The sequence below is a fragment of the Pan paniscus genome, chromosome 8 (assembly GCF_029289425.2).
Source record: "Pan paniscus chromosome 8, NHGRI_mPanPan1-v2.0_pri, whole genome shotgun sequence".
Taxonomy (NCBI): Eukaryota; Metazoa; Chordata; class Mammalia; order Primates; family Hominidae; genus Pan; species Pan paniscus.
The window spans coordinates 44,638,986-44,783,164 of record NC_073257.2 but is presented as its reverse complement, the minus strand read 5'-3'; the positions used below and the strand labels follow the sequence as shown (position 1 = coordinate 44,783,164).

General features: G+C 41.1%; 1 protein-coding gene, 1 long non-coding RNA gene and 1 pseudogene across 2 annotated transcripts; 2 read left to right on the top strand and 1 right to left on the bottom strand.

Moving 5' to 3' along the window:
• The first annotated feature begins 27,009 nt into the window (after positions 1 to 27,009).
• Positions 27,010 to 27,780, top strand: LOC100975638 (small ribosomal subunit protein eS4, X isoform-like; annotated as a pseudogene).
• A 48,707-nt stretch (positions 27,781 to 76,487) lies between these two features.
• On the top strand, positions 76,488 to 124,003 carry KIF5B (kinesin family member 5B). The gene is made up of 26 exons (XM_003814799.5): positions 76,488 to 77,091; positions 84,383 to 84,470; positions 92,480 to 92,553; positions 93,506 to 93,610; positions 94,117 to 94,165; positions 94,725 to 94,780; positions 95,336 to 95,423; positions 95,565 to 95,689; positions 96,954 to 97,058; positions 97,281 to 97,426; positions 98,112 to 98,260; positions 98,905 to 99,098; positions 100,168 to 100,236; positions 102,029 to 102,235; positions 104,747 to 104,890; positions 109,973 to 110,161; positions 110,750 to 110,867; positions 111,719 to 111,780; positions 111,875 to 111,984; positions 113,048 to 113,149; positions 114,450 to 114,510; positions 114,625 to 114,696; positions 114,865 to 114,969; positions 115,662 to 115,878; positions 117,351 to 117,501; positions 121,495 to 124,003. Exons 1-25 carry the CDS (start codon positions 76,966 to 76,968, stop codon positions 117,479 to 117,481), a joined length of 2,892 nt encoding a protein of 963 aa, XP_003814847.1. The 5' UTR covers positions 76,488 to 76,965; the 3' UTR covers positions 117,482 to 117,501; positions 121,495 to 124,003.
• Positions 108,925 to 111,709, bottom strand: LOC134731095 (uncharacterized). Its single transcript, XR_010113169.1, has 2 exons — positions 111,193 to 111,709; positions 108,925 to 110,942 (listed from the first exon to the last, which is right to left on the bottom strand). It is a non-coding gene; the product is annotated as an uncharacterized LOC134731095 (long non-coding RNA).
• Positions 124,004 to 144,179: the final 20,176 nt, after the last annotated feature.

Here is a 144,179-nt window from a genome sequence, read left to right as displayed (position 1 = left end):
ACAGAGTGAGACTCTGTCTCAAAAAAAAAAAAAAAATCTTTATCTGACTACATTGTGAAATAATAATAAAATAACTCGGAATGTTTGATATTCAGGAATTTTCTCAGGTTGAAAATTATTTCCAAGTGTTTAGCTTTCTTCTGGGTTGTTCCAAATAATCTTTGCGGTTTCTTTTTGTTTTTGAGATGGGGTCTTGCTCTGTCGCCCAGGCTGGAGTGCAGTGGCGTGATCTTGGCTCACTGCAACCTCTGCCTCCTGGGTTCAAGTGATTCTCCTGCCTCAGCTCCCCTTTTGTATTTTTAGTAGAATGTTGGCCAGGCTGGTCTCGAACTTCCCATCTCAGGTGATCTGTCCGCCTCGGCCTCTCAAAGTGCTGAGATTACAGGTGTGAGCCACTGTGCCCAGCCCAAATAATCTTTGATTTCTGCCAGTGCATTCTTGGGTGAGTTGGATGTGTCAAACATCCTGGATAAATGGTGACAAGACTTACACCCATATCAGTGACAAATAACTGACTCTGATCCAAAGCATGCAGCCAGGTTCTGAGCAGATGCCAGGGCCTGATGCTTCAGAACTGATAGGAAGAGGAAACCAGCCCTGTTTTTCACTACCTCTTGCTGAGAAATGTATCCATGCTTTTACATGCTCCTGGTGTTACATGGAAGAGATCAATTTCAATTGCCTCCGAGTTACTGTACTGATTTTATAAATGACTCTGCATTTAAGAGGACACTTTACATTTTAGCATGTGAATGGTTGAAACCTTAATAGACAACACTTTATAGTAGGGACAAAGTGAAGAGCTGTTATATTGGTTATGAGAGCTCTCTACTGCAACATAGACTGTCAAATTGAATTTAATAGCAAGGAGTTGACAGCAATCATGAAATAATAGCAATGAGTAGCTACCCTTTATTTCATGATAGTGGAAAGTTTTTTCTATATCCTTATTGCTTTTATAGGGTCTGGGTGTAGTGGTCATGCCTGTAGTCCCAACACTTTGGGAGGCCAAGGCAGGTGGATTGCTTGAGCCCAAGAGTTCAAGACCAGCCTGGGTAACACAGCAAGACCCTGTCTGTACAAAAAATCAAAAAATTAGCCTGACATGGTGGCACACACCTGTAGTCCCAGTTACTCAGTAGGCTGAGGTGGGAGGATTACTTGAGCCCAGGAGGTTGAGGCTGCAGTGAGTCAAGATCATGCCACTGCACTCCAGCCTGGGTGACAAAGAGTGATCCTGTCAAAAAAAAAAAAGAAAGAAAGAAAAAAGAAGTTTATGGAAATGAGATATACTGAGAAACTATCCAATAAATGCCCCCATGCTATACTGTGTTGAAAATAATATGTGTTGAATAAGAATGATTCAATTCTTATTCAAGGACAACATTGAGTTTCCTGCCATAGTGAAAAGGGGGACCCTTGAGTCAACATTCACATAGAAATCAAAGTAGAGTGTAACATTAAATGCCTTTGATGATGGACTATAAAATATACACACTTTGGACATTTTATTATGACACAGCACTTAACAGATTCAACATTAACTCTCAGATGAGAAAATGCTAGCAGCCCAAGGAACAAAGGAGTATTCTTCTCTTTTCTTTTTATTATTGTTCCCTCCCCTTCCCTAATTTCACTTTCTAGTTCTCTCTGCTTTTTAACTATTAGAAAACTTTTATTTGGTACTTTATCTATCCCATATCTTCTTCCACTGGAAAGACATGCCCCTTCACTGGGCATCAAATGTACGCAGCACTGGGCAAGATGCAATAGAAAGGTATAAAGAACATGTTCCTTCCCATAAGCTTATGAGGTTCCTTCCCATAAGCAATTTAGAATGTATCTGGGGAGAAAACCCTACTAATATGAAGTGGTGTGTTTATAAGGGCCATAAGTGATTGAAAACTACCCACCAATCACACAGAAAAGCTAGAGTGGTTGACTACAAGGAGGAGAAGGTGGAAAAAAAATTCCTTGAGGATTCATGATGTAAGTCTGATGGCTGGGAAGCAACTAGAGAAAACCAGGCTGATACAGTGAGTGTCTGGGAGAGGCTAAACTCCCCTCTAAGGCTAAGAGTATCTTGCAATGATAGCTCATTTAGACAAAGCAGTCTGGGCAGACAAGGCTGCACAGGTGACGTATTTTGAAAAATTATTCTTTTTTTTGCTTTGTTTTGTTTTTTTTGAGACAGAGTCACCCAGGCTGGAGTGCAGTGGCGTGATCTTGGCTCACTGCAACCTCCGCCTCCTGGGTTCAAGTGATTCTTCCACCTCAGCCTCCCGAGTAGCTGGGATTAGAGGTGCGTGTCACCACATCCAGCTAATTTTGTATTTTTAGTAGAGATGAGGTTTCACCATGTTGGCCAGGCTGGTCTCAAACTGCTGACCTCATGATCCGCCCACCTCGGCCTCCCAAAGTGCTGGGATTATAGGTATGAGCCACTGCTCCCGGCCCTGAAAAATTATCCTTAAGGAAGCCTGGATTGAAACCTACTAGGGATGGACAGGCTAGCTCCAGCTCTTCAGCCATACTTGGGCCCACTGCGATCTGAGAGACCAAAACAGACACCTCTTCATCACTAAGATGGATTCTAAGGTTAAGGAAACAGAGTTCCCTGTAAGTCAAGGGTTTGGGCTTACTGGCATGGCAAATTTCTAAATTCCTACAGCTTTATGCTTCCTAGCAACGGGAGCTCGGACCCCTCCTAACTGATTTACAACCCAGACCAGTATAACTCTGTTGGACAGAGGACCAGCCTTAATAACATTCTTTTCTGATAAGCAATTACAGACCGTAAGCCAGTTTTAGCAACTTATAGAGACTGCATACAAACTGTCTTTGTGTCCTACAGTTCACCTTTTGACATAAAAGAGCCAAGTTCCACCTCATTTTATTTTTTTATATTTATTTATCTATTTATTTATTTATTTTGAGATGAAGTCTTGCTCTGTCACCCAGGCTGGAGTTCAGTGGCGTGATCTCAGCTCACTATAACCTCCACCTCCTGGGTTCAAGTGACTCTCCTGCTTCAGCCTCCCCAGTAGCTGGGATTTCAGGCATCCGCCATCATGTCTGGCTAATTTTTGTATTTTTTAGTAGAGACGGGGTTTCACCATGTTGGCCAGGCTGGTCTCAAACTCCTGACCTCATGATCTGCCCGCCTTGGCCTCCCAAAGTGCTGGGATTATGGACATAAGCCACCATGCCCCGCCAATTCCACCTCATTTTAATGCTAAAGCCTTGCCCCAAAGTGAACACGAGATGTATGTTACAGACATGTTTGCCCATTGCACATGCATTCAGCTCCCCTCATAAATATGTATAGTTTTTCCCCCAAAACTGCTGAATATGTATGTCCTGTGAGGAAAAAAAAACCCACCTGCTCTTCCCTCTTGAAAAAGAGAATACCTTTGTCACACATCAGAGACTGTCTCTTCCCGTTTTGCAAACTGGTATTGATGATAAAGCTCTCCTTTCTACTACTGAGCCATCCTGGTGGTCTTTGGGACAACACCCTGAGTTGGATATCTTCTGCTAAGAAGAAACAACTACATATATGGGTCACAAACCCAAGAGTAATGCAGGGATCTGTGACTGGACCTGAATCAGGCAAACAGGCCCATGAGGATCTCAACCAAACACTTCTGGGTCCTGTGAAACTGCAAATATTTTCATTTTATTAACTGCCTTTTTTGTGCTGGGCCATGTTTGGTCATGTCTAAGCCTAGGGAAAAATGATGGACTCCTCTTATGGTGGTTTTCTTTTCTTTCCTTTTTTTTTGAGACGGAGTCTTGCTCTGTCACCCAGGCTAGAGTGCAGTGGCACGATCTCAGCTCACTGCAACCTCTGCCTCCTGGTTTTAAGTGATTCTCCTAACTCAGCCTCCCAAGTACCTGGGATTACAGGTGCCTGCCACCGTGCCCGGCTAATTTTTGTATTTTTAGTAGAGATGAGGTTTCACCATCTTGGCCAGGCTGGTTTCGAACTCCTGACCTCGTGATCCACCTGCCTTGGCCTCCCAAAGTGCTGGGATTACAGGTGTGAGCCACCACACCCAGCTTTATGATGGTTTTCTATAGCACCTCTTGGAGTTATATCTTTGCATTGTGAATTGCATTTTTTTTCCTTTGAGCATATCAACAATTTCCTTCTTTAATTTTATTTTTTAATTGACAAACAGTAATTGTACATATTCATGGGTGACAGAGTGATATTTCTATACATACAACATATGGTGATCAGATCAGAGTAATTAGCATATTCATCATCTGTGAGTGGCATTATTTTTAAATTTTGTTTTTTTATTATTATTTATTTTATTTTATTTTTAGAGACAGGATCTTGCTCTGTCACCCAGGCTGGAGGGTAGTGGTACAATCAGAGCTTATTGCAGCCTTGAACTCCTGGGCTCAAGCGATCCTCCTGCCTCAGGCCTCCTGAGTAGCTAGGACTGCAGGCACGCAACACAACCCCAGATGGGGTCTCATTATGTTGCCCAGGCTAGACTCATACTGCTGGCCTCAAGAGATTCTTCTGCCTCAGCCTCCCAAATTGCTGGGATTACAGGCATGGGTCACCATGTCTGGTTGTATGTGTTGCATTTTTTAATAGAGCATATTCACAAAAGCATATTATTGAGGTAAGAAAAGAAGGAAGAAAATAAAAGCAGATAAACAGCCAAAGTTTTGGGAAATACAAGAACTAAGGAATAAAAAATGAGAGTGTGATCTTGATGAAAAATGAAATCTTAGAGAATAAAAAAATGATGATCATTTAGGCATTTTAAAAAATTCACTGCTATGAATTAGTGGGATCAAATTAAAATGACAGATGTTGAAATGTACAGTAACAGAGAGATGAAAATATAAAAGCATGTTGGCTCTTAAATCCTTCGAGTTTGAGAACTAAGGGACGCCAGTGAGATTGTGTGGCAACACAGACTTGAAATGTTAAAAATTCACACAAACAATTATTTCCTTTACTCATGGAAATGTCTAGATTGCTGTCTGTTCCACTACACTGGTGAATAGACCTTTGTCCCAATGTCCTTGACACACAGCCTTTGTTGAGATCCCTGAGGGGTTGTGAGAAAGGGGGAAGGGCGGCGTAATGTAGAGTAGTTTAGAGGACAGAATCTTTCTCAACTCAATGTCTTTTGTTAGAATCCCAGGACAAGCTGGGCGCGGTGGCTCACACCTGTAATCCCAACACTTTGAGAGGCTGAGGCAAGCGGATCATGAGGTCAGGAGTTCGACACCAGCCTCTAGCTTGGCCACCATGGTGAAACCCTGTCTCTACTAAAAAATACAAAAATTAGCTGGCTGTGGTGGCATGTGCCTGTAATCCCAGCTACCTGGGAGGCTAAGGCAGGAGAATCGCTTGAACCCAGGAGGTGGAGGTTGCAGTGAGCTGAGATCACGCCACAGCACTCAAGCCTTGGTGACAGAGCAAGACTCCGTCTTGGGGGAAAAAAAAAAAGAATCCCAGGACAAGTCCCAAATGATGGAGTCTCACCCAAGTACATTTTTCAGAAAGACCTCCTGCTTCTGTGTGAAGCCCAAAGCTAAGAGCTCTCCCGTGCCCACCCTTCCCATATTGGGGCTATTTGTCACTTCAAGTAGCAGTGCCCATTGCTCAAGGCATTGAGTGATCATTGTAATTCTCTAGCCAGCTTCATATATTTGAAATATGATCAAAGAGGAAAAGAAAAGCAATAAAAAGGCACAATTTAGATGTAATCTTTGGCTAGTGAGAAAAAACAATGATACTGGATTAGCCAGGATTCTTTTTTTTTTTTTTTTTTTTGAGATGAAATTTCACTCTTGTTGCCCAGGCTGGAGGGAAATGGCGCAATCTTGGATCACTGCAGCTTCCACCTCCCAGGTTCAAGCAGTTCTCCTGCCTCAGCCTCCCGAGTAGCTTGGATTACAGGAGCCTGCTACCATACCCGGCTAATTTTGTATTTTTAGTAGAGACGGGGTTTCTCCATGTTGGCTAGGCTGGTCTTGAACTCCCAACCTCAAGTGATCCCCCCCATCTTGGCCTCCCAAAGTGCTGGGATTACAGGCTTGAGCCACTGCGCCCAGCCGGATTAGCCAGGATTATTTTGGCTGGAGTGTGTTAAAAGAAAAATCTTAAACAGGCCAGGCATGGTGGCTCATGCCTGTAATCCCAACACTTTGGGAGGCTGAGGTGGGTTGATCACTCAAGGCCAGGAGATTGAGACCAGCCTGGCCAACATGGCAAAACCCCATCTCAATGAAAAATACAAAAATTAGCCAGGTGTGGTGACACATGCCTGTTATCCCAGCTACTCAAGAGGCTGAGGCATGAGAATTGCTTGAACCCGGGAGGCAGAGGCTGCAGTGAGCCCAGATGGCACCACTGCAATCCAGACTGGGCAACAGAGCAAGATCCTTTCTCAAAAAATAAAAAGTAAATGAAAGAAAAATCTTAGACAAATTAAATTTAGCAGAGTTTAATTGAGCAAAGAACTAGGGCCGCCCCTGAACCAGAGGAGGTAGAGAGAGGTTCCAGTATGGCCTGGTGGTCCGAGAAGATTTATGAACAGCAAAAGGAAAGTGATGTACAGAAAATGGAAGTGAGGTGCAGAAACAGCTAGATTGGTTACAGCTGGGCGTTTGCCTTATTTGAACATGTTTTGAACAGTTGGTCACCTTTGACTGGCCAAAACTTGATGACTGGCACAAGCATAGCTTGCAGTCTGTTCATACATCCAGTTAGTTTACAGTTCATTATGTACAGAGATATCTTTAGGCTGAACTTAAAATAACGTAAGGAGGCAGCTTTAGGCTAAACTTAGTTTAACAAATGATAGAGCATAAATTCAAACTAGCTAAAGCAGAAAGTGGAAATTAGTCAAGGACACCTGTGTGTCTCATGGAGTCCAAGAAGAGAAATGAGATCGGGCCTTAGGGAGGAACAGAACCAGGATCTTAAATCTTTCTGCTGCTCTGCTAGCTGAACATCTGCTTCCTTCCTTCCCTGCCTCAGCCCACCAGGCCCTGAAGTCCTACCTTAATCATACCATGTTACTGCTCCAAGCACAGAGATCCCCAAGAGAGGTGAAACTGATGGCAGGGGCAGGCCATCTGGAGCCACCGCTGCCATCACACCAGCTGCAGCAGGGAGGAGTGGCCAGTGCTGCTTGCTCTGTGGAGCCCGTGGGAGCTGGGAACAAGTGGGAGCCTCATCCCTTCGAAGTTGGGGTGGGAGCTTCCTGGGTGCTGCTGCAGCCGCCCAAACCTCAGCTGCAGACCTGGGCCTCCCACTCCACAGAGTAGGCAAGATCCCCAAGCTCCCAGGCACAGCTGCAGCTGCCCAAACTGTAGCTGCAGACCTAGGCAACCCTGCACTCTTGGAGGCCCAGGAAGTCACCCCCACCACCACCCTTATAGGCTTGGAAGTGCCTGCTCCGCTGCCTGGCTTCTCCCTGCTGTCAGTGCCTGGTCCGATCTTGGAGCAAAGCTGGGGGGAGCCTGGGCACTATGAATGGCAGCAGGAGGCAGACAGATTCCTGGGCAGAAGGGGGCGGGTCCCTGGTGAGGTCCCACCTTCAGGCCAGGGAGGGCCTGAAAGCTGGAAGCCGGGCTCCCAGTCCTGCAGACCAGAGTGGGAGCTTGTGGTGGCTTTTCTGGGCCCATCCATGGCTGCTCACGGACCAATTGTTGCACACTTCCTCCTCTCTGAGGCCCATAAAAGCCCCAAGCTCAGCCAGAACTGAGCAGATGTTAGGACAACCAGCAGCAGAGAGAAGCTATCCACTCTAAGGCCTCCTCTATGCTGAGAGCTTTAGAGACTTGCAGAGACATTGGGACAGCCAGCTGCGGAGAGGAGCAACCCACTCCAGGGCCTCCTCTCTGCTGAGAGCTGCAGAGACAACAGGACAACCTGCCTGCAGAGCGGAACTTCCCACTCCAGAGTCTCCTCTCTGCTAGGAGGTGAACACTCATCAGGACACCCTGGCTGCGGAAAGCAGCTGCCCCCTGCAGGTCTCCTGTGAGCTGTTCTATCGTTCAGTAAGGCTCCTCTTCATCTTGCTCACCCTCCACTTGTCTGTGTACCTCATTCTTCTTGGTCCCAGGATGAGAACTCAGGGCCCACCAAATGGCAAGACTAAAAGAGTTGTAACATAAACAGGGCTGAAACCTGCCCCCTGCTCATCATGTTGTGGGTGAAGAGAAGGAGACAAGAGCTGTGGCCCTTTGGGGAGCCCAGACCTGGGAGCTCCCTGAGCCAGGGATGTGACTCTCTCTTTGGGGCCCTGAGGTTCCTGGTGTCTCCAAGCTTCTGGGCACCACTGCAATCCCCAGTGCCAGCTGAGGAAGCTGCTTGTGGTGCACCTGGTCTTGCTGCAGCCTCATGGAGAGCTGGTGCTCATGCCGGCACCTGGAGCTGCTTGCCCCCCGGCTGGCATGCCTGATTGTGCACAGAGGCCAGACCTCACACTTGCTCATACACTCCTTGCTGTTCCACACCTGGCTCACCCTTGGCAGGCATGGGATCCAGGCCGGCAGCATGAGCAGAGTGCAACCTGCCAGGCCAAGTGGGCAGAATGAGCCCAGTGGGCCCAAGCAAAGATCGGGCAATGGCCCCACAGCCACAGAGGTTTCCAGCCAGAAAAGCAACACCCAACAATCCTGTAACAAAACTACTCTTTGTTTTCCCCCAAAGCCTTGACATGTCAGGAAGGGCAGTAAGTAGTGGCTCTAAAATCCCTGCTGCTTCTGCATGGGTACCCTTTCCTCTCCCTCTGGAATCCCTGGAAACCAAGATTTCTGACCATATCCTGAAGGGACCTGTGCTTTTGTTTCTTTGGCCTGCTGAAATCCTATTCACCCTGCAGGATCCAGCTCCAATCTATGAAATTCTTCCACCCCGGTCCTTTGCCTACACTGCTAAGTATGTTATTAATCTTCCAAATTCCTCTCCACAGTGCTGGGAAGAGTCAGCCTTAGCTCCTAGCAGACACTTATTAAGTATGTGCCAAATGGAAGCAAACTAATGGGCTAACAGACCCCCCGACCCCAGGACCTCTCACACAAACTATGGCAACATTGACAGCTCTAGGGATTGCCACAAGGAGCTTGTGCCCACGCCATTATTTTAAATCAAACAAAGAGGCAGCTATTACAACATGTAAATCCACCCTTTTAGATAGAAAAGGAGGTAAAATAATGATCCAAAGTGTAATCATAGTAGATTTGTTGCCTGACACATACCACAAGTCAATATGCTGAGAGGTTGGGTTGCAGCAGAGAAAAATGTAATCCTAGGGTCACCAAACCAGGAGATGGGAGGGAACCTCAAATCCATCTCCCCAAGGAATTTGAAGTTAGGGTTTTTAAGGGGTATTCAAACTGGTTGCTGGAATTCAGGGTCTGAGAAACATCTTAAGCAATCCTTAAACAAAAGCCTTATGATTCTAATGTCAAAGATCCTGTCTGTAGGAGCAATGGGATGCAGATGTCAGCACCTAGTGCACCTGACTTTTAGCAACAAGGAAGTAGGTTAGAGTGTAGCCTGATGAATGCTTAATTGTAACTATATTTTTGTCCAGAACCATGGACAAAATCCTTGCAGTCCTTCTCAACCCTGTAGGAATGGTTTCAAAGATAACATTGAAAAGGCACAGTCATGTTTTTCCTCCTTTTAAGTGGTTTCATTCATGTTAAATATCTAAGCATTGGCCTTGTGTGACAGCTCATGCCTGTAATCCCAGCATTTTGGGAGGCCAAAGCAGGAGGTTTACTTGTGGCCAGGAGTTAGAAACCAGCCTGGGGAACATAGTGAGACCCCGATCTCTATAAAAAATTCAAAAATTAAAAATAATTTTTAAAAAGCATTTAAGTACCACTTCTGCTCTTCCAAGTCCTCCACTGGCTCCCAGCTTGGCAACTTCAAGGTACCGTTTGATCCCAACTTTAACAGGGGCCACCTCCCTCTTTGTCAAACTTCAAAGAGTAGGATGTAGGAAAAAGCAAACTTTTTTTTTTTTTGCCAAAATTCTTTCTTTGAAATTTGTTTTTCTGTGATGTCTGGGAATTTCTAGTGAGAAACGATAAAGTAAAATAAGACAATCTCACTCCAGCCTTTGCCTTCAAACCCCCCCTTCATCACCTGTGTTTCTGCATCACCCCCAAACAGCTAGCGCTGTGTTCTGACCTTTTCTTTCTCTGCATTCCTACCCTGGCACCAGCTGCAAACAGAGTCAGACATTGCCCCTGTAGGCCTTAAAAACTGATGAACAAAGATAGCCAGATACTCTCTTCTATTGTGGGGAAATGGGGTGTGGGCATTTTTCCCTGGCAGAGACTCTCAAGTATGTTACCTTCCACTTTGAGCCATAATCACCATCATTCCCAACAACAAAACGGTAGTTCCCCCCCCACAAAGTCACTGTGCTGCAAGGACCCTGTCTCCCTTAATGCTGCAAGCCAGTGGCCTATGTCTGCTGGCTCACAGGGACCCCTGGCATCGAATGTCTTACCCAGGGAGATAGTACCCTGTGGTGGGAGCAAAAGTCACCTCTTTTTTTTTAAAATTTATTTTTATTTTACTTTAAGCTCTGGGATACATGTGCAGAACATGCAGGTTTGTTACATAGGTATACATGTGCCATGGTGGTTTGCTGCACCCATCAACCCATCATCTAGGTTTTAAGCCACACATACATTAGGTATTTGTCCTAATGCTCTCTCTCCCCTTGCCCCACAACCCCTGACAGGCCCCAGTGTGTGATGTTCCCCTCCCTGTGTCCATGTGTTCTCACTGTTCAACTCCCACTTATAAGTGAGAACACGTGGCATTTGGTTTTCTGTTCCTGTGTTAGTTTGCTGAGAATGATGGCTTCCAGCTTCATCCATGTCCCTGCAAAGGGCATGAACTCACTCATTTTTAGGGCTGCATAGTATTCCATGGCATATATGTGCCACATTTTCTTTATCCAGTCTATCATTGATGGGCAAAAAATCACCTTTTTGCTCCTGGCAACCTTTGCCCAGAGCATTCTGGTTTGTCTTTGTGTGTAACAACTCAAGGGAGATGGCTTTTTGTCCCGAGATAGCACTTTCAATATGATGGTGCTTATGTGGTACTCAAGTAAGCACAACATAAACAGTATTGCTGAGAAGGACAGTTCACGTTTATGTTTTAATTTGGTGGAGTATTATTGTTTCTTTGTCATTTGGTTGAATCACCATCTTTGGCTATTTTAGGAAAGAACAGAAAGGGAGCAGTTTTCTGATCCACCTGACAAATTCTGGGCCTGCACTCTCCCTTGGAGTCCACAGGATTGAATTTAAAGAGCCAGAAGACTAAGTTTAAATAGAAAAGGATATTTTGAAAAAAGGCAAAGTGAGACTGTTTTTTTAAATGAAACCTGAAAACGTACCTTGAAAGAGATTCCATGACTAAAGCCGCCTAAGGGAGTTTATTAAATGATTATTCTTTGATTCTTTGTTTCATTTTTGTTTTGGGTAAGAGCAATCCAGGTTTCTCTTCAGAATATGATTTTTTTTTTGACGGAGTCTCCCTCTGTAGCTCAGGCTGGAGTGCAGTAGCATGATCTCGGTTCACTGTAATCTCTGCCTCTCGGGTTCAAGCAATTCTCCTGGCTCAGCCTCCTGAGTAGCTGGGATTACGGGCACCTACCACCATGCCCGGCTAATTTTGTATTTTTAGCAGAGACAGGGTTCCACCATGTTGGCCAAGCTGGTCTCAAACTCCTGACCTTAAGTGATCCACCTGCCTCAGCCTCTCAAAGTGCTGGGGTTACAGGCGTGAGCTACTGTGCCCAGCCAGAATATGATTTTTGATACCATTATTAGTTGGGCTTCATATTCTCTTTCACCATCAGCAAGCAATTTTGTTTTCTATATAGTTATAATTTATTTACAAACAGAAGGTGTTTTATGGAGACCTTTGTTTACCAAGCATAGCTCAAGAGTACACTGTATTTCTGGAATTCTCTCGTCTTCCTTTGAAGACCTACCTAAGAAGTCTACACTGATGGATGTGTGAAAGACTTCAAGTTTCTTAATATGGCTCATTACTTTCATGAGAAGAAAAGATTACTATAGACTTAGTTAAAGCAAGAAAAAGGCTTTCTATTGGAGTGGTCATTTCACAGTTTTATATCAAAATTATTTTATTTTAAAGGGAATTACAGGTAAACCTCACAAGGCTGGGCACAGTGGCTCATGTCTGTAATCCCAGCACTTTGGGAGGCCAAGGTCAGAGGATTACTTGAGGCCAGGAGTTTGAAACCAGCCTGGGCAACATAGCAAGACCTGTCTCTACAAAAAATTAGCTGGGCATGGGTGGTGCACACCTGTAATCCCAGCTAGTCGGGTAGCTGAGGCAGGAGGACCACTTGAGCCCAGGATTTTGGGACTGCAGTGAACTATGATTGTGCCACTGCAGTCCAGCCTAGACAACAGAGAAACCCATCTCTGAAATATAGAACAAACTATAACAAAACAACAACAACAAAATCACACAAACATGGAATTTTCTTTGTGAACACTTACTGACTTGGTTTCTAAAGGACAGTGGAGTTATTTGTCTGTATCTGATTCAATAATATCCATCTTAAAATTCATGAAGATCCAATTAAAATGCCCCTTATTCCCTCCTGAACCCCCTTCACCCTCTGCCACACACAGATATTAAATTGTGACATCCCCCAGCACAACAGCATGTGCCCCCAATCTATTCCAATCTATCATAATCCTTTGTGTACAGTCCCAAGTCACCTAGTAGACGATGTGTTCTTTGAGTGCAGGGACTATGTTGCATTCTTCTTTATTTTATTTTTTTATTTTTTTGAGATAGAATTTCTCTTTTGTAGCCCACCCAGGCTGGACTGCAATGATGCAATCTCGGCTCACAGCAACCTCCGCCTCCCGGTTCAAGCAATTCTTCTGCCTCAGCCTCCCAAGTAGCTGGGATTACAGGCATATGCCACCACGCCTGGCTAATTTTTGTATTTTTAGTAGAGATGGGGTTTCGCCATGTTGGTCAGGCTGGTCTCGAACTCCTGACCTCAGGAGATCGACCCACCTCGGGCTTCTAAACTGCTGGAATTACAGGCATGAGTCACCATGCCTGGCCAAATGTCATACTCTTCTATTTTGCATCTTCCACTGAACCTATGACTGTGGCTGGTACATCCGAAAAGAAATTAAATACCTGCTGGATTTAACTTATTTCAATGTCTCCACAGAATCCCATTATCCTCATAGCACTCTTTAGAAGTTGCTATTTTCCCTCTATAGTGACAGTGTACTGTGACTGTCACTCTAGAGTTATTGCAAAAAGGAGAGAAGTTTAGGAGGGACACAGTAACACACATGACATTTGCCTTTGTTGTCTTCCTGCTATTTTTAATAAACATTTTCCCCAGGTGCCCAATTCTGCCATGGAACCCCCACCTTGGCATCTCATAAGGGCCTGCTCAGTGCCATCAGTTCCTGTGACTTTTGTATTTATTTATTTGTTTCAAATGTCTTTTATATTGACTTTTTTTTTTTGAGACAGGGTCTTGCTCTGTTGCCCAGGCTGGAGTGCAGTGGCACGATCTCAGCTCACTGCAACCTCTGTCTTCCAGGTTCAAGTGATCCTCCCATCTCAGCCTTCTGAGTAGTTGGGACTACAGTCACACATCACTACACCCAGCTAATTTTTGTAGAGATGGGATTTCTTCATGTTGCCCAGAATGGTCTCGAACTCCTGAGCTCAAGCGATCTGCCAGCCTCGGCCTCCCAGAGTGCTGGGATTACAGGCATGAGCCACCATGCCTGGCCTATATTGACTTTTTAATGATGTGTTCATTTAAGAAAAAGTTAGCAATACAGATAAGCAAGACAAAAACCACCTGTGAACCTACTCCTCGGGTGGGATCATGTGGCATAACATTCCTGTCTATAAACAGAGTGAATTTTGTTGGCTTGTTTTCTAGAATGAGGGTATCAAATAACCTCTGAACAAGGAGAGACAAAAATTCCCCTGGCAGGGATCTTCTTTGTCCTGTGACTGTCGCTTCATCCATCCTCTTAGTTTTGCACTAACACACTTTGGTAGAAACACGTCCTGATTAGAGTTGAAGTGGATTTCTCTTTGGTTTTACAAAGCTGACCCTCCCTCCTAAACTCCTTCCCATTGACAGTAGTAAGCAGAATTTGGGGGAAGCTGAGTATGAGGGGATTGTGGGAAAACCATATGTGACCCAGCATGTGGTTGCTATTTGAAGCAACTGCAGACCTGCTCACCTCGGCACAGTGAGTTGCTTTGGGGAGCAATGGCTGGGTAGAAGAGTGCTCATTAAGAAGAGTTGTGAGGGCCAGTGCGGTGGCTTATGCCTATTATCCCAGCATTTTGGGAGGCTGAGGCAGGAGGACCACTTGAGAACAGTGGAGGACGCAGTGAGCTATGATGGCGCCACTACCCTTCAGCCTGGGTGACAGAGTGAAACCCTGTCTTCAAAAAAAAAGGAGAAGGAAGAAGCAGCAGAAGAAGCAGAAGAGGAAGAGGAAGAAGAAGAAGAGGAAGAGGAGGAAGAAGAGGAGGAAGAAGAAGGAGGAGGAGAAGAAGAAGGAGAAGAAGGAGGAGAAGGAGAAGGAGGAGGAGGAGGAGAAGAAGAAGAAGAAGAAGAAGAAGAAGAAGAAGAAGAAGAAGAAGAAGAAGGAGAAGAAGAAGAAGAAGAGGAAGAAAGTATCCAATGTGGGTTGCATCTGAGACTCTGGGAGAAATCTAGACCGACCAGTGGGGTCATTGTAACAATGGTGGACAATGATTTTCCTTCAAACAGTAGTAGGACAGCCTTTAGCAAAGACACTGTGAGGCTGCAAGAAGCAATGAGGTGGGTGCGAGGGAGGGACTGTTGAGTCTCTAACTCCTGCTCTGCCTGGCATGGAAGCAGATGTGCATGTGTAGGAGGATGCTTGGTATTTAATTAGTTGGGTATTTAATAACTTTTTAAAAATGTAAAACATCATCATAATGAGGTAAGAATTATGTTTTACCATAAAAAAGTAAAATGTAATAATAAAATTAATAATATTAGGTTGGGGGATTTGAACACTTGGAGGTGGAGAGACCCCTTAAGAAGATGTTCTTTGGGATAAGAGCTAATAAAAAATGAAAAAAGAAAAGAAAAGAAGATGTTAGTTTGCCTGGAAGTGGAGCAAGTAGGCATTCAAGCAGTCAACTCTAAATGAAGCAAGATTATATTTGTGCACCAAAGTGGAAAAGCAAGTTATACCATGTGTGATTGCGCCTGCGTAAATGTGTGTGTAATTTTTTTATTGAGGGCATCACATTAACTGGTACTGATTGCTTTAGTTCAGGGAACTTCAGGCATGGAAGGCAGAGCACAAGAAAGATATTTCTGGATGAAATGGCCTTTCTGATCTTCCTCTTAAGTATGCAATGATTTCACTGATAGGTCAGGTCAGATTTAGCCCATCTCATAACTGGTTATAGAAAATCAGGAGAGGCTGAGCGCAGTGGCTCACGCCTGTAATCCCAGCATTTTGGGAGGCCAAGGCGGGTGGATCACAAGTTCAGGAGTTCGAGACCAGCCTGGCCAACATAGTGAAACCCCGTCTCTACTAAAAATACAAAAATTAGCCGGGCATGGTGGCACATGCCTGTAGTCCCAGCTACTCGGAAAGGTGAGGCAGGAGAATCACTTGAACCTGAGAGGTTGTGTGGGGAGGTTGTGGTGAGCTGGGATGGCACCACTGCACTCCAGCCTGGGCAACAGAGAAAGACTCCATCTCAAACAAACAAACAAACAAACAAAAATCAGGAGAAAGCCCTAAAAAAAGTTCAGGAAACAGAAAGGAGAATTGCTGAATTCTCTTACCAGACTCCGACCTGGAGTCTGGTAAGTTCTGATAGTTCTCCCAAGCCCCAAACCCCTGAAGTCTTCCCAGCCACTGCCATATGCCATTGGCTTGTTAACAGTTGCAGCCTCTTCTCAGTCACAAGTTTTTGTTTGTTTTTGCTTTTTCACTTTTGCTAACATTTAAAAACTTTTAAAATAAAAATTTCCAAACACAAACAGAAGTAGAAAGAATGGTACAATGAACTCCCATGTACCCATCACTCAGCATCAAGAATTATCAGTGAGGTTCCATCTGTACCACCATCCACTCCAACAATCATTTTGAAGCAAACCCCAGACATCATATATATACACCTTAAAAGCAAGGATTCTTTTTTAACATAAGCACAATACGCAATACCATTAACACTTAAAAAGTTAATAATCTCTTAATATCAAATATTTAATCAAAGTTCAGCCTTCTCCAATTGTCTTATAAATGTTTTTGCAATAGCCTCAAGTTTCATATGCTTATAGTGTGTTAGAATATTTTGTTTCTATCTTTAAAAATCCATCAATAAACGGGGTGTGATGCATGCCTAGAGTTCCAGCTACTTGGAAGGCTGAGGTGGGAGGATTGCTTGAGCCCAGAAGTTTGAGGCTGCAGTGACCTATGATGAATAGTCACTGCACTCCAGCCTGGGCAAAGTAGCAAAACCCCCATCTCTTAAAAACAAAAAACTCAACAATAAGTGTGCATATATTTACTATGTGGTCAGCCTTGTTTTAAGCACAATAAGGAGCTAAGTGCCCATGCTGGGGAGTGGTGAAAAATGGGATCAAATAGACAGGATAGGGCTAGACTACGGAGGATATTTAAAAACAGCAGAGGAGTTTCAACTTGATTTGGTAGACAGTGGAGAACCTCTTAAGATTTCTGAGCTTGGCGTGACAAGAGGAACTTCAGCTTCTCCGGTGAATGACATATGATAGTGACAATTCCCTTCACCTCTCACAATGCCTGACTTCCTGAAGAGTTGAAAGAGCAAGTGAGGTAATGAGTATTCTATACAAACCTCAGTTGCATTGATGGAAGTATAAAGATAGAAACTTGCCTTTATAGTCAAATGTTTTAATACAGATATTCTGCAAAGCAAGGGATATATATATATATATAAATTGAAATGAAATATAAATTATATTTCAATAATAAGACATTTTAATGAAAAGTTTTAAAATAGTAAAATAACCATATGCATAGTGTTAATATAAACAAAGAGCATTCTTTTTTTTTTTTGAGATGAGTCTTGCTCTGTTGCCCAGGCTGGAGTGCAGTGGTGCAATCACTTCTCACTGCAGCCTCAACCGCCTGGGCTCAAGGGATCCTCCCACCTCAGCCTCCTGAGTAGCTGGGACTACCGGTGTGCGACACCATGCCTGGCTAATTTTTTGTATTTTTTGTAGAGACGAGGTTTCGCCATGTTGTCCAGGCTGGTCTCGAACTCCTGGGCTCAAATGATCCTCCCACCCTGGACTCCTAAGTTGCTGGGATTACAGGTGTGAGCCATTGTGCCTGGCCTCAAGAGCATTCTCGATGGTCAGGAGAGACAACATAAAAGAATATAACTTTGAAGACTTAGAAAGTGAGTGCTTTTCTGACATCTTCCAAATATACATCTTGAGTTTTTTAATTGTATAAGTCCTAACCAATAGCCTAAGAGCTAAGTATACAGATGAATACCATATAAAGGCAATCTAAGTCTAGTTATTTTTAACTCAGTGGATTATAAAATAAACCTAAGACCTCATTAGAGGTCAAGTTTTTGCAAAGATATAAAAATTGAGCTAGAGTTGGCAGGGGCATATGTGGTAGAATTTTGAAACACTTTGTAATCCATGAGTCAGTGCCTCTGGAATGTTGGAGAAGAAAGAATGGCAGTAATCAATCCAAGAGGACCCAAAGGCATGCACTCTGTAGGCTGTTCCAAGCCTATTTTAGCAAGTGCACATGTCTCCAAAATAATAGGTACTCTCCAAGTGGCGAGATGGCATCTGGATCATACAGGGTTTTGTGGTTTTTTAAAAAGTCATTTAAAATTATTGAAATTCAACTAGACCCCCCAAAATCTTCAGAAGAAAAGAACAAATTTCAAATTTTAGAAAGCAGTTTAAGAAAAAGACATAATGGGACTGAGGTTTATCAGTATACATATTATCATGATCAATCTTTAGTAGTCTTATATGAAACTGATGGATGTTTCATAAAAACACATGGATTCTGGGCAGCCTTCCCTACTGAAAGGCTGAGAGGTGGACCCTGGGGCAGACAGCTGGGCTCAGAGCCCAGCAGGGTGGGGATGGATGAGGATGCGCTGACCACCCTGAAGATCCTCATCACTGGCGAGAGTGGGGCGGGCAAGTCCAGCCTGCTCTTGAGTTTCACAGATAATACTTTTGATCCAGAACTTGCAGCAACAATAGCATGATGTGACTGCAAACAGTATGATAAGAATGTATGCCAGGTGAAACACAGGGATCACTGTCATAGAAGTTGCCTCAAATTCCAGTTGTCTGGAAAGCGATGTAAACTGGACCGCCCGCCACAAAAATATACTCAGTAAAATAAAGTCTATAATATGTCAAATGTGCCAAGAGAAGGTAACGGTAAACATATGTCTCTTTCCCACTGTCTAAACCAGTAATTCAATGCTCTGTTCTGTATTTGCTTCTTCCAGGCAATCCAGGAATCACATCAACCTGGCTATTCACAGATGAAGGGGTAAAGAAACTGCTGTGTAGATACACAATGGAATACTCTTCAGCCATAAAGCTTCTGGAAACCCTGTCATCCGCAGCCACATGTGGAACCCTGTGCATCCACAGATGAAGGGATCAGGAAACTCTAACATATATACTGAAGGGAATAGCCTTCAGCCACCAAAATAATAAAATTATGTAGCTTGGAGCAATACAGATGAACCTGTCCATCCACAAATGAAGAGATCAAGAAACTCTAGTATGTACACAAGGCAAAACCCTTCAGCCACCAAAATCATGACATTATGTCACTTGGAGCAACACAGTTGAACCGCCGAGGATGCCTCATCCTCCACAGGCGGATAAAGGCTGTGGCCGCCGCTGCTGCCTGGGTTGTGCCCTGACACCCCCACTGCTTCTCTATTTATACAACTTAATAGGGTTGCTGACCCAGCAATAACTGAACGGCTGATATGTACCTCACACTAAGCCAGATGCTTCATATGTATCTAATTTGAAAAATGCTGAGCTAGTTACCTTCTTAACACCACGGAACTTCTACTTAAAAGTTTGTTTTTTAATCCCAGAGAGCTCCAAGCAAGTTTTAGGGGGCTCCCCAAAACCAATGAAGACTTTAACTAAAAGTAGAATTTCAGAGTACTATAATTTGATTAGAAACCAAACCCCAAAATTAAACATGAAGATCAATGTCTGTACTGAACCGACATCTCGTGGTGGACACGAGATTTGTGTTATTGACTAGAATGTTACCGAAAATTCACAATTTCTGGCATCCATCGGTGTTCAGAAAATTGGATTAAGTACCAAATACAGCAGAGCACACCCAGCTTTGAGGCAAGGACCCCGTCAAGCAGTCAGGCAGTGCTTCTGTTAGGGTTCTGGGCACAAGTCTTCCTTGTCCCTCCCACCTTCTCCTGGCCTCCCTGTAAACCCGAACAGCCAGGTACCTCAATTTTCTTCAAGGCCAGGCTGTTCTTAACGTTGGCAAATTGGTCGAGGAAATGGGTGAGCCACTGCTCGCTCTGCACGTCGTCCTCAGGGTGCTCGGTCTTCAGGCACCCTGAGGTGCCTGAAGCAGCCGCACGGCTTTGGCCTGCAGGAGTAAGTGGCCCATTCCTAGGCTGTCCCCCAAGATGTGTCCTCCGAAGAAGCCGGTCAGGTAGAGGGGATGCCCGCCCTATTTGTAGATGGGGAAGGAGATGCTGCTCAGGTCGAGCGTTTTGTCCACCTGCCAGGCGTACAGGAGCGGTTTGGGGGGCACGCAGAGCACCCTGTACCTCGCGCACACCTGCTGGTACTGGATCTGGCTTCCTTTTCCCCGCGCCACAAGCAGATCCTGCACCACACCGTCCAGTTTGCTGACTTCTGCAAAGATGGCCGGGTCCAGCAGTGAGTCGCTGTGGAAGACCGCCAGAAGCGAGGCGCAATTGGCCTCGGTGCTCATCCTGGAAGCCGAGAAGACGTAGGAGTCGTTGTTGGTGAAATGGCTCTGCAGGAAGCACCCAGGCCTTGGCAGGTGAAAAAGCAGCCGCGGGCCAGAGCTCCCCCTACCCAACCGTTTCCTGGAGAAATTCTAGGCGAGTCTATTTGAGCTCCGCCCCAAGCTGCCGGCGGAGGCGGCATTTGGAGCACGTGGTTGGCCCCAGTCGCCTGACGAATCTGGAAGGTGTTTGTGGCCTGGTTGACCTCTCAGGGGTTCGGCAAATACAAGGATAGCTTCTTCAAGGCCATCAAATGCGTGCCTATTCTACGGGACTCGCAATTTATTGGGAGAATTTGGGGGTTTCTCCTACACACACAAATGGCACAGAAATTCCACGTGTCCTGAGAAACAGATTTTACCTTTCCTGGTGTTCACCCTGTAGCAGTTTCAGGGAAGGCTTTTGTGAACCTGATGCACTTGACTTATTGTTTTTATTCTCTGTCCACAAATGTAACATGAACATACATTCTCCTAGTAAAAACAAGTAAATGCATAGAATGAAAAGTGGAAAAAAGAAATCAAAACCTTTCTATCCCATTCCTCTTAAAGGAAGTGTTAAAAAGTGGGTCTACATCCTCACAAACCCTTTCTATGCATATACATGCATATCAAAGATATAGCAAATATACCTTTTCCATAAATATTATTGAGCTATTTGTGCTATGCAGATTACATTTTTCATCTACAGTGGCAGAGGGTTTGAACATGTCAGTGCATATAGACTTATTTATTTATTTATTTTTGAGGCAGATTCTTGCTCTGTAGCCCAGGCTTGAGTGCAGTGGTGCAATCTTGGCTCACTGCAACCTCTACCTCCCCAATTCAAGCAATTCTCCTGCCTCAGCTTCCCAAGTAGCTGGGATTATAGGCATGCGCCACCATGCCTGGCTAATTTTTGTATTTTTAGTAGAGATGGGGGTTTCACCATGTTGGCCAGGCTAGTCTCGAATTCCTGACCTCAAGCGATCCACCTGCCTCGGCCTCCCAAAGTGCTGGGATTACAGGCATGAGCCACACCACGCCCGGCCTTATCTTATTTTTTTGAACTGCTCTATACTTTTCCAATGTGTGGATGAAACATAATACAGCAAGAATTTTGTTGATGGACCCATAGGTTGTTTAGACGTTTGCTTTTATAAACAGCATTCAGTGAGTGAATGTCTTTTATTTAACCTATACTCAGGAACCATATCTGCGAGATAGTTTTTTAGAGTGGATTCACTAGGCCAAAGGATAGGTTATTTAAAATTTTTAGAACTATTGAGAAATTAAAATCCAAAAAAGTTGTATTAATTTGTACCCTCATAAGCAATATACAAATTTACCATAGCCTATCCCACAATGTCGGCAAAGCATTTGGTTTGTGCCATTGGTATCTTACTTTGGTTTAATTTTGAATTTATTGCTTAGTATCCTTATCTTTCCTTTTTGAGTGAACTATCATATCTTTTGTGTGCGTAATCCATTCAATAGTTTTCCTATTGGGGATTTTCTTCTTTGTTTATAGGAACGATTCATATGTTAAAGAAATGACCACTTTTCTTGTGATCAGAGTTACAAGGGTCCTCCCCACCCACCTGCATTTTGCTCATTGCCATGGATTATTATCATTATTATTTTTTTGAGACTGAATCTTGCTCTGTCACCCAGGCTGGAGTGCAGTGGCGCCATCTCAGCTCACTGCAAGCTCCGCCTCCCGGGTTCATGCCATTCTCCTGCCTCAGCCTCCTGAGTAGCTGGGACTACAGGCGCCCACCACCATGCCTGACTAATTTTTTCTATTTTTAGTACAGACGGGGTTTCACTGTGTTAGCCAGGATGGTCTCGATCTCCAGAACTCTTGATCTGCCAGCCTCGGCCTCCCAAAGTGCTGGGATTACAGGCGTGAGCCACAGCGCCCGTCCTTGCCATGGCTTATTTTTGTAGTTCATTAATGAATACTTTTCTTCCCTGAGATCCAAGTTTTTGTCATATTTGTGTGTGTGTGTGTGTGTGTGATTTAAAAAAACCCACATGGATTCTAATCACGAACAATGCAGAAAATAGCGTAAGGACTATTTCCGAAGATTTTGTCTTGTTTTTTGGTGGTTCACCAGATGGATGCACAAGACTCGGTGACAGGGTCCTAAGATTCATTGCAGCAAAGCATACTGAGCAAAAATAGCAGGGAATGTGCAAACAGAGGAGTCCAGGGAGGGTCCTGGGAGGCCCAGCATAGGCCTCTGATTTCCTTCCTCATTCACAGCCACACAGGAGCACTTTCTCTCTGGTAGAGCTATCTGGTATATATGAGTCTCAGAATCTGAGGGCTTTGTAGCAGGTGGGTCACAAAGGTACCTCCTGCTATACAACCAGTCATGGCAACTAACACTCCAGATCCCAGTAAAAAAACCCAAGTGTCTTGATATTTGTGCCAAGAACCCGACAAACCAGTACAGTGTGGCCCATTGCTCCAAGTATATGTAGCAAAACCATCAATCATAGCCAGGTGCATTAGCTCTCACCTGTAATACTAAAACTTCGTGAGACTGAGGCAGGAGGATCACTTGAGTTCAGGAGTTTGAGACCAGCCTGGGAGCCATAATGAGACCCTGTCTCTATGAAAACAAAATTAAAAATTAGCTGGGCATGATGTTGCATGCCTGTAGTCCTAGCTACTCAGGAGGCTGAGGTGGGGGAATTACTTGAGCCCAGGAAATCAAGGCTGCAGTGAGCTATGATCACACCACTGCACTCCAGCCTGGGTGATAGAGTGAGACTGTCCCAAAAAGAAACAAAAACTATCAGTCACTACCATAAAGAACATTTCAGGAGCCATATTCCCAGTTGCTGGCAAAGAGTCAATCATGGTGTCCTTGGAGACATGTAAGGACTAAGCATACAGACCTGTTGTGGTATTAGTTTGGTGCAAAAGTAATTGCAGTCTTTGCCATTACTTTCAATAACTCTTTCATTAGGGATATTCTGGAATGAACCAAAGGCAGCAAGCTTGCAGGATGGTATTACTCCAGAGAGTGTGCCCAGTATGCCCTACCACCCTGCCTTTCCCCATGTTTCTCCCTATGCCTACTTCCTCTCCTGTCCTTGTTTCCAGATCCCATATACCTTTCAAGCTCCCAAAACTTTGGGACAAACTCCCAAGACTCTCATGCCCAGCTGGTAGCCATCACTTGTACAGTCAGGACTGGCTACGCAATTTGTAGGATCTGGTACAAAATGAAAATACCCAGTTCCTTGTTAAAAAATTATTAAAGAACTTCGGGATAGTGACAATAAAGCATTAAACCAAGAGTAAGGCCCTCCCTCAAGCAGGTCACAGCTACACAGGTTGCAAAAGCCTGAGGCCAACCCCGATTTTTTTCTTTCATATTCTGTCACCGAGGCTGGAGTGCAGTGGCTCCATCGCTGCTCACTGCAACCTCGACCTCCCAGGCTCCAGCAATCCTTGGGACTTGGAGAAGCTGGAATACCACCACACCTGGCTAATTTTTGTATTTTTTGTAGAGACGGGGTCTCACTATATTACCCAGGCTGGTCTCCAACTCCTAGGCTCAAGTGATCCTCCTACCTTGGCCTCCCTAAGTGCTGGGATTACAGGTGTGAGCCAATGCGACTGGCCTTGTAGTGAGTTTTCACTGGCGTATGTAAGACAGCTACAGGGAATTGGAAACTACCCCACTCATCTTCAACTCAGATCACTCCTAGCTCTACTCCATTGACAAGGTGACCGTGGAAAGTCACCTTGCCTCCAGACTCCATTTCCTCCTCAATAAAACAGGAATGATAATGATAGCATGTTTATGGGGCAATTGTGAATGTTGAAAGAGATATGTACATGAAAACGCTTTGTAAAGTAAAGCACTATGCAAATATTAGCTTTCTCTCTGGGGCTATGTCCATCTAGATAACAAACACTGGTCTATTATTTTCTCTCCCTTGGACGGTGCTGGAGGCACACTAGCAGATACTTTTCTTTGTTGTTGTGAGTTCGCTCTTGTCACCCAGGCTGGAATACAGTAGCGCAATCTCTGCTCACTGCAAACTCCACCTCCCGGGTTCAAGCAATTCTCATGCCTCAGCTTCCTGAATAGCTGGAATTACAGGTGCCAGCCACCATGCCCAGCTAATTTTTGTATTTTTAGGAGAGATGGGGTTTCACCATGTTGCCCATGCTGGTCTTGAACTCCTGAGGTCAGGTGATCCACCCACCTCAGCCTCCCAAAGTGCTGGGATTATAGGCATGAGCCGCCACGCCCGGCCAATACTTTTCTTTTTCACCCTTTCTCCCCAGACATGAATGCTTTTGTTATTATAGTAGTACAACATAACCTCATATTATGTTTCCCCAATTACAAAATGTAGTTATACTTACAGTTGTTATTATGGGGGAGACTAATTTGTGTCAGGTTGAGTAACTTCTATGGATGGCTAATCTTATGCACTTTATGTTTTATTCCAATTCAACTTCGGAGGATGTCATTTTCAAACCTTGTCCCTAAATTGTCACTTTGTCACACCATGTAATACTGTGGTCACCTCTCTACAGAATATACTTTGTGCTTGTTAATTTCTCACCTTCCTAACTGCTGCTATGTGCACATAAAGATCCTGATAAATATTTGCTAAATAAATGAATTGGCAAATGAATAAATGAAGAAAGAAAGAGAAGGTCATAGTCTGGATACACAAAAGGATTAAATGACGAAACTGGTTTATGATCACCAAACATAATTTCTTTAATGTCAGAAATAGTAGTTCTCTTAGTTGCTACCTAAAGACTTCAAACACACAGAAATGCATCCCAGATCATTGCAGCACTGGATCCAGAGAAAGACGAGGTCCTGGTGGGGCAGACATGGAATAGGGTGGAGCTAGGTGAGCCACTGATTGGCCCACATGCATCACTATTCCCTGAATGGAAATAGTGCTCCAGCCTTGGGGTTCGGGGTCTGTTCCAATATATTCAAAGGGGTCATCCCCAGGCCGGATTAGGGGCTCAAGGTCACTCCAGGAAGGGCCAGCCCAGAAGTCTGTGGTCCTTCCACTTCCTGACTGACTTTCCTCTTTACGGAGCCCTCTTTCTTCTTCCTTCCACTACATAACCAACACACAATCAGGGCCACTGCTGATCCCTCCTAGACCAATTTCAATCCATGAGTCATCTCTAGGACTGACCCCATTCCCATGCAACACTCAGGAGTTGAGCTGATCCTCTTAGAAGTATAGTCCTTGATACATAGTCCTTGATTCTGAAAGGCTAGTCTAGCTTTTAGAGGTGGCCTAAAGGAAAGAAACAAATGTTTTTCATTTCCAAACTTCTAGTTCCTATATATATTTGGGCCAGGTGTGTAAGAGAGACTCACTAAATGTGTGTTGACAAGCTGAATAGAGTTTCCACTCTGATCGACGCAGAAATGAAGAGCTCACAATTCAGAATGTGTCTGTGACCCCCAGATGAGTCTCTTGGTCTTCACAGCTGGAGACTACCCAAGAAATTCCAATAAAATAAATTGCTTGCCTGAAAAATGGAAGCGTTCCATTTTTAATGTTGTAAAAGAAACAAGTAAATGCCTCAGAGCCTACAGCCTTTAGGATGGCTAAGAAACCCAACGTCATAATGACATTAAGGCTTTAAATGAGAATTGAGACGTCTCTGCAAAGTTTTTGAGTTAAAATTTTTATTGCTTGTGTTCCTGGGATCCTTAGATAACAGAGTTAAAATAATTACAGCACTTTGGGAGGCCGAGGCGGGCGGATCATGAGGTCAGGAGATCGAGACCATCCTGGCTAACACGGTGAAACCCCGTCTCTACTAAAAATACAAAAAATTAGCCGGGCGTGGTAGCGGGCGCCTGTAGTCCCAGCTACTCGGGAGGCTGAGGCAGGAGAATGGCGTGAACCCGGGAGGCGGAGCTTGCAGTGAGCCGAGATCGTGCCACTGCACTCCAGCCTGGGCGACAGAGCGAGACTCTGTCTCAAAAAAAAATAAAAATAAAAAATAATAATAATTAAAGTGTGGTTATGGCAACCCTGCCAGCTTTCATGGTTTTGGAGATTGCTATAATTTGAGTATGGTTTGAGTTTATTTCCCCCAAAAACTCATGTTGAAATTTGATCTCCAAGGTGGCAGCGTTGGGAGGTGAGTTTAGTGGGAGGTATTTGGGCCATGGGGGTGGATCCCTCATGAATGGCTTGGTGCTGTTCTCATGGTAGTGAGTGAGTTCTTGAATTAGTCTTGGATTAGGTCTCTTGGGAATGGGTTAGTTCTCAGAAGGGCGGGTTGTTATAAAGCCAGGACATTCCTCAGGCTTTGCCTTTCTTCACACGTGTCCACTTCACCTTTGACCTTTCCACATTGTTTGCTTGTTTTTTTGTTTCTTGTTTTTTTCTTTTGAGACAGAGTCTTGCTCTGTCACCAGGCTGGAGTGCAGTGGCACTATCTTGGCTTACTGCCACCTCCGCCTCCTGGGCTCAAACGATTCTCCTGCCTCAGCCTCCTGAGAAGCTGGGACTGCAGGCGTATACCACCATGCCCAGCTAATTTTTTGTATATTTTTAGTAGAGACGGGGTTTCATCATGTTGGCCAGGGTAGTCTCGAACTCCTGACCTCAAATGATCTGCCCACCTTGGCCTCACAAAGTGCTGGGATTACAAGCTTGAACTGTAGCGCCCGGCCTCTCCATCATGTTTTAGCCTATCATGAGCCCCTCAGCAGAAGCCAAGCAGATGCTGGAGCTGTGCTTCTCATACTTCCTAGCCTGCAGAATCAACTAAATAAACCTCTTTTATTTATAAGTTACCCAGCCTGAGTTATTCTGTTATTGCAAAAAGAAAAGGTTAAGACATAGGTGATCCTCCTTCCTTGCCTAACACAGCCATGGCTGTGTCCCAAGAAGCATCTGAAGTGGGTAGCAGCTCCAAAGCATTGGATGCTGGATAAAGTGACCAGTGTGTTTGCTCCTTGTCCATCCAGTGGTCCCCACAAGTTGAGAGAGTGTCTCCCCCTCATCATTTTCCTAAGGAACAGACTTAAGTATGACCTGACAGGTGAGGAAGAAGATTTACATGCAGCAGTTCATTAAGATCAATGGCAAGGTCTGAACTGATATAACCTACCCTGCTGGATTCATGGATGTCATCAGCATTGACAAGATGAGACAGAATTTCTGTCTGATCTATGACACCAAGAGTTGCTTTGATGTACATCTTATTACACCTGAAGTGGCCAAGTACAAGTTGTGCAAAGTGAGAAAAATCTTTGTGGGCACAAAAGGAATCCCTCATCTGGTGACTCATGATGCTCACACCATCCACTACCTTGATCCCCTCATCAAGGTGAATGACACCATTCAGATTGATTTGGAGACTGGCAAGATTACTGATTTCATCAAGTTTGACCCTGGTAAGCTATGTATGGTGACTGGAGGTGCTAACCTGGAAAGAATTGGTGTGATCACCAACAGAGAGAGGCACCCTGGATCGTTCGACGTGGTTTGTGTGAAAGATGCCAATGGCAACAGCTTTGCCGCTCGACTTTCCAACATTTTTGTTATTGGCAAGGGCAACAAACCATGGATTTCTCTTCCCCGAGGAAAGGGTATCCGCCTCACCATTGCTGAAGAGAGAGACAAAAGACTGGCGGCCAAACAGAGCAGTGGGTGAAATTGTCCCTGGGTGACATGTTAGATCTTTGTACATAATTAAAAATAACATGGCATGATTAATAGCCAAAAAAAAAAGACATAGGTGATCTTCAGCCTGACAGCTAAGTCCTCCTGCATCTATGTTCAGAATGCTTCAGTTATGTACTTGTTTAATTAAATAGAATAGTAAGTCAAAATGTGTTATTTGGGGGGAACTCATATTTCCTGGGAGGAGTTTTGTGAGATAAATGTTCAGCAGTTAGAGATTTTCCTTCTTGTTGCAGGGAATGGCTTTTCTCAGTTAGGCAATGATAAAACTTTCTACTATTAGGAAAGTAGAGTATAGTAACATCACGTATGTAAATGGAAAAATCAGTATAAGCTTTGGCTTTAAAAAATATGTATATTTTCTAGCTCTATCACTCTTTTATGTGGTCCCACGGCAACAGCAGCACATTTATGTGTAACCAGCTGCAGTGATTGTTAAACTCCTATCTTCCCTGTTGTTGTATGTGACCACTGGGGACAGTAAGTCTTCCTGCCTTTTGTATGGTCTCTACAATTTCTGGGACTTTTTATCAGTATTGTATTCAACATTTTTCTTATACAGATAGATAAGTATAAGTTGGTCTCTAATAGTATTGCCTACCAAAAAGAGAAGGACTCCTAGAGGACAGCTGATTCCATGTCTTGGGGCAAGAAAAATTAGGATGGTTTTTGGAACTTCATGTCTTGCCAAAAAGCAAGAATGTCTTTAAGGATGCCAGAGCAATGCTGTAGGGCAAAGCAATTTGCTTAAATGGTTTCCCATCATGAACAATAACCATTACTGTTAATAAATTAATTAGAACAAATCAAATCTATAAAAGGCCAAGGGTTTATTATACCTGAAAAGGGAACATTAGCATAAATTATACAAAAGGTAATGTACTGAAAAACAAGAATGATTATAAGAAAATATGTTTTATTTGTATTGATTTTAATAAATAAAAGAGGAAGTATGTGTGTTTTCTTTCTTTAAGTTTTTACCTATTTATCGAGTATGGATTATAATTCTTTCTATCTGTATAAGAAAAATGTGGAATACAACACTGTTAAAAAGTCCTAGAAATTGTAGAGACTATACAAAAGACAGGAAGAATTACTGTCCCCAGTGGTCACACACAACCACAGGGAAGATAGGAGTTTAACAATCACTGCAGCTGGTTCCACATAAGATGCGAAAAAGAGTTCAATAGAGTTAAATGTGCCAAATGTGTTAGAGAGGAAAGCTAACTGTGCATCTCCTAGGTAATTAAACTTCTTGATAGTCCTACTGGTGATAGTGAAATACAACAAGAAATGAATACGGTTTTAATATGAAAACAGACCAGGTGAATATATAATAGCAGAACATGTTATCTAACACTAGCCAACCAGGACTATAAAGAAAAAGTAAATGATTTCGATTTTTGCTTGTTTTGTGTTTTAGAGACAGGGTCTTACTCTATCGCCCAGACTGGAGTGCAGTAGGGCGATCTTAGCTCACTGCAGCCTCCAATTCCTGGGCTCAGTTGATTCTCCCACCTCAGCATCTCAAAGTGCTGGGATTGCAGCCATAAAGAAGAATGAGTTCATGTCCTTTGCAGGGACATGGATGAACCTGGAAACCATCATTCTAAGTAAACTAACACAGGAACAGAAAACCAAACACCACATGTTCTCACTCATAAGTGGGAGTTGAACAATGAGAACACATAGACACCGGGAGGGGAACATCAGACACTGGGGCCTGTCGGGGGGTGGGGGACAAGGGGAGGGAGAGCATTAGGACAAATACCTGATGCATGTGGGGCTTAAAACCTAGGTGACAGGATGCCGCAAACCACCATAGCACATGTATACATATGTAACAGACCTGCAAATTCTGCACATGTATCCCAGAACTTAAAAAAAAAAAAAGAAAGAAAAAGTACTGGGATTACAGACATGAGTCTTCATGCCCTGCTCAAAGTAAACTATTTTGAAGGAAGATAGCAAGTTGCAAAAAATAAAACATAGGCTAAAAATGATCTTGAAAAGTTTTACTGAGATGATAAGTGGAGCTTTACTGTAAACAAGAAGTTCAGCCCCCATGACCAGGGATCAAATTTGACTCACCTAAGAAGCCCTCAAGTCCTGTGCTCTAATGAATAATCTTTGATAAGCCACATCTTACAACCTTGGAGTATTTTTCTTTTGAGTCTGGTAAGATTACTGCAATCCTGGGAATGTATCAAAAAAATTGTTATGAAAACTCAAGATATTATTAAAATAAAATTAACTATAACCCAAAAAAGGTATAAAAACAACTACAAACATAATAAATTTAGCCTGTTATTCTGATGTCTCCAAAATAATTTAGGTATAATAATACGTTTTATTATCATTTGTATGTTTTATTTACCATCTGAAGTGTTTGAAATGTCTTAGAAATCAACCATACTAATAAATATATTTGTAATTACAGTTTAAAATTGTTTGGGGAAATGTAATTAATTAAATTTAATTATTAAATGTTCAAGAAAATTTAGCTTTCAAATATTAGATATATGAGGCTTAATAATCTGAGCATTAAACAAAGTACAAATAGCTAGGAGTATTCTTCTCCATGTCCCAAAGCCCCTGGTCATTGAAGAATGTACCCAACAATTCAGAGGGATAATGATATGGTTAGGCTTTATGTCCCCACCCAAATCTCATCTTGAGTTGTAATCCCCATAATCCCCACGTGTCAAGGGCAGGACCAGGTGAGGTAATTGGATCATGGGGGTGGTTTCCCGCCTGCTGTTCTCGTGATAGTGAGTGAGTTCTCATGAGATCTGATGGTTTTATAAGTGTCTGGCAGTTCCCCTGCTTGCACTTACTCTGTCCTGCCACCCTGTGAAGAAGGTCCTGCTTCTCCTTTGCCTTCCACCATGATTGTAAATTTCCTGAGGCCTCCCCAGCAATGCAGAACTGTGAATCAATTAAATCTCTTTCCTTTATTAAATTACCCAGTCTCAGGTATTTTTTCATAGTAGTGTGAGAATGGACTAATACAGTAAATTGGTACCAAGGTAGTGGGGCACTGCTATAAAGATACCTGAAAATGTGGAAGCAAATTTGGAAGTAGGTAACAGGCAGAGGTTGAAACAGTTTGGACGGTTCAGAATAAGACAGGGAGATGTGGGAAAACTTAGAACTTCCTAGAGACTTGTTGAATGAATGGTTTTGACCAAAATGTTAATAGTGATGTGGACAATGAAGTCCAGGCTGAGGCTGTCTCAAATGTAGATTAGGAACTTATTAGGAACTGGAGCAAAGGTGACTCTTGCTATGCTTTAGCAAAGAGACTGATGGCATTTTGCCCCTGCCCTAGAGCTCTGTGGAACTTTGAACTTGAGAGAGATGATTCAGGGTATCTGGCAGAAGAAATTTCTAGGCAGCAAAGTGTTCAAGATGTGACTTGGGTGCTCTTAAAAGCATTCAGTTTTATGCATCTGCAATGAGATGGTTTGGAATTGGAACTTATGTTTAAAAGGGAAGCCAAGCATAACAGTTTGACACATTTGCAGCCTGACAAAGCAATAGAAAAGAAAAACCCATTTTCTGAGGAGAAATTCAAGCCCACTGCAGAAGTTTGCTTAAGTAATGAGGAGCCAAATGTTAATCTCCAAGACAATGGGGAAAATGTTTTCAGGGCATGTCAGAGGTCTTCTTGGCAGCCCCTCTCATCACAGGCCCAGAAGCTTAGGAGGAAAAAATGGTTTCGTGGGCCGGGCCCAGGGCTCTGCTGCTTTGTGCAGTCTTGGGACTTGGTGCCCTGCATTCCAGCTATGGCTAAAAGGGGCTAAGGTAAAGCTCAGGATGTTGCTTCAGAGGATGTAAGCCCAAAGCCTTGGTGGCTTACATGTGGTGTTGGGCCTGTGGGTGTACTGAAGTCAAGAACTGAGGTTGGGAAACCTCTGTCTAGATTTCAGAGGATGTATGGAAATGCTTGGATATCTAGGCAGAAGTTTGCAGCAAGGGCAGAGCCCTCATGGAGAACCTCTGCTAGTGCAGTGTGGAAGGGAAATATGGGGTCAGAGCCCCCACACAGAGTCCCTACTGAGGCACTGCCTAGTGTTGCTGTGAGAAGAGGCCACTGTCCTCCAGACGCCAGAATGGTAGATCCATCAGCAGCTTGCACCATGCACCTGGAAAAGCCACAGACACTCAACACCAGCCTGTGAAAGCAGCTGGGAGGGGGGCTGTACCCTGCAAAGCCACAGGGGTGGAGCTGCCCAAGACCATGGGAACCCACCTCTTGCATCAGCATGACCTGGATGTGAGACATGGAGTCAAAGGAGATGATTTTGGAGCTTTAAGATTTGACTGCCCCACTGGATTTTGGACTTGCATTGGCCCTCTAACCCCTTCATTTTTGCCAATGTCTCCCATTTGGAATGAGTTTCTCCCATTTACCCAATGCTTGTACCCCCATTGTATCCAGGAAGTAACTAACTAGCTTTTAATTTTACAGGCTCATAGGTAGAAGGGAATTGCCTTGTCTCAGATGAGGCTTTGGACTTGGACTTGGGTTAATGTTGGAATGAATGAAGACTTTGGGGTACTGTTGGGAAGGTATGATTGGTTTTGAAATGTGAAAAGGATATGAGGTTTGGGAGAGGCCAGGGGTGGAATGATCTGGTTAGGCTCTGTGTCCCCACCCAAATCTCATCTTGAATTGTAATCTCCATAATCCCCATGTATCAAGGGCAGGACCAGGTGGAGGTAATTGAATCATGGGGACTGTTTCCCCCATGCTGTTCTCGTTATAGTGAGTGAATTCTCACAAGATCTGATGGTTTTATAAGCATTTGGCATTTCCCCTGCATGCACTCCCTGCCACCCTGTGAAGGAAGTGCCTGCCTCTCTTTTGCCTTCTGCCATGATTGTAAGTTTCCTGAGGCTTTCCCAGCAATGCAGAACTGTGAGTCAATTAAACCTCTTTCCTTTATAAATTACCCAATTTGAGGTATTTCTTCATAGCAGCATGATAACGGACTGATACAGGTAACGTGTAGCAAGAATAACTGGGATTGATGTCAGTACCCAATGGGAAAAGTGGAAATGAGATGGGTAGGAGTGCACAGAGAGCTTCAGTTAAACCAAGTTTACAACTTAAATGGGGCTTTTGGCTGAATAGGTGCCCATAACATTACATGCTATACATTTTTTTATGTTAAAATATTTCAAAATAAAACAAATTTACAACTGTATTTGAATGAGGAGAAAATGTCCCTGATCAAAAATATGGTCTTAGTCCTAAATTATTGGCTACATTGGTTAAAATCACATTGAAAAACTTTTATATGTTGTAATCTTACCGCAAAGGCAGAATTTTACGAGTTGAAAACCATTTTAACTGGTCAAGTGAGATAAGTACATTGAAATTAGCCTTAATGTTTGATTTTAATGCCACTAACCATTAAATATATGTTCATCTATTTCATTTCTTAGATGTTCATGAAACTCTTAATTTTCCAGAAATTAAGTCACATTGCCTCTGTGGACTTTTGACTTGTGCTGTGCCTTCAAAAACTGTTTATATAAAACATTTACCGTACTAACGTAGTTCATAAGTTGGGTTAACCAAGCAAGTTACCAGTAGTAAACTATTTTTACGTTAACTTTGGGAAGCAATAGCTATCATGGAAAACAAAAATACAGCAGTAAATAAATACTCTTTTAGTGCATTGTAGTGGATTCATATCACAAAGAGAAAAGAAATATGAAAACATATATAACTAGTGCTATTCTGTACCTTATACAGCTTTGCAGTGGCTAAAGCCACCATAATATGGGCTGAGAATTGTCATCAATCTAGGTTATGTACTGGGCCATCATCAACACTGGGAAGTTTGTTACTCAGAGCCACTTAAAATGCATTCTGGTGGATCACTTGAGGTCAGGAGTTCAAAACCACCTTGGCCAACATGGGAAAACTCTGTCTCTACTAAAAATACAAAAATTAGTTGGGCGTGATGGCATGTGCCTGTAATCCCAGTTACTCAGGAGGCTGAGGCAGGAGAATTGCTTGAATCTAGGAGGCAGAGATTACAGCGAGCCAAGGTTGTGCCACTGCACTCCAGCCTGAGGGACAGAGTGAGACTCCGTCTCAAAACAAAAACAAAACACATTCTTCACAGTAGTCTGCCGAGGGAAGCTCTGTCTAGAAGGCATTGGCAGGGCTCATGTCTGAATTGAGAGCTCAAAATCTCTGGAATTGACCAAGCTAAAAGAAAGATTGTTTGTTTTCCACAGATGCTGTATTAGTCTCTTTTCACGCTGCTGATAAAGACATATCCGAGAGTGGGCAATTTACAGAAGAAAGGGGTTTAATAGACTCATAGTTCCATGTTTCTGGGGAGGCCTCACAATCATGGTGGAAGGTGAAAGTCACATCTCACATGGTGGCAGACAAGAGAAGCGTGAGAGCCAAGCAAAAGGGGTTTCCTCTTATAAAACCATCAGATCTCATGAGACTTATTCACTACCATGAACAGCCCCCATGACTCAATTATCTCCCAGTGGGTCCCTCTCACAACACAAAGGAATTATGGGAACTACAATTCGATACAAGATTTGGGTGGGGACACAGCCAAACCATATCAGATGCCAACTGAGATCTGGTGGCAGAGTGGAACCTCCAGGAATTGTGAGATGAAGGACCTGAGTGCCAAAGTGCCCATATATTTGCTTATTTCGATTGTATTGATTCCAAGCAACTATACTTAATGCATGTGTACTGACACTGTGGGTCATCATTTCCATGATCAATTCTGTATTCGCTGATTCCACGCTTTCAGAAACTTCAGAAATTGATGTTTGCTATTGAGTCCAGACTGGCTCTCAAAGATTTCTTTTCCTTTCTTTCCTTTTTTTTTTTTTTTTTTTTTTTTTTGAGACAAGGTCTTGCTCTTTCACCCAGGCTGGAGCACAATGATGCAATCACAGCTCACTGCAGCCTCAAACTTCTGGGCTAAGATGATCCTCCCACCTCAGTCTCCCAAAGTGCTCAAATTACAGGCATGAGCCACTGTGTCTAGCCCAAGAATTTATTACTTTTGTAACCTGTACCCTTAACTCTCTGCTTGTAATATGACCTTTTTTTGTTTGTTTTACTGCTAAACTAAACTCAAGACAATAGGGTTTGAGGACACCTCCCTTTATTGACATAGTCACTATTTGCTAAAAGTGGAAAGCAAGTAAAGAAGACAGCACAGCACTCACCACTGCAGCCAGGGGACCTCAGCCCTGCAAGGGTGCTGCAGTGGAGAGGGACACTGCCTTATGCTCTCAAGGGGTGGGGGCCCTGGCTCCTGGCACTTGCTGGCTGTGTGACCTTCACTTAGTAATTTTACTTCTCTGGACTGCAGTTTTCTCAGTGAAAATGGATTAACAATACCTTTCTTTTTCAGAGCCAGTGTTAGGGTGAGGTGAGTGAAACCAGATCATGCAAGCAAAGCCACATTCTTTCCCTAAAATTTTGACATTTTGTTTATCATGGATTTTCTTGCAGTTTTTTTTTTTATTTATTTACTTTTTTGAGACAGAGTCTTACTCTGTCGCCCAGGCTGGGGTGCAGTGGTGTGATCCCAGCTCACCGCAACCTCCACCTCCATGGTTCAAGCAATTCTCCTGCCTCAGCCTCCTGAGTAGCTGGGATTACAGGCACCCACCATCATGCCTGGATAATTTTTGTATTTTTAGTAGAGATGGGGTTTCACCATGTTGGCTAGGCTGGTCTTGAACTCCTGACCTCGGCCTCCCAAAGTGCTGGGATTACAGGCATGAGCTACTGCGCCCAGCCTCTTGCAGTCATTTTAATTTTGCAAATATTGCATTAAAATATTATTTATCTTACTGAGTTTTTGGGGATCTCCCTTAATTTTGTGTCTGAGGCAAGTGCCTCACCTCCATCACCCTAGTGTGAGTTGTACCATCACCCAAGGCAGAGTCGTGGGAATAATCCTAGATTCTTCATTCTTAACCCCACCCCACGTCCAAACAATCTCCAAGTTTCATAGAATCTAGTCTCTCTCTCTCATTGCTTTCTCATTCTCTATTCCCATTTGTTTCATCTCTCATCACTCCCCTGTGAGATGACTGCAAGAGCATTTTAATTAGTCTATTCTAACTAGTCCACCTGTCTTCCTCCAATGCATTCTCCATGTCACTGCCAGTGAGGCCTTTCTAAAGGGCAAATCTGATCCCACCACTCTCTGGCTTTAAAGCCTTCAAGATGTCCTCTAGCTTTCCGGATAACCTAAATTTATTCCCACGGTCTTTCATATCCTGGTTCTGTAGTCTTGTTTCCTGCCATAACCCCACTCCCACAAGCATGGTGGTATTTCATGCTGCCAGGCCTGTGCGCATACTGTTCCCTGTCCCTGGAATGCCCTTCCCCATTTCCTTACCTAGCTGAATTATATTTCAAAGCTCAGCTCAAGGATACTTCCTCTGGGAAGATTTGGCTGCCCAGATAGTTGAACGTACATATCTAGTCTCTGTGTTCCCAAAGCACTTCATGTGTCCTCTATCATCGCTTCCATCATGTTAGACTGAATTCACTGATGCACTTGCTGTATTGCTTGCTCTCCTAGCACAGCACTAATGAGACTCAATAAATGTTTGTTGAATGACTGACAGACAGAATTACATAAAAGGACATAATAATGCACTGTACACAGTAAGTACTTGAAAGTATTATTCTGTTTCCTTTTTTGGTTTTGCACCCAGCTACTCCAACAACAGATGTATGGTTGTTGTCTTCAACAACCAGATACTTTTTAAGAACTGATACTTTTCTTAAAGGATCTCAGGGTATTTGCTGAGCCTGTCACTGCTGGTTGGAGGCTTTGATTGAAGGTACTCAATTTTACTAAATAAACTGTGCTGATCCCAGTAGTCTAAAGGATGGATAAGAACTGATTCTTGCTCTTTAAGAATATTCAATCTAATATAACTGAATGTGACAAATACTCAGTTTATGCTAACATAAGGCATTTTGCAATAAAGTACCATACAAAAGACTGTGGGGGTTATATCACTTGGACTTGAAGAATCAGTGGAGTAAGAGATGAAGACAGAAACTTCCACATGGGGGACACAGAGGCACAGAGGTGGTGAGCCATGGAATATTTGGAAATAGAAAGTAGGTCTGATGGAGTACATAAGACCTACTTTCTATAAGTTTTCTTAATTCTATAATTTCTTAATTTCTATAATTACTTTCCATAAGTTTTCTTCTTGTAGAAGAAGCAAAACTTGTAAAGATGGTTGAGAACACATTTCAGAAACCCTAAAATACCACATGGAGGAAATGTGTGCTTGACCTGAGACAATAAGAAACCATAGAAGGGCCGGGCGCGTTGGTTCATACCTGTAATCCCACTGCTTTGGGAGGCCTAGGTGGGCGGATCATGAGGTCAGGAGTTCGAGACCAGTCTGGCCAACATGATGAAACCCCGTCTCTACTAAACATACAAAAAATTAGCCAGGCATGGTGGCAGGTGCCTGTAATCCCAGGTACTTGGGAGGCTGAGGCAGGAGAATTGCTTGAACCTGGGAGATGGAGGTTGCGGTGAGCAGAAACCATGCCACTGCACTCTAGCCTGGGCAACAGAGTGAGACTCTGTCTCAAAAAAAGAAAGAAAGAAAGAAAGAAAGAAAGAAACCATAGAAGGTTGTTGAGGAGTGTCATAACCAGATAATTTCCCAAAGAAAGTTTAGTCAGGTAGTATATTATCATGGATGTGTACTACATAAAAGGAATCCAGCCATTGTGAACTACTTTTATTAAAAAAATAAAAAGGCCGGGTGTGGTGGCTCATGCCTGTAATCCCAGCACTTTGGGAGGCCGAGGCGGGCAGATCACGAGGTCAGGAGATCGAGACCATCCTGGCTAACAGGATAGTTTAGTAGAGACCCCATCTCTACTAAAAATAGAGAAAATTGGCTGGGCGTGGTGGCGGGCATCTGTAGTCCCAGCTGCTTGGGAGGCTGAGGCAGGAGAATAGCGTGAACCCAGGAGGCGGAGCTTGCGGTGAGCCGAGATGGCGCAACTGCACTGCAGCCTGGGCAACACAGCAGACTCTGTCTCAAAAAAAAAAGAAAAAAAAAAAATTGGCCGGGCACTGTGGCTCACGCCTGTAATCCCAGCACTTTGGGAGGCCGAGGGGGGCGGATCATGAGGTCAGGAGTTCGAGACCAGCCTGGCCAATATGGTGAAACCCCGTCTCTACTAAAAATGCAAAAATTAGCCAGGTGTGGTGACACACGCCTGTAGTCCCAGCTACTGGGGAGGCTGAAGCAGAAGAATCGCTTGAACCCAGGAGGCAGAGGTTGCAGTAAGCCAAGATCATGCCATTGTACTCTAGCCTGGGTGACAGAGGAAGACTCTGTCTCAAAAAGAAAAACCTCCCAAATACATTGAGAACTGTACCCCTCATTCAAAGACCAAATTAATTAACCTTGAATGTCAATGGTCTTAATACTCCACTTAAAAGGCACAGAGTGGCCAGGCGTGGTGGCTCATGCCTGTAATCCCAGCACTTTGGGAGGCCGAGGTGGGTGGATCACCTGAGGTCGGGAGTTAGAGACCAGCCTGACCAACATGGAGAAACCCCGTCTCTACTAATAATACAAAAAATTAGCTGGGCGTGGTGGCACTTGCCTGTAATCCCAGCTACTCGGGAGGCTGAGGCAGGAGAATCGCTTGAACCTGGGAGGCGGAGGTTGCAGTGAGCCGAGATCGCGCCATTGCACTCCAGCCTGGGCATTAAGAGCAAAACTCTGTCTCGAAAAAAAAAAAAAAAAAAAAAAAAAGGCGCAGAGTGGCAAGTTGAATAAAAAAACAAGACCCATTCATCTGCTGTCTTCAACAGACCCATCTCACCATAACAACACTCATAGACTCAAGATAAAGGGTTGGAGAAAGATCTATTACACAAATACACAACAAAAAAGAGCAGAGGTTGCTAGTCTCATATCAGATAAAATAGACTTTAAACTAACTGTAAAAAAGGACAAAGAAGGACACCACATAATGATAAAGTGTTCAATCCAACAAGGTGACTTAACTATCCTAAATACATATGCATCCAACATTGGAGCACCTAGATTCATAGAACAAGCACTTTTTGACTTACAAAAAGACTTAGACAGCTATACAATAATGGCAGGGGACTTCAACACTCTGCTGACAGTGTTAGACAGATCACTGAGGCAGAAAGCTGGCAAAGAAATCCTGTACTTAAATTTAACACTTGTCCAGTTGGACCAAATAGACACACTCCACCCATCAACTACAGAATGTACATTCTTCTCATGAGCACATAGAACATAGTCCAAGATCAACCACATGCACAGCCATAAAACAAGTCTCAATAAATTCAAAAACACTGAAATCATAGCAATTATACATTCAGACCACAGTGGGATAAAATTATAAATCAATAACAGGAGATCCCTCAAAACCACAGAATTAAATGAAAATTAAACAACTTGCTCCTGAATAACTTTTGAGTAAACAATGAAATTAAGAAGAAATTTCAAAATTATTTGAAATAAATGAAAATAGAGACACAACATACCAAAATCTCTGGGATAGAACTAAAGCAGTGTTAACAGGAAAGTTTACAATGCTAAACACCTACATCAAGAATTTAGAAATATCTCAAATTAATAATCTAACATAGCACCTAGAGAAACTAGAAAAATAAGAATGAACAAACCCCAGAGCTAGCAGAAGAAAATAAATCAGAACAGAGTGAAATTGAGACCCAAACATTTATATAAAGGCTCAACAAAACCAAAAGCAGTTTCTTTGAAAGAATTGAGGTTGATAGACTGCTACTAGATTAACGAAGAAAAGAGAGAGAAGAACCAAATAAAAACAATCAGAAACAACAAAAATGACATTACAACTGATCCCACAGAAAATACAAAAGGTCCTTAGGCAAGATTATGAACACCTCTATGCACATAAACTAGAAAGTCTACAGGAGATGGATAATTTCCTAGAAACACATAAACTCCCAAGACTGAATCAGGAAGAAATAGAAACCCTGAACATACCAATATCAAGTTCTGAAATTGAATTAGTAATTAGAAAAAAACCTACCAACCAAAAAGAGCCTTGGACCAGGTGGATTCATAGCTGAATTCTACCAGACGTACAAAGAAGAGCTTAGTACCAATCCTATTGAGACTATTTCAAAAAGTAGAGGAGAAAGGACTCTTTCTTAACTCATTCTGCAAAGCCAGCATCACTCTGATACCAAAATCCGGCAAAGACACAACAAAAAAAGAAAACTACAGGCCAATCTCCCTGATGAGCATAGACACAAAAATCCTCCACAAAATGCTATAAACCGAATCCAGCAGCCCATCAAAAAATCAATTCCCTATAATCAAGTAGGCTTTATTCCTGGGATGCAGGGCTGGTTCAACATACACAAATCAACACATGTGATTCATCACATAAACAGAGTTAAAAATAAAGGCCGGGCCGATGGCTCACACCTGTAAAAAACAAAAACAAAACAAAAAACCATATGATCATCTCAGTCAATAGGTGCAGAAAAAGCTTCCTTTTTTTTTTTTTTTTTTTTTTTTTTTTTGAGTTGAAGTCTTGCTCTGTCGTTCAGCCTGGAGTGCAGTGGCATGATTTCGGCTCACTGCAACATCTGCCTCCCAGGTTCAAGCGACTCTCCTACCTCAGCCTCCTGAGTAGCTGGAATTACAGGTGTGTGCCATCATGCCTGGCTAATTTTTTGTATTTTTAGTGGAGACAGGGTCTTACCATGTTAGCCAGGCTGGTCTCGAACTTCTGACCTCAGGACATCCACCTATTGGCCCCCCAAAGTGCTGGGATTACAGGCATGAGCCACCACACCCAGCCATCTCAATAGATGCAGAAAAAGCTTTTGATAAAATCCCAAATGCTTTCATGATGAAAACTCTCAATAAACTAGGCATTGAAGGAACATACCTCGAAATAATAAGAGCTATCTATGACAAACTCACAGCCAACATACTGAATGGGCAAAAGCTGGAAGCAGTTGCCTTAAGAACTGGAACAAGACAAGGATACCCTCTCTCACCACTCCTATTCAATGCAGTACTAGAAGTCCTAGCCAGAGAAATCAGGCAAGAGGAAGAAATAAAAGGTGCCCAGATAGGTAAAGAAGTCAAATTGTCTCTCTTCACTGATACTATGATTCTGTATCTAGAAAACCCTAACAACTCCACCAGGAGGCTCTTATTGCTAATAAATGATTTCAGTAAAGTTTCAGGACACAAAATCAATGTATAAAAATCAGTAGCACTTCTAGACACCAATAACATTCAAATTGAGAGGCAAATTAAGAATGCAATTCCATTTATAATAGCCACATTAAAAAATACCCTGGAATACATTTAACCAAAGAGTTGACAGATCTCTACAAGAAGAACTACAAAACACTGCTGAAAGAAATTATAGATGATACAAACAAGTGGAAAAACATCTCATGCTCATGGATCAGAAGAATCAACATCATTAAAATGACCATACTGCCCAAAGCAATCGGCATATTCAATGCCATTCCTATCAAGCTATCGATGTCATTTTTCACAGAATTAAAAAACTATTATAATATTCATATGGAACCAAAAAAGAGCCTGAATAGCCAAAGAATTCCAAGTGAAAAGAAAAAAGCTGGAGGCATCACACTACCCAACTTCAAACTATACAACAAGCCTACAGTAAACAAAGCAGCATGATACTGTTACAAAAACAGACACGTAGACCAATGGAACAAGATAGAGACCCAGAAATAAAGTGCATACCTACAACCATCTAATCTTTGACAAAATCAACAAAAACAAGCAATGGAGAAAGAACTCCCTATTCAATAAATGATGCTGGAATAACTGGCTAGTCATATGCAGAAGAATGAAAGTAGACCCCTACATTTCACCATATACAAAAACTAACTCAAGATAAATGAAAGACTTATATGTAATATGTAAACCTATACAAATCCTAGAAAAAAACCTAGGAAATATTATTCTGAACATCAGCCTTGGCAAAGAATTTATGACTAAGTCCCCAGAAGCAATGGCAACAAAAACAAAAATTAACAAGTGGGACCTAATTAAACAAAAGAGCTTCTGCACAGCAAAAGAAACTACCAACAGAGTAAACACACAACCTAGAGAATAGAAGAAAATATTTGCTAACTATGCATCCAATAAAGTTCTATTTTCCAGAATCTATAAGGAACTTAAACAATTCAAAAAACAACCCCATTAAAAAATGGCCAAAGGACATGAACAGACAGTTCTCAAAAGAAGACATACATGTGGCCAAAAAACATATGAAAAAAATGCTTGGCATCACTAATCATCAGAGAAATGAAAATCAAAACCACAATGAGATACTATCTCATACCAGTCAGAATGGCTATTATTATTATTATTATTATTATTTTTGAGACAGAATTTCACTCTTGTCACCCAGACTAGAGTGCAATGGTGGGATCTCGGCTCACTGCAACCTCTGCCTCCCAGGTTCAAGTGATTCTTCTGCCTCAGCCTCCCAAGTAGCTGGGATTACAGGCACCCACCACCACACCTGGCTAATTTTTGTATTTTAAGTAGAGACGGGGTCTCACCGTGTTAGCCAGGCTGGTCTCAAACTCCTGACCTCAGGTGATCCACCCACCTCCGGCTTCCAAAGTGATGGGATTACAGGTGTGAGCCACTGAGCCTGGCCTAGAAAGGCTATTATTAAAAAGGCAAAAAATAACAGATGTTGGCAAGGTTCTGGAGAAAAGAGAATGCATATACAGTGCTTGTGAGAATATAAATTAGTTCAGCCGCTGTAATTTGTCAAAGAACTTAAAACAGATCTACTGGCCCTGTGCGGTGGCTCAAGCCTGTAATCCCAGCACCTTGGGAGGCTGAGAAGGGTGGATCATGAGGTCAGGAGATCAAGACCATCCTGGCTAACATGGTGAAACCCCGTCTCACTAAAAATACAAAAAATTAGCCGGGTGCAGTCGTGGGCCCCTGTAGTCCCAGCTACTTGGGAGGCTGAGGCAGGTGAATGGCGTGAACCCAGGAGGTGGAGCTTGCAGTGAGCCGAGATCGCGCCACTGCACTCCAGCCTGGGTGACAGAGCGAGACTCTGTCTCAAAAAAAAAAAAAAAGAACTACCATTCAACCCAGCAATCCCACTACTGGGTAGGTACCTAAAGAAAACAAATTATTCTACAAAAAAGATACATGCAATTGTATGTTAATTGCAGCACTATTCACAATAGCAAAGACATGGAATCAACCTAGATGCCCATAAACAGTGGACGGGATAAAGAAAAGGTGATACATATACACCATGGACTACTACACAGCCATAAAATAGAACAAAATTGTGTCCTTTGCAGCAACATGGATGCAGCTGGAGGCCATTATCTTAAGCAAATTAATGCAGGATCAGAAAACCAAATACTGCATGTTCTCACTTATAAGTGGGAGCTAAACATTGAGTATACACAAACATAAAGATAACAGCAATAGACGCTGGGAACTACTAGAGGCAGGAGAGTGGGAGGAGGGCAAGGACTGAAAAACTACCTATTGGAAACTATGCTCACAGCCTGGGTAATGGAATCATTCATATTCCAAACTTCAGTGCACACAGTTTACCCAGGTAACAAACCTGCACATGTACCCCCTGAACCTAAAAGTTGAAAAAAAAATCCCCAAGACCAAATTATTGCAAGAACTCATGCTTAAAAAAAAAAAAGGACGATGAACTATATTTGAGCAACCTAAGATCTTTTGAATTTAGGAATATTTGTTGTGCAGAATGTGAGTTTTATCAAGTTAGAAGGAAAGACTGGTAGAAAACTGTCACTTCATTTACTGAGTCGGTGATGTTTCCATTCCTCCTACTCAAGGAAAATTTTTAGTCTGGAGGCCTTGCCGTTTAATCCACCTAGATCTTACAGTCAACAGAGAAGATGGCTAGAACTCGTCTCCTCTGTTCCATTCTTTTTTTTTTTTTTTTTTCAGAGACCAGAGACAGGGTCTTGCTCAAAAAATAACTAAAGATAGATCACAGACTTAAATGTAAGACCTGCATGTCTTGCTCTGTTGCCCAGGCTGGTGTGCAGTGGTGGAGTCACAGCTCACTACAGCCTTGAACTCCTGGGCTCAAGCAATCCTCCCAATTTTTTGGCAGAGGTGGGGTCTCTCTAGGTTGCCTAGGTTGTTCTCTGACTCCTGGCCTCAAGCAATTGTCCCTCCTTGGCCTCCCAAAGTGTTGGGATTACAGCCGTGAGCCACTGTGCCTGGTCTCTGCTCCACTTCTACCAAGACCTCAAATGTGGCAACCTCTGTGGAAGAGATATGCAAGATAGGCCGATTTCTAGAAGCCACAGTAACGATTTCTCTGGAAAGTGATATGTTCAAAGTAAAACACCAGGGGCATGCATTAACTATTTGAAAATACACGTTTGTGTGCCACACCTTAAGGAAATCTGACATTAAACCTACAAATCTGAAGACATAAGAGATGAAGAGATGAGGATGAGGTTTTTTGTTTTTTTTTTTGTTTTTTTGACAGAGTCTCACTCTGTCACCCAGGCTGGAGGGCAGGTGTGTGATCTCAGCTCACTGCAACCTCTGCCTCCCGGGTTCAAGTGATTCTCCTGCCTCAGCCTCCCAAGTTGCTAGGATTACAGGCATAAGTCACCACACCCAGCTCATTTTTATATTTTTAGTAGAGACAGAGTTTCTCCATGTTGGCCACGCTGGTCTCAAACTCCTGACCTCAAGTGATCCACCCACCTTGGCCTCCCAAAGTGCTGGGATTACAGGCATGAGCCACTGTGCCCGGCCAGGATGAGATTCTTCATCCTCGTTTAAGATAATTAGGTGTATGCATAACTTTGGGGGAACAAATAAGTGATAAAAAGCCAAGTTTTCCATACCACATCTATCTTAAAAAATCTCCGGTCACAAAGAATCAGGTGGCACAAGTGTCAGGCATGATTTGGGAGGGAAAGAGAGAAAACTAGTCAGATGCTTTTGAATTATTATCACTCCTAAGAAAACAATTTCTGGAGCAACAGGACAGTGGTGTCCACTGATTCTTAAACTTTGGTATAAATTGGAATCACAAAGCAATTTTGTTAAAAGTACATATGCCTGGGTTCCATCTCTGGAGATTATTCCTGTAGGTCTTGGAGTAGGGGTGTGGATGTGGAAAGGAATCAGGTATCTGCATTTAAAACATGTACATGCATTTGTGGGGCGCCATGGCTCACATCTGTAATCCCAGCACTTTGGGAAGCTGAGGTAGGAGGATTGCTTGAGCCAGTAGTTTGAGACCAGCTGGCAATATAGTGAGACTCCTGTCTCCACAAAAAATAGAAAAAATAGCCTAGCATGGTGGCATGAGCCTGTAGTCCCAGCTACTCAGGAGGCTGAGGTGGGAAGATCAATTGAGCCCAGGAGGTTGAGGCTTCAGTGAACTGTGATCATAACACCATATTCCAGCCTGTGCAACAGAGCAAGACCCCGTCTCAAAATACACATACGCACACACGCACAGACAAACAAGTAATGTTGATACCAACAAAATCTAGGAATCACTAAAAAAAGGATTACTGAACTCTGTATCTCCCAAATTCCCAAGCACCCAACTGCAACTGTCGTCTTTTTTTTTTTTTTTTTTTTTTTTGAGATGGAGTTTCACTCTTGTTGCCCAGGCTGGAGTACAATGGCATGATCTTGGCTCACTGCAACCTTTGCCTCCCAGGTTCAAGCAATTCTCCTGCCTCAGCCTCCCCAGTAGCTGAGACTACAGGTGCCCACCACCATGCCTGGCTAATTTTTGTATTTTTAATAGAGATGGGATTTCACCATGTTGGCCAGGCTGATCTCAAACTCCTGACCTCAGGTGATCCACCCACCTTGGCTTCCCAAAGTGCTGGGATTACAGGTGTGAGCCACTGTGCCCGGCCCAACTGTCATCTTTTTGTGTTGGTGTTCATGTAGTGTTTTCTAATGGAAACACTTGCTTTGAATCCTTCATGGTTAGAGTAAAATTCTTCCAGATGTCTGCAATCCCATTATCTTCACATTCTTCCCGTCTCTTCCAATGAGGTGACATGGAAAACTAAGAATAGAAACATGTGCCTTTGGAAGATGTGTTAGTCCAGATGCACGGAGACGTGGCTGCCAAGATGGGATAAAATGTGCAAGGGTCTTATTAAGGAAAATGACTAGTGAAGGAAAGTGGACAGCGGCTGGAGAAATCTGGGGAAACGCTCAAGCCACAGGCAAATTTGACTCTGAAAGAGGAACAGAGAGAGAGAATCTTTGGTAGAGGTGTCCCAGACCACCATGTAGCCCATTCAGCAAAGTTGGCAAGGAGTCCCCAGGCCAAAACTGGTCATCAGAGGAGCCTCCTGTCTTCTAGGAACAGGTGTCCCCAGAATCCCTGCTGCACTGTCATTGGCTGGGAGCAGCCTAAGGGAATGGCGCCCCCGGAGCCATGGATTTCAGATCCAGCAGCTGGGCCCTTATTCAGTCGCAATCCTTGCAGCTGAACTGAGACATTCTCATGGCTGCCACAGAAGAGCTCAGTTTTGGTTGACAAACTGAGAAAAGAGAAATGAGGATTATGTGACAAAGTGTTATATGTTGGTTGCTCTGATCAGCAATAAGACACACCCCACCATGTTTGCTTTTGAACATTTTTATTATTTATTTATTCAAGACAGGGTCTTGCTCTGTCGCCCAGGCTGGAGTACATTGGCATGATCATACATAACTCATTGCAGGCCTGGTGTGGTGGCTCAATCCTGTAATCCCAGAACTTTGGGAGGTCGAGGCGGGTGGATCACTTGAGGTCAGGAGTTCGAGACCAGCCTGGCCAACATGGCAAAACCCCATCTCTACAAAAATACAAAGAAATTAGCCAGGCATGGTGGTGTGTGCCTGTAGTCCCAGCTATTGGGAGGCTGAGGCAGGAGAATCGCTTGAACCCAGGAGGCAGGGCTTTCAGTGAGCCAAGATCACACCACTGCACTCCAGCCTGGGTGACAGAGCGAGACTCCATCTAAAACAACAACAACAAAAACTCATTGCAGCTTCAACCTCCCCAGACTCAAGCAATCCTTCCACCTCAGCCTCATGAGTAGCTGGGACTATAGGTGCATGTCACCACTCCCGGCTAATTTTTTTAATTTTTTGTAGAGATGGAGTCTCAGCATGTTGCCCAGCCTGGCCTTGGACTCCTGGCCTCAAGTGATCCTCCTGCTTTGGCCTCCCAAAGTGCTGGGATTACAGGTGTGAGCCACTGCGCCTGGCTTGAAATTTTTTTTAATTAAAGAACATTACTCTAGTGGTCCATTAATCTTTCTCCTCTCCTTCCCTTTTGCTTTCTCCCCACCCTTCAGTCCCCATATTAGGATGTGGAGAAGTTCCTAATTTACATTTATTTATTTATTCAGTTTAACCCCACATTACCTGTCAGCTTTTAATTCTCTGATATTCTCTATCATCAGTCGGTCTCTCAGCCCACTGAGCACACCACACATATCACTTTCTCCATCTGGGTTTATGCTGCCCTGCCAATCTGGAATGACCCTCTGTCAAGACAACATTTCTATACTGGCTGGACAAAGAGCTTGCATCAGGAAAGTTAGGGTGGTCTGGAGTGTGGAAAGCTGAAGACCACCACCTACCAGTCATTTCTACCCTCCTTCCTTCCCCAAGGCCTGTTTCCCACTGATTTTGTATTCCTCTCAGCATCTGGTTCAAACTGAGCATATGGTAGGTAGACAAAGCACACAGAAATTCCTCTGCAAAGATGGCCACAAAATTCTATGCATGAGACTCCAACAGTCAAATTTCTAGGGTTTTCAGTGAAAGCTTCAACATCCAGAAGAAAGTGGAAAAAATTAAAATTTGTGCAGAGAGTGGAGGTGATAACTTCTAACTAGCATGCATAGAAAACTTGTGGTCACTCATTATCTGTGAGATATCATTTCGTGAACATTCACAAGTGCAAAACTACATAATAAAGTGAAAGTAGACGACTCTCAGTGCACTGCCTATGGGGTAGCCCTGTTCCAAAGGGGCAGTCAATCCGCCAATCAATATGTTGATTCTAATACAGATGATGTTATTGGTTACTTTGGAAAGATCTCAAGTGGATTTATGTAAACATCTTTGCAAATTTAAATTGCCTATAAGACAAGGGCTTCTTCACTTACCTATAGTTTTTTTTTTTGTTTTTGTTTTTGTTTTTGTTTTTTGTGATGGAGTTTTGCTCTTGTCGCCCACGCTGGAGTGCAATTTTGCAGCCTTGGCTCACTGCAACCTCCACATCCCTGGTTCACATCATTCTCCTGCCTCAGCCTCCCTTGTAGCTGGGATTACAGACACCTGCCACCACGCCCGGCTAATTTTTTGTATTTTAGTAGAGACAGGGTTTCACCATGTAAGTCAGACTGGTCTTGAACTCCTGTACTCAGGTGATCCACCCCGCTCGGCCTCCCAAAGTGCTGGGGTTATAGGCATGAGCCACAGCGCCCAGTCCACTTATCTGTAGATTAATCATTAACCTATTTTGTAGCATCTATAACCTAATATATCTTAGTTTTAAAGATTTAGATTCTTTCTACCTGTGTGATAATCAGAATTCTATAGACAATGACCTTGAGAAAAAAGTGACTTTGAAGTTAATTGTATCTTCTAGAGATTCTCTCGCTTATCAGTGAAATCTTGGAATTTTTTTTCTATAATTAATAATGTAAGCTTCACACCTGGAGAAGAGAGAATTCACATCATTCCAGTGGACATGTTATATTATTCATTCATTAAATTAACAAAGCAAAGAAGATTCTAGAAAAGGTTGCTTAAATATGGCATTTTGCACACTCCTGGCCATTATTAATACCTTGGATGTTCCTGTATATGTTACATACAGTCATGGACTCTCAGACAGATCCTGGGATGACAGACTGTCGATGACTGTAATTACTGATAACATTTCCATAGGATAGATGTTTATTGTTATTTCCTGAGCACCCAGCAACTTATTAGGATCTGTCTAATCCCTGTCATTTTAGAGATTCCTTTCCACATGGTGTCTATTTACCCTCCAATGACACCGTGCTTACCATTTCAATCTGAAGTTTCCAAAGCACTTTACAAAGTGACTAAATATAACTTGTATCCCAAGAAGTCTTTTCAAGAGAAGGGTTGCAGATAGTTCTCATTTTGCACAGTTCCCACAGGCCCGAATTTCAGTTACTGCAGTTTAGTTAAATAACAACAGTCCCCCAACAACCTGGTTCGAATTTCAATTCTATGCCTTACAATATGGCACTCCGTATTTTTGCAATTGCATAAAGTACAGACTTTGCCACTAGGTCTTCAGTCCACACATCACTACATAAGTAACTGATGTTGCACTGTGATCAGTGGCCAATCACATCACTTATTTTCATGTCTGTGCATTTTTGGTCACTGCACATCTGTTATTCGGTTCATCTACAGATGGCAAAATGGGGAGGTGTGTTGCCTCCCAGGGATAAATTCACATGACATTTTACACAAATGGGTAATAGAAAGAAAGAACTGGCTAACAAAGATGAAAATAGAGCAAAGAAATACGAAGTGATAATTCTGGAAGTGAAATTAGAATAGTGAACACTTGAGCTATAGAAGAAATAACCTGTTGCTGGGCATGGTCGCTCACACCTGTAATTCCAGCACTTTAGGAGGCCGAGCTGGGTGGATGACTTGAGGTCAGGAGTTTAAGACCAGCCTGGCCAACATGGTGAAAACCTATCTCTACTAAAAATACAAAAAATTAGCTGGGTGTGGCGGCACACGCCTGTAATCCTAGCTATTCCAGAGGCTGAGGCATGAGAATCACTTGAACTGGGGAGGTGGAGGTTGCAGTGAGCTGCGATCATGCCACTGCACTCCAGCCTGAGTGACAGAGTGAGAGTCCGTCTCAAAAGAAGAAGAAGAAATAGCTGTCCATGGGAATGCTGACCCTGCTACCATTAGAGCCTTCAACATGCAGCCAGAGGAACTTAGTTAAGGTGACTTAATTTAAATGAGAAAAGCAATGTAACAGAAAGAATGAAGACATCACAGAGGCAAAAAAACTTTACACTAAAGGAACTCATGAAGACACTGCATGATATAAAAGCACAAAGGATAAAATGTCAGAACCTGACCCAGACTTAGAAAGGCACATGACAAGACCGGGCACGGTGGCTCATGCCTATAATCCCAGCACTTTGGGAGGCCAAGGTGGGTGGATCACTTAAGGTCAGGAGTTCAAGACCAGCCTGGCCAACATGGTGAAACCCCGCCTCTACTAAAAATACAAAAATTAGCTGGGTGTGGTGGCACACACCTGTAATTTGGGAGGCTGAGGCATGAGAATCACTTGAACCTGGGAGGTGGAGGTTGCAGTAAGCCAAGATCACGCCACTGCACTCCAGCCTGGACTACAGAGTGAGACTCCGTCTCAAAATAAAAAAAAGAAAAAAAAAAAGAAAGGCACATGACAACAGAAAACATTCTCACTTCATATTGTAAGTTACATGGAGAGAAAGAGACAAGCACTGTACAAACTATGCTTCATAAGTTTTTTACAAAGAAATAAGACACTTTAATGTGTAATGTTCCTAATGTTTTAACTTATATTAAATATTCATTTTACTATTTTTTTCATTTTCCTATACCTTTATAGCTGACAGAGAGTTTTTACTGTTTTGACAAACTTTTTTAAAGGTTATGGAACAATTGTAATTTTTCCCATTCATAGCTAACATTGCTTTGCATGGCTTTATACAGTCATTCTTTGTTTTGTTTTTTTGAAATGGTGTCTGACTGTCACCTAGGCTGGAGTCTGGTGGCATGATCTTGGCTCACGGCAACTTCCACCTCCCGGGTTCAAGCGACTTTCCTGCCTCAGCCTCCCCAGTAGCTGGGATTACAGGCGCATGCCACCATGCCTGGCTAATTTTTATGTTTAGTAGAGACAGGGTTTTACCATGTTGGCCACGCTAGTCTCAAACCCCTGACCTCATGTGATCTGCCTGCCTCGGCCTCCCATAATGCTGGGATTACAGGCGTGAGCCACCGCACCTGGCCTGTACAGTCATTCTTATGGTAATACATGACTGTGCAAGGTGAGGACTGCCTGTACAAATTTAAAGGGCTCAGAATGTCTGGTAACAAAGCCGTATAAATCCATATTCCGCCGATTGTCTCTTCTATTACAGAAACTACTCCTTTATTCTACTGTTACAGATAGTCATTTCTGAACTTTTCTATGCAAGGAAGCAACTGTTTTTAAATGTTTTTCAGATCAGAAGCCATTACAAAGCATACATTTTTCACATGTTTGACCACAGATCCAATGCAATTGGGAAGGTAATTTCTTGTGTTTGGAAGTTGCAACCTTCAACTTTCTGGTCTTCTCCTCATGTATTCTTTGTCCTCTACTGTGCCTCCTGTGGAAGTGAACTCCCCCAAATCCTATCTATAGCCCTGGGTGCTCACTAAGCCAACATTACTGAACAAGCAGGGATGGGCCCATGACATCTCATTCACAACATGTCTAAAATCCATGTCTTTATTCTTAAAATCCTCCCTCCTGACTTACTGATTTTGTTATTTTTATTTTTATTTTTATTTTTGTTTTCTTGAGACAGAGTCTCATTCTCTTGCCTAGGCTGGAGTGCAGGGGTACAAATATAGTTCACTGTGGCCCCGACCTTTGAGGCTAAAGCGATCCTCCCACCTCAGCCTCCTGAGTAGCTGGGACTACAGGCACATACCACCATGCCTGGCCAGTTTTTTTCATTTTTCTGTAGAGACAACATCTTGCTTTGTTACCCAGGCTGGTCTCAAATTCCTGGGCTCAAGTGATCCTCCTACCTTAGCCTCCCAAAGTGTGGGGATTACAGGCATGAGCCACTGTGCCTGGCCACATATTTATTTTGATTGATTATTGCTTTTTATTTTGGCTATTTGAATTTCAAAATTTGGAGTTAAAAACTCCTCATTCTTCCTTTTACATAATGTACCTTTAAGATATCTGTTCATTGGTAGATTAATTTAAACTAATTAAACTGTACACTTATTTGTGGATACCACTGCACTAAAGGTTTTAAAAAAATATTGTTTTCTTTTTTCTTCTCTCTTTTTTTTTTTCTTTTTTTTGAGATGGAGTCTTACTCTGTCACCAGGCTGGAGTGCAGTGGCGTAATCTCGGCTCACTGCAACCTCTGCTTCCCGGGTTCAAATGATTCTCCTGTCTCAGCCTCCTGAGTAGCTGGGACTACAGGCGTGCGCCACCATGCCCAGCTAATTTTTGTATTTTTAGTAGAGACAGAGTGTCACCATGTTGACCAGGATGGTCTCGATCTCTTGACCCTGTGATCCCCCCACCTCGGCCTCCCAAAATGCTGGGATTACAAGCGTGAGCCAACGTGCCCAGCCCTCTTTTCTTTTCTTAAATTTTTTTCTTTTTGTCTCTGCTGCTTGAATCAGAAGAGTTTAGAGGTATGAATATTCCACATGTATATACATATATGCTTACTTATGTAAATGAATATATGAGAAGGGGAACTGGAATTGTGCTCATGGTTTGAAGGAAAGGTGAATGAAAGAGAAAAGCTTTCTATCCACCATGACCTTTATGCTGTCAAAGCAGCCAGTGGCGTGGCAGAGACAGAATTCCCTTGAGGCTTGCCCTGACACAAAATCAGGCAGGAACGCCAAGGGATGAGTCAGAGGGTGGACTGGGATCTGCTTCTCTCAGCCTCCACTAAAAGAATGAAACTTTGAGGCATTTCACAAGGGCATGTGGACCCTCAAGTCGCCAGGGTACATGTGGCCATGAAAATGTGTAACCATGACTACATCCCTGCTCTGGTCTCTCAATGCCAGCGTCATCTACTCCCAGGAGATGTCCTAGACCATCCCCTCTTCCCACTTTTCATACTACATCAGTCTTTTTGTTCTGTGGGCAATATTGGAATTAGGTTTTCACGGAAATAAGTGGTTAGATGATCACAGCTTGGCAGACAAGGAGAATGGCAATTCCATAGACAGAAGTTCCTCTTTTTATTTTTTATTTATATTTTTTGTAGAAACAAGGGTCTCACTTTGTTGCCCAGGCTGGTCATGAACTCTTGGCCTCAAGCAATCCTCCTGTCTTGGCCTCCCAAAGTGCTGGGATTACAGGCGTGAGCCGAGATCACAACACTGCACTCCAGCCTGGGTGACAGAGCGAGATCCTGTCTCTAAAAAAAAATAATAATAATAATGAAAAAACAAAATGCTTTTTCCTACTTTCTTTTTTATTTTTTTGAGGCAGAGTCTTGCTCTGTCACCCAGGCTGGAGTGCAGTGATGCGAACTCGGTTCACTGCAACCTCTGCCTCCTGGATTCAAGCAATTCTTCTGCCTCAGCGTCCCGAGTAGCTGGAATTACAGGTGTGCACCACCATGCCCAGCTAATTTTTGTATTTTCAGTACAGACAGGGTTTCGCCATGTTGGCCAGGCTGGCCTTGAACTCCTGACCTCAGGTGATCCGCCTGCCTCGGCCTCCCAAAGTACGGGGATTACAGGCATGCGCTACCTTGATGGCCAATTCACTTCACTTCTGACACTACCTGGAAACAGCATCAGATCCCTTAAGCCTGCGCGACTTCAGTTGCCAATCTTTTTTTTTTTTTTTTTTTGAGACAGAGTTTCGCTCTTGTCTCCCAGGCTGAAGTGCAATGGGGGTTCAAGCAATTCTCTAGCTTCAGCCTCCTGAGTAGCTGGGATTACAGGCACCCGCCACCAGGCCTGGCTCATTTTTATATTTTTAGTAGAGACGGGGTTTCACTATGTTAGCCAGGCTAGTCTCGAACTTCTGACCTCAGGAGATCTGCCCGCCTCGGCCTCCCAAAGTGTGGGGATTACAGGCATGAGCCACCGCGCCCACCTCAGTTGCCAATCTTAAGGACTAGTTTGGCACCTATACTTCTGATCGACCTGCTAAAAAATCGGAATTTCCACACAACTCTCTCCTTAGGTTCCATTAATTTGCTAGGATGCCTCACAGAACTCAAGGGAACACTTTACCACATTCATCCAGTTATTATAAAAGATATTACAAAGGATGCAGGTGAAGAGCCCAGGGAGAGATGCCGAGGGTAAGGCACATGAGAAGAGTCTGGGAGTTTCCTCCAGGAGCCTGCATGTGTTCACCACTCTGGAAGTTCCCCAACCCTGTCCTTTTGGGCTTTTAGGGAACCTTCATTACGGATGCATGATTAATTAAATTACTTGCCATTGGTGATCAACTTGACCTTCAGCCTTTCTCCCCTCCTTGGAAGTTGAGGAATGAGGCTGCAAGTTCCAACCCCCTAGTTTTGTCTTTTTAGGGTCCTCTAGCCACCAGTCATTTTATCCAAATATGAAAGACACTTAAAGGCCAGGGGCAGTGGCTCACGCCTGTAATCTCAGCACTTTGGGAGGCTGAGGCAGGAGGATCGCTTGAGGCCAGGAGTTCCAGACCAGACTGCACAACATAGCAAGACCCCCGTCTCAAAAAACAACAACAACAACAAAATATATATATATAACATGACCTGGATGTGGTGGTGCACATGCCTGTAATCCCAGCTACTGGGGAGGCTGAGGCAGGAGAATCACTTGAACCCAGGAGGTGGAGGTTGCAGTGAGCCGCCACTGCCCTCCAGCCTGGGCAACAGAGTCAGACTCCATCTCAAAAAAACAAAACAAAACAAAACAAAAAAACTTACCATGACATTACAATAATTTTAAAAGTATAATGTTATTAGGGAAAAGTGTACTGATGTCTGTAATTTAATTAGAAATGCACCAAAAAGAAGGTGGATCAATGTATGGATAGAATGAGTGATAGCTGTCAGGATACATGATAAAGGGAAGATAATTTCCCACTAGTTTGCATTTATTTCTCTGGAAAATTAAATAATCACAATAATAAGAAGGCACAATAATAATATTTTGTAATGATATGTATCTCAGATATACCTGATATCTTTTTGTTTGGTTTGGTTTTTGTTCGTTTTTGATACAGGCCTCTCTATGTTGCCCAGGTCGATTTTAAACTCCTGGGATCAAGGAATCTTCCTGCTTAGACCTCCCAAAGTGCTGGGATTACAGGCATGAGCCACCTTGCCCAGCCTACCTGATGTCCTTACTGTGTGAGATTTCATTTCCCTTTATGCTGAAATATAAATCATCTGAACCTTCATCCTATATGACTGATAGAAGTCTAGTATTTTTATTATTAATAATGATTAACTTTTATTGAGTACTTATTATGTGCCAGGTCCTTTGATTTTTTTTTTTTTTTTTTTTTTTTTTTTTGAGATGGAATCTTGCTCTTGTCACCTAGGCTGGGGTGCTACGGCACGAACTCGGCTCACTGCAACCTCTGCCTACCGGGTTCAAGCGATTCTCCTGCCTCAGCCTCCCAAGTAGCTGGGATTACAGCCACCCGCCACCATGCCTGCCGGGCTAATTTATGTATTTTTAGTAGAGATGGGGTTTCACCATGTTGGCCAGGCTGGTCTCTAACTCCTGATCTTGTGATCCACCCGCCTCAGCCTCCCAAAGTGCTGAGATTACAGGCGTGAGCCACCGCTCCTGGCTCCTTTGATCTTTAAACAAGAAAACACACAATACACATATACATCTATAAGAATAATCAATAATTTTCAAAGACAGCAAAGAGCAAAGCCATATTTAAGAAAGAAATATTATCCTAAAGAAATCAATTTACAGGAATATAGCTCCTGCAATGAAGACAAATATTTGAAATACTATGCAGAACAGCATAACCCCTCATTTTGTTGGATCTTTTTATTACAAAATAGAATCTTTCTTACCAAAAAATCTACCATCCTGTTTTTCCAAAAACCAAGAAAGAAAGGAACAGCCTGCTCTCAGAGAAAAATCTAAGTCTCCCTTTCTGGTAACATGAAATGGAGTGTTTGAAATTGTTCAGTTTCTCACAATTGTAAGGATCCCAGGATCCAGATAATCAGGGTAGAGTTATCTGAGCTCCTTTCTTTCCCTTTGGCCTAGAATGGAGACCCCAGGCTTGAGAGGAGTCTCTGCTGCATTTTCCCCTCAACATACAAGCCTTTGAGGTCCCAGTTTTGTGGTTTTTTTTCACTTTTCAACATCTTAATAGGAAATTAAGTATCAAATTTTCTGAGCTATATAATTGAAAAATTCATTTGGGATAACAGTAACACTATAAACTTACTGTGAAATTATAATTTTTAAAGTATAGTGTTATATTTAGGGAAAAGTGTATTGATGTCTGCAATTTAATTGGAAAGGCACCATAAAAAGGTGAATCAATGGATGTAAAGAGCAATAAATAGCTGGGTGAATACATGATAAAGAAAGGATAGTGAAGTGTTAATTGTAGAATCTAGGCAGCAGGTATACAGGTGATCACTATAAAATTCAACTTTGCTGTGAATTTTTAAATTTATATGGTGAAGGAATATATAAATAGATTAATAGAATCTTCGAAGCTTTCATCTCAGAAGTCCAGAAACACACCCATGAATATATGGAATCTTGTTGTATGACAGTAGCATCATAAAGTTTTGAGAAATAGTACTTGGATGGGAGAAATAATGAATGATTTAATAAATGGTGCTGAAGTCTGTTCATTTAAAAAAAATTAGATTTCTACCCCAATTAGCCTTACAGTCTAGTGTTTTCCATTGAACTCTAAGTTCCATGACAGCAGAGTCTAGATCTATTTTTCCTCCTATTATAATCCCAGGGCATGGTGTTTAGTAGGTGGTCAATAAATACTTGTCAAATGGTCAAATGCAGAATATATTAATGAAGACCTTAGTCCTGGAAGATATGCTGTGGGTTGTAGGATTCCTGTGATCTGTGTTGTTGCCAGGCATTGGAGGAAAGAGCCAAGCAGCTGAGTCTGGAATCTGTCCACTTCCCTGTTCCTCCTTAGCTGAGCTAAAGCAACTGTCACACTGACTGCTGGTTGCAAATAAGCAAACTTAATGATAAGTGCTATGAGGTTGTCCTAGACTTTATTCAGGGCTGACAGAGCTCCCTTGAAGACTTGCTTATAACTTTGGACTTGCAGGAACAAAGTCTGTAGCTGTTTGTGCTTTCTAAGTCTGTAACAAATGGGATGGGTGAGCAGGATTTGGGGTGGGGGAGAAATAATGATGTAGAAATAAATGATTGATCCAAGTTCATTGTATATACATATAATATACATCACATATATATGCATTATAGATGTATGTATAAATGTTACATATATTATATATATGTTTGCGTGAAAGAGCGTGCGTGCATAAAGAGATAGCAAAAATTTCTTCCATGAGCTTAGCCAGATCTCACATACATTTTCCTTATAGCCCTGAAAAAGGAGAGCAAGTTATTTCACAGGGAATCAAATTTGGCAACCGATACTTTGAACTACTTTCACATATTGATTTGATGATTTTGTTGTCAGGACACACATTGTACTTTGATTCTGGTAAGTCATGTGCTTATTCTCAGCACACCACTCATAAAATGAAAAGGCTGCATTTAAATTATAGATACTGCACTTAGAGTTTCCATTTTGACTGCTAAATCAATCAAAGTGTGTTTTGTTCCATTGTATGATAAACATTGGTATATACATTTTAGTATAGTTGAACATTTTTTTTTTGGTGGATCATGGGCACAATGCCTCCAAAGCCACAGGGGCTTCCTTTAATCGAGAGACTATTAAAACAAATGTTCTTCTTTTAACATACAGCCATTGAAAAGATGACACATTAAGAAACATGTAAACACTGCAGCTGCTTAATTACAAATTGCACGCTTGATTTAGTACCTATGCGCTCCCAGGTTTGGGGACCTTAAGAGAGGGGGACAGGGGCCTCCCCTCACCTTTCACAGTTGGATAGAGAAGGCAAGAATGTGGGTACAGTAACAGAAAACAGAAGACCTGGCTTGTGCACAGTGCCTGAGAGAATCAAAGCAAATTCTATCTTCTAGTTCTCCCAGAAGAAAGGTTTAAGATGTTAGGAAGGTTGGAAAACGAATGTGTGTTGTCATTTGGGAGACAAAGGAATTGACAAATGCTTCTAGTTAGAATACCAGCTAGGAAAAGGAGGCATACAGAGCTGACCTCATGCTCTGAAAAGGCAAGGAATACAGAACCTGCCTCCCTAATCCACTTAAGCCCCAACCTTGATCATCAAGGGCAGTGCGTAGGTGATCCTGTACGTCACACCTGAACACACGACCCAGCTTAGGGGAAACACCTTGCCTTCTTTGGTTCTGCTGCCCCCAGTCACCCTCCCAGGCCACCCCAAATGCCTCTCCCTCCAGTCTCAGCTCTGATCCGTGAGCCCTGCCAAAGGCCTGAGACTGCACTGATCTCAGAAAACAGGAGTCTTCCTTTCCCACACTAACTGAAAGGTGACACAGGAACCAACCCCTTAACTTTCCAAATTACTGAGAACTCAGACCACCAAATACTGTACCTGTTGGCCAGTGGAGCCTGCTTGGTCTTTCTATAAAGAGAAGGGAAACCAATAGAAGAGTAATGCCTGTCATTTCCAGGGGAGGCAAAAAAGGACAGTAAACTTTACTACTGTAGGCCCCAGCGCAGAGCCATAGAGGGAGATGTGCCTTCCTCTCCAGCATAAAAGTAATATTCACAAGAGTTTTGTATATGTGGTTTTTAAACAGACAATAGCAATAGTCCTAAACTTGGGTCAGTCAGCTGGTGAAGGTGACTGGCAAGATTCTGGCAAGCAGAATGATTCGGAAGTTTCGCAGCAGAGTCTTCTGCCGAGGCCCAGGTCTCCCCCGTGTAACCTGCAGGGAGAGGGGTGAGGGGGCTTGGGCATTAGTACAAACAGCCTTGCAAGGTTTCAAAACTAAGCCCTAATTCCCAGAAATGAAATGGAGGTCGAGGAGAGATGAGGGTCCACTCTCAGGGAGGCAGAGGGATCAAGGCCACTTCCTGGGATTGCTTCTTAAGGGAAACAGGCCCTCTTGATAAGGGCTTGTTGGGGCACATGGAGCAATACCTAGAACAGCCCAGACCTTGGGGTTACCAGGTGGAGCCATGTGAAGGGAGGCAGTTGCTATGCACTGATCTTCCTTGGTGGGCCAGGCTGAGCCTCCTGGGTTAGTCGAACATTTTTTAAGTCTACATAATCCTAAAAGTCAAAAGAATAAGCTGAATAAAAGTGTTGTACAGATCTTTAGTTTTCCTCCAGTATAAGAGAAAGTAAAGTGGATACTTCACAAATATTCTCTGTATCACTGTGTATTATAGAGACTGCGTACTACATAGACAACTAATACAAAAACGCATGCTTTCCACAAACAGGAGTGCATGTTGTCTTTGCTTAGATAAGCCATATATGCAGCATAATAACTGTTCTCTTTATTTTAAGACACAAATCCGAATATTCTTTAGAGTGCCTCAAAGAAGATGAAGTGTGACCCATAAAAGAACTACTTAATAACAAAGATTCTTCAGAATGAACCGTCCTAAAAAAAAAACAAAAAACAAACAAACAAAAAGATTTGTCCCACCTAAAATCTTTGTTTTTTTATTGATCTGAATGAAACACATTTTCCTTTTCATGGTTTCCCCATTCATCAATAGTAAACTCAGCTCCTTTATCTCAGGAGCATTAGAACTACTAACTGCAAATGTGCTGAGTACAAATCACTTTCAGAAATGTCCAACAATCACACCCATTTTAATGCTGCGAATGAAAGATTTGATGAACCTAATCGGTTCATCTAGCAAGCAAGCTATTATAACACTATTTTACTGCTGGTACTATTCCATTACCACCCGTAAATGATGTATTTAAAGTTCCAGGATCTTGAAAATGAACAGAGCCCTTGTAAAAAGTGTGTTTATACATTTTGCATATTAAATAACTTAATGATTACTTTGAGTATTTGTGCAGCTGAAACCCAGGGGTGAGGCTGCAGTTGTCCTGATTAAGGTAGTACATTCCTGCAAAAGGCTTAACTGCAATAGACATGTTACAACATGAACACGATTAGGATAAGAGAAACATCACCATCTTGATTTAAAGTGGCTATTTTAATTTTGTCTATAAGATGTCTATGATAAAATATCAGACTATACTTTTACATAACACTTCAAGGCCTCCAAAATAAGAGAGAAAATTATATTACCTTTCTAAATAGGTATATTGATATAATATAAATCAGTACTTTTGTCTTGATTCCTAAACTTGTGGAGTGACAGTAATAAGCAGAACTGAAAAGAGGGTGGACAGTTGTGACACATCCAGGTTCAATATTCCAAAGATTCATCAATGTTAAGAAACACATTTAGGGCTGGGCACAGTGGCTCACACCTGTAATTCCAACACTTTGGGAGGCTGAGGAGGGAGGCTCATTTGAGTCCAGGAGTTTGAGACCAGCTTGAGCAACATAGGGAGACTCCATCTCGATAAAAAATCTGGCCAGGCACGGTGGCTCATGCCTGTAATCCCAGCACTTTGGGAGGCCGAGGTGGGCTGATCACCTGAGGTCAGGAGTTTGAGACCAGCCTGGTCAACATGGTGAAACCCTGTCTCTACTAAAGATACAAAACTTAGCTAGGTGTGGTGACGGGCACTTGTAATCCTAGCTATTTGGGAGGCTGAGGCAGGAGAATTTCTTGAACCTGGGAGGCTGAGATTGCAGTGAGCCGAGATTGTGCCACTGCACGCCAGCCTGGGCGACGAGAGAGACTCCGTCCCAAAAAAAAAAAAAAAGTCTAGAAAATTACCCAGGTGTGGTGGCATGTGCCTGTAGTTCCAGCTATTTAGGAGGGTGAGGCAAGAGGATCGCTTGAGCCCAGGAAGACGAGGCTGCAGTGAGCCATGATCAGGCCACTCCACTCCAGCCTGTAACAGAGTGAGACCTTGTCTTAAAAAACAAAACAGCCGGGCACGGTGGCTCACGCCTGTAATCCCAGCACTTTGGGAGGCTGAGGTGGGTGGATCACCTGAGGTCAGGAGTTGGAGACCAGCCTCACCAACATGGAGAAACCCCGTCCCTACTAAAAATACAAAATTAGCCGGGTGTGGTGGCACATGCCTGTAATCCTAGCTACTCGGGAGGCTGAGGCAGGAGAATTGCTTGAACCCTGGAGGTGGAGGTTGCGGTGAGCCAAGATTGTACCACTGCACTCCAGCCTGGGCAACAAGGGCAAAACTCTGTCTGAAAAAAAAAAAAAAAACAAAAAAACCAAGAAACATATCTAGGAGGAATTTACTATGCCTATCACTTAGAGAAGGAGGAAGTATCTGAACTCTGGGAAATTGTTTGCTGAAAATGAATTTCAAGTTGTCTGCCTTTCAATTTAACTATTCAGCCACTTGGTTTTGGTTTTGTTTCATTTTTGATAAAGAAAAAAGCAGTTGATGGATGGGCACAAACTGACAGTTCTTACTGTATTAAAAATCAAGTCAGCCGGGTGCGATGGCTCACGCCTGTAATTCCAGCACTTTAGGAGGCTGAGGTGGGCGGATCACGAGATCACGAGTTCAAGACCAGCCTGGCCAACATGACGAAACCTCGTCTCTACTGAAAATACAAAAATTAGCCAGATGTGGTGGCGGGTGCCTGTAATCCCAGCTACTCAGGAGGCTGAGGCAGAATTGCTCGAACCCGGGAGGCAGAGGTTGCTGTGAGCCGAGATCGCACCACTGCACTCCAGCCTGGGTGACAAGAGCAAGACTCCTTCTCAAAAAAAAAACAAAAAACAAAAAACAAAATCAAGTCTTCGCAGAAATAGACAATATAAAGGCTTCCTAAGTGTCCTGCAACACTGGTGTTGTAGATGCTGTGCTGTGCCCCCCAAGCGCCCAAATTCCCAATTTATGACCGAGGCAGTGGCGGCTTTCAGTCTCCTTGGGAATTCCCTTCTACAGAAGGGAGCTGCTTCATCTAAAATTATGTCCATTCCCCAGGGACAGCCAGCCTGCAAGGCCTAGCCCCTTGTCCCAGTTAGCACTGCCATCCCTGCTCCAGGGATTCCTCCATGAGATCGGCTGAGGCCTCTGTGCCAACGGCATCACAGTCCAACGTCCCTGCTTAATCCTGCTGTTGACAGCTCTCCCCAGTTAACCTTCTGCAAGCAAATGTCTGCCTGAGACACTTTTCCACATCAAACTCAACCTAAGACACATGGCAAAATTCTTTGATACAATTAAAGATAACCATTTTTGGCCGGCGCAGTGGCTCACGCCTGTAATCCCAGCACTTTGGGAGGCCTGAGGAGGTCAGGTTTGAGACCAGCTTGGTCAACATGGTGAAACCCCATCTCTATTAAAAATACAAAAATTAGCCAGGCATGGTGGCGTGCTCCTGTAATCTCAGCTGCTGGGGAGGCTGAGGCACAAGAATCACTTGAACCCACGAGATGGAGGTTGCAGTGAGCTGAGATCATGCCGCTGCACTCCAGCCTGGGCAACAGTGACACTCCATCTCAAAATAATAATAATAATAATAACAATTTTTATGTAATTGTAGATTACTACTCTATTAATTGGGTTTAAATGAATGCACTGGTTGTGGTAACATTCCTGCCAGTTTTCTTATAAATCTGTCTGCTTAATTCTAGGTGTGTGGACTTGGCTTTACAAATGTTAATTTCTGTAGGCCGGGCACTGTGGCTCATGCCTATAATCCCAGCACTTTGGGAGGCCGAGTTGGGTGGATCATCTGAGGTCAAGTGTTTGAGCTACTCAGGAGGCTGAGGCAGGAGAATCGCTTGAACTCAGGAGGTGGAAGTTGCAGTGAGCCGAGGTCGTGCCACTGCACTCCAGCCCGGGCGACAGAGCAAGATTTTGCCTCAAAAAAAAAAAAAAAAAAGAAAGAAAGAAAGAAAAAGGAGTCTGAAAAAACAGTCTGAAAAAAATGTAAAATGTATACGTCTTGTTTTCTAAAAATAGAATAAATTAGCTTGTCAAATCACAGTAAAAATATGAATAAATAGGAGAGACTCTCCAGTTTATTTCTCAATTATGTCCATTCTCCTTATAATTACTAATTATCGGGTGACTTGCTGAGTAAGAATGAAACCTTGGTCATTGAAGACATGAGGATGCTGGGAGCGGTGGCTCATACCTGTAATCCCTGCACTTTGGGAGGCCAAGGAGAGAGGATCACCTGAGCCCAGGAGCTGGAGACCAGCCTGGATGACATAGTGAGACCCTGTCTCTACAAAATATTTTAAAATTAGCTAAGTATGGTGGCACATGCCTGTAGTTCCAGCTACTCGGGAGGCCGAGGCAGGAGGATCACTTGAACCTAGGAGCCTGAGGCTCTAGTGAGCTGTGATTGAGCCACTGCACTTCAGTCTGGGCAACAGAGCAAGACCCTATCTCTAAAAAAAATAAAAAATACAAAAATATATGAGGGAAGCTGCTACACCTGGTCAACCAATGGTACATTTAACCTAACATTCTGCATAGAGAGGCAAGTTTTGTTAAACATCTTGGCAGTCATCCCTGATATCAACTTTAAATTGTCAGGAAAGTTTTCCAAAATATCCATTATTTGTGCTCTCATGGCCCTGCTTTTATAGAACCTATCCCTATGGTTTCTACTATCCTAACTCCCCCACTAGAATCCTGGTCTTTTTCAATGGGAACCTGTTCATAATTTTATCCCACCAACTTTTGAGCAGAGCATGTTAATTAATAGGCACTCATTGAATTCCAATTTCAATCAGTACAGAGGACTTATTAGCATTTGTGAGATCCTGAGCACTGAGCTAAGCATTGTTGAAGGAAACGAGCCATAGTCACTGCCCTCAAGTAACTTATATCCTCGGAGTGACAACATAATTAAACTGGAGACCCAGATACAAACTGTGGCAAATTAAATATGGGAGGTTGAATATTCACATTTCTCTTCAAACCCCCTGAAGCTCCACTAAAATGTTAGTAAAGAAATACCAGGCCGAGCGCGGTGGCTGAAGCCTAGCCTGTAATCCCAGCAATTTGGAAGGCCAAGGCGGGCAGATTACTTGATGCCAGGAGTTCGAGACTAGTCTGGCCAACACAACGAAACCCTTCTCTACTAGAAATACAAAAATTAGCCAGGCGTGGTGGCATATACCTGTAATCCGACGTACTTGGGAGGCTGAAACAGGAGAATCGCTTCAGCCTGGGAGGCAGAGGTTGCGGTGAGCCGAGATCGCTCCACTGCACTCCAGCCTGGGTGACACCGTGAGACTCTGTCTCAAAAAACCAAAAAAAAAAAAAAAAAAACCCCAAAAAACCCCAAAAAAACAAAATGCCAAAGCCTAAAGCCACGATATAAAGAAAACTTGAAAGAAGACTATCAGCAAACAGGATTTCAACAAAATGTTGGAAGTGTGTAACTACCTAAATAGCCTGGAGAAAGCTAAAAACCTAAGCTTGCAGGCAGAATGTCAATAAGTAAGTTAATTCTCTATATAGAACACCAGACAGCCTCGGGAAATGTAGACACCAGGAGGCTGAGGTGCAGGGTAGAGCTGAAAATAGGAGGGTTTAGTTAAAAATGTATATAAAGATCTGTTGGAATGCAATTCCCCCCCCCACCAAAAATGCCAGAAGATTGTCCTCTCCCCCAGCACAACAGAAAGAAGGAAGCTCACTCTCTCGAGAAGTTGAACCAGGGAGGCTGTGGACTCAGGGACACCACACACACAAAGATGGGGTGAGTCGCCTACTGAAAACAGGGAAATAAAACCTACAAACTGAATGTTAAGATTGCGTAACCCCATCACTTCTGAGAAAACTGGCAGCCAGACTTATGTAAACCTGGCAAAAAATTACAGAACTGCTTTCTAGGGAAACCAACCAATTCAAAAGAAATGTTATAAAACCACATTGGGTCTACACCACCGAAAAAGGTCTATAGATTCAATGCAATCCCTATCAAAATACCAATGACATTCTTCATATTAATAGAAATTTTTAAAAATCCAGAAATTCATATGGAACCACAAAAGAATTTAAAGTAATCTTGAGCAAAGAGAACCAAGCTGGAGGCATCACACTACCTGACTTCAAAATATACTACAAAGTTATAGTAACCAAAACAGCATGGTCCTGGCATAAAAGCAGACACATAGACCGGTGGAACAGAATAAATAGCTCAGAAATAAATCCACACATTTATAGCCAACTGATTTTTGACAATAGTGCCAAGAACACACAATGGGGAAAAGACAGTCTCTTCAATAAAAGGTATTGGGATAACTGAGTATCCACATGCCAAAGAATGAAATTAGACCCTTATCTCATACTATATTCATAAACCAACTAAAAATGGATTAAAGATTTAAATGTAAGACCCAAAACTATGAAACTACTAGAAGAAAACAGGGGGAAGCTCCCTGACATTGGTAGGGGCAATTTTTTTTTGGATATGGCCCCAAAAGCATAGGCAACAAAAGCAAAACTATTTTTAGATAAATGGGATTATGTCAAACTAAAAAAGTTCTGTACAGCAAAGAAAACAATTAACAGTGGCTGGGCATGGTGGCCCACACCCATAATCCCAGCACTTTGAGAAGCTGAGGCAGGTGGGTCACCTGAGGTCAGGAGTTTGAGACCAGCCTGGCCAACATGGCGAAACCCCATCTCTACTAAACATAACAAAAATTAGCCAGGCCTGGTGGTGCGCACCTGTAATCCCAGCTACTTGGGAGGCTGAGGCAGGAGAATCACTTGAACCTGTGAGGCAGAGGTTACAGTAAGCCAAGATCATTCCACTGCACTCCAGCCTGGGTGATGGAGTGAGACTTTGTCTCAAAATAAAAATAAAAATAAAATAAAAAAGACATTTAGAATTTTCCTAATGAAATGGCTAGTTCCTGCCCAATCACACCTTGATGAAACCCATCGATCTCTAAACCCTACCAACATGCACAAGGTTTTCCAACATGTTTTAGTTTCTCACTCAAGTTGTTAGAATACCAACGCCCACCACTCATGTGAGGAAATCCTCTGACATAAGTGACAGATTCCAGAGAAAATTTGGGAAACAAAAAGTAAATAAAAAATAAAACATGCCAGGGGTGGTGGCTGATGCCTGGAATCCCAGCACTTTGGTAGGCTGAGGTGGGTGGATCGCCTGAGGTCGGGAGTTTGAGACCAGCCTCACCAACATGGAGAAACCCCATCTCTACTAAAAATACAAAATTAGCTGAGCGTGGTGGCACATGCCTGTAATCCTAGCTACTTGGGAGGCTGAGGCAAGAGAATCGCTTGAACACGGGAGGCAGCGGTGGCGGTGAACCGAGATCGCACCATTGCACTCCAGCCTGGGTAATAAGAGCAAAACTCCGTCTCAAAAAAGATATATATATTATCTGAATAATAAGAGAAGATATTGGTCTGTGAATAGAAACATTTCATGTAAAACATCCATTTGGAGAATTAAAATCCAGAGAGTTTTACACACACACACACACACACACACACACACACACACACACACACACACCCCATAGGGTGGGATCAGCACATCGAAGACATTTTTTTGTTTGTTTCAGACAGGATCTTTCTCTGTTGCCCAGGCTGGAGTGCAGTCGTGCAATCACAGCTCACTGTAGTCTTAACCTCCCCAGGCTCAGGCGATTCTCCCACCTCAGCCCTCCAAGTAGGTAGGACTACAGGTGCATACCACCACGCCCAGCTAGTTTTTTTGTATTTTTTGTAGAGATGGGGTCTTGCTATGTTGCCCAGGCTGGTCTTGAACTCCTGAGCTGAAGTGATCCTCCTGCCTTGGCCTGTCAAAGTTGTGGGATTACAGTTGTGAGCCATCATGCCCAGTCCATCCAAGAGATATTATCCTCCTAATTACACACACACACACACACACACACACACATCGCCAATAGAAAACAGTTGAAAATAAAGTTAAGAGAATATCTCGAAAAGGAGAACAAGAAAACAAAGAAAAGGAAAATAGGAAAGAAAAGAGGAATATAGACAAAAAGAGACTAAAAGCTGCCTGGAAGAAAAATTCAGATCACATACAAATGATTAGGACTCAGAATCAGACTTAACAAAAGGAGCAATACCTTCAAAATATCAAGAGTAGCTTTATACTGCTGGTGGCTATTTGGATGTGTTAAGAGTAAACTGGTAGAAAAAGTTAGGCAATTTTTAAATCCAGAAAAAAACAAAAAGTTGTACAAGGTAGGCAATGTAATTATAGTGCACTACATGGCTAAGCTGGGAATAATATTATGTAGCATGTAAATGCTGTATATTAATTTAACTAAAAATAGTGATAGAAATATATATTGAGAAGACAAAGAGAAGAAAATATGTTGATTCAGATGGAGGCTAGTGTAAAGGAGCTATAACCTCATTTAATAATAACAGTTCATAAGTCAAGAGGCAGCAATAAAATCATGTTATTTAGAAACATGGAGATAAATACTAGAAGAAATTGCTAAAAGATTTAAAGTAGTTGCCCTGGAGAACAGAAATGGAGGTTGGATTGAACAGAACCAGAACTTCTATTTTTCAGGGTTGTAGTGTAGTTTTCACTTTTTAAACTATGAATGTGTTTCTTTGATAAAATAGAAAAAATATATAGGTTCTAAAGAATTAAATGAAGCTGGATGTGATAGTGTGTGCCTGTAATCCTATCTACTTGGGAGGCTAAGACAGGAGGATCGCTTGAGCCCAGGAATTTGAGACCAGTCTGGGCAACACAAAGAGACCTCGTCTCAAAAAATTAAAAATAAGGCCAGGCGCAGTGGCTCACACCTGTAATCCCAGCATTTTGGGAGGCTGAGGTGGGTGGATCACCTGAGGTCAGGAGTTTGAGACCAGCCTGGCCAACATGGCGAAACCCCATCTCTACTAAACATAACAAAAATTAGCCAGGCCTGGTGGTGCGCACCTGTAATCCCAGCTACTTGGGAGGCTGAGGCAGGAGAATCACTTGAACCTGTGAGGCAGAGGTTACAGTAAGCCAAGATCATTCCACTGCACTCCAGCCTGGGTGATGGAGTGAGACTTTGTCTCAAAATAAAAATAAAAATAAAATAAAAAAGACATTTAGAATTTTCCTAATGAAATGGCTAGTTCCTGCCCAATCACACCTTGATGAAACCCATCGATCTCTAAACCCTACCAACATGCACAAGGTTTTCCAACATGTTTTAGTTTCTCACTCAAGTTGTTAGAATACCAACGCCCACCACTCATGTGAGGAAATCCTCTGACATAAGTGACAGATTCCAGAGAAAATTTGGGAAACAAAAAGTAAATAAAAAATAAAACATGCCAGGGGTGGTGGCTGATGCCTGGAATCCCAGCACTTTGGTAGGCTGAGGTGGGTGGATCACCTGAGGTCGGGAGTTTGAGACCAGCCTCACCAACATGGAGAAACCCCATCTCTACTAAAAATACAAAATTAGCTGAGCGTGGTGGCACATGCCTGTAATCCTAGCTACTTGGGAGGCTGAGGCAAGAGAATCGCTTGAACACGGGAGGCAGCGGTGGCGGTGAACCGAGATCGCACCATTGCACTCCAGCCTGGGTAATAAGAGCAAAACTCCGTCTCAAAAAAGATATATATATTATCTGAATAATAAGAGAAGATATTGGTCTGTGAATAGAAACATTTCATGTAAAACATCCATTTGGAGAATTAAAATCCAGAGAGTTTTACACACACACACACACACACACACACACACACACACACACCCCATAGGGTGGGATCAGCACATCGAAGACATTTTTTTGTTTGTTTCAGACAGGATCTTTCTCTGTTGCCCAGGCTGGAGTGCAGTCGTGCAATCACAGCTCACTGTAGTCTTAACCTCCCCAGGCTCAGGCGATTCTCCCACCTCAGCCCTCCAAGTAGGTAGGACTACAGGTGCATACCACCACGCCCAGCTAGTTTTTTTGTATTTTTTGTAGAGATGGGGTCTTGCTATGTTGCCCAGGCTGGTCTTGAACTCCTGAGCTGAAGTGATCCTCCTGCCTTGGCCTGTCAAAGTTGTGGGATTACAGTTGTGAGCCATCATGCCCAGTCCATCCAAGAGATATTATCCTCCTAATTACACACACACACACACACACACACACACATCGCCAATAGAAAACAGTTGAAAATAAAGTTAAGAGAATATCTCGAAAAGGAGAACAAGAAAACAAAGAAAAGGAAAATAGGAAAGAAAAGAGGAATATAGACAAAAAGAGACTAAAAGCTGCCTGGAAGAAAAATTCAGATCACATACAAATGATTAGGACTCAGAATCAGACTTAACAAAAGGAGCAATACCTTCAAAATATCAAGAGTAGCTTTATACTGCTGGTGGCTATTTGGATGTGTTAAGAGTAAACTGGTAGAAAAAGTTAGGCAATTTTTAAATCCAGAAAAAAACAAAAAGTTGTACAAGGTAGGCAATGTAATTATAGTGCACTACATGGCTAAGCTGGGAATAATATTATGTAGCATGTAAATGCTGTATATTAATTTAACTAAAAATAGTGATAGAAATATATATTGAGAAGATAAAGAGAAGAAAATATGTTGATTCAGATGGAGGCTAGTGTAAAGGAGCTATAACCTCATTTAATAATAATAGTTCATAAGTCAAGAGGCAGCAATAAAATCATGTTATTTAGAAACATGGAGATAAATACTAGAAGAAATTGCTAAAAGATTTAAAGTAGTTGCCCTGGAGAACAGAAATGGAGGTTGGATTGAACAGAACCAGAACTTCTATTTTTCAGGGTTGTAGTGTAGTTTTCACTTTTTAAACTATGAATGTGTTTCTTTGATAAAATAGAAAAAATATATAGGTTCTAAAGAATTAAATGAAGCTGGATGTGATAGTGTGTGCCTGTAATCCTATCTACTTGGGAGGCTAAGACAGGAGGATCGCTTGAGCCCAGGAATTTGAGACCAGTCTGGGCAACACAAAGAGACCTCGTCTCAAAAAATTAAAAATAAGGCCAGGCGCAGTGGCTCACACCTGTAATCCCAGCATTTTGGGAGGCTGAGGTGGGTGGATCACCTGAGGTCAGGAGTTTGAGACCAGCCTGACCAACATGGTGAAATCTCGTCTCTGCTAAAAATACAAAAATTAGCCGGGTGTGGTGGCAGGCGCCTGCAGTCCCAGCTACTCAGGAGGCTGAGACAGGAGAATCACTTGAACTTAGGAGTGGAGGTTGCAGTGAGCCGAGATAGCGCCACAACACTCCGGCCTGGACAACAGAACAAGACTCCATCTCAAAAAAAAATTAAAAATAAATTAATAAATACATAAATTATGGTATTAAATACCATGTAGGAGTTTTCTCTCTGACCTCTGAAATAATTCTGTGTGGTACAAACCACTTGCAGAAGGCAGGACCTGAGGAAAGACGGATGGGATTTGGACAAGCACAAAGGGGAGGGACATACACAGTGAGATCAGATTGGCTTTGAAATTAGCAAATTATAATGAAGGACAGTGAAAAAGACCAGTTTCCAGGAGTTAAGAATGTAAGTCGTGGAGCAGTGGAAAACCCTAGTTATGTAATGAGGAGTCAGTGCTAGAAGGCGGCCTTGGAATCCAAGCAAAGGAATTTGAATTAGTTTGAGTAGGAAAAAGGGGCATTGTTGTAGGTTCTTGAGTAATGAAATGATTTAATAAAGGTAATGCTTTTGGAGACTTAATCTGAAAATTTCATGCAAAACAGTGGATATGGGAGGAATTGTTTAGTCTTTTTTACTATCGTATTCCCATAGTCTATCTCAGCACCTGGACCATAGTGGGAACTCAACCTATAGTTACTGAATGTTCGAATGGGAAAGAGGCTGAGACCTCCCGTAGTAACCTCGGCCTGAAGTAGTGAAGCCTTGGACCAGGATGGGGTCCTGGAGCTAGAAAAGAGCAGGTGTGTCTTATTCAGATTTGAAAAAGAAATGCTATAATTTTCTATTCCAAAAGGTCATTTCTGATCATTTCAACTGGAAATAGTAAACAAATTTTCTTACAGTAATAATGTTAAAAATAAACATACTTTTATAAATGTACTTATAATAGATAAGTACATTTATTTTTAAACAGTGGTGATGTTCTTAGATTCCCTCCAACCATTTAATTTATAATTAATTTAGAATATAGCCCAATCTAATACATTTATTACATTTTTACAGGATTATTTCCAGGAGAAACATTTTAAGTTCCAAATTTTAGGTTATCGTTCGAGGGATCTACTGCTATGTAACAAATGATTCAAAATGGAGCAGCTGAAAACAATAAACATTTTATTATATCTCATGATTTTATGAGTCAGGAATTAGGACAGGCCTTAGCTGGGTGATTCTTCTACTCCAAGCGTGTTAATTGAAATTACTCACTGGTATTCAACTGGTGGGTGTGCTGGCATGGATGGTCCAAGATGGCTTCACTCACAAGTCTGGTCTCTGGATGGAAGGCTGGGATCAGCTGAGACCATTGCTTAGTGCCCACATATGGCCTCCCCAGCATGGTAGTCTCAGGGTGATTGGTCATCCTAGATGGCAGTTCAGAGCTCCTAGAGTATTCCAAGAAACTAAGGTGGAAGCTGCAAGCCTTCTTCTCACCTAGTCTCAGATAGCATGTGGTGTCATACTTCTGCCACATATATTGGTTGCAAGTGAGTCATAGGGCCAACCATGCAAGATTTAAGGAGAGAGGCTGCACAAATCTGTGAACCCAGGGAGGCACAGTTCATCGGAGACTAACTTCCATAGTGGAGATTTTTTTTTTTTTTTTTGAGACGGAATTTCACTCTTCTTGGCCAGGCTGGAGTGCAATGGCAGAATCTCAGCTCACTGCAACCTCTGCCTCCTGGGTTCAAGCGATTCTCCTGACTCAGCTTCCCGAGTAGCTGGGATTACAGGCACCCACCACCATGCCCGGCTAATTTTTGTATTTTTAGTAGAGATGGGGTTTTGCCACGTTGGCCAGGCTAGTCTTGAACTCCTGACCTCAAGTGATCCGCCTGCCTTGGCCTCCCAAAGTGCTGGGATTACAGGCGTGAACCACGGAGCCCAGCCCACAGCGGAGGTTTAATGTTCTTAATCTGTATAGGTGAAAACACCACTTGCATTTCCATAAGAAAAAGTTATGCCAATAAGTCTCGAAATGTGCTCTCAAGGAAACCTGCTGTTTCACTGCTAATGCTGAATAATGGCAGTCTGTTCTATGTTTGGAAGCATTACTAGGATTAACTAGGTTTTAAAAAAATCAATCTTTTGTTTCCCCATGAAAATATTTCTTAAACCCTTATCGCCTGATACCATTATTTCTTAGTAGTGTGACAGGACAATTTTAAGAACAATTTTGTTTTTCCATAGCATTTTTCTCCTTCCTGGTTCTGTGATAACATTCAGGCTTTTTGTGCTCTCTTTCCCAGGAAAAGTATGTATGTGAGGTCTGAAAGCAGAAGGCTCTTGCAGACACTTCCCTTTCTGGCTTTTATTTATTTATTTATTTGTTTATGAGACGAAGTCTCACTCTGTTGCCTAGGCCAGACTGCAGTGGTGCAATCTTGGCTCACTGCAACCTCTGCCTCCTGGGTTCAAGCAATTCTCCCGCCTCAACCTCCTGAGTAGCTGGGACTTCAGGCACACGCTGCCAAGCCCAGCTAATTTTTTGTATTTTAGTAGAGATGGGGTTTCACTGTGTTGCCCAGGCTGGTCTCGAACTCCCGAGGTCAGACAATCCACCTGCTTTGGCCTCCCAAAGTGCTGGGATTACAGGCCTGAGCCACTGTGCCCAGCCTCTGGCTTTTATTTTTATGAAGACTGAGTTTCCAGAATCTGTTGTGCAGGAAGAGGGGACAGGCAGGGGTTGAAAGGCAACAGAAGCTGACCAGTACCTTTGGTAGCAGAGGTTTCCAGAGCTTCACTCCCTTCCTTCTACCTCCTTTCCCTGCCCATACGCATGACGTCTCCTCAGTCACCTCTTTGGAACCTCTGTTTCTATGGAGTAGAATTTGAAACTCACTGCTCTAGATCAATCAATCCTCAGGTCTTCTGAGTTGAGGAACATAGGGGAATGGCAGAGTTGAAGTTCAGGAGCTTCAAATACAGACTACCATGTTTCTCTTTTGCATGTATAGGGGATAAAGGTAAGAGTAGAATTACAGGTGATTGGAACTTTCTTAGCCTGGAAGTATAGAAGAATGCTGATACCAGTCATGAATTAAGTATTGGCAGGGAGTGGGGGATAATTCGCTTCATTTCTGGAATGCTAAATTTAAGGTTATGGTACAGCATTCTATACAAGGTGGCCTGTAAGCAGCTGGAGAGATGACAATGTCAACACAGATGAAAACGTCAGGGTTGTAGATAAGAGACTCCAGCAATTGTTGAAGAAGTGAGCCCAGAGATAAGAGAGCCAGGGCTGGGGACAGAGTCCTCACAACGTCCTGCTCAAAGGTTGCAAACTGGAGGCCCACCTGCCACATCCAGCCCACAGGGATGTTTTACTTAGTTCATGCATTATTTAAATTATTTTTAAATTGATGGCCAATTTAACTTAAAAATTGAGAGTTTTAAGGACATCTGGATTATGTCTTTCTGGAAAAAGGAAAACTTGGTAGTGTTGGGCCCACAATTCTCCCGTGGTAGAAGCTGCGTAGCCACTGCTGTCTTCGGATGGAACTGCCTCTGAGCAACCACAGTCCCTTCTAGTCAATTTCACCCACTAAATGGCAGCAAGAAGTGGCAAAGATTCTCCCCTTGACCAAACTCTAGCCAGGCTCCTCTGAGCCTTTCTTGAATAGGCCTCAACCATGCCTATAAAGACTTGAACAAAACATGAACATAGTTTAACAGCTCAAGATCAGATTTCTGGGATGACCCTTACCTCCTTTAAAGTGGTTTCCTGAGAAAATTCAAGACTACAGAAAAGATACTGTTTGTTCCAGCCAATACCTGAAGATAGGGTCCCTGTCTCCTAGGTTCTGCGGGAGGGCAGGAGCCTAACCTCTATAAGGACCAGTTAGCAAACCCAGATGGGTTCCACGTGGACCAACCCCCACTTCTTGCTTTTTGCAATTTTTCACTTCCTGGGCTCTACTGAGCTCCAGCTCATCCCCCTTTGTATTTCTTTGTGCTCCCTTTAAAACGTCCAGTTACCTCTGTACAAGTCAAAGTTGAGTTCAGTTGACTCTGGCTTATTTTCCCCATTGCAATAGTGTGTTATGCATTAAAAGTTGTCAATACCACTTGAGCGTCTGGCTTGTTTTATCTTTGACAGAAGGTTACTAGTCAACAGGAACCAATGAAGGTGTTAGGTTTCATTGTTGTTTTAAAGATGGGCTGGCTGAGCGTATTTGTTTCTCTTTTTTCTTCAGGGAAGCCAAGAAAAGGGAGGAATCAAAGATGGAAGAAGATGGTGGCCATTGGTATTGGACGAAGTTGGAAAGAATTTTGAATGCAACTGAGAAATTAGTTTTTGAGAGGGAGAGTGCTGACTTTTTCTGCAATTAAAGATAAGGATGACAGGATATAAATATGATGAAGGAACCAGGTAAAGAATAATAGGACTGAAAGAGTGAGAAAGTAAGACTCTACCTTCATTGATCAGACTGGACTAACAGACAGAGGTAAAGCCAGCTGAAAGGTAAGCAGAAAAGTATTTCTCTCAAGGACATACTACATTTATAAAGTGTCACACAAACTCCTTCTTTGAGTGACCTAATTTCTTTCTTTTCTTTTTTTTTTTTTTTGAGACAGGGTATGGCTCTGTTACCCTGACTGGAGTGTAGTGGCACGACCATAGCTCAGTGTAATCTTGGCTCCTAGGCTCAAGCGATCCTCCTGCCTCAGCCTCTGTAGTAGCTAGGACTGCAGGCACACACCACCACGCCCGGCTAATTGTATTTTTTAATTATTTTGTAGAGACAAGGTCTCTCTATGTTGCCCAGGCTGGTTTCGAACTCCTGGCCTCAAGCAATCCCCCTTCCAAAGTTCTGGGATTATAAGCACGAGCCATCATGCCTGGCCTACTGATTTCTTACTGAGAAAACTGATTCTACAAAAATCATAGACTATTACAAACTGTTGTTTGAAATTGTATCAGTAAGAATAAAACATTCCACTCTTGCTTGGAGGACCTAAGATACAGAGAAGCAGTCTTGACTTCCAAGCCAGGTGAAGGAAAAAGGGGTTTCTGAAGACAACACTTCCCATCTATTTTAACTGTAGTATTCAAGGAAACAGAACCTGGGGTCCACGGTGGTCCAGACCTGATGTTAATGCCTTTATTTGCAGCTCTGCTTTGCCTGGGGCCTCTCAAAAACACTGCTTCATTTAAATGTCATCAGAACTCCACACCTCCCAGAAAGCCCTGGGTTAATTTCATCTATTCCTTTGTTTGGTGAGATGTTCCAAGGTTCCTTGAGCGTGAGCTCTTCTTCAAGGCAGTGGATTAATAAACGTGAATCTGTTGAACTCTGAATTTGTTTCTGGAGGTATTAGGATGATTGGGTGAGCACAGGTAGCCCTGGAGGTTTTCATAGTTCAGTCCTTCATTTTACAAACAAAAATTGGGGACGAGGGGGAGGAGTTGTTACTGCAGTTCTTCTGCAGCACCTCAGAGCCACTTCCTCAGAGCCACTTCCCCGTGGAATTTTATGGCACTCATCTTCTAAAACTAGAAGGCAAAGTCAACTATGGAGTGGTCTTCCTTGGATATGCAATGAACAAATTTACCTAGGCCTTTTATAAAGACCATCTTTAGGCTCCAGGTCAGTCATTCCTCCAGCATTGGGATTGATGGGTTCCGTATGCTCATTGCAGGGAAAGTGGCGGGAATTCGCTGAACTTCGTGGGGGCGGCGAGGGTGCGGGCTGGATGCAAGGTATTGGGCCGCTGGAGTGACAGAGATGCTGTGTGATGGGGGCTGAGGGCTCTTCCCCCTCCTCACCCTACTGTTCCACATTTCTTCAGCAACCTTCTTCATTCCTTAGGAAATTTTTCCTTTTTCTTTCTTATTCCTGTTTCACCACATCCCACTCTCTCAGGAAAGAGCTACCCTTCATTGAAATCTTACTTTTTTCTGGCAACGCGCTCTAAAAAGGTGGGCCAGGAATGATTCCCTCCACCCCCAGACAAAAATGAAAGCAACACTTCCTTTTAGGAATATAGTACTTTCTGTTTTTAATTTTAAAGCTAGTCAAGTGACACAGTGCGAGTGGAGAAGAAACAAATCTCTAGCTGTGATCAATTAGCTGCAAACACCACCGCAACTGGACCAGCCTAGTGATTTATTTAAACAAACGACATTAAGTAGTTAAAGCAAATCCCTTCTCCCTCAAAGAAAAGAAAGTTAAGTGCGTCTGCCTTAGCTCTGGGGAATTCTTCGGCGGCTTGGGATGGCGGGTGGGAGCTGCCGCCCTGCCTCCCCAGGAACTTCTGCGACAGGGGCAGTGCAGTAAAATTTGAATCTGCGACCCCGGGCCAGGAGTGGTGGTGGAAACGGCAGCCCGGCCGCCGCGGACGGGTGCGAGCGCGCGCACCGATTGGTCGCCGGGCCGCCTGGCCCACTGCGCCTGCGCAGTCCTCCTCCCGCACCGCCCTGTCGCCCAACGGCGGCCTCAGGAGTGATCGCGCAGCAGCCGGCCGGCCAGCGGACGGCAGAGCGGGCGGACGGGTAGGCCCGGCCTGCTCTTCGCGAGGAGGAAGAAGGTGGCCACTCTCCCGGTCCCCAGAACCTCCCCAGCCCCCGCAGTCCGCCCAAGACCGTAAAGGGGGACGCTGAGGAGCCGCGGACGCTCTCCCCGGTGCCGCCGCCGCCGCCGCCATGGCTGCCATGATGGATCGGAAGTGAGCGTTAGGGTTAACGGCTGCCGGCGCCGGCTCTTCGAGTCCCGGCTCCCCGGCCGCCTCCACCCGGGGAAGCGCAGCGCGGCGCAGCTGACTGCTGCCTCTCACGGCCCTCGCGACCCCAAGCCCTCAGGTCCGGCGCGTTCCCTGCAAGACTGAGCGGCGGGGAGTGGCTCCCGGCCGCCGGCCCCGGCTGCGAGAAAGATGGCGGACCTGGCCGAGTGCAACATCAAAGTGATGTGTCGCTTCAGACCTCTCAACGAGTCTGAAGTGAACCGCGGCGACAAGTACATCGCCAAGTTTCAGGGAGAAGACACGGTCGTGATCGCGGTGAGTGACCCCCGCCGGCATCCCTCCTCCCGCTTCTTCGGGCCGGCCTGTGCGGGGAGTTTAGGGAAGTGGCAGGGTGCAGAATTGAAAGGGAGCGGCGGTGTCCCCAGCCCTCCCCGGCGGGGTTTGCCGGTTCCGATAACCCAGTGGAGGGAGACTGCGCAGCCTCGCGTGCGTTCCTGGATCGCCCCCACCCCAGTCTTCGGCGTCGGGAGACGGGAGGCGCCCAGCCTCAGCCCTGGACACTCCCCCACCTGGGGCAATGGAGGAACGTCCGGGCAGCAAGTTCAGTGCACGTTTGTCTGCGTGTGTGTGTGTGTGCAATTACGGATACTGTTGGTGTTTTGGATTAACCCCAAATTTGCCATTCAGAAAATATGTAATGCTAATATAAAGTTCGGCTGGGGACATTGAGCTCTGAGATAAGCCGTAGTGTACTTTAGTAAAGATGCTTAGTTTTATGGAAACATAACCAGTCCTTGAACCGTATTGTTTCCCTCTGGGAGAAGGAAAAAGCACCAAAAAGAGGTACAAATATTATCTATACCTCCAACTTTCATCCACCACTTTTTGAGTGATGAAAGACTTTTCATGTTAACAACTACAAATGGCAAATCGATGATTGTAGAAAGAAATAGTTGAGCTTTTTTTTTTTTTTTGAAACAGGATGATCAATTTTGTTTAATCTAGCAGACCTAGCCGACTTTGGTTGGGTCAGATAAGTGCTCCGAAAGACAAATCGCATTCTTGCTAGGTTTTATGGGATAACAGCCTAGGAAAAAGTATTAACTTTTTGTTTTTATATCAGACAGAAAGTGTTATAAAAACAAACTTATAAAAAAGATAAAAATGGACCAGTATTAGATTCATACTTCTGCAGTTAAGGTCTATCTTGAAGAAAATTGTTGTTTGGTAATCCCAAGAATAGTGAGATACTGTTTTTTTGTAATGAAAAACATAACTAGAGTTGAGTGATCATTGTCAGCGAGACCAGAATGTGAGGGTTTTTAAAGGTCTGATCTCTGGCATTGAAAGGTCTGAGAAAATAGCACTCCTAGTTGAAGGAGATTAAAAATTAATTGTAAAGTATGGCATACGAAACAGTGACTAAATTATGTTGCTCTTTGTTGGTAATGCTATGTAGTAGAACTAACTTTCTACGTTGTTACCATGGCATGAAATTTTAATATGTTAATTTTTCCTCTAATGTCATTCTATAGTTAATACTGTATTGGGGCTATTTAATTTGGAAATAGGGCAGAGGTCACAGGAGATGGGACGAGGATGATTGAAAGCATTGACACTGAAGACAGACTAAAGTTCTTTAGGGTTTTGATGTGAAAGTTTCTCCAAAGTTCAGCTCCAAAAAATGAATTGTCTTAGCTCCTTGGTAGGCCTTTGGCAAACAAGTCGTTAGGCCACTAACAATTGCCAACTATTACTGTGTAAAGACTGTCAGGCGAGTTCTTTGTTAACAAGTCCACTAGAAAAACTCTTGTGTAAATGACATCATAGCCCGGCAGAGGCGAAGTAGTTAAGCCCAGTAATCCTTTTCCTTTGGGATGGTATATTTTACATATAGTCAGGAGGCTTGCAAGGCCTGGATTAGTTGTCAAACTTGAGGCTATTAGTTTCTTAAGAGTTTTTGTGGTTTACAGTACTCAGCTTCTGCAGTGGTTGGCACATCAAACCTATTTTTCCGTTTACACTTGTTTTAAGAATGTCTTATTTCTTCAGATTTTGTGTTTACACAGATCTGTAGTTATCACTATGATTCTTTTTGTTGGAATGCTAAAATTTAGGATTCATAAAATGTACTAAGATTAGAAGGTAAACTTTGATGAGGCACAAATACGACATGAACTATGAAGAAAGAACTAAAGGAAAATGAACAAAGGAAACATACATTTATTCTAGGTTTCCATTGGGAAAAAGTTGCTTATAAGTTCCGTTTCAAAATTTCAGTACTCTATATAAATGGTAATATTAGGAATAATGGATAGGTTGTTGGTTTGTGAATCCGTAATGAACAGTTAACCTTTAGGTAAGCTGATAAGCATTTTAGTTGTTTTTTGGTTGGTTGGGTTGTTTTTTTGAGATTTTTTTTTTTTTTTTTGAGATATTTTTGAGTTTTGCTCTTGTTGCCCAGGCTGGAGTGCAGTGGGGTGATCTTGGCACACTGCAACCTCCGCCTCCCGGGTTCAAACGATTCTCCTGCCTCAGCCGCCCCAGTAGCTGGGATTACAGGCACGCGCCACCACGCCCAGCTAATTTTTGTATTTTTAGTAGAGATAGGGTTTCACCATGTTGGCTAGGGCGGTCTCGAACTCCTGACCTAAGGTGATCCACCTGTCTTGGCCTCCCAAAGTGCTGGGATCACAGGCATGAGCCACGACGCCTGGCCTGTTTTTGTTTTTTGTTTTTGTTTTTTTTACGTGTAAGCAAAAATACATTACAACTGAATAACATAGCCTTAAAAAATGAAAGGCAACATGTTTTGGTTCATTGTTTTCAGAAACTAGTTTCTTGCATATAGTAACGACATTAATTATTGAGGTCTCATATTTTTGTTCAATTTTTTAAATGAATTATTTCATTTTGTAAAAGGTTATAAGAGCAGCCAGGAGGAGCAGAATTGGAAAATCTGTGGGTAAAATCTTCTCGGTTTGGTTTTTTCATTTTACTGGTTCCTAATCCTGATTCATAATGAACAGTTTAGGAGAGAATTGCTGCAATGCAGCATTTAAAACTAAATTTTTAAAAACATGATTTAAGAACATTTTGTATACAATCTTCTATTTAGATCAAAATTGAAAGAATATTGTAGTTTATGATGTTAGAAGCATAATCAGTGCTCATGGAGAAAGTAATTTTTAAGGATTCTGATTTTCTTATAACTTGAGTTTTTAATACTTTGTCTAAACTTTTTTCCTGCTACTCATGTAATCAGTGATTTTAATATGACACCATGGCAGGCAAATCTTTCATAGTGTTTCTGTGTATGCTGTACAGCCTTTAATACAGAATTTATTTTTAATTAAGTGCTTGGTGAAGTGCTATAAATGTAACATCGAATGAAATGAATTATTTTATGAAAGTCTTTAAGCGATATACATATAAACTATTTGCTTTAAATAAGAGAACTTGTTACCGCAAAGCAAGGAGGACAGGGAAACAGTTTATGTCTTTGAAATGAGCTTGCTGGAAACACCAGAAAAAAATCAATAGAAAAAATTAGGAGCTTGCTAAAAACACCAGGAAGAAAAATCAGTAAAAAAATTACATCTATCTATTTATGAATCATGAAAGTAGAATATGGTTATTTGCATCATTAAGTATCTTTACAAATCATTATTCCTTATATGGTACACCGTAAAGGCTGCCAAAAACAAGCTGTGGTAGTTCCGAGAAATTAGAAGAGAATAAAACTAATTAGATAATCTTGCCCAGTTCCTTGCCTAAGCAAAACAACATTCTCGCTTTTCAAGTGAATGATTTGGTATTTGAACCTTCTTGATTACCTTAAGAGGGAAAAATGAGAGGAGGGAACCATCATCACATACCTTTACAGTTGTAGAATGTTAGCCCACTATAGTGTTTAACTAAGGACAATCTAATATAATACACTCCCAAGTGATCTGAAATGATCTGCTATTCAGAATTCCAGAGAAAGACATATCCCTGCCAGAAGGGTGTCCTTCATAACCAAATTTGGTCTTCAGCCTGGTCGGTGCATACTCAAACAGGAATCACTTCCCTTAAGGAACCTAAGGTATGCAGTTGAGATCAACTTATTCCTTTTTGATTTGTCCCCTTAAAGCATCAATCAGATGTGAATGCATCTTGTGACTTGGAGTTACTAGTAATACTGAAATCTGAAACTTGGGGGATCTTTGAAGACACATGGGATTAAAAGCTGCATAATGTACATTTCGAGGCTAAAAACCAGGTTTGAAAAATACAGATGTCCAGATGAGTTTTTCTTTAATTTATTTGAAAAATAGAGATATGCCTTAATTATAGACCATTAGAAATAATTTTTGTGTTTCACAGAGTCTTGATTTTCATTCCAGGAAGCCAGAGTCAGTAATTTATGGCTAGATCTTTAATTAAAACATTCGTCTTACTTAGTATTACAAAATCATCATTTGGTTTTGCAATCAAGACTGTTTTGTCAACTTAATGCTAAGCACTTAATTTTTATTTAACAATAACTTCTAGAAAGATAATCACTCCAGTCTCAATTATTTTTATGTTTGTGTGTTACCTTTTAATAGTTGCCATTTATATTATTTTAGTAAGGTTGTAGTGGTAGTTTATATGTTTGCTTGGAGTTGGTAACTAGAGTAAGCAGCTTCATAAAGTACTTCTGAAGGCAGGCTTTACTATTAAAACTGTTTACTATTATGAAGCTGTTTACATTATTTCTGGCATATCTCTTGGTAAATGGTTTAGGGGCACTATTTTCTATTGATGTAAAAATTGAGGCCAGGCATGGTGGATCACGCCTGTAATCCCAGCACTTTGGGAGGCTGAGGCAGGTGGATCACTGGAGGTCAGGAGTTTGAGACCAGCCTGGCCAACATGGCAAAACCTCATCTCTACTAAAAATACAAAAATTAGCCAGGCATGGTGGCAAATGCCTGTGGTCCCAGCTACTCAGGAGTATATTTGTAGATACATATAAAATTCTCTTGACATTACTTGATCACTTATATTAGATCCAAGTGTATAACTTAACTTAGTATTCAGGTTTTTATCTGGCCTTATCCTCTATTACTCTTCGAACCCTACAGTCTGTACTAATTATTTCTAAAATTGTGTTACTTATCTACAATATCTCGTATCTTTATAGTCACTAAATGAATGTCTGCTGGATAAATGAGGGAAAATTACTTTCTTTTTGCATAGAAAAAACTATTAGTATGGTTCGTTTTTGGGTGCCGATTGTTATTTTGATTGTACTTAACGTTTGTTTTCAGAATTGTTCACCATGAATATATCTTGTGTCAGCAGTAAAATAATAGATTTCTTTTAGTCACACCTGTAGAATTGAATGTTAATTGTTTCAGTAGCATCTGAGAAAAGGATACGTTCACATATGTCACAACTAAAGAATAATCAGACATCGATGCCTATTTTAAATTGATGCCAAAGTGAGATCAGCTTCTTGTATCTGTCAGTAATGCTTTCAGCTTTAGAGGAAAAACCAACGGCTAATAGTGGCTTAAATAAATAAGAGGATGTTTTTCTCACATAACAAAAAGCCTGGATATAGGCCCTTCACGGTTCCTCACTCTGTTATACTTTGTCGTCCTTAGCTGTTGCTTTTCATCATCCTGTTTGTCATATTTGCAAGATGGATGCTACAGCTCCAGGCATTCATTCCAGGAAGGAGAAAGGGCAGTTTTAGCTGAGATGGTCCTTTTTATCAGGATAACAACACCCTTCTCAGAGACCTCGAACAGACCCCCACTTCATATTATTCAGAGCTTGGTCATGTGACTACTAGTTGCAGGGAGACTAGGCTAACAGGTATTTGGCTTTCTGGCCTATTTATTGGGAGGTAGCAAGGGAAAGGGGAATTGGGAATGGCTTTATGAGTGTCTGGTTCATTGTTACTTTTATTTCAGACTTTGAGGTGGGGATGTGGAGGGTAGTAGGTCTTTTTCAGCTAAGACTTAACGAAGTGTTTTCTAATGTTAAGGGCTTTTTCTGGGGTCATGATTGTTTTGTGTTTTAGGGCCCAACTTCCTTCCTTTCCTTTAGGAGAAACTAGAGAGCAGGCAGATACTTGCAAATACCTAGAACCCCTTGCCTCTTATTTTTGGATACCTAGTCTTTCTCCTAGATTATTAAAATTGTTCCTGCAAGCATTTAAACTTCCTCAGGTCTTACAAGTCTTAAAAAAAAAATAACTTTCTTAGACATACAGCAGATTTTCTGCACCACTTGGTTACCTCCCATTCTTTTTCAATCCATTCCAATCTGACCTTTGTCATTGAGTACTTTTTAGTTTTGTCTTGGCCTCACAACTGTATTTGACATAATCACTCCCTCCTTGAAAATTATTATTTTTTGACTTGCATGGACACCACTGATTTTTTTTTGTTCAATACCCCTGGCTCCTTCTCAGACTATATTAGTGGTTCTCTGAGAGTGGTCCATGGAGTCCCCAGTATCATTTCTGGGGTCCAGAAGATCAAAGCTGTTTTCAGAATAAGATGACGTCTTTTTAACCGTTTTGATATTTGCATTTGATCCTTGCTCCTTGTACTTCAACTTAACAACTTCCATTGGTTTCTTGAATGCTACACTGTTCTTTCTGCCTTAGGATCTTTAAGCATCCTCCCAGTGCCTAGACTACTTTCCTACACGAAACCTTTTTCACCCTTCATGACTAATACTGGGGAGAGTGATGATGAGTTAGTTGCTGCTTATTCTTCAGTTCTTAAATATTCTTTCTCCAAGGGTGTTTCCCTGATATTCTGCTTTCCCGTAGACTTAGGTTCTCCTCCTATATTCTCTCATTGCACTTTCATAGCACTCAATTGCATGAGTCAGAATTCTGGTCACTTAATTTTTTAATGTCTGCCCCACTATTATTTATGCTCCACTAAAGCAGAGAGGGAATCTCTTGGTTATCATTCTAGCATGTCATCTCACATTCCATAAGTATTTGTTAAATGAAAGAATGGTTGAAAAGCTGTTGCAGGACAGGCACGGTGGTTCACACCTGTAATCCGAGCACTTGGGGAGGCTGAGGCAGGAGGATCTCTTGAGCCCAGAAGTTCAAGACCAGCCTGGGCAACATAGCATGGTGGCACATGCCTCTAGTCCCAGCTGCTCAGGAGGCTAAGGTGGGAGGATTTCTTGAGCCCAGGAGGTTGAGGCTGCAGTAAGCAGTGATTGTGCCACTGCGCTCCAGCCTGGGTGACAGAACCGAGACCCTGTCTCAAAAATAAATAAATAGGTATTTAAAAAAATAAAAATCACTCAGCAATATTTGGCTGCCATAGTAGTGCTAATTATAATTACTGGGAATTATAATTGTAATTACTGGGCCCTGGGAATGCAGCAAAGACTAAAGACCATTCTTGTTTTCCTGGAGTTTATTCTAATGGATTTGTGCATGGTGATCCCTTCTACTTCAAAGATTCAATGATATCAAATTATGCATACTAGGTATACTATTTTGAGGATTAAATATATTATATGATGGCATCTGTAAAGGTTAGAAATGTTCATTTACCTTTAATTTGTATAGTTGAAACACTTTTTTGTTTTTCAGTCCAAGCCTTATGCATTTGATCGGGTGTTCCAGTCAAGCACATCTCAAGAGCAAGTGTATAATGACTGTGCAAAGAAGATTGTTAAAGGTAAATATATTCAACCTGCTGAGTTGTCTCAGCAATAAGTAAATAAGTTTGTGATCTTTTCTACTTACTCAGCTTTCTTTTTTCATTTTAGTGCCCCTTTCTTCTAAGTTAATTGCAGAAGAAAGTTGTTTAAATAATAAAAAGGTCAAACACAATTAGTAAATATTCTATTGCTCAAATTCCATGATCTAATTATATACAGTACCTAATTAAGGTTATTATGAGAACTATGTTACACACTTATTCTTAAGAGATGCATTTCTATTAGATATTCCCAGGAGAGTTTCCAAGGTGGCAGTTCTAGAAAGAGAACAGTATGAGAATGAAAACAAAAGGGCTAGACACATTTCTAAAAAGTAGTGGAAAATGGCAGTCTATCATTCTTCCATTCCATTGTTATTCCTTCCCCAAAGACTTACCTATCCCTTGAGGAATTTAACAAGGGTTGCCAAGGGTGAGAAAAGTATGTACATTCCAGTTAATACTATAACTTATACAAGAATATTTAAAACTTTATATATTCTAAAACCATTGAATTTTAAAGCTGAGAGAGTGCTCATTGTTTATCTGGAGTTACTTCCAGTTACTGTAGAAATCTGTTTAATCAAAGGAATGGCTGTTACTTTGTGATATGATTTATTTCATTTTTTGACAGCTGTAGTTGTTACAAAGTGCTTCTTAGATTGAGGCAAAATCTGTGTTGTGGCATTCACCACATTAAAAGAATTGGGATTCAGTATAAAAATAGGTGGATTAGGATAGCATAGGAGCACAAATGCTCATCCTAGTAACAGGAGATAAAGTGGAGTTACAGAAGGTTTATAGATGAGGTGAGGGAGGGAAAATGTGTATGTACTCATTATATCAATTTCATATTGTCTAATACAGGGAGCAAAGTCATCATGGAGATGAGGAATGGGGAAGAGGTTCTAGGAAAAGGCATGAAATGGATGGATTCAGGCAGTGTGAGAGTATTGCCAGGCAGTATTAAGGGCCCACTCGAGGTTAGCTGCTGAAAGAGTTGAATTTTTGCCCATTTGGAGTTTTGCTAGGTGAGTACAAAAGAGGGAAGTGGGGGACAAGAGAATTGAGGATATAGTCAAAGGAGTGATTATAATGGTGGACCATAGGATCTAAGGTGGTTAAGTTACAGGAAGAAGGATATGAGGGAGGCTGAAGGGCAGTGAAAAAAGGTGGTAACATTAGTGGGTTGTAGATCTCAGTGGGGTCAAAGATTTGTTGGAATCAGGGCACTGGTCAGAGTAATAGAAGGTGAATACAGACAGTCCCTGACTTAGAACAACTTAAAATTGTTCGACTTTACGATGGTGCAAAAGCAATACACATTCAATAGAAATATTCGACAGAAATATTTCTAGTACCTGTACAACCATTCTGTTTTTCACTTTCAGTATAGTATTCAATAAATTATATGAAATATTTAACACTTTATTATAAAATAGGCTTTGTGTTAGATGGTTTTGCTGAACTGTAGATCAGTGTACGTGTTCTGAGCACATTTAAAGTAGGCTAGGCTAAGCCATGGTGTTTGGTAGGTTAGATGTGTTTGATGCATTTTCAGCTTAGGGTATTTTCAACTTACAGAACATTTATCAGGAAGTAACCCCATCGTAAGTTGATTAGTATCTCTACTTGAAATTGAGATTATGGAAGCAATGCAGTTAGTAATGAAAAGGTAAAGGTGTTGTCATGGAGTTGACTTCCGAGGTAGTAAAGAAAGGATAAGGCCAGACATGGTGGGTCACACCTGTAATTCCAGCACTTTGGGAGGCTGAGGTGGGAGGATTGCTTGAGGCCAGGAGTTTGAGAGCAGCCTGGGCAACAGCGAGACCCCATCTCTGTTTTTAAAATAAAAATGAAGAAAGAATAAGATCGCAGAAAATTTGGTCAAGGAGCTGAGAGGCCAGGGTATTTTAGTGGGATTATCTGCTACAGACTTTGAAACCACCAGTACTGTTTTATTACAACAGTAATGGTATTGGTGAGAGAGAGTGAACTGGGTACTGACATCTTCATAAAATGAAGGGGAATTAACACTTGTAATTATGTAAATGACTGCAACAAAGAGGAACAGGGTCATCATGTTGTAAGCATCATGTGGTTTTCCGGAGGGATCGATCATAGAACACAATTTTACTACATTCTTTGATTGAGACATACTTCTGTCTCATCAGTACAGTTTAAGATTACATCAGCTTTCTAACTAATAGAAAGTTACCGATTCATGAATTCATGGGCAATTTGAATATACAGGTCTTTTTTGTATCTCTTGCCGCCAGCTTTAAGCCCCATTCCATACTTGCACTTTGGAGAGCAAACCTTTAAAGTGCAGATTCCATTTTGTTCATTTTAGCTCTTAATCATATTTTGAGTTTTATTTTTATAATTATCTTACTGGGGATCTAGTAAGTTGGCTGTCAGCACATTTGATAAGTCTATTAAAGTGTCAAAGGTTTTGAAGTTTGAAAAATATGATTCTAAACCATTTATAAAGTGCCTAATGTCCCTAGGTTAATCTTCTAAAATGAATAAGATTGTTGGCAGTTATTTCAATCACACTGTTTGGGTGTTCAGCTGACTTCAGAGTCTCTTACCTATACAATTGGCTAGTCCTTAGTTTGTCAACATACTCACAAGAAAATGATGAAAAACTTGAATCCTTTTATCAAGTGATGGTGCATGACTCTAGTATTTGCCCGAAGTACCAGTTGAATAACCATATCCAAACAGGAAATGAGGTTAGTTCAACCATAGTCTTTACTTAATAAAATTTTGGTATACTTATTTCCATAATCTATCCCTTTTCCCATTTTGAAAATGTAAATAACATTAGTGTCTTCTATTACCTTTGTTCTCTTTGGCTTTTAAAAGTAACCTACAGTAGCTGTGAGATTTTTATCCCTGGAACGTAATCCTCCTTAGTAACTAGAAACTTGGGCTCATTTGAAGCCATTCTTTTGCTATTGTACTATCCACATAAACCTTAAAGTCCCTTTCAACAATGTTTATTCTGTTGTTCTGTTTTGAGGATCATATTTGTGGAAGATGGTAGTAAATAGAAGTACCTCTGTTTTAATATCATCAGTTAATATTTTCTGGTCTTTCCTAAGCAATGCAGGTTCATTCATTCTTTATTTTTTTTCTGAATATGACTTTAAAAGTTCTTTTTAGGGCCTTAGTTTTTATTTTGTTTTGGTCTTAAAGTTACTTATCCTGGACTTTTATCTTTCTCATGCTGTTCTCGTGAGTTCTGTCTCTTCTCTTGTATATCCTTAGTTACATAGTCTCTTAATAATAGGCTGATACTCAGAGTTTTTCAAAATCTGTTGTTTTTTAAGTGGTACCTAACCTTAAGGAAAAGAAAAAGATGAAGTCTGTTTTCCTGACATTTAGGATACATGCATCTATTACTTTTGTTCTATTTTATTACTATTTGCAGTTCTAAGATGAAATCGTTTGCTTCCTGAAATTTCTCTTCTTTTCTCAAAATTTCAGTCCCTTCTTCATCCTGCTTTACTGTTTGGAACTGCGTTCAGGATAATAGTTCCCTTCTCTGTAATATGGTAAGAGTATAATCTTTAGAATCAGACAGTCCTAGATTGAATTCTAGGCTCTGCCACTTTCTTGCTGTGTGACTTTTGGCAAGTTACCTAACCTTTCCAAGTCTCCATTTCTTCTTGTGCAAAATAGGTACTAGGAGTTGTTAAGCACAATACAGGTATCAGCTGCTAATTGTGTCCTCTGTCGTCTTCTTTTTTTTTTTTTTTAATTGAGACGGAGTTTCGCTCTTGTTGTCCAGGCTGGACTGCAGTGGCGCCATCTTGGCTCACTGCAACCTACCTCTGCCTCCCGGGTTCAAGCAATTCTCCTGCCTCAGCCTCCTGAGTAGCTGGGATTACGGGCATGCGCCACCACACCCTGCTAATTTTTGTGTTACTAGTAGAGACGGGGTTTCTCCATGTTGGTCAGTCTGGTCTTGAACTGCCAACCTCAGGTGATCCGCCCACCTTGGCCTCCCAAAGTGCTGGGATCACAGGCGTGAACCACCACGCCCGGCATGTGTCCTCTGTCTTCTTAGAGGACATTATTAATTCAATCAGTCGTGTTTGTATTTTGGATAAACTCATAGTCTCAGCTATTTCTACTGTACAAAATTAGACTTCCAGCAAGTGTTAGAATACAAGGTTTCTATCATAATCTCTTTCTTCTTCTATGCAACCTTTGTAATTTATGTCAGTATCACCTGGCGATGATTTCCTTTTATCTTTACCCAAGTGCTCTGTACCATTTTGGAGGAGACTGCATGTAGTAGCTGGTGGGACTTGTCCTGGACAAGGATATGAATGTGGCAGAGTTACCAATAAATACACATATTTAAGGAGAAAGATGGCGTAGGGGTAGGTCGTGGGTACCTAGGGAGGTGTGAGGACAGGAAAGCAATTAAATACATGGTAGGTTGTACTTGGGACAATCATTGTTAAACAGATTGGATGAGAAGCCATGGTTAGAAATTGTTGGTAGGCAAAGATCAGCAGAATGATGGGCCAGCTGGGATTTCTTTTGAGATAGGGATTTGATGAGCAAGTTGCCAGTAATGACCTGAAAGCAGATAGTACTCTCTGGGTCCCTGACAAGTTCACTGAGAATGCACTGGCTCATAATTATCTGGACAAGTTTATAACTTGATTTTATGTAGGGCTATTAACATTCCCTATCTGTAGATTTGTTAGATACAATTGTTACTTTTGAATAAGGTTTATCCACTTGTATTCTCTTGAATTCTGAATCTGAGTGATTTGTTTCCCTTGTGTTAAGTAGCTATTTATTCATTGCCCACTATATGATAAGCATCTCATCAGGTCTTTGTAGATTTCCTGTTTTTTCCACCATGGCTTCCTGACCTGAACTCTCTGCCGCTGTATTCACCTTTGGTTTTTCCAGATGTAGCCTGCCTTGTATTTATTTTGGTTCCTCTGCTCCTTCAGTATATAGTACAGTGGTTAAGAGCAGGTCTCTGGAACCAAGTCTATTTGCATTTGCGTCTCAGCTTCATCTTACTAGCTGTGGAGTTACAGGCAAGTTATTTAACCTCTCTGTGTCTCAGTTTTCTCATCTATAAAATGGGACTAATAATAGTACAGTGTGGGCTGGGCGCAGTGGCTCACGCCTGTAATCCTAGCATTTTGGGAGGCCGAAGTGGGCGAATCTCCTGAGGTCAGGAGTTGAAGACCAGCCTGGCCAACATGGTGAAACCCTGTCTCTACTAAAAATAAAAAATTAGCAGGGCATGGTAGCACATGCCTGTAATCCCAGCTACTTGGGAGGCTGAGGCACAAGAATTGCTTGAACCTGGGAGGCGGAGGTTGCAGTGAGCTGAGGTTGCAGTGAGCCGAGGTTGCACCACTGCACTCCAGCCTGGGTGACAGAGCAAGACTCTGTCTCAAAAACAAAAAAACGAATAGTACAGTGCACGGGGTTTTGTGATGATTAAATACAATAATATATAAAAAATGGTTAGAACCTGACTCATTGTAAGCTCTCAGATGTTAATAGTAACTTTATATGATGACTTCTAATTCTCAGAGCTTTTGCCTAAGTAGTCATTTTGCTGGGGAGGCTGAAGTTCAGGGAGATACAAAGTGACTTTCTAAAATGTGATGTGCTGTTATCTCACTACCTAAATATGTTTTTTCTGTTGATACAGTATGAAAGAAGTAATACTTGTTCAGAGTTGTCCACCTCTGTTTCTCATAGGAATGGCAAAAGTATATTTAAAAGGGTGAGGGAGGCTTTAGAAAGATGCTGTACATTGATGATGGTAATAAATATTCAGCAAGCATTTGAGTTCCTCTGGAGTGCCAGGCACTGTGTTAGGAGTTAAACACGGTCCTGACTTTGAGTTGACAGGCTAGTGAGTAAAGCAGACAGGTAAATTGATCGAATACTCATTGGTAAGTGTTATGATTAAATGCAGATACTGTAAGAACACATAGGATGAGACTTTTACCCAGATATTTTGGGGGTGCGTTGTGGAATTGGGTTAGAGGAAGAGGTAAATGTGATACATGAAATAATTTTGCTTTCCTTCTCAAAAATAAAAAGATTTTGAAGGAAAGTTTCAAATGTTTGGAGTCTCTTAAAATCTTCCCAGGGAAGTTAGTAATGATGTCTTTTTTTCTCATTAATAAATGTTTCTGTAGGAAATCTGTTATCCAGTTAGTTGTGCCCATGTTGGGGTTTTTTTTTCTTTTTAAAATAATGAATAAAAACAAGGATTGGCTTGCTTATTGGTTTACTTTTCACTATTATATGCTGTTTCCAACAGAGGCTTCTCTTTTTGTTTTGGCTTCCTCTAGAATAGAATGTAATTTCATAGTACCTTTCTTGTCACCAAAAACAAACAACAAACAAAATCCTCGAAAGCCAGAAATCAAAGGATTGCCTTTTTCCCCCCTTTGACCTAATAAAGGAATATATTTAAATGTTAATGTCAGAGGCTAGAAAAAAATTTCATAGGAGGGTCAGGTGCAGGGGCTTAATCCCAGCACTTTGTGAGGCTTGAGGCAGGAGGGTTGTTTGAGCCCAGGAGTTTGAGATCAGCCTGGGCAACATAGCAAGACCCTGTCTCTACAAAATTTTTTTAGAATTAGCCAGGCCTGGTGGCATGTGCCTCTAGTCCTGGCTACTTGAAGCTGAAGCAGGCAGCTTACTACACCCAAGAGGTTGAGGCTGCAGTGACCAGTGAGCTATGATTGTGCCATTGCACTCTGAACAGAGGGGAGACCCTGTCTCATAACATTTTTTTTCACAGGAACTTCTTGGTAATTGATTTTGAGGTAGGAGTGAGTGTTACACTTTGTGGGTAGGATAAAGAGGAAGGTCGGGGTTTGTGAGGATTAGCTACTAATTAACCATCAATTAGTCTTGTTTCTAAAATCTCATCTGTATGTAAATTGGCAGAGGATTTTTTTCTTTTTGGTCACATAAAGCTTTGGAGTGTAGATGTAATGACATTTGAGATGTACACTGATAGAAGAGATTCTTTATTATAAGCAGTGGAATTTAAAATTTGTTTCTTAATTAACCACAGAAAGCAGTCTGGGTCCAGAGAAAATTGCTTAGATGGGTCATCACTAAGAAAATTACTGTTGTTATATATTTCCTTTAATGTCTTTATAAATCCTTTATGTACTAAACTTTGATGGAGTCTTTCATATTAGCATAAAGAAAATCTGAATCTTTCTTGCCACTCTTTCCACAAATAATTTTGGGTTTTTTTTTTTTGAGACAGAGTCTCACTGTGTCACCCAGGCTGGAGTGCAGTGGCTCGATCTCAGCTCACTGCAACCTCCTTCTCCTGGGCTCAGGCGATTTTTGTGCCTTAGTCTTTCGAGTAGCTGAAATTACAGGCCACATACAGCTAATTTTTTTTTTTTTTTTGAGATGGTGTCTTACTCTGTCACCCAGACTGGAGTGCAGTGGCGCGATCTCGGCTCACTGCAACCTCCACCTGCCCGGTTCAGGCAATTCTCCTGCCTCAGTCTCCTGAGTAGCTGGGACTACAGGCACGCGCCACCAAGCCCAGCTAATTTTTTGTATTTTTAGTAGAGACAGGGTTTCACCATGCTGACCAGGCTTGAACTCCTGACCTTGTGATCCGCCTGCCTTGGCCTCCCAAAGTGCTGTGATTACAGGAGTGAGCTACCACACCCAGCCACTCCCACAATATTTTATTATACAGAATTTAGTATGCAAGGGTTAGGAAGAGGGTGTGTGTGTGTGTGTGTGTGTGTGTGTGTGTGTGTGTGTGTTTTAGGGTGTTTTATACCTCACTAGGAATAAACATCTGATATTTTCCTGTAACATTAAGTAATTTCTTTTTTTTTTTTTTAACCTTTTCTCTACCCTGTCATCCTGTAGTTTAAGTAATTTCTTAGGAATCTTGCTTAAGGAAAAAATCCCCTGAATTATAAAATCTTTTCTCATAGATGTACTTGAAGGATATAATGGAACAATATTTGCATATGGACAAACATCCTCTGGGAAGACACACACAATGGAGGTAACGTTTTATAATCTGTACTTAGATGTGGTTTGCAATACATACAGCATTCATTATTTGTGATATTATTTCACCATGCATAAACATTTTAATTTACTCTTTATTGCCTTTTCTCATACAAATAATATACATGTAACATCATTGTTGGAATCTAATCAGTTCCTGAGTTTAAATAGTAAGGGATACCTGTATTTGAGATTATATTTGAGATTGTTTTATCAGTTAGCATAACCATAAAATAATTAACATTTTAGACAAGAATTTTCTGTCACCCTGTTATATGGGAAATTTTGAATGCTTATGTGTTGTTGATTTTATTTAGTATAAATAACTTTTTCCTGTTCTCCTTGGTTCCTCCTTCCTCAAAATAACTGTCACTCTTCTCTGATAAGAATGTTGCCATAATTATCAGTGCTGCTGTTAATAATAGATGTGGACCCACTATAGCTTTGCTTCTAGAAAACAGCCTGTGATTTTCTGCCACTGCTAAAGAGCATCTGTTTTTATCATTTATTTGAGTGTACTATATTAAGTAAATGACTGCTTCTTTTAGTGTGATTCATATTACTGATTTTCATAAAGTCATAGAGAACAAGGACGTCCTAGTATTTGCATGAATTTGCCTCGAAGTAGAAGGAACAATGTAGAATTATATGGAAAGAAACTAAAACCTTTTTAATTATGTTCATTTTACAATGAACATTTTACAAGCATGGATAATCTAAATCTAGTGATTAAATGAAGGGTTAAGATCTGTTGGTAACCCATGTGGTTGATGTACAGTACTGTGTATGTGTAATAGTTGAATTGGATTTTTTAGGTATTTACAGAGCCGTTTCCACAAAAATATAGTTCCTGTCCTTTCTTGACTATAAGTTGTAGATTGAAACTCTTTGTTTTTACTTCATATTTTATAATTTATTTAAGAAGTCTAGTTTTGTTTTTTGTTTAGGGTAAACTTCATGATCCAGAAGGCATGGGAATTATTCCAAGAATAGTGCAAGATATTTTTAATTATATTTACTCCATGGATGAAAATTTGGAATTTCATATTAAGGTAAATTCCTTGAGGAAAGATTATATTTTATTTTACAGCAAGGATAATGTTCTAAAAAAATAGTAAATGCTGGTTTCTTTAATTTTAAAAATTGTTTTTATGGAAAGGTACAGTGGAAAGATCATTCAGGTTAGTAAACTTGGATTTTTGTTAATCTGCCATTAGATGAACAGGAATGTTAACTAACGTAAATGATTAAGTGTTTAGCCTCCTCCAAAAAATAAAGGAGGTTGCTTTACTGCAGAACTCGAAGGTTTCTACTACATAAAACTATTCTAATTCATTTTAGATGAAGATAATGTAATTTATGTCCAATGGGAAGACTGCTTAAATAACTAAGCTAATTTGGCTAATTTATGTCTTCCCATTAGAATGTGAGCTATGGCTGGTATGTTGATAACTGTCTCTCTAGTCTAAACAATGCCTAGCACTTAGACCTCAATATTAATATGCGAATAAGTTATATAATTTTAGTTGATGGGTGTTTTTTTAAATTTGCCCTTTAGGTTTCATATTTTGAAATATATTTGGATAAGATAAGGGACCTGTTAGATGGTAAGTTAAATTCTTGCTAATCAGTTTTAAATAACATCTGTTAATTCCTTTTTAATAATAGATGTGAGACTATTTCTTTGTAACCTATATGAAATTGTCTTAAGTTATTGGAAATAGACAAAATTTTTTTTCTTCTAAAGTTTTAGTTGAATACCTTTAAATAGAATAACTAGTTTAAAGCGATGTTTATGGGTACTTCTTAGTAGTAATTAGAGCATTGGACTGGGAGTTACATAATCTGAGCCCTGAGTTCTAGTCTTCTGTCAACTGTCAATTAGATACATTGTCCTTAGGCAAATCATTGAACCATTCAGGGTTAATGTTCTTGTTTATAAAATGTGGGTGGTAGGTTGGAGTGGTCCTAAAACTCTATATTGTTGCATTGGTTTCTATTTACATCTCCTGCTGTGTCTGTAAGGTCTGCTTTAGAGCAATGTTTTAATATGTTTTTAGAGTTCAACTATTGCTGTTAGGCTGCTCAGGAAAGCCTATCAGTTATTTCATATCCAGTGTTAAGAGTTTTAGGAGAATGTTGCTAACATTTGTTTTTCTTTCTCAGTTTCAAAGACCAACCTTTCAGTTCATGAAGACAAAAACCGAGTTCCCTATGTAAAGGTATTTATAGTACAGTTGTCTAGAAAACCCTGTAATACTTTTTTTTTTTTTTTAAGACAGAGTCTCACTCTGTCGCCCAGGCTGGAGTGCAGTGGTGCAATCTCGGCTCACTGCAACCTCTGCCTCCAGGGTTCAAGCAGTTCTCCTGCCTCAGCCTCCTGAGTAGCTGGGATTAGAGGCATGCGCCACCACGCCCAGCTAATTTTTGTATTTTTAGTAGAGACGAAGTTTCACCATGTTGGCCAGGCTGGTCTTGAACTCCTGACCTCGTGATCCGCCTGCCTCTGCCTCCCAAAGTGCTGGGATTACAGGCGTGAGCCAATTTATTTAATATATGGAGTCTCGCTCTGTTGCTCAGGCTGGAGTGCATGGCATGGTCTCGGCTCACTGCAACCTTTGCCTCCCAGGCTCAAGCTATTCTCCTGCCTCAGCCTCCCAAGTAGCTAGGATTACAGGCACCCGCCACCACGCCCGGCTAATTTTTGTTTTTTTATTAGAGAAAGGGTTTCATCACGTTGGCCAGACATTAACATATTTTTAAAAATTATTTCACAGGGGTGCACAGAGCGTTTTGTATGTAGTCCAGATGAAGTTATGGATACCATAGATGAAGGAAAATCCAACAGACATGTAGCAGTTACAAGTAAGTAGAAAATAACACTGGTTAGGATTTAAAACCAGCTTAAAATATCCTTATCCAGGTGATTAATTATAAGATTGCTTCAGGGAAATTGTTAAGGGGAAATCATGTTTGTTTATATTTGTTTGTGTAATTTCCTTGCAGATATGAATGAACATAGCTCTAGGAGTCACAGTATATTTCTTATTAATGTCAAACAAGAGAACACACAAACGGAACAAAAGCTGAGTGGAAAACTTTATCTGGTTGATTTAGCTGGTAGTGAAAAGGTAAAGTCTTCATGTATTTTGACAAATATTTAAGCATCTTTGTAAACTTTAGTTTGAGTTGGGAGTTACGCAGGATTCATTGTTGCATCTTACTTACCAAACTGGATTTGGTAACCTGAGATTTGTAACCGCTGATGCCAGTGCTTTATGATGATATCAGCTGAATAATCAGTTCCAAGTTACTGTTGTTTGACCATACTCTAGTTCAACCCATAAGTGGTTTCTATGACTTAAGATATGTTCATAGTGAGAACTTGTTCAGCATATGTTGTTATAAACTTTATTAGATATCCCTTTTCTAATTTTTGATACGTATTTTATCCATATTGGCAGTGGGGTCCCTATTAAAACTGGTAACTCGATTAGTCTTTTCTGGTTTGGTTGGACTTATTTCTTTCCTTTGGATGATTGTTTCATTATTACAATTCTATACAGTCTGATTCTAGTCTATATCAAATTAAGTTTGAATGTTATAATAGGGACCTCTGACCATTTTTGCTGTTGTGCTAATTTTGTTTCTTCTGCTTAGAACGATATATCTATTCCGTTCTACTCTGACGTCTTACACACATCTTTCAAAGATTATCTAATCTGAGAAATCTCCTAAGCTATTTCTTCAGCCAACATTGCTAATTTATTGTTCTGACCTATCTTTAACATAGATACTAGCTGGGCATGGTGGCACATGCCCGTAATACCAGCTACTGGGGAGGCTGAGGCAGGAGAATTGGTTGAACCCAGGAAGCGGAGGTTGCAGTGAGCTGGGATCAAGCCACTGTACTCCAGCCTGGGTGACAGAGTGAGACTCAGTCTCCAAAAAAAAAAAAAAAAAAAAACACAACATAGATATTTAGATATTTTATATTTTTTTAAAAGAAGCAGATTTGCTTATATAATGTGTTTAAACTCAGTCTCTGTTTTCTAACAGTTACAACATCAACATTACGCATTAGCCAATTTTAGAAGGTTCCTGTTTTCTAATGTAGCAAAGGGGACTAACAGATTAATGAACTACAAATTTACATTTAAATTGGTTATTTTCAACAGTACCTACAAACTACAGATAAAATCTGATGTCTCTCTAATCAAACTCTTAAGAGTAGTACTCAAGAAATGGTGGTATGCTTGGCAAATAAGATCATGAAGCTTTTCATGTTCTTTTTTCTTTTTTACTGGTTATTGATGACATATGAACATTTTAGAAAATGTAAAGAAAATTATAAACTTGTAATTTTGTTTCATTCTTTTGAAATCTTATGTATAGGTTAGTAAAACTGGAGCTGAAGGTGCTGTGCTGGATGAAGCTAAAAACATCAACAAGTCACTTTCTGCTCTTGGAAATGTTATTTCTGCTTTGGCTGAGGGTAGTGTGAGTATACATGTCTTCTATCTCCCTGTTACCTTATGGGGCATTATTTAAATATAGGTGTATATGTGTGCCTGGGTGTGTATGTGAGAGAGAGAGAGAAAGAGAGATTGAGATTGATTGTGTTTGAATCAGTATGTGTAAGTTAGTTGTCTTTTGGGAGTTTATTTTATAATAACATTTTATTATACTGGTCTTGTTTTCTTTCTTTGTTTTTGTATGCAGACATATGTTCCATATCGAGATAGTAAAATGACAAGAATCCTTCAAGATTCATTAGGTGGCAACTGTAGAACCACTATTGTAATTTGCTGCTCTCCATCATCATACAATGAGTCTGAAACAAAATCTACACTCTTATTTGGCCAAAGGTTTGTTGTTAAGAAAGTACAAAACCTAAATTTAGATAGACCTTTTGTTTATAAAATGTAGGGAAATGTGAGCTGTTATTCCAACCTGTACATACTGTTTTGTGCTAGACACACTCAGTTTGAATTGATGACAGATAATACAAGGTGGGTCTGATTTTTAGACTGCTTGGTTTAAGTTTTAGTACACATTAAAGTCAGATGTAATTTTAGTCAAATTTGTGTGACAAGCTGTAATTTGGTATTAAAGAAAATAAGCATTTGAATCAAATAATGAGGTCAAAGCCTGGCAAACATAATCCTCTGTTAAGCCTGTAGACATGCATGACAGGTTAATATAATCTGTATGAGATGATTAGGAAGATCAGTAATGATGATTCCGTCTTTGACTTTCAACAGTAATTTCTTAATTCAGCCTTGCAAACAAATTGGAAAAATATAGGCCTTTGTCTTTTATTTTTAGTGGTTTGTTGATTTTTTTTTTTTTTTTAAGCTATTCACAGATTTTGGAGCAGACTCAAAGTTAGTTGAGTTGTAAATAACGTCATATGTTGCGGCTTTTAGTATTTAGTCTAAGAGATTACTGGACAAGCATAAGTTTCTTAGCCATATATACATATATTCTATATAGATAAAATTAAAAATAATTTCAGTCTCATCCTTTTTTTCCTCCAATTACATCTCTTAGGGCCAAAACAATTAAGAACACAGTTTGTGTCAATGTGGAGTTAACTGCAGAACAGTGGAAAAAGAAGTATGAAAAAGAAAAAGAAAAAAATAAGATCCTGCGGAACACTATTCAGTGGCTTGAAAATGAACTCAACAGATGGCGTAATGGTAATAACTTAAGAATTTGTCATCTTAAGTTTGTTAAATACAGATTTAGAGCATAGAAACGTAGAAATAGTTCAGCAAAATCAGTGACTAGATCAAGAAATTTAATAGACATCGAAATAATTTTTAAAAAAATTAATAGAAATCCTGGAGCTGAAAAATAAAATGAGCAAAATGCAAGAGACCATCAGTAGTAGAATTAATTAAGCAGAAGAATCTGAACTTGAAGACAGATTATTTGAAAATAACACAGAGAAGAAAAAGTTTAAAAGAACGAGGCTGGGTGCACTGGCTCATGCCTGTAATCCTAGCACTTTGGGAGGCCAAGGTGGGCAGATCACTTGAGGTCAGGAGTTAGAGACCAGCCTGGCCAACATGTTGAAACCCCATCTCTACTGAAAATACCAAAATTAGCCTGGCATGGTGCTGACCGCCTGTAATCCCAGCTAATCAGGAGTCTTGAGGCAGTAGAATTGCTTGAACCCTGGAGGCAGAGGTTGCAGTGAGCCTAGATTGCACCACTGCACTCCAGCCAGGGTGACAGATTGAGACTCTGTCTCAAAAAAAAAAAAAAAAATTAAAGGAATGAAATTGAAATTAGCTTTAGACGTCGTTTTTTTATTAACCACTTTATTTTCTTATTTTAGGGGAGACGGTGCCTATTGATGAACAGTTTGACAAAGAGAAAGCCAACTTGGAAGCTTTCACAGTGGATAAAGATATTACTCTTACCAATGATAAACCAGCAACCGCAATTGGAGTTATAGGAAATTTTACTGATGCTGAAAGAAGAAAGTGTGAAGAAGAAATTGCTAAATTATACAAACAGCTTGATGACAAGGTAGGTATTGCTTGATTTTGGTCTGTTTTATATTAGGATACTATTGACATGGGTGTTTTTATTTTCTAACTTTTCTGATTTCAGTGCTGTGGGCACTTAGGATCTTTATACATCTTCCTTGATTTCTGTTAATCTTGTAAAAATTATTGTATTAACAAAATAAAAAGTCATAATTTCAATTTCTGTGTGGAAACTATATGAGCATGTATCTTTTTTTCCCCCTCTTTTTAAGCTAAAAGAACTTTATAAGGCAGCAGTCCCCAACCTTTTTGGCACCAGGGACTGGTTTCAGGGAAGACAGTTTTTCCGTGGATCAGGTCGGGGAGATGGTTTTGGGATGAAACTTCCACCTTGGATTATCAGGCATTAGATTCTCATAAGGATCCTCTAACCTAGATCTCTTGCATGCACAGCTCATAATAGAGTTCGCGCTCTTAATGATATTCTAATGCTGCTGATCTGGCAGAAGGCGGAGCTCAAGTAATGCTTGCTGCTCACCTCCTGCTGTGCTTCTTGGTTCCTAACAGGCTTCCAGTACTGCTTTGTGGCCTGGGGCTTGGGGACGCCTGTTCTAATGAAAATTTGGCATTGGGTCATTGGGAGCCTCAATGATACCAATTGTTAGTAGAATCAGGGCTCTGAAGACTCCAATAAAAGATGATGTAAGAGATTAAGGGAAACACAATAGAGTGGAAATAATATCTTCCTGCTTTGCATATAGAAGTAATGTCAATAGTATGAATAATAGCAAACTAAGAACGTAATAGAATGGAAGGCAAGAACAAGAGTAGTAAAGAGATTAGAAGAAAATATTTTCTTAAGTTGATATTTTTAATGTATTTTAAGCAGAGATGGCAGGTTCGAAGTACATGACCATTATAAGTATTGATAATTGAAAGAAATTCCTTTTGTTTTGCCATTTTCTTAAAAGAGATTAAAATAAGCAATGTTGAATTTAGAGAAATGGTTTTGAAATATTTCTGGGGAGTAGTAATCTTATAACCTGTATTGGGAAACAACTAGAACCAGGTTGTTAGCTACTGGTTAACCGGATACTTCACAATTCTAGGATGAAGAAATTAACCAGCAAAGTCAACTAGTAGAGAAACTGAAGACGCAAATGTTGGATCAGGAGGAGGTGAGTTGAATACCTTTTACATTGCTTCCAGAAAAGCTTTATAGTTTTGTTTTCTGAATCCCATTGACTTTGTCTATAATAGTTGTATAATTTTGGGTATGACTGTCTTTGTGGGAATAAGAATGTCACATGGATAAAATGAATTTTTACTTATTCATTGTATCTACCCAGATACAATCTGTTGTTCATTTCTGCCATCTTTTTTTTCACCCTGGTTCTTGACATTTCTCTTCTTGTCACTTACTTTGGATCCTCATTTTATCTTCTCACCCAGCAGAGCAGGGGGATAACTGAAAAGCAGTCCTTTAAATTTTTTTGTGGGGGTGGTGGGCAGGGTGAAGACAAAGACTGCTTCGGTAAGAAAGAGATACTCTCCATCAGTGAACTTAATCCTGGTCAGATCATCTTTCAACTATAGCATTTCATATTTCAACTGTAGCATTATTCCTCAAAGGGGCACTATTGATATTTTGCATTGGATAATTTATGTTATTCTGTCCTTTGCATTATAGGACATTAAACATTCCTGGTCCCTACTCCTAAATGCCATTAGCATTCTACCCTATTATTAACACTCCCACAGATTTCCAGATATCCCTACAGGAGAGCCGCTAATGTGGATGATTGTGGTGTTCTCCTCACCAGTCTCTTGGCATCCCTGCAGTTCAGATTTTATGTGCTGATACCAGGTTTTGTTTTTGTTTTTGAGGCGAAGTCTTGCTCTTGTTCCCCAGGCTGGAGTGCAGCAGCGTGATCTTGGCTCACTGCAACCTCCACCTCCCAGGTTCAAGCAACTCTTCTGCCTCAGCCTCCCGAGTAGCTGGGATTACAGGCGCCTGCCACCATGCCCAGCTAATTTTTGTATTTTTAGTAGAGATGGGGTTTCACCATGTTGGCCAGGCTGGTCTCCAACTCCTGACCTCAGGTGATCCACCCGCCTCGGCCTCCCAAAGTGCTGTGATTACAGGTGTGAGCCACTGCACCTGGCTGATACCAGGTTTTTCCACGGCATAGCACAAATGTCATCACTTGTTGCTGAAAGCAAATCTAAGATTTTTTTTTTTTTTTTTGAGACGGAGTTTCACTGTTGTTGCCCAGGCTGGAGTTCTGTGGCACAGTCGCGGCTCATTGCAACCTCTGCCTTCTGGTTTCAAGTGATTGTCCTGCCTCAGCCTCCCGAGTAGCTGGGATTACAGGCGCCCGCCACCACACCTGGCTAATTTTTTTGTATTTTTAGTAGAGACGGGATTTCACCATGTTGGTCAGGCTGGTCTCAAACTCCTGACCTTGTGATCCGCCCGCCTCGGCCTCCCAAAATGCTGGGATTACAGGTGTGAGCCACCCCGCCTGGCCCAAATCTAAATTTTTAAGCAACTCTTGTAGAATGCCATTTTCCTTTATTACATTAATTTGCATGTGACTGCAGTCGATCTCTCCTAGCCAACTTCTCCATGAATGAATACTCTTTCCTGTATTACTAAGCACTTTATCTGTCCTGTCCCTCTCTTATGGTTTTGACCTTCTGTCTTGTACTGCACTTATTCATGTGCCTATCTTCTCTTCTACTGTGTTTCTTAAACACACAGTCTTTGATTTTCTTTCTGCCTTGCAGCATCCAGCACAGGGCCTGCACATAGTTGACATTTAGTAAATCTGTTTAATGAATAAATGTTGCCACACTGAATACCATCCATATTTCACTCCGTTTGTTCTTGACAAATGGTGAAGCTTCATGGGTGTTTTTTAAAACCTGTATACGTTTGGGGAAAATAAATTATTTTCTGTCCTATAGCTTTTGGCATCTACCAGAAGGGATCAAGACAATATGCAAGCTGAGCTGAATCGCCTTCAAGCAGAAAATGATGCCTCTAAAGAAGAAGTGAAAGAAGTTTTACAGGCCCTAGAAGAACTTGCTGTCAATTATGATCAGAAGTCTCAGGAAGTTGAAGACAAAACTAAGGAATATGAATTGCTTAGTGATGAATTGAATCAGAAATCGGTAGGATATAGTTTTATTTTCTTTTTTAATGCTTTAGTACAAGTATTCTTAACCTAAAAACTACTTAAATAACTTACTTTTCTATTTAAGTCAAATATCAATAACATCAATTTTCAAGGACTCGGGTTTCAACTTCATTTCTTTCTGTATATGAAGCCTTAGAGGTGGAGGAAGACAGTTATCTTAGTTCCTAAAGGTCTGTTAATATCTAATTTAAATGCTGTTTTAGAGGATGTTTGCTACTCCTAATTTTTTTTAATTTTTTTAATTTAGTATATAGCATGTAGAATCTAATGTTACTACTAATGTTAAAGGAAAAATAATTTAAAGCTGCTAGTTGCCCAATAAAGCTATTAGATGATTGTTCAAACAATAAATTAAATATGCAGTACAAATTAAAATGCTATTTAATCAACTGTGAATTATTTGGAATAGATGTAAGGATATGTAACTTAACATAATTTATGTTTTACTTACTGTTACATTTCCACTACGTGGAACAGTGCCTTTTTAGCACAGTGTAGTGGTTCCCAATAGATGGAGATTTTTTTTTTTTTTTGAGACAAAAGTTTCACTCTGGTTGCCCAGGCTGGAAGTGCAATGGCGCAATCTTGGCTCACTGCATCCTCTGCCTCCTGGGTTCAATGATTCTCCTGCCTCAGTCTCCCGAGTAGCTGGGATTACAGGCGCCCGCCACCACGCCCGGCTCATTTTGTATTTTTAGTAGCAACAGGGTTTCACCATGTTGGCCAGGCTGGTCTCGAGCTCCTGACCTCAGGTGATCCACCCGCCTCAGCCTCCCAAAGTGCTGGGATTACAGGCATGAGCCACCGCGCCTGGCGACTAGATGGAGATTTTTACTTGCTGAAAATTGATACAGGACAGACATCGCCAACCTCCAACAGTGATGACAGAAATAATACACAGCTATGAATGTTTCAACATCATCATGGAGGAGCTATTTTGTGGTTTTGTTGTGGTTAATGCTAGCTTCTTGTTTAGAAATCAGCAACTAGAGTTGCACTCAGGACCCATGTCCACCACTTATTTCCCTGCTCACATTAACTTGTCTAAAAGAAAGCAGTCAACAGTACAAAATAATGCTTTTAAAAGGTTTCCTGCCCCTATGAGTTCCTTTTCTCTTTTTAATCTACAAAGTTACAGTTAGCTTGAAGTTAACATTCAGTACTGTACAGATCTAAGACACCATTATAACTAACTCTTACTGAGTTGCATTATTAACAAAGCTAATTGTTGTATGAAAGAATAACAGGAGTTTTTTACAACTCTGAAAGGTGGTCCTTGGCCGCTGATTTTAGTCTTTAAGACAGTTATATTTATGTTTCACTTGTGGAGCTGAAATCTATCAGCATTACATTGATAATAGGAGTTAGAAATCCCTAGTGTTTAGCATCTGTTTATATGCTTAGACAGTGTTGCTGTTCAGTTAGAGAGTGTCTGGTAATTTAAACAATTATGGTAGAAGCATGCTATATTATGAGACTTGAAGATAATTGGTATCATATTGTAGATTAACCTGGGTGGATACACACTCTACTGATACTCAGAAACTTAAGGAAATGATGAACTACCATAAGAAATAAGCAGTTGGAATGATGGCATCTTTACTAAAAGATACTGATGCAAAGTCAATAAATGGCATTACAAATACAGTATAGTACAGGCATTACAAATACAGAAGCCCCAAGCGTTTCAGATTTTGGAATGTTTGCATTATACTTACCAGTTGAGCATTTCTAATTGGCAAGTCCAAAATGCTTCAGTGAGCATTTTCTTTGAGCATCATGCAAGCACTCAAAAAGTCCCAGATTTTGGAGCACTTCGGAGTGGGGATGCTCACCTTGTATCTGTTCTGCCATATGAGTTATTTTAAAGTGGGCACCAAACTGGGTTGGACTTTTCAAAATTTGGTGATTTTGTAGCTGTTAAGCCAGCTATGATTTGAGATTTATAATGATAGTCATTAAACTCAGATAATATTACTTTAACACTAGCTCCTGGATAATTGCCTGTATCATAGTATTATCACATGGATTCTTTCCAGTGAGTAAGTATATAGAAAGTAGATGAAGAAAGCATACTAACCATCTAGAAAAGAGTGTCATTGTAACGTTAATTTGCTGACTCACTTTCTAAAGATAAGACATAATATAGTAATAAGTGATAATCAAATCTAGTTAAATTTGAGGCTTCCCATTTTTAGACAGAAAATATTATTCAATATCAGGAATTTAGTGAAATAACAGAAACTGCCTGCTCTTAATTGAAAACAATGTGGCTACTTTTACCATAGCCTATTAGGAATAGGTCTAAAATATTTTTTAAGTTTGAGCTGGGAGCCCAGAACCTGGTAGATAGTTCAAGAAAAATGAAAGCAGAAAAGACATGGTTTCGTAAGGGCTTGGTGTAAAACTTGAAACACCGATGAGTATTTGATTTGAATTTTCATGTAGTAGATTTAACTATACTTTTTGTTTTGGGTTCTCTTAGGCAACTTTAGCGAGTATAGATGCTGAGCTTCAGAAACTTAAGGAAATGACCAACCACCAGAAAAAACGAGCAGCTGAGATGATGGCATCTTTACTAAAAGACCTTGCAGAAATAGGAATTGCTGTGGGAAATAATGATGTAAAGGTAAATATAATAACTAAGTATTAAGGACAATTATCTGTATACACTGGCACTTTTGTTTACTACTAATACTTTGTAAAGTTCTTTTCGTATTCATGATCTCATCCTCACAAACAGTCATGTAGTAGATGTTATTAACTGCATTTTAAATAGATCAGGAGAGAGCAAGAGAATAAGGGCACCCAAATAGGTAAATTCAGTAGGCGGCATTTATTGGACCTCATGTTTGATTCTTTACTATAACATTTTCCCCAACCTGGGCAATGTGGCGAAACCCTGTCTCTACAAAAAATACAAAAATGAGCCTGGCATGGTGGCGTGTGCCTGTAGTCCCAGCTACTGGGGTGGGAGGATTGCCTGAGCCTGGGAGGTCAAGGCTGCAGTGAGCTGCAATCGTGCAACTGCACTCCAGCCTGCACAACAGATCAAGATGCTGTCTCCAGAAAAAAAAAAATTCGCGCTTAAAAATTACGTTAATAAATTTCCATAAGTGAAATGATTGGAACAACAATTAAGATTAGTTCACGGACCAGACATAGTGGCTCAAGCCTGTAATCCCAGCACTTTGGGAGGCCAAGGCAGGAGGATCACTTGAGCCCAGGAGTTCGAGACCAGCCTGGGCAACGTGGCAAGACCTTGTCCCTACAAAAAATTTAAAAATTAGCCTAGCATGTAGGCATGGTGATACATGCCTGTAGTCCCAGCTATTTTAAGAGACTGAGGCAGGAGGTTAAAGATGCTGTGAACCATGTTTGTGCCATGGCACTCCAGCCTGAGCAACAGTGAGACCCTATCTGGAAAAAAAAAAAAAAAAAAAGATTAGCTCAGGGAATAAATTTATAATGAATGGGCTTGTGGTTGCTTTAAATATTTAAAGAAAAGTTAAAGATGAGCACTGCTTTCTTAATTCTTTTCTATTTTAGTGTGAAAAATTTCAAACATATAATAGTAGAATAATACAATGAACTCTAGAGTTTTCAGTTTTCAAAATATGGCCATATTTTCTTTATACCTCTTTGTCCTAATCTTTTTAAAGATACTAATATTGGTTGTTAGCGTTAGGCATTTGACTTGGTGGTAGATTTAAAAACTAAGACCAAAGAACCAAACTAAGACTCTTAACTGAAAAACCATGCATATAACATGAAAGATTTGTATGTTGCAGTAGCTGTTTAGACTTTACCTTTTTGATTAAAGCCTAATTACAATACAAAGAGAGCATATACACTTGGGTTTATATTGAGAGCCTACTAAAAAGCCCAGTCTGTTAACCAGAGTTGGAACTGACATAAAAGTTTTCAATATGGAGTACACATTTCCATCTTTTGTATTGTTTAATGTTGCTGTTTGCTGTTAAGTGATTCTTCAGTTTAAAAATGAAGAAAAAGAAAATATTTTTAAAAAATACAAAAAGAATAAAAGATAAAATCAACAAAATAAAAAATGTTTGTTGATGGAGGCAAGGATTCTCATGACTCTTCTCTTCATACGTTATTTCTTCAGTGGACTCACTATGGGGCCACTTGACTTGCTTTCCCTTCACCATCAGTCTGAACATTTCGGCCCTATTCTGTTTATGGTGAAGTAATGTGAGATGTAGAGAAATCTCTAGGATGGAAAAGTACATTTATTTCATATCGCAGAACACCAGAGAGATGTTATTCAAAGTTTGCTTTGTAGATTTGCAACTTTTTAGACAAATCTTATATTTTATGTTCAAATAATTATGATTTAAGTTAAAAAGTGTAAAGAGAGAGTGGAAATGGTTTATGTTTAGTGGCAGAGGGATGAAATCCAGGTTCCATGACTACTAGATTTTTTTTTTCCACTATACCATAGCAGTTTGAAAATGTCGTCTTTGCAAATAGCTATTCTAATTAAAAAAAAAAAAAGGATCCTCAGTATTTTTGTCATTAACAAGTAATTCTTTTCCTCTCATCATATATAAGCTCTGTTAGAGCGCTACCTTTTTTTTTTTTTTTTTTTTTTGAGACGGAATCTCACTGTGTCTCCCAGGCTGGAGTGCAGTAGTGCGATCTTGGCTCACTGCAAGCTCCGCCTCCCGGGTTCATGCCATTCTCCCACCTCGGCCTCCCGAGTAGCTAGGATTACAGGCGTGTGCCACCACGCCTGGATAATTTTGTTTTTGTATTTTTAGTAGAGATGGCGTTTCACCGTGTTAGCCAAGATGGTCTTGATCTCCTGACCTCTTTATCTGCCCACCTCGACCTCCCAGAGTGCTGGGATTACAGGCATGAGCCACTGCGCCTGGCCTGTTGTTGTTCTTAAGTTACAGTTTACAGTTTTATGTTACAGTTTACAATGATTATTGTACTCATTGTATTCTATAGTTGTGTGGATTTTAAGGAGTGCATAATATTATAGGTCCAGTATTTAGAATAGTTCCCACACCACCCTAACAAATTCCCAGTGTTTTTGCTATTCACCTCTACTTCTTGAACTTCTGGCAACCACTGATGTTTTTACTATCTTTATAGTATTGCTGTTTCCAAAATGTTATATAGTTGGAATCATACAGTATGTATATGTAGCCCTTTCAGCTAGTTTCTTTCACCAGTATGCATTTAAGATTCTTCCATGGCTTTTCATGGCTTGATCATTTTTTTAAATCACTAAATTATATTCCATGATATGAATGTACCATGGTTTGTTTATCCATTCACCTATGTGGTTACTTTGAGGTTTTGGCAATTAATGAACAAAGCTGCTATAAACATTCATGTGTAGGCTGAGCATGGTGGCTCATGCCTGTAATCCCAGCACTTCGGGAGGCCGAGGCGGGCAGATCACTTGAGGCCAGGAGTTTGAGACCAGCCTGGCCAAAGTGGTGAAGTCCCATCTCTACAAAAAATAAAAAAACTAGCCAGGCATAGTGGTGCACGCCTATAGTCCCAGCTATTTGGGAGGCTAAGGCACGAGAATTGCTTGAGCCCAGGAAGTGGAGGTTGCAGTGAGCCAAAATGGTACCACTGCACTCCTTCCTAGGTGACAGAGTGAGACTCTGTCTCCAAAAAAAATAATAATAATTCATGTGTAAGTTATTCTTTGGACATAAATTTTCAGTTCAGTTGAGTAAAAATACCTAGAAGTGCTAGGTTGTACGTTATGACTATGTTAGCTTTGTTGTAAGGAACTCCCAAATGGTCTTCCAAAGTGGTGGAAACATTTTGCATTCCTATCAGCCATGAATGAGAGTCTGCTGTTCCACATCATTGCCAGTGTTTGCTCTTGTCAGTTTCTTGGGATTTTACTAATGTATGGTGTTATTTTATTGTCATTTTAATTTGCAGTTGTGTTTTTTCTTATTGTTGAGGTTTTCTTTTTTTTTGAGACGGAGTCTCACTCTGTCACCCAGGCTGGAGTGCAGTGGCGTGATTTTGGCCCACCATAACCTCCGCCTCCTGGGTTCAAGTGATTCTTCTGCCTCAGCCTGCCAAATAGCTGGGACCACAGGCGCGTACCACCACGCCTGGTTAATTTTTATATTTTTAGTAGAGATGGGATTTCACCATATTGTCCAGGCTGGTTTCAAACTCCTGACTACAGGTGGTCCGCCTGCCTCAGCCTCCCAAAGTGCTGGGACTACAGGCATGAGCCACTGGGCCTGGCCCTGTTGTTGAGTTTTGTTTTGTTTTATTTTGAGACGGAGTCTCGCTCTGTCGCCTAGGTTGGAGTGCAGTGGCATGATCTCGGCTCACTGCAACCTCCTCTTCCTGGGTTCAAGCAATTCTTCTGCCTCAGCCTCCCGAGTAGCTGGGACTACAGGCTCCCACTACCACACCTGGCTAATTTTTTGTATTTTTAGTAGCGACGGGGTTTCACCATATTGGCCAGGCTGGTCTTGAACTCCTGACCTCAGGTGATCCGCCCGCGTCAGCCTCCCAAATTGCTGGGATTACAGGCGTGAGCCACCGTACCTGGCCTCCTATTGTTGAGTTTTAAGAGTTCTTCATATGTTTTGGATATAAGTCTTTTATCAGATAGTGTTTTGCATTATTTCTCAGTCTGTGTCTTGGTTTTTTTTGTTTTTTTTTTTTTTTTTTTTACTCTCAACGTCATTTTTTTGAGACTAAAAATTTTTAATTTTAATGAGGTCCAACTTACCAAGTTTTTCATTAATAGATTGTGTTTTTGGTATTGTATTTAAAAACTTGTCACCAAACCCAATATCACCTAGATTTTCTCCTATGTTAAAAGTTTTTTTTTCAGTTTTGCATTTACATTTAGATCTATGATCCATATTTGGAGTTAATTTTTCTGAAAGGGGTAAGGTCTGTACCAGGATTCATTGTTTCACATCTGGATGTCCAGTTGAAGAGACTGTCCTCTCTCCATCAAATTGCCTTTGCACCTTTGTCAGAGATCAGTTGACTGTATTTTGTGGTTTTATTCCTGGGCTCTTTATTCTGTTCTGTTAACCTGTTTATCTGTTCTTTGCCAGCACTGTACTGTTCTGATTATTATAGCTTTACAGTAAGTTGCATAGTGTCAAGTCCTGTGACTTTGTTTGTCCTTAGTGTTGTGCTAGCCATTCAGGGTCTTTTGACTTTACATGTAAACTTAATCATGTCGTCTGCACAGTTTTATTTCTTCCTGAAGGTGAAGGAATATACAGTGACCACAGTTCCTTCTGGTTGAGCTTAAAGTTCATCCTTTCCCTGCCACCTAAACATCCTCTTGTTAAATTTTAAGCTGAACGTGCACATGATTAACAATGAATTTACTGAAGAGGTCCTGTAAAGAGGAAGTGAAAAAATTGAAAGAGGCAGAATTTATTAGTTTGGTTGTATTTTTGTGTTTTCTTTAGGTTTACATTTATTTATTTTTCTTGTTGGCATGTATTAACATTATTCTCAGTTTTTAAAAAAAGGAAGGCAAAAAGTAAGCTGTATTTATTTACCTTTCGTTGAAAACAGTAATAAAAGAAAAAAAATAAGATCCAGACTTTGTATGAATATTGAGTAATACTAAAATATATTTTATAAAAAGATTTTATAGCCTAATTGGGAAAACACACATTGAACATTTTTGGCTTTAATTTTTTATTTTACTTTTTCCTCACAGCAGCCTGAGGGAACTGGCATGATAGATGAAGAGTTCACTGTTGCAAGACTCTACATTAGCAAAATGAAGTCAGAAGTAAAAACCATGGTGAAACGTTGCAAGCAGTTAGAAAGCACACAAACTGAGAGCAACAAAAAAATGGAAGAAAATGAAAAGGAGTTAGCAGCATGTCAGCTTCGTATCTCTCAAGTATGTTATAGAACAAAGTTTATTCATTTTTTTGAAACAGCCACATAGAAATTTTATTTATTATACAAGTTTTCAGAAAAATGTGTCTCTAGGTGAAATTTAGTTGTTTTTTTCCTAGTCTAGCTGCAGTAAATTTGAATGATTTAACTGAGTTATATTTGCCTAACATAAATATGGGTTATGTATAGAAATTTACCAGAATGATGTGACTGGTGGTAACTTGTTAAAGACTCCAGAATTCCAGGGTGGGCAAAACTGCAGGGAACCAGTTTCCTGGCTTGGCAACTGAATGAATGGGGCCATTCACCACTATCAGAATTTCACAAGGAGGGAAGATGGTAACGTTAGATGGTGGTATCTGTAAAATTAGTATTTCATATTTGAGTCTTCAGTGCCTTAGTTTGCAAGTTATGATCACCAATGAGTTAATTGATTACATTCTTTAACATTTCAAAATTGGCTCCTGAATATTTTAGTTTTAAATATTCCCAAATTTATCATATATAGATAATGAAATGTTTACTGTCAAATATTCTTAAAGTGTATGCATATGTTTTCCACTTCATATCAGTATATTTTTTCCAAAAGCATGAAGCCAAAATCAAGTCATTGACTGAATACCTTCAAAATGTGGAACAAAAGAAAAGACAGCTGGAGGAATCTGTCGATGCCCTCAGTGAAGAATTAGTCCAGCTTCGAGCACAAGGTATAGCTTCCAACTGTTTATGAGTTACATCTGTGTTCTTATTTTAGTATAATTGTAGTAAACTTGATATTCACACTGAAAGAAATAGTAGGAATATGGCTGATTTGGAATGGTAAACAAATCATACATATTAATGTTGCTTTGAAACATTTTTTTGTTGTTGTTTTGAGACGGAGTCTTCACTCTGTTGCCCAGGCTGGAGTGCAGTGGCACTATCTTGACTCACTGCAACCTCCACCTCCTGGGTTCCAGTGATTCTCCTGCCGCAGCCTCCCTAGTAGCTGGGACCACAGGCACATGCCACCACGCCTGGCTAATTTTTTACCTTTTTTGTAGAGACAGGGCTTCACCGTGTTACGCAGGATGGTCTTGATCTCCTGACCTTGTGATCTGCCTGCCTTGGCCTCCCAAAGTGCTGGGATTACAGGCATGAGCCACTGTGCCTGTCAAAACATATATATATATATATTTTTAAGATTTTGTTTGAATATGGAAATAGCCAATCTGGGGATTTCCCACAGTTATGAAGTGGGGTGTATGTGTGTGTGTGTCTTAACATAGGGGACTTAGGAGTTATGTCATTTCTTTACCATTCCCTTAACTAATCTGTTCTGGATTAGGCCAAAAAAAAAACCAAACAAACCATAAAGGAATACATAATACCAACACAATGGATGTAACTTGTATACTAGTCTACATGTCATTGAACTTGGAGAGCAGGTGACATTTGGGTAATTTGAAGTTGAATATTGCTAAGGAAAATGCTTATTGTAAAATCCATTTGCTCCTTGGTTTATATGAGGAACCTTAAAGGCTTATTTCACTCTTCTATTTTTTCTCTATTCAAACAGAGAAAGTCCATGAAATGGAAAAGGAGCACTTAAATAAGGTTCAGACTGCAAATGAAGTTAAGGCAAGTTTGATGTCACATTTCTAACAGCTTTAATTAATCAGTATTAATTTTGATTAGTCTGACTTTAACATCCTTTTCCCCCTCAAAATTTTAGCAAGCTGTTGAACAGCAGATCCAGAGCCATAGAGAAACTCATCAAAAACAGATCAGTAGTTTGAGAGATGAAGTAGAAGCAAAAGAAAAACTTATTACTGATCTTCAAGAGTAAGTATTATACTTCTCTAGTTAGGAGGAAAGAATCGGTTACTGATGGACATGGTATATATTCTTACTAGAAACCTGCAGTTTTCATCAAAATTACATTTTTATCTTGGAAAATAAGGAATTTTCTCATTTATGAGTAAAACTTCTAAATTCCAGGTGAAATTTTTGAGGCTTTTCTTAGGTCTTTTGATCTAAATTATTCAGTAAAAGAAAAAAATCCCCAACCTAAGTCCATTATTGCATACCACAGTCTTCTCCAAATCCTTTATTTAGTTTCCTTTTTTAAAAAAATTCTTGGCTGGGTGCAGTGGCTGATGGCCTGTGACCCCAGTGCTTTGGGAGGCTGGGGTGGGAGGATCACCAGAGGTCAGGAGTTCAAGACCAGCTGGGCAACATAGTGAGACTCCATCTCTACAAAAAATAATTTTTTAAATTAGCTGAGCTTGGTGGCACATGCCTGTAGTCCCAGTGACCCAGGAGGCTGTGGCACGAGGATTGCTTGAGTATTGGAGTCTGAGGCTGAAGTGAGCTATGATTGTACTACAGCCTGGGTGACAGAGCGAGACCCTGACTCAAAATTCTTAACTGGGAAAAACTTTTCTGGAAATTCTATGGATTTTCAAAGGTTTTTTTTTTTTTTTAAGTTGTCATCTTAGTTTATCTAGAAGCAATTTCCCTGCCTCCATAACCATGTGCACATACATAGAGTTTATGGAAGTCAGAGTCCGCAACAATTTGAGTAGGAACCAAGAAGAGAATAACATAACAAAATAATGATGAGGTTTGGGGCGTAGGTCTTACTATGAATACCTGATGGAAGTAGGCATAAGGATTCAGGAAGATGAAAGACAGAGGAGAACAGAATCATGATTTCAAACCAAAATACGAAAAATTTTGTATGTCCACAAGTAGCCAGGTCCCTTTCCTCTTTTCCTCCATAGGGTATAGGATAACAGAAAAGTCCTTGATGAGATTATAGAATTTAAAAGTTTGGAAATTTTAATGATGACATTGAGAAAACTGTGATATTGATACTGTGTTAATTATTTTTTTCTTTCGTCAGCCAAAACCAGAAAATGATGTTAGAGCAGGAACGTCTAAGAGTAGAACATGAGAAGTTGAAAGCCACAGATCAGGAAAAGAGCAGAAAACTACATGAACTTACGTGAGTAATTGTTTTTAATTAAAGTTTAAAAATAAAAGCTAAATTAGAGGATTATAGGCACTACCTTTGGATATAGCCAGTGGATACATATTTTACTTTGTATGGGCTAAAGGATTTTTTCTTAAATCCACTGAGTTGGTTTGATTTATATCTAAATACTTGGAATATATACTTGTATTTTAGTGAAAGCAAGGTCTTATATTTCATTGTGGTTAACATTAAGGTTTCTCTTTATCAATCTGCTTGCTGTTTCTTTATCTCCATATTACTTCAGGATCCAGCATAAAAATGAACCTAAAACAATATATTAAGTAACTTCGAAGATTTTAAGATCTAACACAAAAACTGAGTTTTTGTTAAATTTTCTCTTGCATAAAAGAGCATTGTGGTGTTTAGCCTTGCCATTTTGAACAGAGGTTTTCATGGTTTACCTTTTCTCATTTTCTCAAAACTCAGTTTTCTAGAATCTTAGCAGGTAGAAAATGCATGATTATAATTTTTCACGTACCTTGAGTTTGTGAGACAATTTGCAAATCAACTGATATTGTTAGGATAGTTAGAACATCAGGACCAGTTCAGAGTGGATTTTATGAAGATTCTGCTAACTTGCAGCTGTAATTTTGTTTAGAATACTTGTAATGTAAAATATTTTAGTCTTTGACAGTTTATAATCTATAATTAATCAGTATCATTTTGGATAAATAGCAGTATAATACATGTGGCATATTTTAAAATATAAATTATAGAACTATTCCTTATTCTTTGAATTCTGCCACATTTTATTTCATCTCTTCCATTGCTATATATGGAATGTATAACAATAGACTGTTGTTTTAGAAGGCATATGAAAATTTTTTGAAATTGCAAAGCTGCAGTGGCTCACACCCATAATCTCAGCACTTTGGGAGGCCAGGGCAGGAGAATCAGTTGAGCCCAGTGTTTGAGAATCAGCCTAGGCAATATAGTGAGACCCCGTCTCTACAAAAATTTTTTTAGACAGGGCTGATTGTACATGCCTGTAGTCCCAGCTATTTGGGAGACGAGGTGAGGAGGATCACTTGAGCCCAGGAGGTTGAGGTTGCAGTGAGCAGTGTTTGGGACAGAAACTCTGTGTCAAAAAAAAAAAAAAATTTTTTTTTTTGAAAGACAGCACAGGTAAATTGTTTAAAATAGGCATCTTGTATTTATTTAAATTTAAGAATTTATCCTTTCAGATACAAAATATTTTATTCAACTCTCATGCTAAGTACAATTTTACAGAATAAAATTTGAAAATATATGTTTGTTCTTCTACTGTTAGGGTTATGCAAGATAGACGAGAACAAGCAAGACAAGACTTGAAGGGTTTGGAAGAGACAGTGGTAAGAAAAACATGAAAATAAACAGGATTGGGAAATATTTTGTGGGTTTTTTCTACCATGATTATTCTAAATTTAAAGTCTGAGCTCCAGAAATATCGCTGTTCTTAATCCAAGGCAAAAGAACTTCAGACTTTACACAACCTGCGCAAACTCTTTGTTCAGGACCTGGCTACAAGAGTTAAAAAGGTAATGTAACTATGCCGAGGTAGGCGTTTGCATAAATGGTGCTTACTTCTAGGTAATTATTTGTATTCAAAGTGAAATAACTTTACAGTCACGTCAATTTTTGTATAGTTAAGCTTAGTTTTTTTTAATTTTTTTAATTTTTTTGTAACACTTACCTTCTTTTCTCAGAGTGCTGAGATTGATTCTGATGACACCGGAGGCAGCGCTGCTCAGAAGCAAAAAATCTCCTTTCTTGAAAATAATCTTGAACAGCTCACTAAAGTGCACAAACAGGTACTAAAGAGTATATTTTCTGGTAGCTGCAAGATAGTAAAAATCAAAAATTGAGGATTGGCAAGTGAGTATTTCAATCTTTCAGAGTCCTCAGGAATTTTTATACCCTGAGCCATTTTATCAGAAATTATATAAAGAAACCACAAGTAACTTTTAGAGGAGTTAATATTTTTAACAACGTTATTATCAAAAGAGGCAGTGAAAACATGTATTCTCATTTTCCCTTTAGGATTTTAAGACTGTGCATTTTCATAATTTATTCGTGGTAATTTTGAAATCTCTACTACACAAGACTGCAGTTAAAGTACTGCAAAGTCTTTTGGGGAGAGTGGTCTTTTTATACCTAATACCCCAGTGTGTCAGACATAATGATGCAGTTTTCATTTAACCAGATTAGTTGTCTTACTGAAGAAACATAGCACTATCTTGTAATGTATTGTCTTTGCCTAGTAGAGGGAAAGAACAATTCTCCCCCTAAAAAATTAAAGGAAATTATACCTTCGTGAATAAACTAGATGTGTGTACGCTATGTATAGATGGATGTATTCCTTGCGTGTTTCTGCCTAAATTAGATAAATGGGAAACAATATAAAATGCAGTTTTACTTTTCTAAAGAGCAATTATGAAATGCTCATACTTTTTCAAGTCATCCTGTTAAATCTGGAATCCTTGTTTTCTTTGTGTACGTTTAGTTGGTACGTGATAATGCAGATCTCCGCTGTGAACTTCCTAAGTTGGAAAAGCGACTTCGAGCTACAGCTGAGAGAGTGAAAGCTTTGGAATCAGCACTGAAAGAAGCTAAAGAAAATGCATCTCGTGATCGCAAACGCTATCAGCAAGAAGTAGATCGCATAAAGGAAGCAGTCAGGTCAAAGAATATGGCCAGAAGAGGGCATTCTGCACAGATTGGTTAGTAGAACACATTAAAACCTTTAAACCTTGCTCAGTTTGAATGCTTTCATTTAGTGGAAAACGTAATCCGAATTTTATGTGTTGTCATGGTGCATCTGTCTCTATTTTCTAACTTAGCAGAGTGGCACTGTTGGGAAAGAGGAATAATCACATTAGCAGAACAAGAAGATAAATGAGAACTAGAGAAGCAAGCAAGAATGGTCATGGAATGGAGAAACTATATAGAGCAATATTATTAAAGCCAAGAGAATTGCAAGAAAATAAGCCATCAGCAATGATTTAACGTTTAAGAATAATCATTGGTGGCTGGGCGCAGCGGCTCACGCCTGTAATCCCAACACTTTGGGAGGTCGAGGCGGGTGGATCACCTGAGGTCAGAAGTTCGAGACCAGCCTAACATGGTGAAACCCTGTCTCTACTAAATTAAAAAAATTAGCCAGGCATGGTGGTGAACGCCTGTAACCCAGCAACTTGGGAGGCTGAGGCAGGAGAATCGCTGGAACCTGGGAAGTGGAGATTGCAATGAGCCAAGATTGCACCATTGCACTCCGGCCTGGGTGACGAGCGAGACTCCATCTCAAAAAACAAACAAACAAACAAACAAACAAACAAAAATTGGTGCAGGAAGTGTTTTTTTGTTTTTTATTTATTTATTTATTTTTTGCTTGTTTTTTGAGATGGAGTTTCACTCTTGTTGTACAGGCTGGAGTGCAATGGCGTGATCTCGGCTCACTGCAACCTCTGCCTCCTGGGTTCAAGCGATTCTCCTGCCTCAGCCTCCCTAGTAGCTGGGATTGAAGGTGCAAGCCACCATGCCCAGCTAATTTTGTATTTTTAGTAGAGACAGGGTTTCTCCTTGTTGGTCAGGCTGGTATCGAACTCCTGACCTCAGATGATCCACCTGCCTCGGCCTCCCAAAGTGCTGGGATTACAGGCATGAGCCACTGCGCCCAGCCATTTTGTTTGTTTGTTTGCTTGTTTTCTATGACACAGGGTCTTGCTTGTCACCCATGCTAGACTGCAGTGGTGCAATTATGGCTCACTGCAGCTCCAGCCTCCCAGGGTCATGCAATCCTCCCACCTCAGCCTTCCAAGTAGCTGGGACTACAGGTGCACACCACCACACCCAGCTAATTTTTTTATATTCTGTAGAGACAGGGTTTTGCCTTATTGCCTAGTCTGGTCTTGAATTCCTGGACCCAAATGATCCACCCACCTCAGGCTCTCAAAGTGCTGGGATTACACATGTATGAGCCACTACACCTGGCCAGGAAGATTTTTAAAGGCTAAGAATTGTATAGGTCCTAGAGAAAAGGATGTTACAGAAAAGAAAAAGTGACGGAGAAACAAAAAGGCAAAGAAAAACAAAACATTTGGGAATTTGTTGTGAATAAGAGAAGAAACCTTAACAGTCATTGCAGTCACATGTTAAACTTTATTCTAAAGTCTGTCTTTATTTTTCATATTAGCTAAACCTATTCGTCCCGGGCAACATCCAGCAGCTTCTCCAACTCACCCAAGTGCAATTCGTGGAGGAGGTGCATTTGTTCAGAACAGCCAGCCAGTGGCAGTGCGAGGTGGAGGAGGCAAACAAGTGTAATCGTTTATACATACCCACAGGTTTGTTATTTATATCTGGCTTTTCATATCTGTTTGTGGAAAATTGGTTGTTAAATAGGTTTTTTGATTTTAAAAAATTCTCACATTAGTGTTATGATTTTTTTAACTTAAGCATTATAAAAGTAATTTAGTTTGATCTTTTTGTGTAGTTTAGATCATACTATATATTCAAATTTGTGGTCTTAATTGTTTTGAAATCTGGCATTGGACCATTTGTAATAGCTTTTGATACTGTGTCTAATGGATGTACCATGGTTTATAAACATTCCTTTCCTTTTGGCTAGACATGTAATTATATTAATTTTTTCCATAATTGAAATTTTCAAAAACCAAAATTTTCATATATGAAATTTGAAACATCTTTTTTTTTTTTTTTCTTTTTCTTTTTGAGATGGAATCTCACTCTTGTCACCCAGCCTGGAGTGCAATGGCGTGATCTCAGCTCACTGCAACCTCTGGCTCCTGGGTTCAAGTGATACCCCTGCCTCAGCCTCCCAAACTGGGATTACAGGCGCCTGCCACCATGCCTGGCTAATTTTTGTGTTTTTAGTAGAGACGAGGGGTTTCACCATGTTGGTCAGGCTGGTCTCAAACTCCTGACTTCAGGCGATCTGCCCGCCTCGGCCTCCCAAAGTGCTGGAATTAGAGGCGTGAGCCACCGTGCCCGACCTGAAACATCTTCTTGTATTCCCTAACCTGTTAGAGATTATTTCCAGAAGGTTCCCAGAAATGCAATTACAAGGAAATATGAACATTTTTAAGGCTCTTGCTACATATTAACACATTGGTTTCTAGAAAGACTGCACCAAATTGCATATGAGCCCAGCTTACTAACAGATTTCTGAGTTTTATTTATAATTATATAAGTAATATCTGTTCTTTGTAGGGCATAAAACAGTCACAAATTAGAAAAAATCTAGAGATACTACACAATATACTATCTCTCTCTTTCTGGAGCTTTTTGTATTAGTTTTTAAATTTAAAAGTTTAAACTGTTGATAACTATTGTAATAGACTCCACTTATTCTACTACATATGCTGCTTCGGAGCCTGCTTTTTTTTCCGGCCCCCTGCCCCCACAAACCCCACACCCCCCTGCCCCACTCCAAGACAGAGCCTCGTTCTTGTTGCCCAGGCTGACATGCAATGGGGTGATCTTGGCTCACCGCAACCTCTGCTTCCCGGGTTGAAGCGATTCTCCTGCCTCAGCCTCCCAAGTAGCTGGGATTACAGGCATGCACCACCACACCTGGCTAATTTTGTATTTTGTAGCCTGCTTTTTAAACTTAGCAATATATTCGGAACACTTTCTTCTACAACGTGATTGGTTAGTGGTTGCCTAATAATTGGTCATATAGCAGCAACTCTGATTGTAACTAACTCTTCAGGAAGTCCCTGATGTGTGTATGTGCTTTGGAAATAAAAAATACTAGATAATTATGAAATGATCAGCAGTTTCTGACAAATACTAAAGCTAGTTTATTTTAATGTTGCTTGTTTATACTTTGACATTTTGCATAATACTGGCTCTAAATTGAGTAGAGAATTAAGAAATATTCTGAAGGATTCACATTTCTAGCAATTTTAAACATTTTGTTCACACAATGTAGGATTTAAAACAGTGGTAGAGTGAAAAGAACATGGACTATGGAGTTCCATCCAAGTTGGAATCCTGACTACTTTTATGAACTTGAGCAGATAAAGTTTTTAATAGTTTTTTTCTCATTCTGACTTGTTTTACAGTACTTCATAAAAATTATGGATTTATTGCTTAACTATTTAATGAATCTCTAAAACAACATTTTTCTACATAGCCACAATATTATCACACCCAGTAAGATTATATTTTTAATATTATTTAATACCATTCCATATTCAGATTTTTCCAATTTCTTTTTCACTATCCTGTACAGCTGGTTTGTCTAAACCAGAGTACAATTCAGGACTGCTGTTTGCGTTTAGTTTTATCCCTTAAATCTCTTCTGATCTTGAATGAGCACCCTCTTTAGTGATATTGACTTACTGAGTAGGCCCAGTTATCTTGAGGGTATAACACCTGTGTCTGATTGTTTTTATGTGTAGTCACCTTGTTCTCCCTCTATTTCTATGCAAAAGCATTGATTAGACTCAGCATAAACATTTTTGACAAAGTTATGTCATAGATAATGTGTACTTAATATCAGTAGACATACAATAGCTGGTTTTCATGATAATTAGAGATAACTCCTGTGTTTTTCCCCTTTGGACTAATAACAGTTTTATTAGTAAAATGGAAGTCATTCTTAAGAATTACATGAGTTGGCCGGGAGCAGTGGCTCACACCTGTAATCCCAGCACTTGGGAGGCTGAGGTGGGTGGGTCACCTCAGGTCAGGAGTTCGAGACCAGCCTGACCAACACAGAGAAACCCTGCCTCTACTAAAAATACAAAATTAGCAGGGCGTGGTGGCACATGCCTGTAATCCCAGCTACTCGGGAGGCTGGGGCAGGAGAATCGCTTGAACCCAGGAGGAGGAGTTTGCAGTGATCCGAGATCGTGGCATTGCATTCCAGCCTGGGCAACAAGAGCAAAACTCCGTCTCAAAAAAAAAAAAAAAAAAAAAAAAATTACATGAGTTAAGATGTTACCCAGCACACAGTATTCAGTAGATGCAAGCCTTTTCCTACCTTTCTGGAAGTGGGAGCTGGGCAAGGGGATTTTCAAAGCATAGATAGAAAGTTTATCCTTTTTGGATATTGTTCTCACATTAAAATTCATATGTCAACTTTAAACTTACCTCATTGTAGAGAGAGGACAGACCATACTTTTGTTAACTATTGCTGATCGCAGTATAGTGACACCAGGTTAGCACATAAGGGAGGGAGCTAACCCAGCCAAACTAGGTTTTCAAGACTTGAAAGTTATGATGTAAAAATACAATTATTTACAGGTTTGTTTTGATGCTGGTCCAAAGATAGTGGTTCTTAGTTTTCAAACTCTTATAATCTATCTTAAACCATGATTGGGGAGTATATGATTCACTTAAGTGATAAATTGTTTAAATGTTAAATAATTTGCACTGGAGTGCAGTGGCAGGATCTCGGCTCACTGCAACCTCTGCTTCCCGGGTTCAAGCAGTTCTCCCTGCCTCACCCTCCCGAGTAGCTGGGATTACAGGCGCCCACTACCACGCCCGCCTAAGGTTTTTGTATTTTTACTAGAGACGGGGTTTTGCCATGTTGGCCAGGCTGGTATTGAACTCCTGACCTCAGGTGATCTGCCTCCCTCAGCCTCCCAAAGTGCTCAGATTACAGGTGTGAGCCACTGTGCCCGGCGAGAAATTTTTTTAATGTTAAGAAAAACATTTCAAGTCACTGTGTTTATTTTTGGAAAGGATGACATTTATAATACTGATACTTTTAGTTCCCAGTTTTACATGACTAGTCTTCTGCCTTGCATAGTACTTTAAATAGGTTGGTTTTCTAAATGCATAGGTAAGTAGGCAGTTTAATACTGCTAGAATTATTTATTTCACTGTTACTTTTCCTACTGTATACACCTCTTGTTTATCCCTATTCCTCTCCCCCCCTTTTTTTTTAAAGCTTCTACGTATATAACTAGTAGTTGCTGGTTAGTGTTCCTTGGTTTAAGAAGGTCACTGACCACTGTCTGCTGGTTAAAAGATTAGCCGTCTTTTTCTTTTTTAAACAAATACAATTCATAAATCAGCTTACCCATAGCTTTATTTGGGAGAATAAAAACAAAGGGAGGGCTGACCTCCCTTTAAACATTACTGCTTCTAAACAGTTCTACTTAGGTGGTATATAAAAGGAAACCAAATCATTTAATATTGCCATCCTTCTAATTTTGGGGAAAGTAGCCACAGATGTTGGCTAAAATGTTTATAATAAACTGTTGGCATATTTTATTTTCTTGTTTTATTCTTCATGATTATCTCAAACACCAATTTTGTAAAACTAAACATATTTACTCTATGCTTTCTCCCATTTTTAGGTGTTAAAAAGTAATCGAAGTACGAAGAGGACATGGTATCAAGCAGTCATTCAATGACTATAACCTCTACTCCCTTGGGATTGTAGAATTATAACTTTTTAAAAAATGTATAAATTATACCTGGCCTGTACAGCTGTTTCCTACCTACTCTTCTTGTAAACTCTGCTGCTTCCCAACACAACTAGAGTGCAATTTTGGCATCTTAGGAGGGAAAAAGGACAGTTTACAACTGTGGCCCTATTTATTACACAGTTTGTCTATCGTGTCTTAAATTTAGTCTTTACTGTGCCAAGCTAACTGTACCTTATAGGACTGTACTTTTTGTATTTTTTGTGTATGTTTATTTTTTAATCTCAGTTTAAATTACCTAGCTGCTACTGCTTCTTGTTTTTCTTTTCCTATTAAAACGTCTTCCTTTTTTTTTCTTAAGAGAAAATGGAACATTTAGGTTAAATGTCTTTAAATTTTACCACTTAACAACACTACATGCCCATAAAATATATCCAGTCAGTACTGTATTTTAAAATCCCTTGAAATGATGATATCAGGGTTAAAATTACTTGTATTGTTTCTGAAGTTTGCTCCTGAAAACTACTGTTTGAGCACTGAAACGTTACAAATGCCTAGTAGGCATTTGAGACTGAGTAAGGCTACTTGTTATCTCATGAAATGCCTGTTGCCGAGTTATTTTGAATAGAAATATTTTAAAGTATCAAAAGCAGATCTTAGTTTAAGGGAGTTTGGAAAAGGAATTATATTTCTCTTTTTCCTGATTCTGTACTCAACAAGTCTTGATGGAATGAAAATACTCTGCTTTATTCTGGTGAGCCTGCTAGCTAATATAAGTATTGGACAGGTAATAATTTGTCATCTTTAATATTAGTAAAATGAATTAAGATATTATAGGATTAAACATAATTTTATACGGTTAGTACTTTATTGGCCGACCTAAATTTATAGCGTGTGGAAATTGAGAAAAATGAAGAAACAGGACAGATATATGATGAATTAAAAATATATATAGGTCAATTTTGGTCTGAAATCCCTGAGGTGTTTTTAACCTGCTACACTAATTTGTACACTAATTTATTTCTTGTTTAGTCTAGAAATAGTAAATTGTTTGCAAGTCACTAATAAACATTAGATAAATTATTTTCTTGGCCATAGCCGATAATTTTGTAATCAGTACTAAGTGTATACGTATTTTTGCCACTTTTTCCTCAGATGATTAAAGTAAGTCAACAGCTTATTTTAGGAAACTGTAAAAGTAATAGGGAAAGAGATTTCACTATTTGCTTCATCAATGGTAGGGGGGCGGTGACTGCAACTGTGTTAGCAGAAATTCACAGAGAATGGGGATTTAAGGTTAGCAGAGAAACTTGGAAAGTTCTGTGTTAGGATCTTGCTGGCAGAATTAACTTTTTGCAAAAGTTTTATACACAGATATTTGTATTAAATTTGGAGCCATAGTCAGAAGACTCAGATCATAATTGGCTTATTTTTCTATTTCCTTAACTATTGTAATTTCCACTTTTGTAATAATTTTGATTTAAAATATAAATTTATTTATTTATTTTTTTAATAGTCAAAAATCTTTGCTGTTGTAGTCTGCAACCTCTAAAATGATTGTGTTGCTTTTAGGATTGATCAGAAGAAACACTCCAAAAATTGAGATGAAATGTTGGTGTAGCCAGTTATAAGTAATATAGTTAACAAGCAAAAAAAGTGCTGCCACCTTTTATGATGATTTTCTAAATGGAGAAACATTTGGCTGCATCCACATAGACCTTTATGTTTTGTTTTCAGTTGAAGACTTGCCTCCTTTGGCAACATTCGTAAATGAAGCAGAATTTTTTTTTCTCTTTTTTCCAAATATGTTAGTTTTGTTCTTGTAAGATGTATCATGGGTATTGGTGCTGTGTAATGAACAACGAATTTTAATTAGCATGTGGTTCAGAATATACAATGTTAGGTTTTTAAAAAGTATCTTGATGGTTCTTTTCTATTTATAATTTCAGACTTTCATAAAGTGTACCAAGAATTTCATAAATTTGTTTTCAGTGAACTGCTTTTTGCTATGGTAGGTCATTAAACACAGCACTTACTCTTAAAAATGAAAATTTCTGATCATCTAGGATATTGACACATTTCAATTTGCAGTGTCTTTTTGACTGGATATATTAACGTTCCTCTGAATGGCATTGATAGATGGTTCAGAAGAGAAACTCAGTGAAATAAAGAGAATATTTATTCATGGCGATTAATTAAATTATTTGCCTAACTTAAGAAAACTACTGTGCGTAACTCTCAGTTTGTGCTTAACTCCATTTGACATGAGGTGACAGAAGAGAGTCTGAGTCTACCTGTGGAATATGTTGGTTTATTTTCAGTGCTTGAAGATACATTCACAAATACTTGGTTTGGGAAGACACCTTTTAATTTTAAGTTAACTTGCATGCTGTAAATGCATTTTATGTTTAAATAAAGAGGAAAATTTTTTGAAATGTAATGAGTTTCTTAAAACTTAAGTGTTAGGTTGATTTTACATGACTGAGTTCAGGCCTTCTGTCTTGACAGAATAGTGACTGATATGTCATTATATTTATGTATATTTTGTTTCCTAATGTCTTGCAGCCTTTTGGACAGCAGATATTAAATGTATAGGCTAAAGAGCTAGAAATGAATGACCAGTCTCACATATAAAACTTTTTTTTTTTTTTTTTTTGAGATAGAGTCTTGCTCTGTCGCCCAGGCTGGAGTGCAGTGGTGTGATCTCGGCTCACTGCAACTCTTATCACCTGGATTCTAGTAATTCTCCTGCCTTAGCCTCCCAAGTAACTGGGATTACAGGCATATGCCACCATGCCCAACTAATTTTTGTATTTGTATTAGAGATGGGGTTTCACCATGTTGGCCAGGCTGGTCTCGAACTCCTGACCTCATGTGATCCTCCTGCCTCGGCCTCCAAAAGTACTGGGATTACAGGCGCGAGCCACTGCGCCCGACCGGTGTCACCTGTATTTTACTTTGTATAGTCCCCATTGTTCATCTGAGTCTGGTTGTTTTATTAACCAGGATAAGAACACTTGTTAACGTTTGTGTTTCAGATACTTCCTCAATGATCATTCAGGTCTAGCTGAAGAATAACTTTAAAAAGACTGTTCCTAAATTCAAGTGGGTATTTGTTTTTTCTTGTTTTGGGGGGCATTGGGCTTTATATGTTTTTATACTGTTGTGGAAAATTTTAATCAGATATGAAATCAGAATAATAATGAGTAATACCAGTTAGTCTCAACAATTATCAACTTAAAGCTAATCTTGTTTCATCTGTAATCTACTCATCTTCCCCCAACAACCCCCCGTCCCGCCCCGTGTTATTTTGAAGCAATCCTAGAAAAACATATGCTGCTTTTTTTTTTTTTTTTTTGAGACGGAGTCTCACTCTGTCGCCCAGGCTGGAGTGCAGTGGCATGATCTCAGCTCACTGCAAGCTCCGCCTTCTGGGTTCGCTGCCATTCTTCTGCCTCAGCCTCCCGAGTAGATGGGACTACAGGCACCCGCACCATGCCTGGCTAATTTTTTGTATTTTTTTTTTTAATAGTAGAGATGGGGTTTCACCGTGTTAGCCAGGATGGTCTCGATTTCCTGACCTCGAGATCCGCCTGCCTCGGCCCCCCCAAAGTGCTGGGATTACAGGTGTGAACCACCGGGCTAAGTATTTCAGTATGTATTTTTAAAAGATAAGGACTCCTTAAAACATACCCAACAAATACCATTATCACATCAAAAAATTTATAATTTCCTGATATTCAAATATTTAGTTTTTGTAAACAGTTTGAGTCAAGATCCAATGGAAGTTCATATATTAATGAAGAGTCCGACTCATATTTTTTCATTGCAATGTATGAAGAAAATAACTTTTTTGCCCTGTAGTTTCCCAGATACTGCAGTTGCATCCCTTTCATATCATTTAACGAATTTCTGTGGCCTTTATGTTTCCTATAAATTTGTTTCAGATCCACAGACGTAATCAGATTCAGATAGTTGTTTTGTTGGATGGGGACAGTATTTATAGGTGGTGGTATTCCATCAGGTGGCACATAATGTGTACTTGTCTCTTCTTGAGCTATTAGTCACTATTGATGATCAGTGCCTAGATCCATCTAAATAGGGGATACAGACACAGCATTTTTTTCATTTGTTTGCTGCAGTAGAGAAACTTGGTCTCTTACTTGGTTATCTAGTGGGTGTGTTTGTATAGTTATCTAGTGGGTGTGTGTGTATAGTTTGTGTAGGAAAGACAAGGTAAATGCTTCTTTCCGTTTATTTGTAAGTAAGTTTCAAAATGAGCTGCTTCACTACTGTCTTCCAGTAGTGACTAGTTTCGTATTTTTTCCTTTTTGTTTTTTTATTATTTTATTATCTTTTAGGTGTGCTCTATAAGCCTTTGTATTAATTTTTTTTCCTTTCCTGGAGAAATTTGAAAACAGTTTTTTTTCCAAATTAAAAAAAATCACAGCACATCTAAGGAATAGGATGCAAAAGGGAATATAGGAGTGATAGAAACTAGTGAGAAAATTTATACACTCATGCAGGCAAACTAGGATAGGGGATGGATAATTAATACAGTATCATAACTGATGGCCAGAGAACCTGACTTTTTTTTTTTTTTTTTTGAATTGAGACAGGGTCTCTCTTTTTTCTTTTCTTTTCTTTTTTTTTTTTTGAGACAGGGTCTCGCTGTCACCCAGGCTGAAGTGCAGTGGTGCAGTGGTGCGATCTCAGTGCACTGCAACCTCTGTCTTCCCAGCCCAGGTGATTCTCCTACCTCAGCTTCCCGAGTAGCTGGGATCACAGGCATGCGCTATGTCTGGCTAATTTTTTTTTTTTTTTTTGTATTTTTGGTAGAAATGGGGTTTTGCCATGTTGTCCAAGCTAGTTTTGAACTCCTGAGCTCAGGTGATTCACTCATCTTGACCTCCCAAAATGCTGCGATTATAGGCGTGAGCCACTGTGCCCAGCCTCCAATGCTTTTTTTTTTTTTTTTTTTTTGAGATGTAGTTTCCCTCTTGTTGCCCAGGCTGGAGTGCAATGGCGCAATCTTGGCTCACCGCAACCTCTGCCTCCTGGGTTCAAGCGATTCTCCCCTCAGCCTCCCGAGTAGCTGGTATTTTAGGCATGCACCACCACGCGCAGCTGATTTTGTATTTTTTAGTAGAGACGGGGTTTCTCCATGTTGGTCAGGCAGGTTTTGAACTCCCGACTTGAGGTGATCCACCTGCCTCGGCCTCCTGAAGTGCTGGGATTACAGGCGTGAGCCACCGTGCCTGGCCTGATGCTTTTTAAATTTTTCTTGAGAGAGGGTCTGGCTCCGTTGCCCAGGCTGGAATACAGTGGTGTGATCTTGTCTCACTGCTACCTGTCTGTCCCCCAGGCTCAAGCTGTCCTCCTGCCTCAGGTTCCCTAGTAGCTGGTACTACAGGCATGTGCCACCATGCCTGGCTAATTTTTGTACAGATAGTTTCACCATGTTGCCCAGCCGGGTCTCAAAACTCCTGAGCTCAAGTGATCCACTCCCTTCGGCCTCTCAAAGTGCTGGCATTACAGGTGTGAGCCCCTGTGCCTGGTCAGCTTTTTTAAAAGATGGGGTCTTGCTCTGTCACCCAGCCTGGAGTGCAGTAGTGCAGTCAGTCTACTTGGGATCCCATGCTGGTGGATCATACAAAACTCTCAGTGGCTGCTTGAGGCTCTGTCGTCAAGAAAGGCAAACTCACATTTTTCTGTTAGAACAAATTGCAGGCCCTCCTGGGATAGGAGACTCAATGTATCAACTTACACCAAGTTGCTAGTTGGTTTCTTCAAGGGACAGTTGAACTCAATATTGCTGGTAGGACGTTAGGCAGCAGCCGTAATTGGATCAGCCTTTGTAAGTGGGAGCCGTTGCTACTGGGCGTGCATAGCTTTCATCTCCCACTGGCCACACCATTCCTGTGCTCACGATACCAGCACTGCAGCGATGGATGACAGACTGGCTGATGTCAACCATTGGTTAAATTCCTCTTCCCTAGTAGATACTGTCTGGTAGGCATTAACATGTCACACAAGATCCTCACATCCTTTGCTGATACCCCTGTCTATGTCTACGGGAAGGGCAGGCACAGCAGCTTGAGACTTCTGTTTGGCCTTTGTCACTATACAGGATAACCTGTATCCAACAGGCCAAAGATGTAATGTCGTGATCATGCCAGTTACCAAGTGTGTCAATTCTAGTTAGACATCAGAGACACGGAAATGACCAGCAGAGGGATCCACAGAGCATGTGCTGCTGTAATGTGAGCACTATATGTTACCTAAATAGAACCATACCTCCATGTGCGGCCCCTATGATGATGCTTTAGGTTTCTAGGTACAACGTCAGCTCAGACCCTGTATCCAACAGCCTTCAAAATATTTGGGTGTTCCCTTTTGTCCATTGTCCAGTAACCTGAATAAATGGCCATCGTTCTTTTGAGGGCAGGACTGGGGAATTGTAGTCGGTACTGGGTTGTTGCAAGGTCTTTCCTCCTGGGGACTGGACCTCATGACTGCAGAGGTAATCAGGTTAAAATGCAGTCATTTTCCAATATAACTTAATCCAATATAACTTAAAGGGAATGCATAGAGGGGAGATGATTAGCAGAGATGGCATCTACAGGCTAAGGAAAGGGGCCTTGAACAGCTCCTTCCCTCACAGACCTTAGAGGGAATCCATTCTGCCAACACCTTAATTTTGGACTTGTAGCCTCCAGAACCATAAGACAATACATTTCTGTTGTTTAACCCACCCAGTCTGTGGTACTTAACAGCAGCCCTAGCAAACTAACACAATAGCCTGCTCTGATAATTCAGCAGGACCCTCTAGGCATTTCTCCTTAGCATGGTCAGCATAAGCTTTGTACAGTTGAGCTTTGTCAGTACAAGAGAAAGGGGCTACTTTTCTCAGGTCTGGCATGCTTCCCCTGGCTGCTTATTACCATCCTGTTGTCAGGCATGGCTCAGCCCCAGCTGTGACCCGAGTATGCAGTCACTTAGCCAGCTTTCAGCTCTGGCCTTGGCCCTGTGACTACCTCGCTAGCTGGCAGGTGGCTCCCTCTGAGCCTGTCCTTCAGCCTCAGCTCACACATAGCCTGGAGAGGCACTCCCTGCTTGCGGCTGCAGTTTTCTGTCCTCTTGTACTCTGGAGGAGTGTGCCAGCCTCAGCCCATGTGTACCCCAATGGTGTGTTTCCTTCTTGCCCATCCTGGCCATGATTCCCTGCTTGCCAGTGGCAGCCTGAATGTACCTCAAAGGAAAGTTCCCTGGTGACTGACTCAGCTGTCACCCAGGGCAATCCAGCAAATGTCCCTGCCATACAGTGGGCTGCAGCCATACCTCCGCAAGATCTGAAACCCAAACTTGGGGAGGGACATCCCTATCTAAGAGTTTGATCCTTCCTTGGGTACTTTCCCTTAACCCTAGGGTATCCTGTAAAGTTTTATGTATCCATTTGTAAGGCAATCCCCTTGGACCTTGACTGATACAAAGGGTGATATGTAAGTTTATACTCAGAATCTTATTTATTTACTGAGACAGAGTTTTGCTCTTGTCGCCCAGGCTGGAGTGCAATGGCATGATCTCGGCTCACTGCAACTTACACCTCCCAGGTTCAAGCGATTCTCCTGCCTCAGCCTCCTAAGTAGCTGGGATTGCAGGCGCCTGCCATCACGCCCAGCTAATTTTTTTTTTTTTTTAGACGGAGTCTCGCTCTGTTGCCACGCTGGAGTGCTGTGGCACAATCTTGACTCACTGCAGAAAGTAGGAAAGAAAAGACCAGAACAAAAGGCCTCAGATCTGAATAATAAGCATGCCATAAAGAGAACAGAAGAAACAGCAGAGGAAATCACCAATGAAACTGAAAGCCATGGCTTTCCAGTGCCCAGCACAATATATAAAAACAGACCCGCACTAGGGTATGCCATTGTGAATTTCACTACAAGGAATACCTGAACTAGAAAAAATTTTAAAAGTTTCATACAAAGGACTGAGAATCTGAATGCCTCAAATAACATCAGATATGAGAAGAAAGTAGATCAATATCTTTAAAATTCCAAGGGAATGTTATCTCCAGCCTTAATTAGTGTAAGGGTAGGTGGAATAAAAAGGTTTCCAGGCACACCAGTTCCCAAAAATGTTACTTCTTTATTTTTATTTTTTAAGACAGGCTGCGGTGGTTCAGTGGTGTGATCTCAGCTCACTGCAACTTCTGCCTCCCAGGTGCAAGAATCACTTGATTCTCATGCCTCAGCCTCCCAAGTAGCTAGGACTACAGGCATGCACCACCTCCTGGATTCAAGCAATTCTCCTGCCTCAACCTCCTGAGTAGCGGGGACTACAGGCGCGTGCCTCCACGCCCGGCTAATTTTTTCATATTTTTAGTAGCGACGGGGTTTCGCCATGTTGGCCAGGCTAGTCTCGAACTCCTGGCCACAGGTGATCCACCTGCCTCGGCCTCCTAAAGTGCTGGGATTCCAGGTGTGAGCCACTGTGCCCAGCCTGTATTCAGAATATTTAATGCTTAGCCCTTTCCCCTACTTGGCTGTCTGAATGCTGGTAGCCAGGCTTATGCTTCCAGCCAGGAGATGAGAAGATTCTGTGCAAAATTTGGCAGCTGATATTGGGGGTCTCCAGGGAAGCAGCAGTTTCAGGAATGCCAGAGTCAACAAATCCTACTCCTATGAGCCGGTTGCTTCCAGTCAGCTTATTGTCCCCCTCTTCAATATGTGCAGACAGGCAAGGATCACCAGCCATTTGAGGAATGCCTCTAGGGTGAAAGGTAGAATCAAAACCCACAACCCAAAATGGAGCAAAGTGGGACTGTGAAGGGAGAAGAAAACATTTTTAAGGAACTGCCACTAATATCCTCAGGTTTTGAAATTGTAAGGTTTTTCTCCATCTAAGAAAAAAAGAATATTCAGAAAATAAGTCCTGAAAATAGAAATTAAAAACTCAATAGAAGGGTGAGAAGATGAAGTTGAGGAAATCTCCCACAAAGTAGTACAAAAAGAACAGCTGGGAAGTAGGAAAGAAAAGACCAGAACAAAAGGCCTCAGATCTGAATAATAAGCATGCCAATAAAGAGAACAGAAGAAACAGCAGAGGAAATCATTAGTGAAACTGAAAGCCATGGCTTTCCAATGCCCAGCACAATATATAAAAACAGACCCGCACTAGGGTATGCCATTGTGAATTTCACTACAAAGAATACCTGAACTAGAAAAAATTTTAAAAGTTTCATACAAAGGACTGAGAATCTGAATGCCTCAAATAACATCAGATATTAGAAGAAAGTAGATCAATATCTTTAAAATTCCAAGGGAATGTTATCTCCAGCCTCAATTAGTGTAAGGGTAGGTGGAATAAAAAGGTTTCCAGGCACACCAGTTCCCAAAAATGTTACTTCTTTATTTTTATTTTTTAAGACAGGTTGCGGTGGTGCAGTGGTGTGATCTCAGCTCACTGCAACTTCCACCTCCCAGGTGCAAGCAATTCTCATGCCTCAGCCTCCCAAGTAGCTAGGACTACAGGCATGCACCACTATGCCCGGCTAGATTTTTTATTTTTGGTAGAGATGGGGGTTTCACCATGTTGGCCAAGCTGGTCTCAAACTCCTGTCCTCAAGTGATCCACCCACCTCGGCCTCCCAAAGTGCTGGGATTACAGGCATGAGCCACCGTGCTGGCCAGCAAAAATGTCACTTCTTATGTACCTCTTATCGGGAAGCTGTTCCTCAACCACAATAAGGGACTAAACTAAGAAAGATGCAGGGCATACAAAAGAACAGAACCCCCAAGGTGACAGCATACACAGCAACCAGTCCAGAGAAGAGCCAGTCAGAGACGCTTCCAAGACAAAATGGAGAGTAATTGATATATTTGAACATTTTGAGAGGAGATTTATAAAACTGGAGAGTTTAGGGTGGAATAAATGATTGGTACAAAGAACACTAAGAAAAAAATTACTATTCATAAAAGAATCATATAAGCAAGAAAGGGAAAGTCATAGTCTAATTACATGGCTCAGTTGTGACTGGCATGTCGTTGTCATAATAATGTAAACAAGGATTATTAACGAAATTCATGATATGCCCTTATTGGGAAGAGGAGGAGTTGAGGGGTGTGTATGTTTGTTGATGGTAGTGAAAGAGTCCTCATCTCCCTTAGTGATGAGACAACTGATAATGCTTAAACATGAATAATTCTGAAGTACTAGAGATCTGGAGATGAGAACAGAGAAAGTGGTTGCTTCTGGGGAGTGCAAAGAATGTGAAGTGGGAAAAGCAACTGCTGGTTTTTCAAGGATGTTTTCTAGAGCTTGTTTGACTTTTTGGGCCTCAGATTGTATTTTGCCATCAAGCTCCCTGGGAAGTACAGTCAGCCCGCCATATCCATGAGTTCCACATCTGTGGATTCAACCAACCACAGATGAAAATATTCCAGGAGGGAAAGGCCGGGTGCGGTGGCTTATACCTGTAATCCCAGCACTTTGGGAGGCCAAGGCAGGAGAATCACTTGAGTCTGGGAGGTCAAGGCTGCAGTGAGCTATGATCGTGCCACTGCAGTCCAGCCTGGGTGACAGAACAAGACCCTGTCTTACACATAACATAAAATTTACCATCGTGACCACTTTTTTTTTTTTTTCAGAGTCTCTGTTGCCCAAGCTGGAGTGCAGCAGCACAATCTCTGCTCACTGCAACCTCTGCCTCCTGGGCTCAAGCGATTCTCCCGCCTCAGCCTCCTGAGTAGCTGGGATTACAGGCGCAGGCCACCACGCCTGGCTAATTTTTTATTTTAGTAGAGACAGAGTTTCACCATATTGTCCAGGGTGGTTTTGAACTCCTGAGCTCAGGCAATCCGCCCGCCTCAGACTACCAAAGTGCTGGGATTACAGGTGTGAGCCACTGTGCCCGGCCTTGACCACTTTTAAGGCTACAGTTCAGCAGTGTTGGAAAAGAAGCAATTTTTTAAAAGGAAATGTACACGGAAATCAGTTCAGAACTGGAAGTGCTAATATCTTTTGCTGTATTTGTTTCATGCTCTGCACTGAAATATTTGTTTAATGTTCTTTAGTTCATATTAACTTGCCAGAATAATGTTAACATAAAAACTTTCAATTGTTTCCACTGTAGGTAAAATTAGAACCTATTACAACTAGTTAAAATATTCAATAAATTAACTCATTTTCCCCCCACTTCACAGTTAAGAGCCATTTGAAATGAAAAAGGAATGTTACTAAATCTAAGCAATCCCAAATAAATGCCCATTGTTTCTTGAGAGATAGACAAGACATCGCCAGTATGAGTGACAGAAGAACACCCACAACAACATCCTGGATATATTATTTGCTCTCTGAATAAAAGGCGCATAGCTTTTCTATACAATAACTGGAATTGTGCATGGTCCCCCTCCACATTGCTCTGAAAATGAACTTTTGTTTTATGCAGATGTAGGCGAATTAGAATGAACAAAGGCCCACATTTTAAGGCTGAGAACATTCAACTGAAAATGAAAAATGGATTTTTCTTCTATTAGACAGGAGAGCAAATGTAAATGTTTTGCAGTGGGCAGGCTAAGGCAGACCTGAGGTCCCAGAGTTGTCTCCTTTGAAAGTGGCTGGCTATTGGCAAGTACTAATAGTTCCTGAATGCTCCCATCAAGGGTCCTCATATGGCCCATCAGAAGGGATAAACAGAAAGAAGTCAAAACCACTTTCCTGTGTCCTCTGGCCCAGTATCTGCAAAAAGGACCAACTGCTTCTCACACTTATTATAGTAGCTGGTTCATTTCAAGGTCTGGACCACTTGCTAGAGGATTGGACCTACAGAGATCTATCTATGGGGCTGGGAAACTGTCCAAGACCCTTCAACAGAACTTTTACAGGAGAAAATCCTGGAGACCATTCTTAAGAGGGCTGATGACTAGTTATTAAGGAATGTTGAGGTCCAGATCCCTGAGCCTGGGCACAGAGGCAACCTTCAAATCCCCTTCCATCTCCCTTCCCTGCCCCTCCCCAACACCTGACAAGGCTAAGTTCACTCTAATACCTGACAATAGCTCCATGGAGAATTCACAGCCAGCAAACCTCTACTGTGTTGTCTTCAGCTGTAGTCATTGTTCACAGTCCAGAATGATCGATCACCCCTCTGCTCTGTCTGATTCATCCTTTCTCTCCACAATTAGCTTTCCTCACTTCCTACCTCATCATAGACTCTCATTCACCCCTTAAACGCTGATGTTCTCACCACTCTTTTGGCAACACATGCTTTCTGACATACACCCATGTGATTTTAATTTAACTCTCATCTATATGCTGATAAATATAAACCTAAAATCTGCTTCTCCAACCCCAATTTCCCTTATAAATTTCTAACTCATATATCCAACTGCATGCAGGCCATATCCAGGTGAAGCCTCCACAGGCATCTACAACTCAACATGTCCAAAAGTGAACCAACAAAGACACGTGTGGGTAAATAAAAGTCACAATCTCTTACCTAAAACCTTGGACAAATGTTTTATGAAATTGTAAATTTTCAGATTTTAGAAAAGGTAATACACAGTATATAACACCGCAGTTACTTATGTATTTCTATCAAACACAAGTTTTCATTCAGCAAAAGTTTTTTCTTCCAGCTCTTTATATGAAGTAGAATACACAAAGAATACAAACGGCCTAATGTCAATTGAGGTCATGTTATCAAGTGAGTTTGTACCACATTTACAAAAAAAATTTTTCAGAGCTTTTTAGATACTGGAATTGTGAAAAAGTGACTATTAAACTTTACTTGTCACATGTATGACATTAAAGGGCTAATATCCTTAATACACACAGGGCTCTTAGAAATAAAGAATAAAAAGATGAAAACCCCACAGGAAAATGGACCAAGGACATGAATAGACCATTTAAAGAAAATATGTTTTAAATGTTCAATCTTGTTGTAAAAAAAAAAAAAAAGGCAACTCGAAATAGGTATCTTCTGCTTATCAGATGAGCAGGGATAAAAAATAAGTTGGCAAAAGTATGGAGAAACAGGCACTCACACTGTTAGTAAATGTTTGTAAAAAGCTTAGAACAGTTGTCTAGTAAGCACATAGTAAGCTTTATATAAGTGCTTGTTAAATAACTTGGTGGAAGTTTGTAGTGGTACAAACTTTTGGGAGGACAACTTATCAATATCTATTAAAATTTTTTTTTTTTTGAGACGGAGTTTTGCTCTTGTTGCCCAGGCTGGAGTGCAATGGCGTGATCTTGGCTCACTGTAACCTCTGCCTCCTGGGTTCAAGTGATTCTCCTGCCTTGGCCTCCCAAATAGCTGGGATTACAGGCATGCACCACCACGACCGGCTAATTTTTGTATTTTTAGTAGAGATGGGGTTTCTCCATGTTCATCAGGCTGGTCTCGAACTCACAGCCTCAGGTGATCTGCCCGCCTCGGCCTCCCAAAATGCTGGGATTACAGGCGTGAGCCACTGCACATGGCCAATATTTATTAAAATTTTTAATGTGTATGTCCCATTATCCAACACTTCCAATTGTAAGAATTTATTCTACCAAAACTACACAGATGTGCAGAGCTCAATTGCGTGGAAAGATGTTCACTGAATCACTCTAATAATGAAATCTGAAAACAACACTGCCAGCGCTTATGCTGTGTTTTTCCTCAGGCCAGCGGGAAGATGGCCGCATCACATTCAGATGCATTGGTAACCAGAGGATGGAGAGAGAGTGTCTCTCTTTCTGTGGCTCTGTCTTACGAGTGGAAAAACTTTTCCCAGAAGCTTCCCATCAGATTCCCTCTCCTGTCTCAGTAGACAGAACTGGACCACAAGGAAATTCCCAAACCAATGCCTGACAAGGGGATGGGATTATTCTAGGCTAGTGGTCCTCAAATATTTTTATCTGAGGACCCATTTGGACTCAAAAATTAGGGCCAGGTGTGGTGGCTCATGCCTGTAATTCCAAAACTTTGGGAGGCCAAGACAGGAGGATTGTTTGATGCCAGGAGGTCAAAGCTGCAGTGAGCTATGATTACCTACTATGCTCCAGCCTGGGTGACAGCAAGACCCTAAAAAAAAAATAATAATATTGAGGATCCCCAAAAATCTTTCCTTTTATGAGTTATATCACTAAAATTTTGAAATATTTATTGATATAAAAATAAGACATCTAGGCCAGGCACAGTGGCTCACACCTGTAATCCTAGCACTTTGGGAGGCTGACATGGGTGAATCACAAGGTCAGGAGTTTGAGACCATCCTGGCCAACATGGTGAAACCCCGTCTCTACTAAAAATACAAAAAATTAGCTGGGCATGATGGCAGGCACCTGTAATCCCAGCTACTCGGGAGGTCAAGGCAGGAGAATTGCTTGAACCCGGGAGGCGGAGGTTGCAGTGAGCCAAGATCACACCACTGCACTTCAGCCTGGGCGACAGTGCGAGACTCTGTCTCAGAAAGAAAAAAGAAGAGAAGAGAAATCTGTTACATATTCACATAAGTAACATTTTCATGAAAAATAGTAACATACTCCAAAATTAAAACATTAAAGAAGAAGAGTAGCATTGCTTTACCTTTTACAAATCACTTTAATATTGGGCTTAATGTAAGACAGCTGGATTCTCATATCTGCTTTGGCATTTAATCTGCTGCAATCTGCTAGTAGAAGTATATATATATTTTAAAAACCCAGCCTCATTAGGATATGTAATTGCAAAACAGAAACTCACAGAGCCCTGAAATGAATCTCAGAGACCCCAGGAATATTCAGCCAAGGTTGTTTTTTTTTTTTTTTCCTTGCGGCAGAGTCTCACTGTGTCATTCAGGCTGGAGTGCAGTGGCACAATCACGGCTCACTGCAGCCTTGACCTCCTGAGCTCAAGCGATCCTCCTGCCTCAGCCTCCCAAGTAGCTGGGACTACAGCCATGTGCCACCACGCCCAGCTAATTTTTGTATTTTTTGTAGAAAGAGGGTCTCTTGTGTTGCCCAGGCTGGTCTCAAGCTCCTGGGGTCAACAGATCCTCCCCTCTCAGCCTCTTCAAGTGTTGGGATTACAGGCGTGAGCTACTGTGCTTGGCCCTCACCCACATTTTAAGTACTACTGCTCTAGGCCAGTGAGACCTCCTGTGAAGAAGAGGTTGGAATCATCCTTTCCTGGAGCACAAGGCCACAAGGCCATCTGGGGAAGGGGTGGATGCTTGAACTTCCCACTATGCTAGGAGAGAAAGAGGAGGAAATGGATACTGTTAGAAGAAGGGAAGATATTGACCGATAACCAGCCATGCCCCTTTCCAAACTTTTCTCTAGAACATACTCAGAGTAAGCTTTTTTGTTTTTAAATTTTCACTGTGACAAAATACACCTAATATATAATTTACCTTCCTAATCTTTTTTGTTTGTTCATTTGTTTGTTTTGAGACAGAGTCTTGCTCTGTCACCTAGGCTGGAGTGCAGTGGTGCGATCTCGGCTCACTGCAACCTCCGCCTCCCGGGTTCAAGCAATTCTCTTACCTCAGCCTTCCAAGTAGCTGGGACTACAGGCGCCTGCCATCATGCCCAGCTAATTTTTGTATTTTTAGTAGAGACGGGGTTTCACCATGTTGGCCAGGCTGGTCTCGAACTCCTGACCTCAGGTGATCCGCCCACCTCGGCCTCCCAAAGTGCTGGGATTACAGGTGTGAGCCAGTGCGCGAAGCCTTCCTAGCCATTTTTAATGCACAGTTCAGTGGCATTAAGTGCATTTCATTATTGTGCTACCATCACCACTGTCCATCCAAGAATGTTTCCATTTTGCAAAACTGAAACTCTATACCCACTAAACAATAACTCCACAGCCCCTTCCAGCCCCGGTCTCTATGAGTTTGGCACAAAGTTCTACTTTCTGTCTCTGTGAGTCTGACTACTCAAAGTACCTCATGTAAGTGGAATCATACAGAATTTGTCTTTTTGTGACTGCCTTATTTCACTTAGCATAGTGTCCTCCAATTTCATATATGTCGTAGCACATATCAGAATTATTCTCTTATTCTTAAGGCTCAGTAGTATTCCACTGTGTGGAGAGACCATATTTTGTTTGTATATACATCTGTCAATGGACATTGGGTTGTTTACACCTTCTGGCTATTGTGAATAATGCTGCTACGAGTGCAAATCTCTATTCGAGTCCTCGCTTTCCATTCTTTTGGGTATATACACAGATGTGGAATTGCAGGATCATATGGTAGTTCTATTTTTGCTTTTTTGAGCAACTGCCATACTGTTTTCCACAGAGACTGCATCATTTCACATTCTTGCTGGCAGGGGATAAGGGTTCCAATTTCTCCACATTCTTGCTAACACTTTTTGTTTTTTTGATAGCAGCCATCCTAATAGGTGTGAGGTGGTTAGAGTAAGCGTAAGTTGATAATGTCATTTTCCTGGTAGAATTCTACCACGGCTTTTAGCCGCCTTGTAAAATTGAAGTTCATGATGATTAGGACTGGCAAGGCCCTATTGTTCTGACCCTGCCCTCCCCTCCACCCTCATCCCTTATTCTCTCCTTTGCTCACTGTCCTCCAGCACACAAACCTTTCTGTTTTTCGAACGTGCCAACAGGCTTCCATCTCACAGCCTTTGCACATCCTCTTCCCTCTGCCTGGAAACCTCCATTTACAGCTTCCCAAACACTTTCCCTTCCTCAATTCTCAGCTTCAATGCAGGGACTTCCCGAACATCCCCTGCCAATCACTATCACATCACCTTGCTTTCAACGTTTGACAAATATTTTTTTGAGCACACATTCTATGACAGGCCCTATGCTAGGTGCTGGGGATACAGCAGTGAACAAAGCAGGCTAAAATCCATACTTCTATGCAGCTTACATTCCAGTGATGGTCTTCAGCGCATAATCACTACTGCAATTATCTTGTTCATTTTCCTAATATTTGTTGCACTGGCTGGTCATTTCAGTAGTGTTTATAAAGCAAAAGAGTTGGAAATAGCCCAAAGGCAGAATACTAGAGGTTAGTTTTTAAAATTTATAGTTCACCCTTATACAAAGCCATAGTTATAACATAAAATGAAATATAAAATTATAGTTCATCCTTAATACAAAGCCAGAGTAATAATATAAAGCCTTATAACGTAAAGCCATACTTCTGTTTCATGTGCTGCCATGGAAAGGTGACGATATACTTGTATCAGACATAAGGATATATTCCTTCTCAGTCTGCTTAGCACCACCACCTCCTAGACCCTCAGCCTCTTGTTCCTGCTTAACACATAGTTCTACCACTTGAGCCCAGTTGCTCTGGGAGAGCAAAACTGTCACCTCTTGCTACCACTACAAAGCCAGGCCAACCAGATACCCAGAGTTTCTACCTACTCCTCCTACTTTTGGACTTGGATAAAACCACACAGCTGGGCATGGGATCTGACATCCTAAACATCTACCCAAGAGTATAGGTGATGCAACTCAGGAGCTTGAATGACTAACACTCCATGGGAAATTTTTGCTTTTCAAAATTATTGAGATCTTAAAAAAGATTCCTTTTTTTTTTTTTTTTAAGAGATGGGGGGTGTCTCACTATGTTGCCCAGGCTGGACTAGAACTCATGGGCAGAGAAGGGAAGATGGAGCCGCCATCTTGAACTTATCTGGTCCCCTAGTTCCTGCTGGCATTCACCTGTGCAAGCTCCCAGCTTGCTTGTCTCTGCCTGCAGCTCAACCTTACAGGCTGCTCTTTGTTACAAAATGATTTGGGGCTGCTTTTCATTAAAAAGAAAAGCCTTACCGAGGACTCCCATACCCTTACTATCTGCCTAAGTGATTTCTTCTTAACTCCTATGTCACTTCCACCTTGGCCTCCTGAGTAACTAGCTGCATGCCACTAGGCCCAGCTTTAAAAAGCTTTTCTTGATGTGGTTTACATCTGTCCATGTTTATCATATTCAAAATTAAAGCTGGGAAAATTTAAAAGTATTAATTGATTTTTAAATAATAAGTCATTATTTGCTAACATAAGTGACATATTTTATGTAAAATAAAATATATTTTTCCAAAACAAAATAAAGCAAAAAGAATAGTATTGTTTTATACTTTAGCAAATCTCTTTAATTTCTGGTTTAACAGAAAGCTCAACTCTCATCTGCTTTGGTATTGTCTGTTGCAGTATCTTGTTTTGGTTTAAGTATCCGAATAATTTAGCCTTATACCGATGTGTGGTTGGAAATGAGAAACATAGCTTTTTCAAATAACTGGATATTCTTCTTTGATATTACACCAAAACTTGACAGTAGTACTTTCTGAAAGGCTAGTTGCAATGTAGAATCTGAAACCAAATCAATGAACTCTATGTATTCCCTTATATTAAATTCCATTGTTCATTTGTACTCTTGTTGAATCTTTTACCCATGAATAATATTGATCTTGCAGATCCCCCTGAAAGGGTCTTACAATCTCCAAAGGTCCATGGACCATACTTTGACAAATGATGATTGATTGGTTTACTTGTTCATAGTTGGCTTCTTCCAACTCTACCCTCTAGAAGTAAGCTTTTAGAAGGAACAGGAATCATGTTTATTTGGTAATCCTTGAACTTATCAGAAGATCTAGCTCACTGAGGGTACTCAATAATCATGAGTTCAATGAATGAACCTCTGTGATTCTCCAAGGGGTGTCCTGTGAAGTCATCTGTTATTTCATGGAGGTGGTTAATGGTTCTATGTGATGTTGATACTACATCAACCAATTTCTCCAGGTTTTAAAAATCAATGTCATATAGATAAATTCACTTAACACTAACTGGCTGCAAAATCATCAAATTTTGCCCTTCAGAAACAGATTGTGATTTTCAATGACCAATATTTATTTCAGTAATCATTCAATACAATATTACAATAATCCAATGTCAATACATTTTATGAACTCTGCAGTATAAAATGGTATATGTTGGAAACAAGTTTATCTAACCAAAGATTTATGGAGCAGTTCTCTTTCTTTAAGGGTACAGTATTGCTGGGTGCAACGACGTGCCTGTAGTCCCAGCTACTTGGGAGGCTGAGGCCAGAGGATCACCTGAGCCCAGGAGTTCTGGACTGCAGAGAGCTGTGCCAATCAGGTATCTGCACTAAGTTCAGTATCAATATAGTGACCTCCTGGCAGTGGGGGACCACCAGGTTGCCACAGGAGGGGTGAATTGGCTCAGGTCTGAAATGGAGCAGATCAAAACTCCTGTGCTGATCAGTAGTGGGATTGCGCCTGTGAATAGCCACTGCACTCCAGCTTGGACAACATAGAAAGACTGCTTCAAAAAAAAAAAAATGGCTACAATATTATGGAGAAAGAAGAGTAAATGAGATTAGACTAAAAGAATGTTGTAATTTTTAAAAAGATGAAAACAAAAAATGAGAAAAACTTACATGGCATCTTTCAGGAAGATCCATAATACTCATGTATACATGCATGTGTATTCTAACCACTTCCAAAACAATCCAAAATAATCTTTGTAATAGAATTTGACTACATTATGTGATCTAGACCCTTGCTGCTCAAAGGGCTCTGAGCAGCACTGGTGTCACCTGGAAGTTAGAAGTGAATGAAGAGTCTCAGGCATCTCAGGCTCCACCAGACCTACGGTGGCAGATGACACTTTCCAAATATGGCCGCCACAATATGTTCCTCCCCACATGCTCTTCTTTCACTGTGAAGTTGACAATCCCCTGTTAAATGATGAGGTCAACATCCCCTTAAACCTAGGCAGGCAGACCTTTATGACTGCCTTGCCCAATAGGGTATGGCACAAATGATGTTATGTGACTTCTGAGGCAAGGTCATAAAAATGCCATGCAACTGCCACCTTGCTCTGTTGGGATACTTGGTGGAACCTGGCACCACGTTGTAAAGGAGCCAAGCATCCCCATGGGGAGGATACCTGTGGGTTTAGTGGTCAAGAGCCCCACCTGGGGTCCCAGTCAACAACCAGCATCAACCACAATGAGAGTACATGAGCCTCCAGGTGATTTCAGTTCCCGGCCATCAAGTCACCTTCCGAATCAAACTTTCCCATTTAACCATGTTTGGGGACAAGACAACCCCACCAAACCCTGCCCAAATTCCAGATTTGTGAGCAAAATAAATGATCAATCCTTGAATGGCTGTTTTAAGGCACTTGTTTGGGAATATCTGCTATATAGCAACAGACATCCAGAACACCTATTCTATCATGATTTGCATTTCATCAAGATCCTCAGTGACTCACATGCACATAAAAATGTGAGAAGTGTTGATTTTATTCACTTATTTTTTAGAGAAAGAGTCTTGCTCTGTTGCCTAGGCTGGAGTGCAGTGAAATCACTGTAAGCTTGAACTCACTGTAACCTTAAACTCTTGGGCTCAAAGGATCCTCCTGCCTCTCAGCCTCCCAAGTAGCTGGGACTACAGGCATGTGCCACCATGGGTGGGTAATTTTTTTTTTCTGTATTGTTTTGTAGAGATGGGGTCTCACTATGTTGCCCAGGCTGAGCAACTCCTGGCCTCAAATGATCCTCTTGCCTTGGCCTCTGAAAGTACTGAGATTACAGATATGAGCCACTTGCCCCTGGCCAGTACTGATTTAAAGTAAAATTGTGTAACATTTAATTTTCCTACAGCTCTTAACAACATTGATGGCAAATTATGAAAGGCTGCATAATGAGTGAAAATCATATTTAAGGTAATTGTTTCCAGAAAGCTGCATTATAACTGCCTGTTAAATGTGCTGTGTTCTTCAGGTGTCAAGACTGGTCCAAATCTTGGGTCAGACTCACATTTGGAGAGTATCGTCTCCATGAGAGTCAGAAGAAAATGGGCAAAGTAATTGAGGAGGCGAGCTACAAGATTTCCGAAGCTGACACTCCTGAAATATAAAGATGAGGACTGAGGGTGGGTGACTAATATCTAGCAAACCTTGTATCAAAAGCAATCATCATTTTAATAACAGATGGCACAAAAAAATCTTTTGAAAACAAATTACGTCATGCTACCCAAGTTAAGGGTAGATGAATATGTGCAGGTGCCTGCTATTGTTAAGGCATAACAACAAAGCTACGATTCATATTGCTTTCCTGAGGTCATGCTTTAACAGTAAATAGCTAAAAGTCCACTGTCTCATACTGCAATATATAGGGTAGCGTTGGTACCCACTAGTTAGTATGTGTGTGGTTCATTAGCCTATACTGAAGGTCTTTGTCCATTTCAGTTTAGCATTTCCCTCATTGTATTCTAAATTCTAAATAAGTTCAAATCACAAAGATTAAAGAATAACAATCATCATGGCTGGGTGTGGTGGTTCACGCCTGTAATCCCAGCACTCTGGGAGGCCGAGGCGGGTGGATCACCTGAGGTCAGGAGTTTGAGACTAGCCCGGCCAACATGGTGAAACCCCATCTCTACTAAAAATACAAAAAAATTAGTCGAGTATGGTGGCGTGTGTCTGTAGTCCCAGCTACTCAGGAGGCTGAGGCAGGATAATCGTTTGAACCAGGGAGGTGGAGGTCGCAGTGAGCTGAGATCACGCCACTGCACTCCAGCCTGGGCAACTCAGTGAGACTGCCTCTCAAAAAACCAACAATAAAAAAGCCCAATCATCAGCTGTCACATCATGTTGAACAACTGGATATCTAGGAACATCTAAAATGGTCAATTTAAGTGAATTAATTTCAACAATTAGTTTTTAAGTTACGTAATGCATTTTTCTAGTTTCCAACCAGATATTTTGCAGCCCGGTCATTTAGCATTTCCTCTGAGCCATCTCAGGCTCACCTGGGTTTAGACTATTCCGGCAAAGAATGGCTCCATAGCTGCTACAGCTTGCTTTATTCATTTTCCAGTTTTTAAAAGTAACTTGTTAGTAAAAGTTTTTGGTTGTGTGCAACAGAAAAAGATTCTGGCTAACTTAAGCAGAAAAGGATTTATTGACAGGTTAAGAGGGGCTCATGAACACAGTGGGAGGACAATGACCAGGCTTGGGAAAGGGCAAGGACCAAGGAAGTCCCAGAGGATGGGACACTGTCAGCAGAGTCACATTACCAACCCCACCCACTCCCCACCCACAGTGCTGCCAGGATGCTAACAATGCCCTCCAAAATATCCACCATCCTTGTAGCACAGCCTCTGGGATCAAAGCCTTGTGTCTTCCGTAAGTGAGAGGTGGATATGAGATGTGGAAGCCAAAAATCGCCTTTCTGGCAGAGGGGAACGGATTATTCCACGTAAGAAAACCAGGATGTTAGAAGGAAGTGGGCTGATGCTGGACATGCAAAACCTAATATACGTCTGCTATAAATAATATGTATGCTTTGTATAAAGCACAAAATAATGCATGCTTATTGTGGAAAATACATAGTATAGCGCCTTCCTGTATTTTTTTCTAAAATTGGGATATTGTACATATTCTTTTTATTTTATTTATTTATTTATTTTTGAGACAGGGTCTTATTCTGTTGCCCGGGCTGGAGTGCAGTGGTGCTATCTCGGCTCACTGCAACCTCCACCTCCCAGGGTCAAGCGATTCTCCTACCTCAGCCTCCTGAGTAGCTGGGATTACAGGTGCCCGCCACCACACCCAGCTAATTTTTCTATTTTTAGTAGAGATGGGG

What these genes read in the sequence shown, in the direction of transcription:
- KIF5B (XM_003814799.5), top strand. Translation starts at nt 76,966, where the DNA reads ATGGCGGACCTGGCCGAGTGCAACATCAAAGTGATGTGTCGCTTCAGA. An exon ending in CTGCTTTGGCTGAGGGTAGT is followed by an intron (nt 97,059 to 97,280) that starts GTGAGTATACAT and finishes TTTTGTATGCAG; the next exon opens with ACATATGTTCCATATCGAGA. An exon ending in AGGGTTTGGAAGAGACAGTG is followed by an intron (nt 114,511 to 114,624) that starts GTAAGAAAAACA and finishes TCTTAATCCAAG; the next exon opens with GCAAAAGAACTTCAGACTTT.